Source organism: Psittacula echo (assembly GCF_963264785.1).
Source record: "Psittacula echo genome assembly, chromosome: Z".
Taxonomy (NCBI): domain Eukaryota; kingdom Metazoa; phylum Chordata; class Aves; order Psittaciformes; family Psittacidae; genus Psittacula; species Psittacula echo.
The window spans coordinates 98,461,066-98,605,244 of record NC_137742.1 but is presented as its reverse complement, the minus strand read 5'-3'; the positions used below and the strand labels follow the sequence as shown (position 1 = coordinate 98,605,244).

Below are 144,179 nucleotides of genomic sequence, written 5' to 3'. Positions count from 1 at the left end.
GTTGAAACTATGTAATTCTTTATGAACTGCATACAATTTCATGTGATTGCTCTCAAAATATTTTTTAAATCCTCTAAACAGATCACATAATTACTATTCCAGAAGATATTAAAAAAAAAATAAATAAAAGAATCTATGATTGTTTAAGACCTAGTGCCCATGAAAGAGTTTGAGTTAGATATTTGGTCAAAGATTCCGTGTCAGTACAGACAAATTGTACAGCATTAAACTACATAGCATTTTTGTAACTCAAATGAGATATATGAATATAAATGTGTTAGCAGTAGGAATCACATAGTGGAGCTTATTTCACTACCACTATGAGTATATCTTAGGTTAGGAAATCTGGGGCATTATTAACTATGGAAAAAATGTCTTAGCTGTGAAACAAATGTGTCCTTGGATTTTTCTCAGGAGCTGGTGGAGTTGCCCAGGGTGCATTCCAGGCAGATGCGTAATACATAGTTTCCAGAACAAACTGATGTTTGGAAGATCATGTAGATAGCTGATACCAGGAGCATCATTTGGTTTTATCCATGCTACGTCACTACCACACTGACATGGCAGAAAAAGATTGGCAAGATACTGCAGAGAAAAATAATCCAAGGTCTAGCCATGTTCTCGAGCACTGGTGGTGGGATTGCTCCTTTTGTGTATGTCTCTGGCACTGAGTTAGGTGATGCGCTACTCTGCCCTTGCTCCTATTGAACACTAACTACCTGCTCACCACAGAGTGGACACAGGAGAAGCAAGCTGGCTGCTGGGGCAGAGCACAGTGGCTGAATAGTTAATCCTAGTCTTTTCTGAAGAAAATGTTATGGGCAGGTGGAAGTATACACTTGCCTAGGACTAGCTTGCGAAACACCTGGAATTGCTGCATAGCTGTCTTTTTAGTGATCTACCATATATTAACTATCTCATTTTGTTAGGAATTAGACTACTGTTGATACTTCAAACACATGAAGAAGTAGTAAAACATGAAGTATAAATCTGTGTTTAGGAGAATTAGATTATTCTGCAAAAATAGAGTACTGGCTGATAGTGACTGATGGCACTGGTTGTGCATCAATTTCTTAACTTACACAGTTCTTGGCATGAAGAATGTAGGGAGTATAAGATCTCATAATTGCTGGGGAATTCCAATTTTCAGCTATTTATTCTTCCTTATTCCCCAGTCTTCATGATAATCCACTGTTTTTTCTTCCTAATCCCTTCTAGTATTAATCTACATTAATGCCATGTATTTATGTGTACAGGACATGGATTGTAAAGTGTTATTTAGCTCTGGCTCTCCGCTTACTCTGCTTCTTACTATATTTATTTTTATTTACATAAAATATCTATTTTATTAATACATCTATATACATACAGCCATACATATATGTATTTATTAACACATAAATATGTGAGTATATATATGTATAAATATATATGTATGTATTTAATTACTGTGTGGTTGAGGCAAAAGTACATGGATACATACCTATACAGTTTTTGCCTTTAGAGTACACACCTTTCCTTAAAAAGAAAATACATCAAGACATACATGACTGTGCACACACAGTCACTAAGTATTGCAAAAAATGAGGTAACATCATTTTAAAAATAAACTATAGAAAATTCAGACTGTTGTCTTAAATATTTTTGCATACATAAAAATACATTTGTGAAGAAAAAAAAAAAAATTTCCATTGCTGTAGAAATTTATGCATAGGGTTAAGTCAATAAACTGTGGATAATCTCATTATGGTCAGTGGATTGCTACCAGGATTAGGTAAATATGAACCCAAGTATTTCTAGAATTAAGAATATATATTAATTAAATTATAAAAGCAGGCATTTATTTGGATGGTTGTGCATTATACTGAGAACATTTGATCACACTGTAGCAAACTTTGATCTTTTTTCTATGTGGCATATAAATCCATTGGAAAATGACCTCATAATCCAAACTGTGAAGTAATTGTAAGGTACGGTGCATTTGTTCATTTTAGTTAAAACTGAGGGTTGTGAGGGTTGGGGTTTTTCTTGTTTTTTTGCCGTAAGGATTGTCTAGGGCTTAATCAGACTTGCTGGCTCATTTCCATATTAAAGTTAAGTAGTAAATATTTTATTAACAGATGTTTGCATCAAAAACTTCCGTTTGGATGCCAGCTCAATACAAAGTCTTATTACAGAATAAAAACAGCTCCTGCAACTGCAATTATGATTTTCATTGCTCTCAGACAGGAACCCACTAGTGTCCTACTTATGAATGTTCTTATATATCCCTCCAAGGAATAATTGCAAAACAATCAGAGCACATCTAGATGGGGCTCAGAGTTGAAAACTTATAAATCACTTCTGTCAACATTTTTCATCAGTTGTTGATTTATGATACGACCTAGTGCCATAATGATACAGGGATCCAAATTTGTAATCATCCATACAGTAGAACTGAGACTCAACATTATGGAGAAGCAGAAAAACACTTTCAAATGAGCTGATTAAATGTGCTGAAGGAGAATATACCACAGATAATCCCCAAAATGTTGCAGAATGTGGTTTTACAAGCCAGCTTGTTGGCTTTCTGTCACTTGGAGAAGGATGTTATCATCCAAACATTCCAGTAACCTCCTGGATTGTTTGTGCCCTGCTGTATTGACCCTCCAACAGATATTGGGGTATTTTAAGTTCTTCATGAGGGCCTCATCTGTGTGATCTTCCTCATCAGGCAACCCATAACAGGCCACTATTATAACGTCCTGTGTCCATGCCATCCATTTAATCTTGTTCCATAATCTCTTGGTCTGCTCCTCACCCATCCCCAAGTGGATGAGGTGGAGCTCCATGCAGTCCAGCTGGTCATTGACATACAGGGTGACCGGCTCCTCCTCTCCCTTGTCCATCCTTCCTGAAGAGCCTGTATCCTTCCATTCCAACACTCCAGGCATAGGCGCCATCCCATGACATCTCCTTGATGCCAGTAAGATCACAGCCATGCAGGTGTGTGCACATCTCTAACCCCTCTTGTTTGTTATTTATGCTATGTGCATTTGTGTAGAGCCACACATGATGCAGATTTACTGGCTGGTGTGGCAGGATTTATTTTGTTCTGATCTTCAGGTCTTCTCCTGCTGACCTGCAATCCCTCTCTATGCTCTGAGCATATTTTGCTGGTGTCAGACTGATACGGGTGGGATGGATTGAGGTTTCCCTTGCAAAGCAACTTTAGTTTAAAGCCCTCTTCACCAGCTTGACAAGCCTATGACCAAGATGCTTTTCCTCTTCTCTGACAGATAGATCCCATCAGCCCCCAGTAGACCAGGTTTCTCAAAGTGAGTTCCATGGTCTAAACAGCTGAGGCCCTGGCTGTGGCACCAGTCCCATAAGCATTTGTTGACTCCCAAGATCTGATTGACCCTTTCAAATCCCTTCACTTTGAGCAGGATTATTGGTGAGAAAACACCTGAACTCCAGAGTCCTTTACCCACCCCTCCCAGGGCTCTGTGACCCTTCTTGATACTCCTCAGACTGCTCCTGGCTGAGTCACTGATGCCCATGTGAAACAACAGCATCAGATGATAGTGGGCTGTGTGAGGCTTGGTAGTCTCTCAGTGACATGCCTGATACGAACCCTGTAGGCAGCATCCTCTGTAGCAAAAGCATCAGGTCAGCTAATGGGTGCCTTTCTACCTCTGAGAAGAGAGTTGTGAGAGTCACCTATGACAGTCGTCCATTGCCTTTTCTTAGCTGTGCTGGTTTTTAAATGCCTTACTCAGCTCCAGCACCTCTCCTCATGGGTTTTTCCTTTCCTCTTTGGTCTGCAGAGTGGTGTTTAAATTATGAATAGTTTTGGTTTCATAGTGGTCATTTTTGGTGAGGAGTACAGGATCTAGCAGAACCATGATACTCTGGGATAGTTTATTTTGCTCATTGTACAGCAGTACTACACCACTGCATGCACTATACCCTGGGGTACAGCAGTGGTTTGGGCAGGCTATCTAAACTAGGCTTCCAGATTAATTTCTTTTTAGAAATGTTTTCCTCTCTGAAAACAAACATATAGAGTGAAGCAGCATCCCATGAAGAGAATAAAAACCATGGAGTCACCTCAGTTAGAGACTGTGAATGCTGGTTAAGTAATTTATTTCATGCTCCTGAATAGAAGCTGATTTCATTCACTGTGAATGAAGATTGATTCAGTATAATTATCCTCTCTAGAGCTTTAAACAAACCAGCTTTAAATATTTTAAGTGATGTGGCTTTTATCACTTCCTTTGGACAATATTTTCATTGTTTAATAGATCTCACTTTGAATTTTCTTCTGATATCCTGCCTAAATTACTTAAAAACATATCATTATCTCTTATTCTACTTAGTTAAAATTCCTAATAACAAGCCCTGTCAATTACTGTTGCCAGGAGCTGCTGATTCAAATGTTTCAATAGAGATCATATGGCTGAATTTTTCCATCAAAGAAGGCATTCTCTAAGGAATTAAAGCATTTGGCATTAAAATATATATATTTCACAAATCATTCCATTTCTAAGCCTAAAAAAGAATCCTTAATTCAGCTATAAAGACCCTATAGTTTATAATTAATGCAAAATAGAAGATTGATCTAATGATAAGGAAGATATCCTCCTCTGGTGGCACTGTGGATTGGGATGGCCTGTGGGAGAACTTCCTGCTTGGTCTTGAAGCCATGACTTGTCTACAAGCACTGTTCATCTGCAGCTGTGGGCAGAAACAGGTCTCTCTTCTGTTCATGATTGCTCTGTCTGATAGCCATGGGATGTTAGAAAAGCAATCCTGCTTTCTTGATGAAAAGGGTAAGTGAGCCAGGAAGCCTGACTGATGGAGAAGTGAAGGAGCTAGGAAACTGCAGGGTTACATTCAAGCACTTTCCAAGCAGATGGCAGATGGGTCTTGATTGTATTGGCTAGATTAAGACTTGGGAATATCAGATACGACTGCAAGGAAGAAAACCCTGATGACAGCTCACTGAACATGGTTACACTAGCTTTTACACTGAAGTAATCATGTTCATGTTTGCTGATTAGCTTATGACTATTTGACCAAAAAACCTGATGTGCGTATCCACCCTTATTACCCACATGCCCTTGACAGATCTCTTTTTACATGAGCTCTTATTAGATAGACCACAGTCTGAATTCCTTGAGCTTCGCAACCATATAATTTACATTTTTGTCAAGTTTAGTTTACTGTAAATGTTGGAATCTCCTCATTCTCTTGAATCTTTACCTAGTGCATCTTACCAAGCTATAAGACAGTTGGCCTAATATTTTGCTTCTGTTCTTAGTAAGGAACATGACACGTCAAGCCATCTGGTGCTAGTCAGTAAGTTGTGTAAGACAGAGTAAGCAGGTGTTGTTCACTTGCGTTAGACCTTCAAGTTTGCCTCTCTGTAAATCCTTATTTCCACCTGGCTTACAGCATTGTTCCTAGTGAAGGGTTTGTTTTGCTGAAATCCTATATACAGTGAATGTAGTAAATATCAGGCAATGTAGCAGAAATTTTTTGGTGCTACATGTTTGGCAGAACTCGTGACTGTAGTATGCTGGCAGTTCCTCAATTAGGCCTGCTCCCAGCTAACCTAATCTTTCTTATCTCATGCTTCAGCAGTTGTGGGTTGACTGTGAGAGATGCATTTAGAAGTTTGTCACATAATCGTATGGGATGGTAAAAGAATTCCTGACATACTTTCCTTACCATGGGATGGCAACATCTGCAGTAGAAAATGTTTTCAAGTGGGTTTCAGTCATGCTTTGTACAAACTCTTCTTTTAAGACTTCCTGCAAAGAAAAGAAACAAAAATAATTGTCCATATTGCAAGATTATTTAAATTTCTGTCAAACTAATAGGATATTTACAAAAGAGAGATGTAAATTACCTGAGACAAACACCAGTTTTAAGATGAAGTCCTACCAGGTGCTGTCCTGCCAAATGCTGAAGTGATGAAGAGTGGACGTAGCAGAACGATGGTATGGTCTGTGTAAAGAATCTAATCAGAAAGACTCTTTACAGATAGATATAGAATGTGCTGAGCTAAAGCACTCAGCTAGATATTTATAAGCAGAGTTGTGTTTATTCTTTTCTTTTATTCTACTCTGACAACTCCTGTAATGTCTTACTGTTGAATACATCCTTATGAATATTTTACTGTTAAACTACATCAGTTGCACATCCTGTTCAAGCGATTATCTTGAAGGCATGTGGCTAAAATGGTTAAATTACTCATGGCAAGAAATTACTGATTTTCCAAGCACTGCACAGTTACATAGTACTGTGGGACAGGAGACATATGGCTGATGAGATCAGTGTGAAGAAATACACTTTTAGAGCAATGTTTAAGGAGCCAAGACAGTGGAACAGCACATTTCTTTCTGGGCAGTTTCACCACCTCACTCATCAATGAAAGTGAATTCAGGTCCACCCTTTTTGATCCAGTAAACAATACATATAAGAATGTAAGTAGCCCCAAATAACACAAAATAATAAACACAATATTTTGAAGAAGCTTGCTAGCTGCTGAGAGAATAACAGAGCACACTAATAGTTTAAGCCCTATATTCCTGTTGATAAAATGAGATCTGCCTATAGTCTGTACCCCTCCTGTGACATGATTTCTCTCATGTGTCCCTTGAAACTCAAGTTCCTTCAGTTTTAAAGCCTCACACCTATTTCTGAGTCTTACAGCATTTAAACTAAACTCCAGAATTAGTGTTTGACCTGAAAAAAAGTTCTTGTAGCAGTGTGAAGAATCTCCAAATGGTGTTTCAACAGTGTAAGAGATTGTATTTCTACCCTCCATAGCAGGCAAAATCGTGCAGTTCAAAAGTCAGAGGACAGAGAGAGTTCCACGTTACCGTCTTTTAAAAAAGGATCTGATTATCTTGTGTTTGGCTCATGGTGGCTTTAACAGCTGGGATTGGCAGAGGCATCAGCATGGGGACTGCATACCTTACAGTACCAGCACTTTGTTACATCTTTGTGCTGGGGAGGTGCTAGTATAACAGTGTTATTTCAGCTATAGCAGCCTCACATGCAAGCTTGGCTGATGCCAGAACACTGTGAAGTGTAAAAACGGGTCAAAGTACTTTTTTTCCATTATATATATTCCCAGGGTGGAGGTGAGGAGGAGAGCATAAACAAATGAACATTTGTGCTCAGCAGTATCAAGCTAGTGTAGTCTCAAAGACAATGAGAGTCAGTGAAGGAGCCTAACCACATGCTGTGCTGCTGTCCTAACCAACAGTCAAGTCAGCTGGGGCAGAGAATACACAAAGCCTCTTTCTTAAGTTGTTTGAGGTCTCTTTCACTGTAATACACCCCAATAAGCTGTCCTAGACCTTGTGCTACTGTCCAAAAGAATAGACTAACTCTGTATTAGCTTTTCAAACCAGATAGCCAGAGCAAGCAGTTTAGAATAGACAAAAGACTGCTAAAAGAAACACAAAAATGATACAGTCCTCATGCAAAAAACACTGAAGCTGTAGGCCAAGTAAGATCCTGTAACAATAAATAAAACAAACAGAATTGTAATTAACTGACTGAGAGGACAAAACTGACTACAGATAAAATCACAACAGAAAAAGAGAGACTACTATAATTCTTTCCTCTGGCTTTCTTTTCACCTACTCTGCCACATGGAAGGAGAATTTATGTCTGAATACCCTCCACGTTGTTCCAGCACTGCGCTTCCATGCACAAAGCAGCTGAAATGCAGATCATATATATTTCGTTTCTGCTGGCAGCTCATCACATTCCATCAAAGGCTAATAAGGCATTTTGGATGCTTCATCTCATTTCTTATCTTCCTGATGGCATTATCATTCCAGTCAGAAAGGCACTGAATTTCAGCCCCTTCTGAGATCACCCATTCCTTACAGCCATGCTAGCAGGGAAAGCACATCCAGAGTTATGGCCCCCTGCAAGTTCTTCCTCCTGTTGCTGTCACCACAGACATACACACCCTTAGACACTGTGAGTGCCATATTTTTCTTGAAAGAGTTAAATGAAAATTGACATGAAATGAAAATTTGCCTTCCCTGTCCTTGCTGCAAGGGTGGCCTTCGTACACTGGGAAGTGCTCACCCAGTTATTTTACATGCTGCGCACATAGTCTGTGTTAAGTAAGCTTCAGTTAACAGCATGAAAACACTTGGATTTACATATCACTAGTGCTCACTAGAGTATATGAGCCTCTTCCTCTGATAGCTTCTGCAGAACAGTGCCCTGGAAGAGCATAATATGACCACTCACTGGCTAAAGCTGCCCACTGGATGTTTGCCATAGCGAGATTCAGGATGTTCTTTTTCAGCATGGCATCCAGCCTAACTGCACAGCAGGCTTTAAAATAGTGTGGAAATTGGTACCAGTCTTCCTAAAATGCCATACCCATGAGATTATTTATTAAAAGATTTATATCTTGTTAATCATCTCAGAACCACCCACTGGTGTTTTGCTTTAGAACCTGTACTTGCGAATTGATGATTAGGAAGATAACAGGAGGGATTTGTTCCAGTAAAGCAGTGCTTTCTCTTTAATTAATACAGGAATTTCAGGGGAAGACACTTTTATCTCTCTTGGTAAGGGGAGAGTGAGTCTTCTTCCCAGCATCAGTAAACTTTAAAACATAAGCTCTGTTTGATCTGTATGTATTATTTTTGTAAGCATAGGTAGTTTGTTACTGGCATTTTTTGCTCTTTGTTGTCAAAGATGGCAGTAAGCTTCACAGATTTGGATAAAATGAAGCTCTAGGGCAAAAAGAGTGTCTGAGGAAAGAAAAAGGTTTGCAAGGGTGAGATTCTATAGTGGACCAGGTAGGTATCATGCTGCTTTTACATGGTATATCACAGTGAGAGATGGAACTGTTAATTATGTCTCGAGGCTGATTAGAGAAGAATAGGAGGAGATTACTGCACCATGGATCTTGCTGTAAGATAACAAAATGATCCTTACGCACCCTTCACAGCCTAAACCAGCAAGGAAGAGTATGGCAAGCAGGCAAATTAGGGTCGAAGAAGTCAATGATACAAGCAAAGTCCTAGATCAATGTAGACTGATGAAAGATCAGTCTCTGGTGAACAAAGGAGACTACTGTGCATTTTTCATGGTAGATAGTTATGAGAAATTAATCTCTTTGGGTGCTGCAGTGAATTTCGCCACTGAGGCTATAGCTTGACTCCACCACTGGTATGGTAAATAGCATGTTTTAAGGTCACGTTTTATCAAACTGTTCAGATGAGGAACCTGGTAGGATGACATAGTGAGCTCCTTTGAAGACTTCAGCAAGGCAGTAAATGTGTGCTAAATTCTCCTCCCAGATACAAATCTAAAGAGAATTGTTCCTATCCTCAGGTACTTCAATTACACAGACTAAAATTAGCTTTTAACCCTGAGAAGAAATGGCTAAATAACTGCCAGCTCAAAGACATCTCTGAGGAGACATGTTGTGGCTACACTGAAAGGGGCAGAGGATTCATTAAGACAAATCAATGCTTGTATAGTGAAATACATGTCTGTTGAACTGTATGTTTGGCAGACACTCACATGTAGTTAGTAAAAGTAAGTGATTTAAACTCAGGTTTTGAAGGTGGTAATGCCATATTTCTCACTTTCTGGGGATCCGGCTTGAGACATCTAAGCTAATGTTTCTGGTTTGCAGATGTGGCAAGATCTCTGTTGTGCTGACATCTGTTCTGAGTGGAAATGTGCTATACATTGTAATTGCTTTAAAAAGTCAAACCCCGTGCTTCTAAAACCAGGCAACCCAAACAAGATAGCATATTTGGCAACTATGGAAGCCTCATGAGTCTGGCAAGATGCAGCAGGGATTGCAGGAGGTTATGGAGCAAAGGAGGGGAACAAAATAAAAGGCTCAGTAGCAGTAGTGAGCATTGCCTGTTCCTGTGCAAGGCATATGGCTGTATTATGAGAGTCTGTACCATGATGCATATACACATGCCAAATTAAAACTGCATAGGCAATTACAGAGGAAACCTTAATCCTGGTACCTCCTGGTTGTTGAATCCTTACTTCACAAAATTAATGTCCTTTTGTTTATACATCTGGGGAGACTTAACATCAGTGCTTTACACTGCACAACTCCCCAAGGGTAGGAGCTTGTTACCTTAGGGCTGTGCAAACCTATGAAAAGGAATGGTCCCAGACCAAACACTCTATAATTTAAATAAAACAATGAATTTGATGGGTGCATATAACAAGCATGTGAGAGGTGCTGAATGAAAAACGTTTCCCTCAAATTTAGTGATCTCTCCTGTCCCATGTTAAACCTAAAATGCAGCAATTAATTGATAGTGATAGAAGATGTTCATACATTGTTCAGCCCCAGCTTTGTACTGATACTGAACAGGTTAACGATTCTTCAATAATCACAAACAGCATCCTTTTCTACAGTCAATTTCCTTTAATAAGAACTGTTTGTATCATATTAAAGAAAAACAAAACATAGAATCATAGAATAGTCATAGAATCATCTCCTACCAGTTCAATGGAAGCGGGGAGTAATGTATCATAGGGTGCCTACTACAGGAGGGCTCTGAGCCTGGAGCCACCCAAAAATTCAATAGAACTGTCCTACTAATAGCTTTGAAACCAAAATTCTTGAGACCTTCTTAAGTTTCCCTATGAAATCCTGTCATGCTTTTCCTGACCAATCAAAACAACAAAGTACAAGTCCATACAAGTCAAAGAGCTGCAGGAAAACCTGGTGCAAGTTGAAAAACAAAAATTCCAATGTTGGTGGGCTTCAGAGCTGGACTACTGTGAGCTCTGTGAAAATCTAACAAAGCAACCACCTAATGTTCCTACAGCACACGTAAACAGAAAGCCATGTCTGCAGCAACTGGACTAGTTTTCTTCTATGGGGCTGCTACTGCTTTAGCCAGACCACATGCACAATGAAATAAAACATATCTTTGTCTTTCCTTGGCCTTGATTCTTTCAGAATTAAGCACAACATGAAGCTCAGACCTGGGGAGGTCATGGGCAGAGCTACATGCAGGCTGCCTTCTCATGCATACTCACCTTTGTTAGCAGCAGCAGAAGTAAAAGTTAACAAAGATTTCTATTACTCCTTTTACCCTAAGCCTTCTCACACCAGCTTTATGCCTCTTCAGCAAAAGGTCAGCCTTTTAAAGCATGATTTAAAATGTGAACCCGTAAAAAGAGAAGAGCAAACCCACAGAGATCCTGGATGTTTAAAGTACACTCATCTGTAAACAGTGCATTCCTCTTGTGTCAAATGCATACTCTTTTGCTGAGATCTGGTTATTTTGTACTCTTCTGTGAGATATCTTTATATGGAAAAAACTGGTGCAAGTGATACCTCAGAGGAGACAATGAAGGAACTAAGATCACAATCATATTCTTCTACAAGACAACTAATGAGATTGAGTCTTAATGAAGGTCCTTAAAAACAGTGACACACTTAAAGAATATGCCTTGGGAGGGGGAGATTGAACATCTCCAGATTCTCATGGATCTGCTAGATGAGATGCACATGCTTTCCTGCTGCTTCCCCAATAGCACAGAATAACTGAGGCCTCATGCAATATTCTCCTGCTGCTCTCAAAACTCCACTTTTAAGCAGTCCCACAGTCTGGTGCCATTCTGAAGAAAAGTCCTATTAGGCCATAACAGCCTCTCATGGCAACCCATGAAAGCTCAGGCCTGCAGCAGACTTGCCACAAGGCACAGGTTAGACAATTTGTGAGCATTAAATAATAACAAAGCTGAATGCATGTAAACTGCAGGAATTTCACTTCTCACAGAACACAGCATTGCTTGAGGCTTGGTAATACCAACCCCCTGGATGTGGTGACTAAAGTATTTAATGCTCAGCAGTTCACCTCTGGAAGAGCTTGAAAATGGAGGTACATTAAGGAAGGATGTTTCACTGCTTTCTTTCATCATCTTCCTCTGTAAGGAGCCCTGAGTGATCTACAGGATAAAACAGCTGGCAAATGTGTATGGAAAAGTAACATACTGCTACTGCAGCTTCTGCAAACACTGGATATGTGGGAAGGAAACCTCTCCCCACTCCTCTGTCTGGTGTAGTCAGGAGATCAGTAAAGACAAAGTTGTTGCTTGCAGGCAAGCTGTGTTGCAATGCACCGACCTGTATGTGTTGTGCTAAGATTCATTAGGTTTACTGACATTGTATAATATTCTTACTGTAGCCATAGAACACTTCAGTTCTCCAACTTTGCATCCACTGAAGCTTTTAAAATCCTGTGAATTTATCTCCAGTCATTTACAGAGACATTTTAATGGATAAAGAGACATCATTATAGATTTCTTTACTTCAAACAACAGGGAAGCAGAGTACCCACTGGCAAAAAACAAAGCCAGAAACAAGAGAAAAATTCTCTAAGGGACCAGGAAAATACAGTTCTGCCTAGAGATAATACTTTTTATTTAAAGCTATTATTGTCTAGATTTTCCAACTGAGCCTTCTGCTGTGTGAAAACGGGCTGCATGTTGTGTATGTTTGGGGTTTTGCCGTTGTTTTCCCGGGGATGTTTGGCGTCCTAAAGGAATATGCAAACTACAGATGGTGCCCAAAGCAAGGATATGTGGAATGTAGCTTGGAGTGCGATGCAAACGGAGTGCCTGAAAGCCTCCTTTTCTGCTCATGCAGGCCAAGGGAGCAATCAGAGTAGAAAGACTCTTTGCTCCTATTATGTTATATCAGACTGTTTGCTGAAAGACTTCATTTGCCTTTTTTGTCTCTTCCTCACTTTCTTCAAAACCCTAAACATTTAAAAGCTCACTTGAATACTGGAATGTGTGGTGCATTCTTGTCTTGCCTGATGGGACAATGTCTGTGCCATGGGGGTTGCTGAGGTAATTCTTTATTGACCCTGAGTAATTCCAGGAGCTTATTGTATAAAATTCCAGTGAACTGTATTGTGTGAAAACAATGCTTAATTTAATATCTGATTTAATTAACTTCTGAATTCTCTGTGCTGAAGAATGCAAACATGGAAAAAACACACTCTAGGTTATAGCAGAAGCATTTTATGGGCTATACTTGCTTTCCAATGGCTTAAGCTGTTTTTAAATTCTTATTTTGGGTTTGTATTTAAGAATTTTTATTTACAATTCGAGGTCACTGTATCATCTTTGGGATTTATTTATCTTCTACTTTTGCTTTTGTTTGTCAAAAAAAGAGTGCATTGTCTAAATTAAAACATCATAATTCTAGTAAATGAAGAGGGACTGGTTTTTGCTGTCTGCAATCCCACATTGAGGCATCTACCACCTCTTCTGTACTAAGTTCATTTATACCATTGCTGCAACAAAACAAGAAACCAGAGCTGATTGGAACAGAAATGTCTTACCTTGCAAAAAATATTGACAAATATTTCAAAGAAATATTTGAAAAGAAACACTTCGGATCAAGATAAAAACATAAAGTGTTTATTATTTTGAAGAAAAAAATCTGAAAAATACCTTTTCTCCAACAGTTGATTCAAAATTTTAAATAAAATCAAGTCTTTCTAAGGTGAGGCATATCCAAATGGAACATTCAAACACTTTGAAACTTCATTGTCTCTATCTTCTTAAAGAATTGGTTGGAATAGACAACAGTCACTTAGCTATTGTCACAAACCCTCTTTTAGAACCCTTTGTCCTAAGCCCATATAAAGCCTTATAGCATTGTGCAAGATGCCAGCTTATTTTTACTTCATCAGCTGCACGGACAGCTAAAAAAGGTCAGACAGGGCATGTGATGTGACCCAAGCATGAATGTTTTTAAAAATGTATACATTCAACTTCAGAAAAAGTTGAAGCTCTGTAATATTTCTTGCATGTTATTTAACACCTATGTGATAGCAGTGCAAGGAAAGAGAAACTGAGTGATTTAAATGCAGTCAGAACATGAAGTTGCTGATGTAGCAGCAACATTCGTGTATCTTGAAGATGTACAACTTCTGGAATACAAGTAATCAAATTTGCTAGATAATTTAATTCAGATGTTTTGTGGTTACTGGAAAACAAACAAAGACCACAAACTGAGAGAAAGGCCTAAATATCCTCTAATGATTTATTAGGAAAACTTTCAGCCTACATAAGTGATCCTATAAAATTGACTTAATAACTGATATACAGAGCACAGTAAAGCCAGACATTTTTGTCTTACAGTTCAGTGTAACCATATCCTACAGCAATATTCTGAAAACTCCAGCAGATGTTCTTTAAATAAATTGTTTCATGAAACATGCTGCTCTTTTGAGAGGAAATGTCCTTTTGATTGGGCTGTAATGGAGATACTTTACTAACTTCAATGGATAGCAGAAAGAAAACTATAACCATATTGATGAAAGCAGACATTTTTAGTTCAAAAGCAATAATAACAATAGACTGAAGACTTTAGTGAGATGAAAATTTATTCCTTGGTAAAACTCCACAGCTACAACTGCAAGAACAGCAAAATGTTCTTTGTTTGGAGCGATGGGATACACTGATCTCAAACTACAGTCAGTGTGCCGTGACACCTAACTGCAAGGGGAGCCAACACTCAAGTGCGTGTTCTGAGTGTTCCTCCCATTGCAAGTACAGAGTGGGTTCTCTGATGGTTCAATAGTCTTGGTACCACAGGTGGGAAAAAGGAGACTTGATCCTCTGCGTATTACCAGGGCACCACGTTACAGCAAGGGAGTATGTACAAGCCTAGTCTGACAAGTGTATGGGTGAATGGGAAAGACTCTACTGATTTCAGTGATCTTTGGTAATTTATTAAAGGACCAATAACCTTTAAAACTGAGTAAAAGCAACAGAAGACTTTAACTTGGGTGAAATGAATGATGTAATATTGACAACAGTTCCCTTAGTCAAGGAGATTTTCTTTCCATGACAGTTAAAGACAATTCTGTTTTACACTAAGAACTTCATGAATACACTGTTAAAATGATTATTTGCTTGTAGGTTGCACAAATAGATCTACTCAACAACATGCCTTGCCTCCTGTGTTTTTTGAAAATCCTTTGTGTGCAGGTGGATTTCAGGCTGTATCAGCCACCTGGGTAAGAACTCCATTTTCAAGAGCCTTTTTTTATTTTTCACTCAAAAAGTGAACTTTTCAAAGCCTTGTATGAAAACCCTAAAGCTCCAAAATAGCCCGGACAAAGCTCTCAAAGTTTAATGGGGATTTTGACTTAAAAAATTAGTCAGCTCTTCATATCCTTGAAGATTGTACCATGCTGAGATGAGCAACTAATTATTTAAGCAATTAAATCTCTCTCAACTGATTTGCTTGCTACCGTGATGTTCAGCTCTCTTGAGAATGACTCTCCTGTGACATATTCTTTGGGAATGGACTGTCTTCTGGGTCCTGCAAATGGCTGTACTGTGATCATACCATGGAATAGATAGTAATATTAATCAGTATTAGAAAAGTGCCCTCTGCTAGGCTAAAAATGTGTGGAATATTCAATTTACTCATTAAGAGATGACATTCACAATTATTATTAAGCAGACCATATATATTAATTATTCGATGTTAGGTTCTCTGTAAAACAGAGGTGATATTTCTAAGAAAACTCATTGGTTGATGTATATAAGAAAGTGACAGATAAGAGCTATGTTATCAGAGATGTATTTTCCCTGTAAAATAACAATAACTTAATTAGTATTTCAAACATGCAGGACTGCAGATCTAATTTTTTAGTATATGCTGCTGTTTGTAATAGCTATCTGACATGCCCCCAGTACACCTCTACATCCTTTTCATGTATTTATAAGTTCACTGTCAGTTCTTGATGACAATTTCTTTCAACACTGGGTGTGTTTTTTGTCTGTGAGTATACAAGTTTCTGTTTGGCTTAGGTTATTAAAAAAGCACAAAGATGTCTTAGACCTCTGACCTATTTTCAAAGAATCATAGAATCATAGAATAGTTTGGGTTGGGAAGGACCTTACGATCATCAAGTTCCAAGCCACCTGCCATGGGCAGGAACACCTCACACTAAACCATGCCACCCAAGGCTCTGTCCAACCTGGCCTTGAAAACCACCAAGGATGGAGCATTCACAACCTCCCTGGGCAACCCATTCCAGTGCCTCACCACCCTCACAGTAAAGAATTTCTTCCTTAGATCCAATCTAAACTTCCCCTGTTTAAGTTTGAACCCGTTACCCCTTGTCCTGTCACTACAGTCCCTGATGAAGAGTCCCTCCCCAGCATCCTTGTAGGCCCCCTTCAGATACTGGAAGGCTGCTCAGGTCTCCACGCAGCCTTCTCTTCTCCAGGCTGAACAGCCCCAACTTTCTCAGCCTGTCTTCATACGGGAGGTGCTCCAGTCCCCTGATCATCCTTGTGGCCCCCTCTGGACTTGTTCCAACAGTTGCATGTCCTTTTTATGTTGAGGACACTAGAACTGCACACAATGCTCCAAGTGAGGTTTCAAGAGAACAGAGTAGAGGGGCAGGATCACCTCAGAGTGATTTCTGCAGAGGCTGAAGTCAGATAAAGCAATAGAAAAACATTTTACACTCCTCTGATTGAAACACAGTACCTACAGTTACAGAGCAGCAGGCACAGCATGTTGGAATTATTTTCTCTGACATTTGGTATTACCACTTTTCAGAGCAGGTGAAGCCCACTCTGGTGCAGAAGTCGATGAAATGATGTTTCTCTGCATGAGCTGGCTTTGTGTGGAAAACACCAATGTAACAGCTTTGCAGGAGTCAGTGCATTATATTTTGTCAGCAGAGAAAAGGTATTCATGGCACTAGCAATCAGTAGTGTGGTTGGACCAGAGAGGAGACCACACATAGGGTGTGTGAATACACAGATTAATTGACCTTAAAATATTGTGTATGGGGCACAAAGAGCCTGTGGTTAAAATTCCCAGTGTGTTGATTCACATAATGTCTCTGAGTGGGAACATGTGGCTGTACTGTTCAAAACGTTTTGCTGCATATTCTTTTTATTATTCCAGTGGACAATCTCTGGTTTGCTTATGCTTGATATGATTTCTCTTCACATCTCTGGTTGGGCTGAATAAGCTAAACCTTTTGCCATTTAGCAAAACAATAGTGATTTATGTTCTCTTCATTATTTATTGACATTCATTTCTGCCTCAGGGACATTTTATATTTGGTAACTGATAGATTTAGGTTTCAGCTCTAGGAAACCTGTTCAGTGATGTCTCTGAGCCACATGTTTGAGATATAGGAGCATAAACATGGCATGAATAGAGAATTTTACTAGAAACTGTTATCATAGGTGTAGAATGATGTAAGTAAAGGTCCATCAGCCACTAAGGCTGCCCCTGGCAAGCTGCTGAAATACAGCAAGAAACAAGCACCTAATAAACTCTGAATTTCTATAATGAAGGTACTTCATAGAAGTATCAGTATTTGCTTTTTACTTCAGAGATGAATAGAAATTACTTGAATTCATCAGGAATGTATGTATGATATACCAAGCACCTGCATTTGTGCTCATTTTTGTAGTCATATATATTTTAGTGGAGCTATTTGTATTTTCTAGAAGAAAAAAAAAAATACACAGAGACTTTTTATTAAAAAAAAAAAAAAGTAGATGTAGAAATTGCAGTGAAGAGAACTTTAAAGTCACCCCCAATTCCTGTATGTGATGTGATTGGTAAATGGTAAATTTGCATTTGATCTTTGAAAACAACTTAGGAGAAGAAGTTCAGAAGCTCAAAACCCTCTAAAATCCTTTCCTCTAGAAACAATTCAGACTGTTTGGGGAAGGTTTTCATTTAATCATTGACATCAGACATCTCTTTTATGTGTTTGGCAAATTGTTACTTTTTTTTTATTTTGATTTGATTAATTAGGTCACAATGAAGGCATTGGAATAAAATAGACTGATTACTTCTTCCATTGTTTGAAAAATAAGCATTTGGTTTGAGATCACATTTTTGTACTTCAGTTCATGAGAATATACCTTCACAGGTCTTGATTTTTGAAGGTTTATTTGCAAAATGACCAACATATTTATGTTCAGCTTTCTTTATTTGCGTTTATGATTTCTTTTCTATTAATCAATATTATTACAACTATGTTCATATTCTTTGAAACATACTGTTTAGCAACTTTCAACTGCTGAGCCTTCTGTTAATAGGTTGATGAGAAACTTGTCAAATTTGTGAGGAAAAAGAAAGAAAAACATACCTTTTTTTTTCTTAACAATTTTAAATCTTTCTACCTCATGACACACAACTTGTACGATCATTAAAGAGTTCTGTGACATAACTAGGTGAAATTATGAAAACATATGGGGTGAGAGTATTACAAAGTGATGACAGCTAATTCCTAATTTCGTCATTCATTATATTTCTTGTCTTTAAGAACAGCTTGAGATAAGCTCATTCTTGTGGTTGATGAATTCTTAGTTAACATGTTGCTGTCTTTCTTGAGATGTGTACTCTGCAATATGTTAACCAATGGAAAACCTGTCTGAACTAAATAAAATAAGGATAACTTAGGACATGTTGAACCCATGCAGAAATCCCCCTTCCCCCTCTTCCACATCTGCATAAGGAACGAGCCATGAGTCAAACCAGGAAAACAAGTTTGACAATGCTCCATTTGCAGGCCCAAGGAATAAAATGGAGAAAGATGGAGTGAAATAACGAAAAAACCCAGCTACAAACAAAAGTTTAGATTGTTTACTGTTAGATTGCTGTTTAGATTTTTTTTGTGTAGCCTGTGAGTTAGGTTAATTTGACATCGCAATTTAAAGACGAGAGACGAAGAGGAAAAAATCCTCACCAATGGCCTTTGGCATGACTTTTGCACTCCACATTAAAGTAACAACTTTTGTATGTGTTGGTAATCATAGTAAGGGGTGGTTCTACAAAGCCTAATTTCAGCTATCTACTTTCTTGATTGCACGTTATTATTGAACGACAACCTGTGATCAGATACTGAAATAAGTATTCACTTATTTCAACTCTCAGTCGAAAGTGGGCCTGGAGTCAACTCTCCATCAGCTCTCCATCATCAGCATGTTCCTTTATTTTAAGATTTTTAATATATTTTATGGTATGTAGTGTTTTCACATTAACATTTAAATACCTAACTTTCTATCTTGGTTTAATCTTATTCTTATATCCTCAGCCTTTCGTGACATTACAGTTATCTGATAAATGCACAGTTCTCTGTTTCCTTTGAAGTAGTAAATTATAATGCAATATGGATTAGATTTTTTGTAGCATATCTTCCATGAAACACAAATTGTGAGTTTCTCGAGAGTCTGGGTAAACACTCTGAATTAAGCTGCGAGGTCTGGTTTAACACTTGCTCCAAGATTATGGAAGCAAATTATCCTTGCCTGGTTTTAAGAAGTATCAGCCACAGATGCATGAAGGCAGCATATGAGCTAGAATATTCACAACAAGCAGCATTTAATTTGTTTTCTGTGAAGAGTGATTTCATCATTTAAAAGCAAAAATTGTCCCTGCTCTAAGTGCTGTCAATCCATACTAAAAGGAAGTTCCAAATCCCCAAATTTTACTTTTTAGGTCAAAGATTTCATGCTTATTATCAGCTTTAGTGATGATAGTAAGATGGAGGTAATGTCCCAAGTTCCTTGAAATCATGTGGTCATTTAAGGATGTTACGTTTCACCTAAAAAAAAAGTTTACATCCTGTAGTTGTAAAAAAAGGCCAAAGTCTACAAAAAACTACAGCAAATAACCCGTGCACAACGGACTTCTGCTACATAAACCCTCACGCAAACATGAGTATTTAACAATTTAATGACTTGTACGTTTCTCTCATGATTTTTGAGATGGCTCTCATACATCTGATTTGATGTGAAATGCTAAAGTTAGGGCTGGAATGGTGCCTTGGCTTTCTCTATGTTCTGGTAACATGGATGTCTGGATAGTGAGAGGTGGTCTAAATCTGTTTATAAGGAGCCCTAGGATTACATACAAGAGAAACATACTTGTATCCATACTCAAGACTACAAAATCCAAAGAGTGTGAAAATTAATGTTTCCTATAGCATCTGAAAAACAAATATTCCAAAAAAAAAAAAAAAAGGAACAAAAGAAAAAGGAAGATATTTCATGAGCTAGAAGTTCAATGAAGAGGGATGTTGTCTGAAGATTTGTAAACTCTATAATTCTGCCCTTGGCTCTCACATCATCAAACTCTGTGACATTTACAGGGATTGCAGTGAAAATAGTTTTGAAGCAAATAGCGATACCTTCACTGCAGTCTTCAACTCCTGCTTGGGGAAAATATTCTGTTTGCACTGTGCATAACTGGCTAGGTTTCCTTAATGGATACCTCCAGCAAACTGATCTGTTCTTGTTCTGGACAATTGTTTAGAAGCTTATGGCCCATGCCCCATTCCTAATAATGTTTTCCACTCCACAGAGAGTCGGGTGGTGCCTTTAGGAAATGTGTGATTCAGTCATTCCGATTCTCTTCATTTATGTTTCATTGAACTGCAGAAAATCTCCAGTCATCACAATGTCACTTCCATCTCTTTAACAGCCTGAAATATTTATTAAACTCATTAAGCTCCAGTCTTGGTAGCTAATTACAACAAACGTATGTTTATGAAAACAAATCTAGCCATGAAGATTAAATTTAAATGAGTGCTAAAAACTCCTTGCCTTCGGAGATTTTTGTTTTTCCTCTTTTTAATTTGTCATGCTGATTTTTAAAGCTTCCTAGTTATTCTGGTAACATTAGCACTGTTGATAATAACAGACACTGTTTGTCTTGGAGAAGTGCCAGTATTCTAAGTACATGTCTAATTTGTCCAGACAATTTTAAAGTCTCTTGAATTTAAATTATATGTTTAACCTGAAGAGTTACAACAGATAATTAGAGATTAAAATTTGGGATGAGAATTTTTTAAGTGAAATGAACTACCAGAATTCTTTGAAGTTAAGGGCACTGAACAAGTTCTACCCCTTTTAGCATAATGGTTGTCACCAACCCATGTATTTAAGCAAGGCTCTCAGGGAATTTGGCATGTGGACTTGATATTATTTAAAGGTTCCAGCAGATCTTGTGTAGCTGATTTTGAGGCCACTGCTAGACTTAAACCTGTTTGTGCATATTTACTGTTGTAGGAAAACACTTTGCCATTGCTGGGGACTGGAGCACCACCCAAGTTAGACCTCCTCCAGGAACTAACAGGCTACAGGGATGGGCTCTTTTGGCTGTGATAAGTGGCATTCTAGAGTGGTCTTCAATCTTCCACTGTCTTCCACAACAAAATCCTCAGTAAGGTGCTTTTTCAGCAAAGTCCTCCCATGAAGATAGAACAGTGTGTTTAGGCTGCTGTAGGAAAGGATTAATTGTCTCCATTTCTACTTGTGAGCATTTCCGGAAGCCGTCCCCAAAAGTATCAATGCACCTATGCAGTGACTCCCCAGGAACCACTGGAGCAATTTTGTGTGCATAGGCTCTACGCAGCTTTCTTTGAAAGCACTCTTTTCTCTCCTTCAACAGAAAGGGAGGAAGCTCGTTCCCTCAAGATATTCTGTCTGTAGGATTTACTAGCTATTACAGCTTGTTTATGGGTGTAGACAATATCAGACACCCAGATTGGTTTAAAAAGCCTCTTGAATTGCTTTATATTCTCTAGACAAAATTTGCAATGGATGCGCATTGCTCCAGTTCTTTGGATCTGTACACTCTGAGCTGGCGTGAAATTCTGTCTAGCAGTAGGTTTCAACAAAACATGACTTCAGTCGAGCTATACTGGTTCACACCAGCAAAGACTCTGGGGAGAATCTGTCCCCCTGTTCACAGCAGGGAGCCTGTGAAGTCTCACTGATACTTTTAGTAAACTGATATCCAGTTTTACTACAAACACATTTGCTGTGAAGCAGTGTGAAATTCAGGGCTCTGCAAAAGAGCTGTCAGTCGTGGATTAGCAGAACATGAGTCAGGAAGATTCTCTCCTCAATGAGAAAGGTAGTGTAGGAATTTTTTGTTGTTTATAGACTTTCACTTTAGTTTCAGTAAAGGATTTGAAGCATGTGCTAAACTGAGCCTCATGACTTGGTAATGATGGGACTATAATGCCACACTTCAGTGATGTAACACTTGGCATTACGGAATCTCCGTGTTTCAATTATATAGCAGCATGAAAAAATCTGAAACACTATAAAAGATAGCAGCCGATCTAAGAAAACAAGGCATAAAGAAATAGTAGTTATATGACAAAGCGTTGTTTTTAAATAGCATCTTTCAGCTTGAGAGTCAAAAGGTGGCAGCCAGAGATTCTTAAAAAGACAAAAAGCCTCCCACAATGCAAATGGAAATATCCATTGATTTTTTAAATACAGCTGCTTCCTTCTTAATTTAAATGTCAATGACTTTGTCTTCTACTTTTTCTATAAATTTAGTTCAGCAAATCATAGAATCATAGAATCATAAAATCACAGAATCCCAGAATGGTTTGTGTTGGAAGGGACCTTAAAGCTCACACAGTTCCAGCTCCCTCCCATGGGCAGGGACACCTTCCACTAGAGCAGGTTCCTCCAAGCCATGTCCAACCTGGCCTTGAACACCACCAGAGATGGGGCAGCCACAGCTTCTCTGGGCAACCTGTGCCAGTGCCTCACCACGCTGTCTGTAAAGAGTTTCTGTTTAAAGCTTAAAGCCATTCCCCCTTGTCTTATCACTACATACTTTTGTGAAAAGCCTCTCTCTAGCTTTCTTGTTGGCCTCATTAGGCACTGGGAGCTGCTCTAGGGTCTCCCTGAAGCCTTCTCTTCTTCAGGCTGAACAAGCCCAGCTCTCTCAGCCTGTCTTCATAGCAGAAGTGCTGCAACCTTTCAATCATCTTTGTGGCCTCTTCTGGACTTGCTCAAGCAGGTCCACTTCCTTCTTATGTTGGGGGACCCAGAGCTGAATGCAGTATGAGGGCAGAGCCAGATGCCCTGGAAGCAACTAAGAACCAGCATGTTAACCTGACGACTGGTGTTCAAGGCTCGCTGCTGACATCTGCTGGGTGGAATTTCAGGTTTACTGGCATTGGGAATTTTGTCTTGACTTGTTTCTTGGCTGCAGTGGAGTCAGGATATAAAATGTTACAGTGGTGTAGAACAGAACAATTCCTTTATGCACACACTAGGTCTAGCATATCCTTTAGATATGATATGATATATCAAGTTCCACCATTTCCACACTGTGTGCTTTTCAGGCTAGAGCATGCAGACAGACTGGATGCAAAAGTCACCAGCTAAGTGTTTCTGGGTTTGTGACTGCCTGAATCCTACCCTTTGAATTCAGAAAGATTGCTTTTCATTATTTTCATGATGTTTTAAAAAATACTTGTGGGTATGCTTTGAGTTTGATTACTTATGTTAACTTGGAGTTGAACATGGAGTGTCCCTCTGGCATTGTATGCTGTAATGAGACAGATTTTAGGAAGAAGTAGCCTTATTTTTCTTTTTAATTGAAAGAAAAATGAGTCAGATAAGATATCATGCCTTGATAGCCATCAGTGAATGTTGCCAAATAAAATCACGTTTTGTCTTAAAGTGTTTCTGGAACTGCCAGTCAATAAGTATATGCAGAACTTGGGTCATGGTACAGCGACATCAGACAGGGTTCAGAGAAGTAGGCACAAAGACAGTGTAGCTTTTGGAGGTGCAGTTCTTTGTCAAACTAGAGTAGCATGTTTGACTAACCATTCCAAACGCAGTTATTTTCTCTAGTATGCCAAAATATTAATGGTACGTTGCTGAGGGTAGAACTACTTCATCATTTGACATTCCAGTTTTATAGTCCAGGACAGGGAATGGGTGGATGTACAGGAAGCGTACCTTCTGGGGATCCAAACATTTCAGTCACTCTTGAATATGAAGGGCTGTCTTTCCACATGTGAGGACTGTAGAGGCTGTTCAAACTACAAATACATTGAAGTGCATTTCCAAAATTGCTTAAAGTCCTTAAAATCTATGTTTAAGGTTGAGATTTTTATTGTATCCTCTAAAAGAATATAGCTTATTGTTTTTTTAATGTTTCAAGGAGTATCTTTTGCTCTTGAGCACCAGCACTTATTTCCATCCTCTTTAGAAAAGAGTGGACAGTGACATATCTTTCTAATCTCACTCCACTCAGAGCAATAAAATGGAATTCTCCTTTTCAAGTATCTATGGATTAAGTTTTTTTTCTTTTACTCAGTATGAATGATATCTTCAGATGTTTCTATAATGATACCAAATGAAACTTGTGTTTACAAAATTTACCTAGGACTGCATCTGACTTCTTCCAGGTATGTCCACTTTTTCCACCTAGATTTGTTGTCCAGTTAAAACTGGGGTAATGGGATGACTGTTTAGGGCTCTGATGAACTGATCAGGGCCATGTGCAGATGTATCTATTGCATATGGTCAGGTCTATTCTACAGTATATGAACAATGGATCATATGCATTCAGGTTGCATGGGATCTAATGTGTTTACTGAATAGGCGATCTGTGTGAGCACAGTAAATCCAATTCACTCTGAACTTACTCTATGTGTATAAATCAAAGACGCATCCCAGACACATTAGTCTCACTGCGTTTCATTTTGTCTGGGAAAACCTGGACAGAAATATGGTAGCCCTAAGCTTCCCACATTCCACACTCCACACACACAAGTAATAGGTTCATGTCTTGAACCCTTAGTCTCTCTTGGGCTTTCCATTATTGTTGATACAACATATAAATCTCAGGTTAAGTGTTGCCCTGACTTTGCAGTTATTTGCGATTTTCCTATAGGCTCAACAGTCTTTAAATCCTTCTGAGTCACTTACTAGACTTTTAGGTGGGAAATAGCAGATGAGCCTTGGTTTAGCTCTAAGAATGATTCTGTAGAAATTTCTTCTCTGTGTAGTGCCTTGGTGTATGACAAACCACTCCAAGTGATTTTTTGCAGACGTGGGCATTGTTCTCTTTGTTTAATGTTCTCTGCTGTTTTCTTAGCCAAGTTGCTTTGGTATTTATTAATTGAGAGTTGTAAGTAATCCAGTTAATCTAACACTTAATCAGCAATTTCAAATCAACACTTGAGAGGGAACATGCCCAAAGGCAATTGTTATTTATTCTGGTCAGGTAATTCCTTTCTAGGTTGTTTAAACAGCAACATGTTTTCTGTAACAATAAGGCTACCCAAATCAGGAAAGGAGTTTGCAGAAGTCTGGTTTTCTGTTTCTTTAAAAGCCTAGCTAAGTAGACTGACTGCTTAGTGTGATAATGATAATCAAGTATTAAGATGAGCATATAGCAGCATAATTAAGAATATGCAACACTGCACTGTAAGGTCCAGGCATCTGGTAAGTATTAGATTTGCTCGTTATACAAAATCATGAAGATACAAACCACTTTGACAGATCTGATAGGGAGAAGAAAGATGAATACATTACCATTTAAGCTGCCCTTGTAGCACTGAGAAATCCTGTAGTGCTTTCCACTTAAAATATTTCAACATCAAAAGCCAAACATTTGGCTCTCAGGGAAAAGTTCTCATATTTACATGTATCACTCTTTGCTAAATTCTCCCTTAAGTATTTTAAGTATTTTATTCCTTTGTGGTGGAAATATCAACTACACTGCTCACATTTGGATTTTAGGAGATTTCTCCATTTGGAGTTTTGGACTAAGAGTAAGTCTTGATATTCCAAAAAGTCCAGTAGTCATGAGGCTCCATAGTAGAGTTACTTCTGGGCAGCCCATAAGGAAGACGTTAGAATAATCTCACTGAAATATGAAAACCTGAGCTATAATAAAAGCACTGTGATAATTCAGGGGCTAGCATATACAAGCCACATTTGTAGTTAATAAACAACCAAGCTTTAATCACTGCAAGCAGATTGCTCCCTTTACAGCTATAAGAAAAGTGCTTTGAAAGTTAAGCAGCACAGGTACTTAGTGAAAAATCTGACATTAGAGTTTTATATTATACCTCGTCATGTTTATCAACAAGGTAAAGCCATCACACAAGCCTCCACTCTCCCTTTTCTTCCTCCTCCCAAGAACAACAACCTGCACACTACCACAGCATTAAGCTCTATTTAGTGAATTGTTATAGCAGGTTTTTCCTGGATCTAATAAGGCAAGTGTCTGCAGCTCCAGAATAAAGGGGGAAACTGAAGAAAGCTTTGAATTTCAAACATCTTTCAGTGAGGAATTAGTTTTAAAAGACATACAACAAACAATAAGCCATGAAATAAGTCCAGACACCATCATTCAGGGATAGAATATGCTATGAAACTGGCAGGCATCCAGGCCAGAGCCAGGTGCCTGTCTTGGATTGGATTCAAGTGGCCTTAGGCCACCTACAGAGCTTTCAGGTAAAACCTGGAAGCCGCTCACCTCAGTATGCCCTACCTTACTTCTATTTCAGGTACTTGTGAAGGATTCCCAGATGGCTGGCCCTCTTCCAAAATAATGTGCTTTCAGATCGCATTGTCTCTATACTGTGATGAAGCAGGTTTCAGAAAAAATGTATCTGGAAACCAGAGGCTTAATAAACTGCCCATTTTCCTCTGTTTGCAAGGACATAATTTTACTCATGAGAACAGCATTTATGTCTTGCTGCTCTTGACACCCTCAGCATGTGATTGTGAATCAGCAAGACAAAAGGGTAGAAAGGGACACAAAAGGTAGATCCTGAAAAAAAAAAAAAAAAGAAGAAAATAATAAGCTTGCAGCTTAGTTTATTATAGGCCATAAAAAAATGAAAGTAATTTGTTGTGCTAATTCATCTTTTACCTGTCACATTCTTTTGTTGACTTTTAATTCCACTTTATTCTGGCATACAAAAATAAGCCAAGGTAATTCGAGTTGTAGACATTAGTGGATATACTTCTGACTGCAAATAATTTTTGCTGGACCATGGCTAAGTCCTAGACATGTGATGCTTTCCTCTGAAAGATCCCATGTATATCCCAGCACACATCATGCAGTGTGTGACTCCAGTTTCATACCGCGAGGGCAGCAGGCAGTGCTAGCTGGCCTGGCAGAGCTAGAGTCAGCGCATTTCTTCCTGCTACATGCAACTCAGTAAAACTATCCTACAAGCATGGGTAAAAACTAATCAGGTTACCCTCAAATAGACTAATCAGTTTCAGTTTCTGGTTATAAAGTTCTAGCACAATGTTGCAGTGTCTGCGTTGCCAAGAAGGTTTAAATCTCATTTAAATTCAAGCTAAAAACCCGCCTGCTCTCATTAAAACTAAAATGATTGAAATGGCCATGAAATCACTTTTATTAATATGACACTCTCAAAGAGTTCATCCATGGAGCAAAACAACAGCACTTTCACAGTACTTGGTATTTCTTAATATACCAAGGAATGGAAGGATTTTGATTATAAGGCACCTACCAGTATACACTGAGCATTGGGCTCGTGAGTATGGATTTTCTGAGTGAAGCTTCAACCTGCATGACTCCCATTTGCATGAATATTCTATTCCATGTTTCTCTTATTTAATATGTCTAAAAATCACTTCTTCCTTAACTCTTCCAGCTATCTTTACATTTGTGCTCCACTACAGCACTGCTTGTCTTAATATGCAAGTTCAGAATTGCCACCATAACAATCTTACTCTACCCTTACTGAATCCAGTGGAAGAGGGACTGTTAATTTCAATGCTACAGGCATACAGCCTAAAATGATTTAATTCCTTTTTCTTCCCAACATCCAGCTCTATTGAAAATAGACAAAAATCAAACACTTTCCACTCAGTATACACACAGAGCAAGATATTATTAAATGTTGTCATAGCAACCGATGCAACACTGAGTTTGTAAAACAACTGTTTGACTCCTCAACATGCTGAAATCACTTTGGAAATCAACACCACAGTCAGGGAATAGTTTTGTTTGCAAATTAGGAATGCAAAGAAGGCTGTGGTAAATTAAAAACTGTAAGCTGAGCTCTTGGGATAGGGACCAATTTTCTGTTCTGCATGTGTTCAGCACCTAGCTCAAGGGGTCCTGTACAACTACTGCTACCATATTCTCTATCTGTTATCATCCTCTTTTGGCAAGAAAAATAGAGGTAAAAATATCCTTTTTTTTTTTTTTTTTTTTTCAGAAAATAAAAGGTAAGCCACGAAGGCCTTGGTTTCCTGGTAAAAATGTATAAAGCAAGTTAAATATTTACAGTATGCAAAGCTGTGAAGTGATTGCTTACTGCCATTGTGGTGCAAAATAGCCTACAAGAAATTAGAATCTGGACCTTAAAAAATACAGCTTTCCAATGTCTAACACAAACCCCACTCTTGTTATGGTACAAGTCTTTCAGTACACAGCAAATAGAGTATCTATGCAGATTTATTAGACAACACCTTCTTTGTATAGTATCGCATGGTGCTGTAAGCCCTTTCTTATAGAAGCAAATATGGAACAGCTCCATAATTCTGTGGGAGACATTTTCCTGTTTGATTGCCAAGCTGTAGTTAAAATTCCCACTGAGAGGTCCATTTTCAGTTAGAAAGAGACGAAGGTGATGGGTCTGGGCAGGCAGCTACAAAAGGAAGATGAACATACACTGAACCAGAAATAAAAGCACCTAATTTTCATAGGAAACAGGCTGATACTTAATTGAAAATGGTTAAACAAAGTATTTGTGGGTGCATTGCAACTATTATACAGAAGGGACTGAAAAGGCTCCTGAACCTTTTCGCAGTCTATGTTCCCAGTGAGAAGGCTGAAGTAACAAAGGCTCATTGATGTGAAAAGGGAGGGAAGTGTTTAATAGAGGAATCCCAGGAGCCCGCCAAAGAAGCATTATCTTGTATTAAAAAAATCTGCAAATAATGAAATTCAGAGGAGAGAGAAGCCAATTTTCCTCTTTGCTTGGCCCATGAAATTAGTAGCAAATAAAAGAAGAAACACATGCAAAAGGGACTAGAGACTAAATCTTCCTAGCAACATTGTTCTCAGGGTATGCTGTTCAAAGGATACAGGGGTTTATGTTCAGAAATGCTGAGCAGGTTCAGCTCCTCTTGGTCTCATCTGGAGCTGTGAATCCTTAGGACTTTGGAAAATTATGTCTCCAGAGTGCACTTGAGATTTTCATCCCACAACTCAGATTCCCACCCTGAAACTAACTGGATACAAGCCGGAAAATTGTCATCAGAGATCTTATCTTATAAAGCAATGCAAACTGGTGCTAACACTTATGGGAATGAGTCACATCAGCAGAAGTTACCTTTCCAGACCAGAAATAAAATGAAAAGTCAGGGTAACATGTCAGGTATGGGTGAGATGAAGCAACACTCATGCGTGTAGGGCAGAAAAAAACAACTGGTAGCCTCTATTGCATGAAACAAGTTTGTTTTGTTTACAGAGATGCAAGAAGAACCAATAAGAAATGAATGAGGTGCCACTTCATCCCAACGCCATTTGTTTTGGGGGTGGAGTAACCTTCTACATTCCTATCATGGAAGAGAGAGGTTGAAACTTCCATGTGGATTTTCTTTCTTGGCATGGTTTATCCTTTTCTGGGGTGCAGATGCTGGCTGGCTGTAACAGAGACTGGGCTTTCCTTCCTGCACGTGATGCCAAAGTATGTCTGAAACCAATACTGGTGTCTTAGAAGTAATTTGCAGGGGTTTTAAGTATGTCTTTGTGACTCTGTAGGCTCCACAGCCTTCTGGGTAGAGAGCAAATCGGTGCGTATAAAAAGCATTTTCAAACTGGATCTTTGAACCTGCTGGATCGCACGGTTCCTCCTGTGCCATTTTTGATCCATTGTATAAATACAAATTCTGGCACGTGCACAACATTATAAACTGCATAATTGTTTTTATTAGAGTTCTGTGAGTTTGGAGGTACCTGTGCTTTAATTACACTTGGCAAGGCTCCAGGAAAACTCTTCTAAAATGTAGTGCTTGCAAAGCCTCAGTCGGGCCACCCACAGTGACAGCTTTTATTTTTCTTCTATTAGTGATGGGCATTTTCATCCCATTTTGTTCTGGGTGTGTGACACAGCCCCCATGTACCGAGCTGCAGCTTCCCCTTGTTCACTTCTCAGCCACAAAGTTTGTCGGGACACCGTGGCAGCAGCTTGTGACATGTGGATCCAAGCCAAATGAAAGCTGTTTGTGATGTTTTTAGGTTGTCTTTCTTGCTTCCTTGGTCTCCCCTCCCCCTACTAAAAGTTGCTGGTGACACTAGAAATGCAATTCGGTTAGTTGCTTCTAAAACCTAAGCGTTGTGCAGACTGCAAGAGAAATGCAGAACGCTGCTCTGTGAGGTTTCTATACGTTAGCCGTAAGAATGCAGCATGGAGGTGGTTTTAGTTCCGCTCCTGAGCCCAAATCTCTTGTGCTGCAGGATAGAGCAAGCACAATGCTAACAAGTCAGCAGGATAGCTGGAACTTCGTACTCCATGCCAGAAAGTAGGATGTCCAGCTAGCACAAATAAATGTGTAGAACTAATCAAATTAGGATGGACATGCTGTGCAATACAGAGAAACGCATGTAAGCAGAAAATTGTGTTTAATATTTGTAATCAAAAGCATTTATTTGGGACTATAACAGCCCAGTGCTACGTGCAAATTGGGTGAGGAAAAAATGTAAACATTGTTTCTTTGATTTCATTGGGAGTTAGGGTACAGCAGGAATGCTGGATCAAGCTCCTTTTCCAGTGGCGGTGATTAAAGAGCTATGTGAAATGAATTTAGGGGCTTATTGACAGAAAATATTACTGTGAATGGTGGTGAAAACCTATTCCACAGAGATTACTCTTTAATGCATGGAGTTTGACAGAATTTATAGGGTGCAAACTGAAAACTGTGGGCTTAGAGACCATTTGAATACGTAACTTCAGTCCCAACACTGCATTTTGAGGCTTCTGCAGAAAGCAGAATTTAATGCAGAAACTGGTGAGACAGTGGAATTTTATTCTGTGAACTTTCAGGCCTTCAAGGAACAGGAGTTAATGGAGGAACCACACTAAGGCAACCAGTAGATGTTTTCGTTACTTACACAGTTTCCATGTCAGCTGAAGTACGGTTACCCATAAACAGAATGACCAGTGACATGGTATAGCCCATGCCCTATGTCACTGAGGAATGCAATTAGCCATCATGCAAAACCAACTTTATTACAGTAGCTCATATTATAGACTAAACACTGGTTGGAAATGCAGAAATATGCATTTGGGAACACACTAGGCTAGCATTTTCCATTCCTGAGAATACTGTAGCAGCTTCAGGTTTCATAGCAGTAAATAGAGAAATCATCACAGTTTCTTTTAAAAGCAGCCTTTTAAAATTTGGGGAGAGGGGAAGGATGTGATGTAGGAATGGTTCTGCTGTTAGCAGGCATCACAATAGCATCTGTTACTTTGACAGGGGAGTTGGAACTTGATGATCTTAAGGTCCTTTCCAACCCTAACTATTTTATGATTCTCTGATTCTATAAACCTGCTCCGTGGAAGTAAGAGCTATTGCTAATGCTGTTCCGGCTGTAGGGGAAGCTGACTGGTGTCCTCAGACCACCAGGCTGTCAGGACATGACATGTTCCAGCTGTGCCCCATTCCTTACCTGAGGTGCTCCCTATGGCCATGAGCGCTCTTTGTTTACAATTTGCTTTCTGCATGAGAAATCTCTCTGGCGGGAAGGATACAGCAGACTACCTTCTCAGGTTCTGTAACTCAGTCAGATAGAGGAGCTATGATCCAGCTGAAAGGATTTGGCCTCTTCTTAAACTGTGTGGTATTGAGTGGGTTTAGATAATGTATGGATAGACTTGATAACACATGACTCCATCTCTGCAATGACACTTCATCCATATGATCCTTTCCACAAGTTCTCTTTTGAGTCGCTTGTATTTTGTTCAACTACAAGTTTTGTCGTACTACAACTGAGTAACAGTTGCTGAACTCTTTAGACAAATTATGCAAATTCAAATTATGCCTTGAGATTATTGAATTAATAACATAATGGGAAATACAAGCCTCCTTAGCAGATGGGGTATGTATGGAGCATAACCAACTTTGGAGCATAACTTCAATTCGGAGCCTTTTCAGCTTAGGACAAAGATGAACTTGATGGGTTTTGAAAACTACCAGCTCATTCTAAAGAGGGTCATTTTCATTTGTAAAGGGGTTTCCATGAAGAGTTCTCCACAAAGCGTTTCACCCAGCATGTGGTTAATCACCACTCACTGTAAATGAAGGCAAAAGGTTTCTGTGCTTCACAAGAGTGAAACATCTTCACGAGGATAAACACAAAGAAAGCATAAAGATTGAGCTGGAAGAATCCTGTGGAGTGCACACATGTATCCTGATAACCTAGCAAGTATGTTGTTTGGTAAGAAATAGTGACAGAAGTGGTCAAGTAGGAATGGACAGCTGCAGAAACTGGATGCTGAGTTAGCAAAAACATACCTGCTCTCATTCTACTATGTGTATTCACTCAATACACTGTGACTGGCTGATTAAAACAAGCCCTCACTGTACCATTTTCCCACTGGAAGTACTCTGCTTCCAATTATTCAATCATTTATCATTTAAATATGGTAAAAATTATTCAGATTCAGTTCTAATAGAAATATATCTGCAAAAATAATCTAGATTGACAGAGGAAGAGGTGACAGCTAGCAGACAACAGACTTCTGTGAATCATTCACTAATCTCAGTGGTCACGAATGTCTCACGTGATAAAGAATTTGCTCTAACAAAGACAGCGAACCAAACATGATGGCATTTTAATTCAGGGCTTATTTCTTCTGCATGCCTGTCACTCACGTTTCCAATAATGTGAATTCTGTGTGGGGCTGGACTCTATCCTGGTGATCATGACAGCATAGCTCTTGGGGAAGAAAAGTCTATAGGAATTCACAAGAAAAGAGGGATTCACAATTAGAAAGAATAAAGTTATCAAAACTAACAATCAATTTTCTCTGATAAACTAGCAAGTGGAGAAAAGAACATTTAATACCTTTGCATCTAGACATCAAGGCAATGGACACTTTGTGCACAGGTGTGGTGTGTCTAGAGCAGGCAGGTATGAAGCCCTGGTGAAACCTGGGTTATGCTCATCCTTAGTGTGGAGATGAAAGTGAAGCAGTAACTCACTGCTGATGCAGAGTAGACACCCCCCTACTTTCCCTTGCAGATACGAGAGAAATCATGACTTCCTGAATCATGGTACATAGATGATATCTTTATGTGGGAGATCCCTCCCCAAGAAGGGTATTATTGTCTGTACAGCAGTGCTGCTTAAGAATGATAAACTTCTACTGGGTCTCCACCCTTTCTTGTATTCACTGATAATGGAAGAGTCTCTCATGGAGGTGTAAATCAATGGGTAGATCCAAACCCAAACAAGGAGGGGGAGAAAAAGACCTAGTGAAAGCATGACAAAACTGACCAGGAAAAAAAATGTGGTAGAGCATCCAACTGGAGAGCTCAGGGAAAATGGAGAAGAGTCCAATCACAGGCTGCAGAGTGGTAATGATTATCTCTGGAGGAATATATGCTTGCTGGTCATCTGAGGTGGGAATTGCTAGGAAGTGGGGGGAGGAAGAAACCGCTCTGCCTCCATTGTTACTGCAGTGCTGACTGGGGAGCTTTATTTCTCTAAGGTTTTTCATGGTAACTATGTTTGCACATGGAAACAAGCTGCCTGCAGGATTCTCTGATGTTTATGACCATTGCTGCTGGGATCTTGATTGACTCGGGGAGCAAAGTATGATGTTGTCTGAGCACGTTAACTGACCGATGTACTTGCATACAGGCCAAGAAAGGTGGGGGTCCCCTGCCTAATGCCAACTCAAATTTGGATATGTGTCATTTACAGCTATGCAAAGCAGTGTCACATTTTCTTCTTCTTTGATCATACTCAGAAAAGATAAATCCCCAGGGTGAAATCTTAACTCCACAGAAATCAAGAGCAAAACTCCCTTCCGTAGTGCTAGGTTTATGGCGAAAGTTGTCTTTTTCTTTCTTAAACAAGTCTTGTAATTGCTAGAAAACTGCATTCATTTCCCTCCCTTCACAGCAAGTAAAATGTCAGTCTTCATAGTCAGGTAGTCTACTGAAAACAGTCAGACCTGTCCATTCAGGGTGTTGAGGGCTGATAATAACATTACAGCCCAATAATTTTATATTTTTCTCCTATTATCTGCAATGCACAGCGTGTTTTATATGTCCTGCTCCACTGGGACCGTCATAAACCTGCAGCCAGCTATTTCATTGGGATATACTCAGTGAGAGGTGACAGGTGTACTGTTACAAAAAGGTCTTGAAACTTTATCATAATATATTCAGCAAGATGATAATGTAAAGCCCACTGGGAAATAGCAAGAGGCAGAGGAGAAATTTCACACCTGGGAACTTATTTAATGCTTAAAGACAGCAAATGCTTTAGCAGGGAAACTGTTTCAGATCTGTCTAATCTACTGTCCCAAACTGGTTACCACAAAAACCCTTGAGAAGGAGGCAGGAAGAGGAGATGACCTCTAGCTCACCTCAGCTCCTAGTGTGCTCTCCACGCTGAGATGGTGACACCTTAAACTGACACAGCTGCTGTTTGTTCTCATGGTGAGACCCTAGCACAAAGAAGATTTCAAGTGAAATTGGACTGAGACACATACTAGAAACCCTTCTAGCACAACAGGGAGGTCATCAGGTGAAGGACACTTCTCCATGTGTAGCCAAAACCATCAGGAACAAGTTCTGCATTGGCTTCCAGCCTGGACCAGCCCCACTCACTTCAATACTACAGTTTCCTGTCAGATTATTTAGATCTTTAATACTTTACTGCAGTTTTCTGTAGAAGGGAAGTGTAACCTAACAGCATACATAGGAGATTAGTGAAGACCAGAACCAGGTGCAGCACTTGGCTCCTTTCACCCGTGTAAGCCACTGTGTAAAAGCTCCATGATGGACAGGAGCATTGGATTTTGAGTAACTGGTCACAGCTGTGTTTTCTTTCCAGACAGCCTAATCTTCGTTTGATTTGCTTGTTTGTCTGCCTGTTTTGGGTTGACTCTGCTCCTCTCCCAGCATCATCACAAGGACTCCGTCCATTTGACGGAGTCCCGTGTGTTGGACCCCTCCTTCCACCCTGCGAGGCTCCCCCGGTCCTGCGCGGGTCCCCGCAGGTGTGTGCCAACACCAGCGCTGCTCTGCCCCGGCCCCTCCGCTTCCCCCGCCCCTGGGGGGCCGCAGGCCCCCCCCCCGGCCCAGGTGCCTCCCCGCCCGAGTCCCAGCCCCGGCCCTGCCCCGCCGCCTCCCCATTGGTCCCGCCTGCTCTGCTCCTCTTCGCGTCGCCCCCCGGGCTGCGGCCGCGCCGAGACGCGGCGCCGGAGGCAGCGCTGCCCCGCGGCGGCGGCGGCGGCGGCGGCTTAAAGCGTGCGCGGCGGCGGTGGCGAGGCGCGTTCACCCGCACCGCACCGGGCGCCGCTCCATGGGCTCCGCCGCCGCGCACGGCGGGGACGCGGCTCTGCGGACTGGCTGCCGGAGCTGTTGCGGGGCAGAGCCCAGGTGACCATGCGGGGGATCCGGGCTCGCCCGCCGCACGCTTCGGGGAGCAGATAGCACGCCAGGTGCGCGGCGGAACATGGACTGTCTCCTGCTTGTCGGCTGGACTTTACCTGTTGCGATACTCAGCGGCAGCTCCATGCGTTTCCTGGCTCTCCCGTGGCTCGGAAGCGCTGTAAAGGCAGGTCGAGAACACTTTCTTTTGCAGTCGCCTGGTGTACTTTCAGACCAGGTTACTGCACCGTTTCTGGTGCCTTGTCTTTCTGCCTTCCCTCGTCAAGTAAATCTCGCCCAATACTTCTTTTTTTTTTCTCTCTTTTTTTTCTTTTTTTTTTCTCTTGCAGACCCTTCAGCTGTGCTGCCTCTGTTGCATGTCTCATGCAGCAACTTTAACCAGTGACAGCATCAGTGAATTGAATCATGGTTTGTATCGCTCTTTCTGTGTATATGAACATTTGCGTGGATGCATTTTTTTTTGATGGACTGAGCATTTAAGGGGAAGAAGCCGCAGTGTTAAGGGAACATTGGAGGGAAAGCAAGTTAGCTGCTGTAAAACAGCTAACCATGGGCAGAGATTAAGTTGTTAAACCCCGTGTGCAAAAGTTAAAAGGAACAATATGTAACAGCAAAGCAAATGAATGAGATGGTAAATACACCCCCGTTTACATGTGTGATTAGAAAAATGAATGCATATGTAGCCACAACAACAAAACCTCGTGTGTCTGGTATGGAAGCAATGAGACAGAGGTAATGGAAAGGTTTGGGTTGGGAGAGCAGAAGCAGCCCTGGAGCGCAGGCTAAGGGAAAACAAACCTGGTGAGGAAGGACTTGTGTGAGTGAGAGCTCAGCAGCTGTTTGTTCCCAGGTTGCAGATACTAGCACTTAGATGCTGATGACTTTGGGAAGTTTGAAGTGCAGTATATGCTTTTTATTGGGTGCGAGTAGAAACAAAGTACAATAGAGAACCACACCAGGGTGCAGAAAGGAAAACCCTCCTGCACCCTATTGTCTACTTGCTGGGGGATTCCCTCTCCAGCAGCTGCTTGCATTTTTTGGCCACCAGCCTGCTTAGCATCCTAAACTCCTGCCGTTGATTAACACCACTTGAGGAGAGTCAAAGCTTTTGATGTATTGTTTCCCCTGTCTTAAGGAAAAACAACCTCACTGGTAATGTTTTCAACTTAATGTGTGTCAAATAACATCTATTCAGGCAAAGAGATTGATAGTTTTTGCAACATCTGTTACAACACAAGAAGCAGCATTTTATTTTTTTTTTTTTTCTTGTTTTTTGAAAAATGTTATTTCAATTTAGGAAGAGAAATGTATTGTTTTACAGTCAGATGCATGAGCATCTTTAAGTATTCACAGAGAAATACAGCTCAAAACTGAAATGGGGTTGGGAAACAGTTTGTTCAGCATAATTACTCATACAACCAGGAGTAGGTGCAAAGGTCCTAGTTCAGCCAACGGCTAAAATTCAGATCCGGATTCCAGGATGCAAGTAATCCCTATATATGGCTAGATCACCAGTGGTAATGTACTTCAAGCTAGGCACCTGCTTATACAGCTACCTGAGTCACGGCCTCTTTTTTAAACTTTCTTAGGTGGTTGTGATTAGATCTTGGCCTTCTTCTCACAAATAGTTTTGTAGTTTTTCACATATTTTATCCAAAACAGTAAACTTCTTTGACATACAATTAGCAATGGCTGAATAAAGGTTATTAGGTAGGATGTAATCTCTTTCTGCTGAAGGTCAGTTACAATTTGAAACCCAGTTTAACCAAGTCACTACAAAGAGATGAGGTCTTGCTCAGTTAAGGCATTAATAAATTAATCCTTTAATCCATTTGAATAAGTGGTACAGTTCTACAAAGTCTCAGTCATGGTTACCCCTACAGTGATATAATATTTGCTGCTTTCTTAGGGAAGGAGAAAACCCTCTTAAGCATGAGTGGCCTTCACATTTGACAGCAATTAATACAGGGAGAGGGGAAAACCTCCGGATCTGCTGGTGATGACAAATGCCTTCAGAAGACTGATTGTGGGAATGTTCACAGCTATGCTAGTTAGTCTGTACCTCTCAGTGGGGCAGAAAAGAAACAAACTCAGTTTGAGAGCCTGTGTGAGTTACGGGGGTGAATTTCTGCAGGCAAGACTATACACATGTTGCCTGCAGAGCTTTCAGGCCGTTTCCAGAATGAGGGAATGCTTCCTGCTGTAGTGAAAGTCAGATGCTTACCACATTATAATGACACCTTATTTATTGGATAAAAAAACTGATGCTAACTTTTTATCATTACAGATTATGTATTTGTGACACCTATCAAAGTGGATTCCAGTGGATCATACATTTCACATGATGTTTTGCACAGTACTAGGAGAAAGAGATCAACTCAGAGTTCAAAGAGTTCCTTGCACTACAAATTTTCAGCATTTGGACAGGAACTTCACTTAGAACTTAAACCTTCAACCATTTTAAGCAACAGTTTTATTGTCCAGGTACTTGGGAAAGATGGAGTTTCAAATTCTCAGGAACATGAAATTGAGCAGTGTTTCTACCAGGGATTTATAAGGAACGATAGCACCTCCTCGGTAGCAATTTCTACATGTGTAGGCTTGGTAAGTGTTTCTTTAAAACAAATCAGCATCAAAAGTATTTTTCTATGTGGAATAGTAGCTGAAGGTGATTCATATAATATTTGGGATACTATGCACCATTGGAATGTCCTAATACCACTAGTTGCTATTGCTTTAGCAGAAGAGGTTTTGTTATAGCCAATGAACTGCTTCACACCCTTTGTGGTTTTTGATTAGTCTTTTGGGGTAAAAAGCACAGAAGACTGGCTGGTAGTCCTAGCAGTTATACCATACCAATTTTCATTTGTTTGTGACAAGTGATATGATTTTTGCTTGCTTTTAAGTAAATACCATTCTGAACTTATATGAATAAAGAAAAAAGAAACCAATCTGTAAGCTTGTAAGGAAAAAAAATATTATACCTAGGTTTATCAATTGCATTGAGGAAGGGCAAGTTCTCTAGCTCAGCAGCAGTTAGGAACCAATTTCCTTCAATTCTTTTGACAATTCCAGCCTTATTTGGGATTATAAATTTGAATTAGTTGATCTCTTATAAAAGTGTTAAATATTATCATTGCTTATTCTCCATTTATGGATGTCATCCAAGTTCATGAAAAATTATTACTCAGGAGTGATTTTTTTCAAAATACATTTGACAGTGCTCATTGCCTTCAGAGAAGTCTTTATTGATGTAATTCAGAAGAATCATCTACAGAACTAATAATTATTGATTTTCTTTAGGCTTAAGCCCTTGTACTTGCAAAGCAGTCTCTTATGGATGTGGATTAAAGCAATGACATTTGAGCATAAGGTGTATAAAACTACCTGTATGCTTTGTGGTTGACTAAGGTCCAGAGGATATGTTGGGTCACCCTCTAGAAATCTGTTTTGCAAAGGTACTTGTCCATAAGGGCTATTAAACTGTGTGACCAGACAAAAAAAGGAGCACTTGAGACGCCCAGTGTTTCCTTTGAAATAGTAGTCTGTGACTTGAAAACTGTTGGTTAGGAAGAGCTGTTGAATACTGATAAGTAGTTGAAGTAGTCTGAATTATAATTTGAATGCTCTACTTTATTTATTTATTTTAAATTCTTAGCAAGTTAGAGGAATTAGTATGTTATAGTTCATTTGAACAGTTGAAAATGCGACTTTGAAGCAGGTGCCAGGTACTGGAGTGAAGCTCTCTTGTTTTTTAACTTGTGTTTGTGTTAATATCAGATGTGCTTAGCTATTTCTGTGGAAGCTTCATTTTCACAACTACTAGCTTTATTTATGCAGGAAAAAAGCCTGTTCTCACTTAGTGCTTGTCTTTTCCTATAAAGAAGTGGTCTACCTGTACACAACAGTTACAGTTTGGGTGATCTCCCCTGTTTGGTCACGTTTTGGTTTTTAACATGCCTTATGAGCTAAGTGAAGTTGGGCTTGTCAAGTCTTGTCTGGAGAAAGAAGGTTCAAGTCTGCCTCAGGCCACAAAGAAACAGAATGTGGTGATCTTAACTGAGGCTGAAATGGATCTTTTACCACTGTCTCGACATAGAGATTGTTATGACTGGTAAGATTCACTTAGAAAAGATCCAGAAACTGATCAAAAGAGAATAAATATTGCCATGAACAGATTTATTATGGCAGTACCTAAGTTTTTGCAATACCTAGATTATCAACAATTAGAGTCTTTAATCGGTTCTAAGGTTTAGTAGATTTCACTTTAAATTGTTATTTTAAGCAGGTAAGTGAAGTAAACCATTACTTACAATAATCTCCTGCAGAGTAGGTATCACAAAGTGTAATTTTTTTCCTCTCCCTACCCATTTATTAAATAATTTCAGTGCACCTAATGAATCCCAGGGAAATTATCAACAGGATTCTTAGTCTTTCAGCTTGCAAGGCTGCTTGCTTGAAACTGTGTCGTCAGCTGTCTATAAAGACAACCACGTCACTTTTCACTGTGATCCAAATTCAGTAATCATATGTTAAGTCTGGACGCTGTGCTCTGATCAAGAGAACCTTGTGAATAGCTTCTATATCCTCTTTGCACCAACTACTTTTGTCACTTGGTTGCCCTTCTTTCCTATTTGCTTTGTTCACTGCAATTAAACCAAAAGTGGTGTTTCTTCTATATGGTTGGTAGCACTAATCTTTCCATTGTTCCTTTCATTAGCAGTAGCTTCCCTACAATAAAACTGCAGTGACCCATTCTTTCAAGCCTGGAACAACACAATGTGATTTAGAAGCAATTGCAGTTCAATAGACTACAGGGACTCTTTGATCTAATTTTTGGATGACCTAGAGTATTCAGTCATTCAGCTGTTTGTTATCTGCCATTGCCTGAAGAGTAGACTTTCAAGAGAGTCTATATGAAATGGTTTGTTAGGCAAGATGACTTTAACATTGGAAAGGGGCAAGAATTTGTTGGTTTGGTACAGATCTGTTAAGAGATGTGTGTATCTTACTTGTGTTTTAATAGCTTAGTTGACAGTAAGGCCCCACAGTTTTATGCTGATTTGCTGATTTGAGACCAAATGTTTCCATCAGTCAACACAATTTTCTTGATGCGTCAGAAGGCAAAACTGCGTCTATGCTGTATCTGAATAAGTACTTAATATATTAAGTTAGCATTTTGGGAGAATGTGTACAAGTTTAATGTGAGTACTGTCTCTTGTCTCTTCATCATCAAAGTGTTGAGGTGCTTTGATTTTTCAATGGGAAATTTGCTTTCTTCTGTCTTCTGCCCTTTCCTGCTTCCTTTATTTGCTGGAGCAAATCTGTTATGCAGCAAGAAACCCATGATTATATCTTTTAAATGGAAGTATCTTGTATGCAAAGAATCTTCTTTCAATCTTCCTACGTGTCTGCTTCACCCTCAGACATTGAGTAGCAACATCATACTTAGTGATAAGAGTATGACAGATGCATTAAAAGCCAGGCTTATATTGTACATAGTACAGATTTGCTCTGTCATTTTATCAAAGTTGCTCAGAAAATGGATGTACTTCACTCACCTTCAGAAAAATGTGTTCTGGACTATCTGTGGAAAATATGATACATTCCTTCCAAAGAAAATGTGATAATTTTGTTCATTTTCATGTGTTTTGTTAATACATTCTCACTTTCAGTGGTATGTTTTGGGTGGGTTTTTGTTTTTTTTTTAACTCTTAAAACCTTGGGTTAATGAGTTCACTTTTATTAGTAAATACAATTCGAGTTTCTCTCTCTGGCATCAGTTTAATGTGGCCCAACTAGACACTAATGCAAACTTTTTAACTCCTCTCTCCACTGATGTTCATTATTACTTGTAATAAAGGTCCTGCATTACTCCAGCATGACTTCTTGGGGTTTCCTTAAATCCCTTCAGCAGTCCCAGTTGATATATCCAGACCACTGGTTTGTCTTACTGCTTTATCCTTGGCCTGCATTCTCCAATTCATGCTGTTCATTCTTCCCAAATTAATTTTTTTCCAAACTCCTGGCTTGAGCCAATTCTTACTTAATTGTAATTATATTACTAGTGTTATTTAGTAATATAGTATTTCTTATAATTGCCTTTAGCAATTGAATCTAATTGGGAAGCAGACTATGCCAAATCCACAGAATACAGGAGGGGGTGGTGTCAGTTTTTCAGAAGAAGATGGTACTGGCTGCTGTTAGAATGAAAGATTGGGTTTAGGGCTTACTCAGTGTTATCTGTATTCCTGCCTCATTCACTTGCCCTTGCCCATTCTCATCTGCAATTTGTGCCATCTCATCTGCATTAAAACCAGATATTTACTGTTGGTTCTCTCTCTTTAACTCCCCTTTCATGATGACATTGTGTCTGAAGGACTTGCTACTGTCTTAGCCTGTGTATAAACTGTGTGGTTGTCTCTTTTTGTAAGCTAGTTTTTGTCTCCTATCTCATTATGTTGTGTCTATGTATACAGAATCTCTTGTATAAAGTGAGCTGTTTGCAGTCACACAGTAAATTAGACCCCCGTAGTTTTCAGTAGTCCATTTGTGTTCTAAAGACATTCTTGAAAGTAATTTGTAACTGTGCATTTTGGAGCAGAAGTCATGTTCCCCTTGTGAACAAGAACTCTCTCTTACAAAGTCAAACAAATTTACACTATAGTCCAATACTCAACATAGAAAATAAGGAACATAATGAATGAGTAGTTTATTATATAGCATGTGTAGGGATTTTGATGCTACTTGTCAGATGAGACAGGTGAGGATATACAGCAAGTACAAAACATGCACCCGGGGGAAAGAAACATACAACATAAAGGAACTCTCCTACCATTACAGAGTAAACATGCATGTATATTCAGGGTCAGAGAGAAAATTAGTACAGTTCAGGTCTGTAAAACTATATGAAACACAGGTTTATTGCCCAGGCCAAATTCAGCCCTAAGCAAGTGCGCTTGCCTGAGAGGCTGCACCTGCTTACACTAGAGGTGAATGTGTGCCATTCTCTCTCTTTTATTTCTGTACCTCAGTTAGAACAGTGGAGTCAGTTTCATGCACTAGCTAGTGCCCTCCTTTGTTTTTGGTAAGATGTGATTGAATCTTTCCTTATAATGGGCCTCTTTCTCTTGTCTCAAGTTCTGTTATGTTTGTTAGTGTCTAGTCAAGGAAAGAGAAAGAGGAGGGAAGGATGCATCATGTTACACTTGCTGAGCTGTCAGAGGAGTTTACGACTGGAGCAAGAGTTGGATGCAGCACTGAAAGATATATAGGAGATGTATTAATTCAGTGGAAGTTGTGTGAGCATGTCTGAGGGCAGGACTTTGCTCAAAGTATCAGAGAAGCCACAAAATTACAGCTTCTTAACACAGTCTGGCCACCTAAAAGGCAGGCAAAGCAATTCATGTACCTGTTTTTTGTAGCTGTTTAATTACACCCAGTATTAGCATTATTTAAGTTCATGCTAACAACAGCCTCTTATTCCTTGAGCTCACACTTTAAGTCTAATTAAATATGTTGAGACAAATCCCAAGGTTACTCTGCAGACAAACTCAAAACCAGTGAGCCAGACTGCTGGTAAAAGGACAAAATAATTGCCGCTCACACTGAAGTTCCTTTAGAAACCTACAGCTGTAAAAATAGGACAAAATTTCGCCCTCTGGGATCTTGAAGAGAGACTAAGTACAGAACTGGTGATTAGACTCATTCTCAAAACTATTTTTAGTCCACCCAGAAGCCAATATACAAATCCTACATTTTCTGCCATTATACCAGCACAACATGAACAGCATCTGGCATATGAGTTCCTTGACTTTCTTTATATTCCCACACCATTATATCCATCCTTTATAAAATACAAACTGTGTTTTACAGGATCATAATTTTTTTCACTGCACATTTTGCCATTATTCTTTCCGTAATACGGTAAAGATGAAAATAAGAAAAAACCTTGCAGGAAAATGAGGTGACAATGGGAAAGAGCCATATTCTTTAAGATATTTTAAATTATACTAGACAAATAAAAGACACTGTTTCTGGTCTCAGCATTGGCTTGACTGCTGATGAATTGTGTGATTAGATCATTGATTGTCCTTCTCCATATCTGTGTGATAAGCTTTCCACTTAAGACAGTGATATGCTAGGCATTTTGTCCCTGCTGATTCCTGATGGGTAAGAAATTGAATTAAAGAAGATAAATGATGGAGAAAAAGTCTGCTTCTGCTGGACAGGAAAACTAATAGCAGTTGCATTCTTCCACGATTTATATAAAAAAAGCCCTGGAAGCCTGGAACATGCATAGAGGAAATCCTGTGTCACTGAGAGTACTTTGACTCCATCAGCCTGAACACAGTGTGCTGTTTAGGAGAACAGCTCACAGGAGTGCCCGCAGGAGTTGGTACTCAGTCATTTTTGCTTGCTCCCTTAGTGCTGCCAGTAAGAGCATGGAAATTATTCATTGGTGTATTTCAGATCAAACTTCAGGCTGTTGCGAGCACTGCTACTTGCACCCTTAAAGGAAGTCCAGAAACAAGAAAACTGAGTTGGTACTCAGTCATTTTTGCTTGCTCCCTTAGTGCTGCCAGTAAGAGCATGGAAATTATTCATTGGTGTATTTCAGATCAAACTTCAGGCTGTTGCAAGCACTGCTACTTGCACCCTTAAAGGAAGTCCAGAAACAAGGAGCCGTCCATTTGTGCATAGATAGGCAGTTCATCCTGGCCTTTCTTGTTAAGCCTAGTCTTATCATAAGTTCTAAAGGAATTAGTAGACTCTGTCTATACTTGAAACATCAGTATTTTTCTTGCTGTAGCAAAGTCTTTCCACAAAACTTAGTTCCCACACTTTCCCTGGTCCATTAGAGTGAAGCTTATAGTCAAATGCCCTCATAAGGGTCAGAAGAGGATGACCTGTCTGCACAGACTTGACCTCTTCATAACAGGATGTCTTTGATGTAAATGAGGGTTTTTATTTTAAGCGCCACTATTTTCGTTTGGACCATCTCTGCTGCTAAGATGCGACATATTCTGTTCTGCACAGCTGTGACCTGCTGAACATATAAAATATGTCCCTCTTTAGAGGCTGATTCTAATAACTAATAGCAGCTTTCAGTCACTAATAATTAACCTAAACAAGGTTTTATTTCTATCTTTTTCCCCTTTTTCATCTACTTCAAAAGTGTTTGAGGAAGATACCAGGTTTGGAGACCTGGAGTGTAAAGGCTTTTGTTTACCCAAAACACAATGACGGTCTGTGAAACTGTAGTTCAAGTCCAACTCAAGCAGACCACTCCTGACCCGCAGCAGTAGAGCGGAAAGTACAGGAGTATCTTGGTTGTGCCCTAGCCCCACCACACAATCCACTTGATCTGAGCAAACAATGGGATCAAAACTGCTCTTAAACGTTTTGTTTCTTTTTGTCACAAGCTTACTCCCTCAGCCTCTCTGCACAACCGGGGCCCTGACTGTGGTGACAGCTTTGTGATTTGCACACTTGTACTCAGTTGGGAACCTGACTTTGATTCAACGTAGGCTTCCAGTTATGACTGGTCTAGGTGGTTGCTGAGGGTTTGTTACTAGCTCCATAAGTCCCTTTTGGTCATTTTGGCACGTGCAGTTTTTGTCACAGTTGCGTTTGAGTCTGCAAGACATTTAAGAGAATGTTTTCTGATTTTCAACTTTTTAGGGAAGTGTTTATTTTTTTGATGCATGACATGTCCCATTCTCTTTGAAAAAGATAGTAGATTGATCACTAGGACTGGTGTGCAGTACTGCAAACAGTGAAAGAAGGATGAAGGTTTAAACACTGTTTTCGATGTCTGTGGTCTTGAAATTTACAGTCCATGGATGGGGGCAAGGTAAAAGCTGGGGCCATGCTAGACAAAGACATCAGAGCTGTGATGCCAATTATTTATCTGTCAATTCTTTAAGACAATTTCAGAGCTATTTGCATCTGATTTCATTCTCTCCTGGGCATGAGTAATGTTGACTTAACAGACATATAGCGTTTTAGGGATTTTCTAGAAAATACCATTTTTTTTTCTGTTTGGAAGTTGCAGTGTCCAGTGATACCTGACAGCACCCCCACTAAAGTCAGCAGCCTTTTTGGGCATCCAAAGCGTTCTCTCTGATTTGACTCCTGCCCACATACAGAAGTTGTTACATCCATATGCATCACTTTGTAATGGTCTCTCAGTGAGCTGGCAGGAGAGGGGTTAAACTTAGTTATCTTAGTTATTATGCTAGCATTGAGAGCTGCAGTGAGAGCTACAGTGAGTTTTATCAGCTACAACTCAGACTTCAGTATCTTTTTTCTAAAAACCACTCGTTTTGTATTAGGAAGGCTCTGACTAGCCCTTAAATGGTATCTGAATTGAACTTTAATGGATAATTACATTACAAACAAGGTTTTCCTCTGTCTTCTTGATCATGTCACTGGGAGCAGAAATGTTGGTTCTTTCTTGCCTTTTCTTATCCCATTTTAATCCCAATTCTGTTGCTGCAGGTCTACCATAAATTACAGTATGCTAAAGGAATTTCCTATTGATTTGCTTTGACAGTGATTTGACCAGCTATGTGAATAGCTGATGGAAGCAGAACTTATCTTCGGTTCAGGCAGTAAAGCATTGACTAAAGCTTTGAGGTAAACATTTACAGAAGAAACCTGGAATCGTAATGCCTTGCAGCTCAGCACAATTTACAAACATGTATTAATTAAGCTCCAGTGCTGGCTTTACTGTGTGTTAGATGAGAACAGCATCCTGGGTCATAATAGGTTGACATCAGTAACCTTTTATTGTTTATCGTGCTCGGAAGTCACTAAGAATGAGGGTGAAGAAATGTCAAATAATCAGGTCACACGCAACTGAATGAGTCTTGATGGTTGAAGCTCAGTACCGTGGGAACCATTATTGTCCAGCGTAATTTCTGGAACATGCAAGTTAATTTCTTTTTTACAGTGTGAGTTCATAAGCTACGGAAATCTATAAACAAGTTGTACAGTCAGATGAAAATCCTTTCCCTCAGTCTCATATGTGGCTGCCCAGCTAGCTCCTGCCAAGAAAATAGTAAAAGAAAAAGGTTTGAAGGCAAAGATAATAGGTCTTGAGGTTATTCTTACTGGAATAACAAGGCCCAGTGCAAACCTGCTTAATAGTAGAGGAAGCTGAGGCAATAATGTGATATTTACTTGCACAGACAATGGGGTGTTGCCTTTTCACTCTCCTGTGGCATTAGCATTTCTAGCTGCCCTACTATGTACACAACACACTCATGGCTTTATTCTTGAGGACTGGATTCTTGCTGTTCACAGTGGGATCACTTGAATGCTTGTGCTTGCCTGCCTAATATATGTTAATTGAAGGACTTTTGTGTCTCACATCTTTATTAATATTAATGGAATGAGATTTTTAATGGACCTATACAAAATATGCTTGACCTAGCTTGAGCCCTCACTTTTGTTTTTATACTCTGCAGCACAGTGCGGCTTCCAACTAATTTAAGAACGTAATATTATATTCCGTGGTAGAGTACACAAACTAATGAAACATGAATTACTCTTCAGATCTGCAGTTTCTTTGCCATGAGATATGGAATTTATATGACACCAGAATATAATTAGTTTTCGGGTTTTTTTTTAAAATTGTGAGATTAAAACCAGATTTGCTTTTTCTTTGTGCAAATTATTGCACTTCAGTGAAAAGAATGAGCATGTAAAAATAATCCTGTCTTGACCAGACTTGGCTTATGCGACACACTCATTCTTTTTTTCTAGGAGGAAGTCATCAAAACAGTAAGTCTTAAAATTAGGCTAGACTAAACCTCAAGAAATATTTTGAGTTAATATTGTAATTGAAGCATAGTCTGTTCATGGTAAGGAGTAGGTATAACTGCTGTAACTGCTGTAACACAGTGATGGAGAAGAAAGTTTAAACTTTTCTAAAAATGTGGCTTCCCAGTTTCATTTATTGTTAACACTTGACAGAAAGTTTTGTTATTTGTTCTGTTAGATGCAAGTATAAATTAAAAACTAAAATGCCACTCTTGGGCTAGGGATGAGATTAATTTTTTCAGCGACTATAGATGACTATAGTATGGGCAAGAAAAACGCTTCTATCACTTGCACCTTTTTGCTGCTTTTTCTGACAAAAGATCAGTCCACCATGTTACACTGTTTGCAGTAGATGTCTCTGACATCACTGTAGAGACCAGACAACTGCAACTGTATCTCCAGTCTCCGTTTTTTTTTCTGTTTGCTGGCTCCTCTTCATGCTAGAAGCCATGGGAAGGCTGTAGGGATATTCTTTGCACTCCCAACATCTCATATCGATGATCAGATTATTATCCTACCTCTAAGCAGCAAAAGCTTATGCAAAGGGGTGGAAAAAGACAATTTCCAGGCTGAAACATAAGTGAGCAGCTGATGTCTATTGATTACTGTAGCACAGTATCTTCCACTCTTATTGACAGGTAATTGCTGTCATTGCTTATGGGCTTCATCTGAAGCTTGTAGTGAATGAAAAGTTTTATGCTGCTGCTTTGAATCAGAACCTGGCCTTAGGAGTGTTCTCTTTTCTTCCTCCCTACATCATCCTGGACCTTGAGTCCAGAGGCTCACCATTTCCTTGGGAAAGGTTACTACAGTTACTGTTTCATTTAGAGAGACATTTTGCAAATGGAAAGTACCGCTGGCTCATTGAGAAAGTGAAGCATGTCCATTTCTACTGTGGACCCCAAAACATGTCTTGTAAATAATCCAAGGTGGTGTTCTATAGTCAGATTTCACTGAATCATAAGTTAGATGGAAAAAAATGGCCTACTTGTAGAGAAACCTGTCTGTAGACTGACCATCAGCTGTTCTCATGGACAACTTGGACTACTGACAGCCTCGAGTAAAATGAGGCAGTTCAGGCAGTTTCCCAGAGAGCCAGCTGCTGCTACTGCTGCTAAAAAATGCACCAAAGTGCTTGGTATCTGGTGCCTGAAGCTGCCAGAATTGTTTCAATGTACTAATGCCAATTGTTTTCATTCTGCTATGCTGCCAGAGTATTGTGACAATGGAGTAAAGGAAGCATGACGGCCACCAAAAAATACAAAGTCAAGAGTAAACGTAAAGACATTACTTGGCCAAATCCCAGCCAAGTCCTGATGAAGCTTGGCATTGGAAGTAAAAGAGGAAAGTAGGTTTTGAGGCGTGTTTCCCTTGTTAGACAGGAGAGGGACTTCAGTTTTAGATCTACAAAAATGCACATTATTACTTGTCATCCTGGGAACACCTGTAGGAGGCAAGTCCTCTTTCATCTGCTCTTGATAGGAGACTTGAATAATTGCAGACAGGAGAACATAGTCTGTTCTGAAATAGTTAATTGATTTTTCCTGTTCCTGTGATTCCTCTGATTACGAGAGTCTTGGGTGGTCATTTTAACTGCCTGAGGCACAGACAGTCATGTGGTTGTCTCTTCTGCCATTCAGTAACTATATTTTATACTGGCAAAATAGTAATTATCATTTAAGTCAACACCTTTGTGGTTCTTCCAGGAAGGGACTTAAATTTTGAAGAGAGGGTTGATGTGATTTGTCTTTGACTTTTGTGGTGGTTGGATGGATGTAGGGTTACTGCAAAAAATAATAGTGTAGAGAATGTATATCGGTATTGCATGACTTCTATCGTTATATATTAAAGGAATAAGTCATTATAAGTCTGTAAATTATCTTATAAAGATTATTTACTGTTGTGGAAAAAAGTCAGATTGGTGAAATTTGTGAGAATTAGTATAAATAATTTGAAATACTATCAAAGTTTGGTGTCCTATTCTAGCCCTTTTGAGTGGCTCAGTGCAGATATATAAGAAAAAGCCCTGGACAGGGGTGATCAAATGTGGAATCGTGGGCTGATCGCAACAGGGATGGGGAGTGTAGTTTAAACCCTTTCTTATCTCACCAGTGTCCATACACATGCTGCCTCTCCACAGCAAGATGTTTGATTGATTCATAGCAACTGATGGGCAGTTTAAAATTTCAAAGCTTTTAATTTCCTCGTTCCTGACAGATAAAGAGGGTGGGCACTTCCTGATAATGTGGTATACATTCAAAATATTTAAGTTCCCTATGGTGCTATTTGTGGCTAATTTACTTCCATAGCACATTAACACTGCTGGCTTTATGCTGTGGGAGGAGTGTGTGGTATAGCATGCTGTGAAGAGAGGAAATGTTTCACAACAAGAGGTCCTTCTAGCTTTTCCTCTGTTTACATTACCACCTGGAAAGCAGAAGAGGTGGAGTAAATGACTGATGATCCAGATGACTTGCATGAACAGTCACATCTTTAGTCATGACACATTAAGCTGGGCAAGTTCACACTGGAGAAGTGACAAGATTGCATTTTAATTCCTGGAAGCATATATATTCTTATGTAGGAAAATATGTAGGCATAAATAGGGCTTGAATGCCTTCATGCTAGTAATCTTTTGACCATCAGTGCCCCTTTAGGGCCTTTAGGCCCTTAGACCCTTTAGGGGCCACTGAACAGCCGGATTATTTGGGGGAAAATCAGAGATATGCTAATGTGAGGAATAGAGGCTCAAGGACAGGTTCTAGAAAAGAAGTTAGAATCATAGATCAGTGGCTGTGCAAGTGACGCAGAGTTTCAGAAGACTCAGGCTGGGGGGACCCCACTTTTTACTTTTCATATTCATTTTTCTAATTCTTGCCTGTGAAAGCAAACAAATTATCTCATTTATGAGAGTTGGTGTGCTTTGACACACTACTTGTTTGACTCATGCAGCACTTCTCAGCAGATCAAGCGTATCCTGATTTCTAAGCAAGGGTTGAAGATACAACAATAACTGAACTGTGCAGCACTTCTCTCAGGTTATGGCTGAAGTTACTTATTTCATGCCTAAAGTCTACAGAGAGCAGTTGGGGGCTGCAGTGTGACATGGAGAGAACTCAGGTCTTGTGTTTTGTGGTGTCAGGAGAGAGCAGAGAGACACTCAGGCTCTGGGACTGGGACCTACAGAGGAGATTGAAGTGTCTAAAACACACACTTCCATGATGTCCCAGAGCCTCTGTGACCCTGACAGCACATTCCTCTTCTTGGGGCTTTTTTCTTAACCTATGCTTAACCTGACCTTTGCTTAACCTACTGTTCAGCAGATTCATTGCACGAAGAGGGTCAGACTGCTTAGGAAATTTTGCCTCCAGAATATTTTGCTGATTTTATTTTGTTTTGAGTTGTTTTGTGGTTTTTGTTTTTTTTTTTTTTTTTTATATAAATCCTTTTATAACTGCAGCATGCTGAGTTGTCAACAAACTCCAGATAATTTTATCTTCCTTGACTTTACTGCATTTTTATTTCAAGAAGAATGCCTATAGTGTTTAACATAGTGCCAACATCTGTGGCAGTAGGTTTTTAGGTTTCTTAGACTAATTTAATATAAAGTATCTCACAGAATAGAAAGTTGCTTTTAGGCACAACCTTTCCTTTGTCACTCTATTTTTTCTATTTCCTGAGATCTCAGATATCGTCATGCTGTTGCTTAGGCTCTTCAGACTATATTTTGAGAACCTAATATGTAAGGTAGTACACATACACTGAAAATACTACTGTGCAAACATTTTCATGAAGAAATGCTGTTCACTTGCTTGAAAATCAGTGCAAATGGTGATTGCTAAAACAGGAATGAAAGCCCTCCCTTCTTGAGCCAGTTTCTGCGGAACTTTGTAAAAGTAGGAAACTTGATGTCCTACACTCAGCTTCTTTATCCTCTCTTCTCATTTCTCATTCTCAAAGGTGTATAATAGAACTGCTTTCTTCAATGAAAAGACACAAGTAAATGCTCCCACACCATCTTTCGTACTTTTCTTAAGAATTATCCCTGTTAAAGAGTCACATAATTCATAGGCTTAGACTTAAGTCTGCTTATGGTAAATTCAGAGTAACCTTTCATGACCAGTTTAGTACTGCAGGCCTATTCAGTAAGTACAAATCAAACATGGATCTGAATACCTGGAAACTGTTGTGTTAACACTCCAAATACTGGTTGAGACTTGCGTGTTGTACTCTGACCCTGTCAGGAGAAGTAAATTGATGTGTTGGGATGAAGGGTGGATTTACCTCTCTTTATGCTTAATATCTGGACCAATATAAAGGTAGTATTACAGTTTCTATTTAAGCATTATGGCATGATGTTTTATTTCATACCAAACCAGGACCTCTTTGTGGCAGTTTTTGTATGCCATTATAGTTATTTTTGTTACAGATATTTCTGTAGCCAGACAATTGCACTGAGAATCTTTTCTCATCAAAATTTTATTTATAATTCTATTAAACTTTTGTAGTCTGTGACAAATCCACCCAGGTTTTTTGCTTTTAATTTTGGTGTAGTTGCACAGCAGAGCAGTTATAGCATGCTCACCTTTGTGCATCATTCCGTTGAATAGAAACGTCATAGGCTAATTTGTTGGAGAGAGGAGTGTGAATGAGTGTGCACAGTTTGAAAGCAGGACAAGGATTAGTACAGTATGTCTGAGCTCTGCTTATTGGTAGCTACAGGTAAGAAAGCAAAGAATCTTTGGACCCATGGTATACTCAGCAATATAATATTGTGAAGGCAGGTCAATGGCCATAAATGGTTCCTAAAAATAATGAGACTTTTTCATGACATGAATTATAGATGCGAATTACTACATTTATCTTAGCAAATAACTCACTTTGTATTCAAATGCCCTTTGTAAACCAAGATCTGGATGCTAAGGATGGTTTTACAGTTATCTCAATGGTACGTGGAGTTGCCATTGTACTGGTTTCTCAACATCATGAAGAACTAAGAAAATGGTGAGGTCTTATTTTAAGATCTTTAGGATGATGCTGCCCTGCCTTTCATATTTAATAGTATGAATTGCATTCAAGATTTTATTGATTTACCATTTCTTGGGATGAAAAAAATGTGTTTCAGACATACCTGGGCTGCTGCCCTGTTTTGAATAGGTGATTACAGCAAAAGAAGGAAAGGTGAAATTTAGGCTTTCTTGCTCCTTCTTTCACAGTGATGTTAAGTAATCAAACTTTCTCTATAGGCATGTGAAACCCAGAAATCATTATAGCAAGGGAATTCCTAGTTGTGAGCAAACCTATCAACTTTCTCAGACTCCAGTGACCGAATGCATATTTCTGGTTCACAGACCATGCAGCATTGCTGTTCCTGTGAGTGGTGCCACCTATTAGATGGCATACCTATCCTGTGACCTTCTGTGCTTAGTCCATTTGGTCACTGGATCACAGCTGGAGCTACTGAGTGAAATTCTGAAGGCTGGGGCAGCAGCTTATAGTGAGGAAGATGGAGGCATTTTAATAGAACAACCCAGCTGGGGTCAGACGTAAGCCTTCGTAAGTCTGTCTTGAGCATTGACTGGATTCATTACAAAATCCTGACTCTAAAGCTGAGAAATCAGGAACAGAGAAGCTGAAGAACTGGGAGTTTAATCCAGATAACCCAGACGCCAGCCTGACATTCTCACTCTTGGGCCATCTTTGCTTCTTGTTTTCCATTCCCTTAATGGCCTAAGCTCTTTTGTTCCCCTCCTTTTCTCCTTCCCACATAGATATTTCAACATATGTATATGTCTGTGTATGTGGAATATCAGCAAAGCTGATACTTTGCTCCCTACAGAGTTTCTTGTGACCACTCTCTCATGTAACTAATCCATAGCAATGTATACTCCAAGAAGGAAAATTAAAAGGTTGGGAACCACTGACCTAACTTCTTAGTAAGCAGTACAGCTGGCAATCAGATGTAACCCGAGCTCCTCGTTATTGGAGTTGCTGAGCTATTCATAGCAAAGTAAAATTGCTATGGGAATTGAGCTGGATTTATTTTGTTTGAATGCAAATTATCCCAGGTCAGACAGGCTCAGATCTTCTGCCCCTTGAATTCATTTGCATCAGCTCTGCCAGGCTGAAGTTTTCGTAAAGGATCTTCACTGGTGAAAAGTGGGTATGGGGAGCGAACTACCACTGTCTAGAGCATTTGCTTTGGGGCTTTCATACAGTCAGTGTAAGTCACTTTGATGCCAAGACCTCTGAAGAGAGTGAAGGGTCTACCCTTCATCAGCTAGCTATGTGTGGTGTCCAAGTGCATTGGATAAGTGTGTCTCTATATTGGCTGCAACTTCAACAGGGTGTTTCATAAGGGAAAGGAAGTCTTTCAGGCTTGTCTGCCACTCTCACTCATGATATGAAATGTTCTTCTGAAAGGTCTAGCTGCCAAAGTCCCGTCATCACAGGAAAAGCTGCATTTTCACAAAAAAGAAAAAACCACCCAAGGTTGATGCTAGTACATATGGCCATAAAGGGTAACAATAACCATTAAAAACTCAGTTGAAAATGGTTAAAGAAACCAGAAAGAAAACACAAAAGCCCTTTGGCATTATTTTACAGAATCTCATAATTTATGGCATTGTTTCCTGCAAGGCCTGATTCATGACTTCTAATGTTTGGAGTTGCATGTCTGATAGGGAGGAATGTTCCTTATCAGAAACACTCAAGCAAGCATCTGTTAATGCTAAGTACCTATGGAAAAGAATTTCCAAGTACTGATTTTAGTTATTTATCATCAGTTGCTTTTTTTTTAAGCTGTTCATTTTCTGTGTCACTGTGCCCTAATCTTACTGGTTTTGCGTTTATCACAACTAGAGGAGCAGAAGGTTCATTAAGAAGGCATGTGCTTTCCCTAGAATACTAGTACATTTGAATTCCATCCACACATTATCGATTAGGTGTACACAGAGAAGGAGGAGAATCTTGCCAGAACATTCTCACTGCACCTAATCATAGCAAACCATCCTTAGGGTGAAATTCTGCCCTGTCCAAAGGTCTGTTAAAGATCTAGGCATCTCAAAATCACATTCAGAGATTTAAGAGGAACATGAATGGTGCTTTTATTTTGTGCTGTTACACAAATTGAGAGGACAGAAAGGGCTGCATTTTCTGTGCTTCAAAATTTCCAAAGGATACACCTCCTCTCACATTTTAAGGGTTCCCTCAAGCTGTGCACTGAGTTGCATGAGATGCTCGATTAGAGGACTAACTAAACTACCTTCTGAAGTCAGCTTCTGTTATTCTTGATGTACTGTAAGTAACTAATCAGCTGTAAACCAGCACATGACAAATAGTGGGCTGCCTTTTTTCTTAGGAAAAGTGAAGCATAAATGCATTCATAAAACACTCCTGCTGTTTCCTGTTTGCTTTGTGATAGATTTCAGAACTGTCATAACTAATAAAGTATCCAGATTTTATCTTACAGTTGCAGGGATTTGCTTAAACAGGCCATACCCAAGTGCTTGTACAGCTACCAAGCCTAAATTTGAGCTATTGGTTTTAGCTAATTGCTTTATAGCAATTAGCAATTGCAGTATAGCAACCTTATAGCAAGTCAAAGAACCATACTGCTAGAATCATTAGGGAAGTGATCTTCAGTGCAACTTGATAAACCTTTGGAACTTAAATATTATTAGTGTATAATTACTGTCATAATATTGTAGTTTACATTAGTATTTTTCTTCTGTTCCTTTATCATGCTTATTTCTGTTTAAAAAACAAAACAAAAAGACCCAAAAAACCCCCCAAAACCCCTCAAAACATGAGAAATGAGGGAGCTCACGTACTGACAAGCAAGTATTTAATCTGTGGCAAAGCAATCAAATTTGTGTTAGTTCTAGAATATCTCATTACTCTGCAATAAATACCAATTTAATATATTTAAATACCAATGTGACTGGTTCAATTACCTTAAGTGGAGGAACAAATACGAATATTTCCTTATTTGCCATATGTTGACAGAGGGCTGCATAAAGATGTTTAAAACAAGTTCAGTCAACTGCAGAAATACAAAGGCACTATTCAGAGATAACACTGTCTTTGTTCATATAGGAATAATTAAAGACATGCAATTTTGTTACCTTGTTTTAATAATTGCTGAATGTTCTGCATAACACTTCTTTTGAGCAGCCAAACAGAGTAGTCTTTCATGACTAACTCAAACTGGCAATTTAAACATCATGCTCTCCTTCTGTCAGATCTGCAGATAATAAAATGGTATATTGTGAAGAGCTCTTCACATTTTGCATTTGCAAAGAATCTATATTGTATTAGAAAAGGGAATAAATTGAATACTTCTTGTAAGTCACTAAGAATCTAAAGAAAAATGTGATCTCCTGTACAGTTCTCAAGTCAGAGTAGGCAACCAGTGATTCTAATGCTTCCTTCACAATAAAAATATTCTAGTGTGTATAAAGGCCACTAACTTAACCTAAACATTTGCTGTGATACAGAGCCAGATATTCCAATCTATGAAAATCAGTAAAGGTCTGCTGAGGTTATTCTCATCAGCCAAGGACCCAGTCCAATAAAGCATTACATTTGTACTTCCCTGACTCTGGGGTAGCCATCAGTAACTGCCTGTGTACAGACTTGATACGTCTCTGAAGGATGGGTGAATTTCTTTGGACAATATAAAAGCTAGGGGTTTAAAGTTTAGCTAAATTCTCTCTTTCACTTAGTGTGTTCACAGGCCTTTGTGCTGCCTGGTTTGGGATATGATCAAAAATGAACATGCTCTGAGTTTTACTCGTGGGATTTCTTGACTTCAATAATACATGTGTATTATTGGAAACCTCATGAGAGTCCATTCTCACTAGTTTCCCAGAACATTTTCTTTCCCAAATTGGTAAAAATGCCCTCTGGAAATGCTTGGAGAGACAATGTTCAGCTCAATGGGAGCTCCTGGGTGCTTAACACTCTTTGAAAGTAATTTATTTCACAGTCTGTGTATGGGCTTAAGGTCCAGACTTTTCACCTCTTGTTGGAGAATTGTGGATCATGTCCATTGTCACTGGGATTCAGAATCTTGTTGAATTTACCCAGTGCTTCATCTGTGTGAAGTGCCCTTCTGAGGGGGACAGAAACAGCATCTAGAGGCAAAATATGCCTCAGCTCTATTAGCTGCTGCTGTCCCCTTCACAGTTACCCCTCAGAAAAGGGGCTGTAGGTTGTAGCAGAGAGGGAATGAACTTCTCTAATTGCCATGATTTACTGCCATTGGTTTGGCCATTTGCTCATGATGCTTCCCGAGGGTAAAGATATCTTTCACCTCAGCAACACTTTCTGCAATTCTGTTCCTTCTTTCTGTTTTACCAGATATGTTCCTTGTCATTTTTTCTACCAAACTTCACATCTTAATTTGCTTATTTTGATTATATTTTCCAGAGCACTGACTTTTTGACCCTAACCTGAGAGGTGCTCAATAACCCATCTCTCAAAAAGGCAGTTAGTGATACCATGTATCTACAATTCCAGGTCAGGCTGTACTATACTGCTGGCTATAATTCTTGGAAGTAGTCTTGCTTATGATTGTAATAAGGTTATAGTCTTACATATTTCTCAGACTACCAACTTAACCCATCTACTAGTAGAGGTGATCTACTTCATTACACATTCTCTAAAGAAGCAATGATTTATTTAGACTGCTTGCATGATGTGGAATTGCTTTGAACAGCTTTGTGCTAGTATTGATTGAATATCCTTGCTTTGGAGGAAAGAGGAATCCATAAAATGAATGTCGGCAAACTTAACTTTATTCTTCCTGGATTCCTTGGCATGTGTGAGAAAACTCTTATCTTTACCCCATTTTTAAGGCTTGATCCAAATCCCATTCTAAACAGCTGGCACTTTTCCTGCTGTCTTGTCAGGATTTTGTGTCAGGCTGCTGGTGTACACATGGGAGCTGCCATCTCCACATGGATTTCTTGAGTGTGCATTTAAAATGGATCTGAAATCACTGTCACTATTCTCCAAGCTCCTAGACTGAGCTAGATGTTGCAAATTACCACGCAGACATATAAATGTTATGCTGTGCTTGAGCTGGGGAGCCTACAAGGATGCTGCAGAGGGACTCTTTCTTCATTGGGAGCTGTAGTGATAGGACAAGGGGTAACAGGTTTAAACAGGGGAAGTTCAGGTTAGATACAAGACAGAATTTCTTTACTGTGAGGGTGGTGAGGCACTGGAACAGGTTGCCCAAAGAAGTGATAAATGCTCTTTTCCAGGCAGTGTTAGAGGCCAGGCTGAACAGAGCCTTGGGTGATATGGTCTAGTGTGAGGTGTCCCTGCCCATAGAAGGGGGCTGGAACTGCATGATCATTTCTAGCCCAGACCATTCTATGATTATATGATACCTGCTGCCTTGGATCATGTCCAGAATGAAAGCAGGGCTGATTGCAAATGAGGCGATAATTTCTGTACTTTCTGAAGGGACTACCATGTAGGCTTATACAGCCTGACAGAAGGGCCTTATCTCCCTATCAGACTGTGGTGGAATCTGATGAGATACTGGAAATACACAGAGACCTTTCCCTTCTTCTAACACATGGTGCAGTATGTTGGTATTTGAAAACTGACATCTGCCCAGTTCTAGAGGCCAGTCTGGGCCTGAAGGCAACTTCTGGCTATTGGCTTAAACCAGGACAGTCAGGTAGCTCTAAGGTGTGTGAATAGCTTCATGTTCTCTGAATCTCCATCATACCGTCTTTCTGCTTCTAAGATGCTCTTTATTCCAGTATGGCAAATGGTCTGGCAGACAAAAACCACAGGTATCATGTCTGAGCTAGGGGAGTCTCTGCTCCAGCAAGGGAGTTCTCTGGTGGCAGAGATAGGTCTTTTGTGTTTGTTTTGAGGTGCTAAAGTGCCAGAGACTTAGAAGTACATCAGGGCAGAAAATAAGAGTTTGACTTTGATTAAAATGAATTGTGGCTGAGATAATTCCATGAGTTTTCACTGCAAAGTGAATGAGAAAAGACTCCAATATGCTGTGACATGAGACAGTCCCAACAATATTGTGATGTGAATACTAGACATATAGGCATATTTGACCTCAGATAATTTTAAGTAACCAGCAACCATAGTTCTTTTGTCATCTGTTCTTCTTTATATTTTGAGGAAGTTCTTAATTTATGTTTTTATTTGTTTTAAGCAGAACTAAAATCTGTACTTTATGTCAGTGTACTTTACATGCTGTACCTCTTGTTAAGATGTGGTTGAATCAATGATTTGTGGGTTTTAGGACCTGAACAGTTGCGAAATAACACAACAGAAGTCTTGGATCAATGTCCACTGAAATCTCTGGAAAGCTTTATGCCAATTTCAGTTGGCCTTTTGTCATGTCTTTTAAAAATTTGCATGAATATTTGGCACTATTGTAATGGGTGTGAAAAGACATCTAACTTTTCCTTTTAAGAGATTTTTTATCTTGAGTACATAGAATAGTTAGGGTTGGAAAGAACTTTAAGATCATCTAGTTCCAACCCCTCTGCATGGGCAGGGACACCTCACACTAAACCATGCCACCCAAGGCCTCATCCAACCTGGCCTTGAACACTCCCAAGGATGAAGCATTCACAGCCTCCCTGGGCAACCCATTCCAGTGCCTCACCACCCTCTCAGTAAAGAAGTTCTTCCTTATATCCAATCTAAACTTCCCCTGTTTAAGTTTGAACCCGTTACCCCTTGTCCTGTCACTACAGACGCTGATGAATAATCCATCCCATGCATACCCATCTAATCGTGTAGGCTTAATTGATTTATTTGGCTGTTTTAGCTGCTCTCGATTAAGATACAGTGGGGTTTTAACCCTTAATTTTACGTATACGCTCATAACACTGAATAAAGCATTCTGGATATAAGTAGTGTTCCTTAGACAACACATGCAAACCTTTTAGCACTTTATTTAGTTGAGATACTCCTGTCATTGAACAAACTGTAACTTAACTCCGCATCAGTCAGTATGAAGTGGTTATGTTTAGAAGAGACACTACAGTTCATTTATACGTTTTGATTCTTAGTTTCATTTCATTATGCTTCTTACCTCATTATTTGAATCTGGTTTATGAAACTTCCATAATTTTAATGTGCATATGACCAAGCTGTTGCCTCTAATTTAATTAGTATGCAATGAAAATGTCGTGTGTGCAAAGAACCCAAACTCATGAGACTCTTGTAGTTTAGAGCAAGGGGTTATCTACTATTTCAAAACTTAGACAAGAAACTGTAGGCAAGAAACGTAAGTTCTGAAAATACTTCCCTCAGTGTTACTGCTGTGTTATTATGAAGGGTCTGTTTTTTGGAGATGCTGAAGCCTCAAAATGCACTGTTTACAGGCTGGTGAGCTGCCAATGGCTTCACTCAGAGTCTAAGAACACAGGGGGAGACAAATGGGAGCAGCCTTAATGCTGTTCCAGGAAGAGACCAATGAGACCTGTTAGAAACTGACATGTTAGTGTGATGCAAAACTGTTCCATATGGAAGATTTACCTGGTTTTGCATAGCTAAAATAAAATTTCAGTGGTTTCAAAAATTATTATTTTTCAGTTATAATGTAACTTCAATTAAAAAAAATAATGGAACAGGTATTATCATTTCTCATGTCTAAATTCCATTTTGAGATTCTTCCTTTTGAAACACACCAAGAAAATAGAACAAGTGCCTTACCTTGGTGATAACATCCTGATACTGAGGAATTTCGCTAAGAGGTATTGGATCTGAAAATTCCTTTAGGCCGCAGCTAAACAAACATTTCATAACAAATAGCAGGTGGGAAGAATGTTGGCTTCTCATCTCTTCCCAACTTTTCTGCAAACAAACTGCAAGTTCCTCTAGTTTATTGATTCGGAATTATTTGCTAACCACACAGATCAACGTATGTCTTGCTGTTTACTTTCTAATGGCATGGAATATCCCTTACAGAAGGGTAGCAAATGTGTGTTGTGAAGGGAAAACAAGACAACAGCAAATTCCAACTGAGCAATCTCTTGGGCTTTCCTTCCCACCATATTCTCACAATTAGTGCTATTATTAGTGATAGCCACAGTGGGAGAGAGAGGGAATAGACAGAAGTCCCTGGTCTTTTTCATGCTGTGTTGTCTAGACTTATAAGAATGTCAGATTTTGTCATCCTGCTTCCTCTCATGGTGTTTTAATTGCGGAGAATCTGAAATAAAAATGGAGTTTTGACCTACCTGACCCTCTCCTTGTTGAGTCCCAAACCCATCAAAGTTAATGGAAAGATATCATTGAATTCTGATCCAAGGAAAATCACATGTATACTTCAAGCTATGCTGGCAGTAGGAAACCTAATGCATAAATTTCCATGACAGTTTTGACAGTATTTGTTCTTCTACTGAAGTATTTGAGCTGGATAAACATAGTGCATCTAACTCACAATTATATTTCATGTATTTGTAGAAAACATTCCCAGAAACACCATCACCACCACCCTTTTTTCTTTAACACTTACACTGCCCAGGAGTACAGAGTAGCTACAATCTGGCTTTCAAGAACCTGGAATTCCTTGGCAGTTTAAAGTTAGAGTGCTAGAGTTATTCAGTGCTAGTATCCTGCCTTTGGGCTCTAGTGTTTCTCAGCTGGCATAGTTTCCAGCCAACATAACAACAGCCATAGGCTACTTTTCTTCGCCTAAGGCTCCAACTCAAGAACCTACAAGAAAAGTATCTGTCAATTGTTGCCCAGCTACCCCCTTTGCAGTAATCTGAAGGACTGCATCTTTCTCAGAACCCAGGTGAGCATTCTCAGCATTACTGTGGAATTACCCTAGAGATTATTTTAATATGAATCCTTGAAACCATCCCATACCTAGAAGAAATGCAAAATGGTCTGTGGTTGAATGAGTGTCCAGACTGCTCTGTGGTACTTACCCTTTCTTCTTGACAACTTCATAAAATTAGATGTTATCAAAAAGAAGGTATCTTTCGTTCTCACAACATTTTTCAATTTGGAGGATGTCTTTCATGTAAAACCCAAAGGAAAGAAGTCTTAGTGGAGATTTAGGGTCATTTCTGCTGAAAAAGAAAAAAAGTGAATACATTTGAAAGGCACCCAGTCAGCTGCAGCCTATGTAAAGGTAATACACATGTGGTGCAGGGCCCAGAATTCAGTTTGTGTGTGTCCCAGATTCTCAATCCACCCTTATAATGCTAAATATAGAAATTACATTGGGACTGAAACTTCATGTACATCAGGGACAGTTTCTTACAGGAAAGTGTAGAAAAGCCTTTGTTCCATATGGTTTGAATCATTTACAGAATGAATCCTACAGGAATAATTTTAGATGTGGAAACCTTTAAAATAGGAAAATAAAAACCAGATTCACTACATTTTTTTTTCCATCTCAAAAAAGCAAAAATCGTTTAGCAGTGCCCAGTTATCAGTGCACTCTAGCAGATAAAGACTGCCTTGCAGAACCACTTTTAAATCGTGTGATGACACACATCATAAGGATTAAAATATTAGTCTTCTTCCCTACAGGAAAGTACTTTGTCATAACCAAATGTGATCTGACGTTTGAAATATGCCAACTTCTTGCAGTGAGCAGGAAAGTTTAATTCTTGTCAGTTATTTAAAGCCTGTCTCCTATTGACAGAGGCAATTTTAACCTTAATTTAGAATACTAATTAGATACAAGGTGAGATACAAAATTCTGGAATTGGGATGAAGAAAGGAAAGGGGGCAAATTGTTAATAAGAATTATCGTCTGCTTGTTTTAATATTATTTTTCAGGAGGCAGTCAGACCCTCCCAGTTCATCATATGAGATGTCTTGACAAAGTTAAGATCACAGTATGATTTTATGGGTGCTATTATTAGGCCTTTGGGAAATATGCTTACTGGACAGTACTGCAAAGCTACCTTTGATTTGGAAAGACATAAGTGAATTTCCATGAAAAAGGCAGAACGTATGACCATAGACTGTTGAGGACCTGTATATCTCTGATAAATCTTTTCTGCTGGAATGGACTTTAAATCAGTTTTAACATTTGTTTAGTGAACAGTGAAGGCTGTGAATATCTCATATGTAACTTTCTATTTTCATTTGCTTTTCATTTTCTGTTGAGTTTTCCTCATAGGAAACAGTTCTGAAAGTACAGAAAATTCCACAAATCCTTAAGGAGTACAGTGCTTACATTAGGCATTCAAACTGCTCTCCTTCTGATACCCTTGGTGTTCTGGTCCTAGGAGGTTAGGCTAAAGGAAAGCATCCATTTCAGAAGGGAATAGGTCATGCATGTCCAATACATGCATTTTCAAAGAATACTGTTTGAGGAAGGAGGTGGAATCATGATCTGGGAGGACTTAAGGTATCAGACAGGATGGTTCGCAATTGACATTTGTCTGCAAATATTTTTCTGAAGCATAAGAGATAATGTAGTCCTCATGAGATGTCAGTTTTGGCAGGAGAGTGTTGGCACATGGTAGAGTCTCAGTGATCCAAAACAAAAATCTGTATCTAGTATTATGCATATAATGTAATAGAATTACCTGATGAAACTTCTTGGTCTTTGACTTGGTAAAAAGGAGTGTTTATTACAACATATTTTACAAAACCAATAAATGAAATAAAATCATAACTGATTAATGAGCTGCATGGAAATACTTCCTCAGTGCCACCCACATTTCCCTGGCCCTGATCCTGGAAACACTTCATCACATATACAGTTTTATGCAGAGATACTATGTGAAAATTACAGTGTAGTTTTCCCATACTTACTTCTGTCTTTCAGGGATAAAGAGGAAAACAATTAGATATTTGCTTTCACTGATCAATTTTTTCTTATAGGAGGACATAAATTTTAAACTGCATTTATGATGATTAAATTGTGGGGAGTTGATTTCTGAATAATAGTACTAAAATGTTCACATGCTTCAACTTTGTGCTGCTGCACTGTAGTATGCTTACATTTCCACTTAGAGTAACCTGGAGTCTGGGCTTCCTGTCTGGTAATACCTTGTTTTGAAAAATACCTGAACCTTAGTTCAAGTATTTTGTTTTACTAATGTATGCACTTATTTGAAGTTGCATTTTCCAAAAGTGTTTTCTTTTTACGTGAGGCTGTATATCCTGTACACAATCACACTTACAAACAAATCTATACTCTGAAGAATGGATTAATAACGCACATGAAGTGGCTCATGGTACTGTGTGAAGGTGCTCTGCTGCCAGCTCCACAGGTCTTGTTTTCTGTGTTATCAAACAAGAAACCTGGTCATCTCCAAAGTGAAACAATGCATATGTTAATTGTGAAGGCTATCTCGATTGTACCTTGAGTAAATCTAATTTGGGGACGCACATTTCAACTTGTTTAGGCTTTAAAGGGAGATCACTTTAAGAGCTAGCATGTTCCAGCTGTGAACTTCAACAGTCTTTTCTCTAATTCATGGTGGTGTTTCTTTTTTTAGTCAGGTTTGATAAGGACACGGAAGATTGAGTTCCTTATATCTCCATTACCTCAGCAGCTAGCAAAGGAGCACAACTACACATCACCTGCTGGACATCATCCTCACGTATTATATAAACGAACTGCAGAAGAGAAAGTACACCGGTACACAGTAGAGTCAAATTCCAAATTCTTTTCTTTTGGTCATCACAGAGTGCTCACTTCCCACAAGCATCATGCTCAAGCGAATGGTTACCACCATGGAAGGTTTCAAAAGCAACATTTTTGTGGACGTCGCAAGAAATGTATGTAAGGAAACTTTCTCTCCTTGTTTGTGATAGTGGTTCTCAGAGACTGTGTAGTGATTCTGAGATGTGCTTCACAGTCACCTTTGTGATGGAGACGTAATTTTAAATTATACATGAATATAAAATATAAAGGAAATAGATATGAGAAACCTGATTGTTTCTTTCAACTAATGTCATAATCTGTTTTATTAAGCCATCAGAACCACTGTTCAGTTTTCTTATTCTCTATCTATATTAAAAGATCCCTTGTCTGATTTTTCTGACAGTTTTCAGTAAGCAGTTCTGCACAGTGATGGATGCCAGGTCCCTAAACTGATGCCTTCTGTTAGTTTGGAGATATATAACTGATTAGGCTTGAAGATGGAGAAAAAGTCTCTCAAATAATTAATTTTTGAGAGAACAGAGAAGTTTTTCAGAACTCCCCCTCTGATAATGAAATTTTCAGCAACCGAGATCTTCAAAAAGAACCTGTCATGTAAATTGTTTAAATAAGAGTTAGGAGCCACCTCTTTAAAAACATATTGGAATATATTGTCCTGCCAAGGTCTATTCTGAGTCCTTCATTAGGCCTTCAAATTGCAGAACACTTTAGAGCCCCCTTGGAGCCTATATCTGTACTCATAGCATTCAGTTGATTCTTTTTGAAAGCTGATCTGCTTCTGAGCTGAGCTTCTTAATGAGGGTCTCCAGGACTGCACACAGTGTTGAAAACATTGTCTCTATCCAGTTGTATTCTTACAACTTCCTACCTGAGTTCTGAGAAAATGAACAGGTTTCTTTTCCAAAAGGCGTGTAGAGAAGAAAGAGAAAACCAACAGAAGGGAAGGAATGAGAAAAGAGGTATTGGAAAAAGTGGCTGGCTGAGACTGAGGCCCATCTGAGGCCTGAAAACTGCTTATTAAGAATTAACTGCTGCTTCAGAAATCCTCCCTAGATTTGGAAGCTAAACCTCAAATGCCAGATGCAGAAGCATCATGATTCAACCTGTAAACATTTGCATTCTGATTCAGATCAGAACTACCTCATCACATACTCCCTTTCCCTCCTGTTGTGTTTTCCTGCTGCCTGCTTCAGAGCAGAGGGTAATGGTGCTAAGTTAGCTCATCTGCTGTATAGTGTTTTCTCTTATTTACATGTCCACTGTGTTCTTGTGCTTTATTTACTGTACCCTCTGTGACTGCTTGTCCAAATTCAGAATTATTCATGTCTTTTTGAGTTTTTGCACAGTGCTCATCCCTATAATAAATGAGTTCATTTTGAACACTGTGTCTTCATAACCTCCTGGGATGTGAGATGATACTATCATTATTCCTGTCTTATAAATGGGACTTACAGACACAGGAGAGGTCAAAAGTAACTATTGCTTTTGGTTAATTACCAAATTAACAAGCTGAGATTTTTCTTGAAAATATTCAGCAGAATATATGCTCCTGTAATTGTATGTGTATCTATATATTCAATAATTTCAGTTACAGCTATGAGTTCTTAGCTGCATATTCAATCTGGGTTTATGTGAAATGAAGAACATGCAACTAGCATCAAACCATGCTGAGTTTGGTATAAATGATTCATGTATCATTGCTTAGGAACTTGGTATTACACGTATTGTTAGGATCTGATTAAGCAAGATTTCATTTAATTACCTTAACCACAAAACATTTTCACATCCTGCAGTCTTTCACTTCATGCAGTTCATACCTGTAACCTTTTGAGAGAAAGGAAGGAGGAGATCTAAAAAATACCGGCCTGTTTCCATACCCAGCCTTGGTTAATCTACTAAAGAAGAATTCAAGTTCACGTTCACAGAATGAATGACATCTTACGAATAAAATCACATGTGATTGTTTAATTTAATAGAGGCAAATGTAGGATAGAGAAGAAAACATGACAATACAGTAAAGGCAACACCTCTTCTATGAGCATTTGGGACCTTCTTTGCATAATTTAAGTGGGTTTAGATCATGAGAATTAACTGGACTGTAGTTAGTGAATGATGCTTGAAACATTGCTGCTGTTCAGGTTTTATCAGTAGCTGTGAAGTTGACTCAAGAGCAAGACCCCACTGCTCATGGATTTATGAATGAAACACCTTGAAATTGTATTGCCTTCAGAATAGTACATGGAAACTGATGTGCCTTGAACTGAACACTTCACTCTTGGGTGAGGCATGTCTTTGTGCCCTGATGTGCTTCCAGTAGAGAAAAGTTCTTTGACAATTGTTTGTAATGAGTGGCATATTATAATCTTACTAGCACAGTCACCTGCAATCTTAAATACAGTTTAGAGTGACGTAGTTGAAAGCAGACCACTGTTGCGCATTCTGTGATATTCTTGATTTCCCAGTTAGGCATGGGAGGAAGTAGTGTCTGGTTTAGCTCTGTTGGAATAACTTTCTGATGAGGCACAGACATGATTTTTTTTTAATTACCTGAGGCTCCCTCACGTGTGTCATGTTACATCCTGCGTCAGAAAAAATCCTATTGTTATCCAGATAGTATGTTAATGTGGCCCTCGAGTTGATTCTTGATGCAAACCAAAGCAGTATATAGATTCATGCAAGAGAAGCCATGAATAACAGGAGCATTATAAGGCATAGGACATAGTTTTCCCATTTTCTGGATCTCTGAAGAAATGGAATAGTGACCATTCTGTAACTGTGCCGTTGACCATGCTGCACAAGCAGAGACAGAAAAAGTGCACCCTGGCATTGGGAAGTCCAGTCTGGATGTGCATGTCCTGTTGTCACACCCAGCTTGCTGTTGCCTGACATTTCCACATACTAAATAAATATGTTCCCAGAAGGAATAATCTCAGTGGCAAATTCATGTAGAAGGTTAATGTCAATCACATTAGCAATAGCAGGCTGGCAGGAATCTTGTTGTGTGTGTCTCCTTTCTGTACTGATAGTGGACAGCTGTTATGGAAAGGACTTTTTACCAACTGCTATGCAAGTAGCACATGCCAAACACCTCAGGAAGTTATCAAAAGGACAAGAAAAATGTGGATATTCTGTTTAAAAATCTGCATGTATTTTTTTGCCACATTTTTTACCATTTTATTAGGTTAATTCCTTATTTTAAACTGCTTATTGCATACAAATGTGATTCTCTCATTTCCTTCTCTCACTGTAGCCATCCTTCCCCCAGGAATGAATCAGATATTTTTTAATAAATGTACAAGAATTTAGCCATAAGTATTAAATCACATGCTGTAAAAATAATGCAAGGCCCTAAACCTGTGATGCTTAATTTTCTGATGAAAGTGTTCGTGGGTGACCTGAATACTTTCCAAAACTAAGTTTTATTTCCTTTCAGATGCACCTAAGCCACCCACAGAAGAGATATACATTCGCTCAGATGAATATGGGACTTCTTCAAGGTTCAGAAGATCACCTGCTAAAATTCAGAAAAATGGAAGTCTAAATGTTGAAACCCTTGTTGTGGCAGATAAAAAAATGTTGGAGAAACATGGCAAGGAAAATGTAACAACATACATCTTAACTGTTATGAATATGGTAAGATGTGGTGCAACTGAAGTATGTTTTCCCTGTGGAGTATTGCTGCCCAGAATAAGATCTTTCATTAGACAAATAATACACAAAAAATAAAAAAGCAGGGACACCTTATACAAGCTTTTCTTCAAACCTCATCTAATACATTATTTATGTCAAACAGCTCTTTAAAAATATATCCCTATATTATCCCAGTTCTAGCAGCAATACCTGAGGGTTAAAAAAAAAGAAAATAAAAATATTAAAAATGTTAAATTTTAAAATACTTCTTGTGTAATACAAAAAAGGCAGATACTCTGCAATTGAAACTTTCATTTCGTTTAGTATGATGAAGCTTAGTCTGTTTCGTCTGATGTCTCCCTTTGAAAAAAAAATGAGAAAGAACAAATTTATTTTGAGAAAAATAAGGTAAATTAACTGTACATACGTTTTCCTTTGTATCTCTGCTCTTTAGTTTTGTACTATAAAACTTGAACTTGAAACTTGATTATACTTGGTCCAGAAGAACAAGGACAGAACAAAGCCCATTGAAGTCAATAGAAGGTTTTCAAGTTTCTTGGATAAATGTAGTGATTTGGGGCATAATTCTGCAGGTGTAAGTTCTTTTGGATGAATCCTACAAGGTGTGGAATTCCATTTATTTGTATTGAAAGTTGAAGCCCAGTGCAATAACTCAACACTCAAACTCTGTTTAGTCTGTTTAAAATATATATACATGTAGATTATATTTCCTTTTCAATAATTGTTGCAGGTCTCTAGTCTGTTTAAAGATGGAACAATTGGAAGTGATATAAACATTATTGTTGTGAGTCTTCTTCTTTTGGAACAAGAGCCTGTAAGTTGTGTCAGTGTTTTTGTGTGGTATACTTTATTTAGTACTGTTCACGGGGAACACTGGAGTCTTCGACGTTATGTATATGAACTTTCATGTGAGGTTTCTGACAACATGAAGCATGAGCATATTAAAATCACAAAAACTTCCAAAATCACACTTTCTGCATTTCATTGCTTCTCTGCTTTTGATAGTAAAGTCTTCATATAAATGTTCTTCAGAAACATTAAAATACTTCCAGTAAGGTATAACAATGATTTCCAGCATCTTCTTGAAGAGAAATAGCGGGAATGGGAAACCTACTTAAGAAATATTTAAATAAATAAGACTGAACTGGGCTTTCCAGGATGTGATGATCAGAAGGGGGAAGGAGTTAAAAGTCTCAAAATGAAGATAGCATGTAACAAAATGTGGGAGCCAGACAAAAGAGCAGAAAATCTCTTTTGACAAAAAGAAATTTGTGAGAGGTTGATCTGCTTGGGTAATACTTTTCCTTCTCAGAAATCTCCAATCATTTTAATCACAAAATTGGAAATGATTTAGTGTTCAGTTTTATCAGGAATCAAATATATATGTACAATGTAAGTCTAGCCATTGATTTTGAAAATACGTATGTGTCTGGGGAAAGGTGCAGTTCTATTTTACTACTGTAATAGATTCCCTTATCAACTGAATCGATCATCACAGTCAACGTGGGAATGCATCAGTTTATGTAGAACAAATATGAAAAAGTAATTCCCTTTTCTCTAACCAACTCTTACTCTTTCAATCACCTTTCTCAAGTACTGATGGTAGCATCCTATTTCTGTGCCTGTGAAATATCTACAGGGTGGATTACTGATTAACCACCATGCGGACCAGTCACTGAACAGCTTTTGTCAATGGCAATCTGCTCTGGTTGGGAAGAATGGAAAGCGCCATGACCATGCCATCTTGCTTACGGGTTTTGATATTTGCTCTTGGAAAAATGAGCCCTGTGATACTCTAGGTAAGACATGAAAACACATTCTGATAAACTCATGGGTGTCAACAGCAGCATCTTGACTCATAAAGACTGAAATGTTTTAAAATAAAAAAGTCCAATTTTGCACACAGTGTTAGCCTTGTGAAAACGAAAGAACAGTATGTATTTGTCTTTGAGGTATAACTGGTATCATTGCCTCAGGAAAAGTGGCAAAATAAGTTATCTAAAGACATCCTTTTGGATTGTCACCTCTTCAAGGAATAGTTTTGATTTTGAGACTATTTCTGAGCCACTCCAGTTTATTTTTTTCTTTTTGTGACTCCTTGCCTTTTTTGAGTGGGGTTCCTCCCTAATTTGGGAGCAGAAAAGGCTGGGAAAGAATAAACTTTACAAATTACTTTGGGAGGTTAGATTTGATTTATACATCTTATACAGGAGTCTCTTTATTGTCAAATAAAAGTCTGCTGTAATTCCTCCATGATAAACCTGATGAGGTAGACAACTGTCTTCATGCACCACGATGGACTGACTTATTAGGACTACTGCAGATGATACATGTATTTGGAATTCTGCAGAGGAACAAGCTTTTGTACTGCTTCCTTCATTCAGGTTTTGCACCTATCAGTGGCATGTGCAGCAAGTACCGAAGTTGTACCATTAATGAAGATACAGGCCTAGGACTGGCTTTTACAATTGCTCATGAATCTGGACACAAGTAGGTTTCATATGTCTTACATTCTCCTATACATAAATATATAAATCTCAAGGTGCTTAGACTGTCCTGTTTGGTTTTTTTTTCCCAAATATTTTTTAACTACTTTTTAACAACTTCTTTCATGGTTTTGATTTTCAATTCTAACATACCTTAAGCTGAACTCTGTCTAACCACCGGAGGTATAGAAGCATAATTTCTCTATGTGCTACAAACCTGAAATCAAAGGTCAGATAAAACATGGGCATAGGGTCTTTACTTTGTCCAACAACGAAATAACTTTGAAAAGCAGTCATACTGTAGCCTGCTGTTTGGTCAAGGCATCAATTCTTCTGATTCTGCATGACTGAATCAGGACTATTTAGTTTTCATTGTACAAATATGCTCTACAGTATATACTATGACCTAATGTCTACATGAGAGACCCTTTCACAGGTTTCTGTACATCTGAAGGGAAACAAGGAATTAAAGAATTAATCCAGCTACCAGTGAAGCCCGTGGGAATTGTGCCAACACTTTCAATGGGACCAAATATGTAAAATATATATTGTTTGATCCTCCTGTCAGACTAATGCAATTTCACTGACTTCAGTATATTTTTAATGCCCTTTGATCAGTAATGAGAGAATCAGGCTCATCGCGCAGTTTTGAAGAATTATCTCCTCTAGTCTCTTAATGTCCTTCCTTCCTGTTTATTTTCTTATTTGTTTTGAGAGATTATACTTGGAAATGTTTTTATTTTTTTTTTTTTTTCTTTTTCACCATTGCCTCTGATTGTCATAGTATTCAGTTTTTCCTTGGTACATTTCCATACTTCTGTCTAATAAAATGCATCTTATCTCCTGGAACAAATCTGTGCCAGATACAAAACATCTTTATTATAATTTGTTCATGTTCCTGAAACAACCTAGTATGTGATGTAAGACAACAGAATTTTTTCTTTGTGATACAAATTCCATGAGTAATAAAAAGACTGTGACAGCCTTGGAGGTGCTCAGGTCTGCTGTGCATGTGTTAACCTAAGGATTTAATAGCAGAAGAATATTGTATACTGCACAGATCACACTCTGTGATCTACTGAGTAGCTTCAGTTGTTATACATTTTTATGCTTTTCTTCAAGTGGTTTGTGTTTTTACCTGAAAACTTAAAGGTTCCTTTGGGAGTTCAGAGCCTGTCCTGTCAGTGGGTATGTTAAGCTGTGGATTCTTTGGCTGCAATGCATATTAACAAAGTTAGTATTTTATAAAGGATTCAAAGATATTAGCTCAGTTGGTACTTTTGTTTGTCCATTTATAGAAGGAGACATATATTTTAGCAAGTTTGGAGCCTCTGGTGGTGGCAGCACATGTAATTCTGATGAGCCTGCAGTGATTTATAACAGCAAAGGACTGACTTCAGTACATTAGATATTCCCTGCATGTGCACAGATTACATTCATAGAGTTTCCAATGCATTACAATGTTGAAGTAACAGATTATGAAACTTCTATTCAAAACACATTGAAAGTCACAGATGTCCCATACAGTGAATTAATACAAAACAGTGAAAGGAAAAAAACTGAAAATTAGCTTTACTATATCCATAAGCTCCACATAATTTGTAATTTTAACATGTTTTTTTATTATTCCCTATTACTCTTTATATTATCCTAACACCTCTCCTAGTGAAAGCAGAGCATCATGATGCTGCAGGCTGAGCCAAGCACTCAGTAAGAAGCAGTATTCCCACTGAAGGTGTTACAGTCTAGGCAAAGTAAGCGGCAGTGTGTAACAAAGGCAGGGAAAAGAAAGTGATTTGCCTGAGATAGTATAGCAAGTTAGTGGCCAAAATTAGAAGAATCACATTTTTATATTCATACCTTCTGTTGATTCAGTCCCACTTCTTTTCCTACAGATAGAATGTAGCTATGTAATTCTTCCATCCAAATTAGGAGGACAGTGAAGTTATATTCTTACAACTGTGTAACACTGGTTTTTCTCTGGGTTCTGATCTGCCTGCCATTAATGGCAACAGACATTATCACTAGGCAAAGGATGACTCACACTGTTACCCAAAAAGTGTTTCTTGTGCCCCAAATTTTGTCTTGCTTCTAATTAATCTAGATTTTCACTCTCATGCTTGGATCTCTTTTCAGTTTTGGTATGATTCATGATGGAGAAGGAAATCCTTGTAGAAAGGCTGAGGGTAATATTATGTCTCCCACACTCACAGGGAACAATGGAGTGTTTTCTTGGTCTGTATGCAGCAGGCAGTATCTCAACAAATTTCTCAGGTAGGTCAGAGGTAAATCTGGGCTAGTGCCAGAGAATGTGTCTTTAGTAACTGGGCTTGAATTCTTGAACAGACATAAAAATTACTTAAGTGTGAAATTCACCTCTTTCAAAATGTGCTCAAACCCATATACTATTTGAGCCCACACTTACGAAGTGTATAGGTGGTATGGCATATAAGTGGCTCTAATCCTGCCTCGTTTCAAAAGAATGAATTTCACCCTCCAGGAACATCCTGCAGCGATGACTGGCATGTCATTCGTTCCCAGGCATTCCTTTCAGCAGCTAGGTTTATTAGAGAATTACTAGGAAGTGAACGCAAAAGAGGGCAGACACAGTGGTACCAGAGTCATCACAAAATGTAAATTAACATTAGTACCCTTCCTCACTGGAGTTACTGTCTTCATCTAGCTCATGCTATGAGTAAGAACATTTTGCATTTTTCATATGTTGCTTCTGGGGGTGGAGGGGAAGGAAAAAATAAAAGATGCCAGTTATTTCTCCAGCATGTTGGCATTACTCAGTGGTGCTTTTAAGGGAACTGTGTTTTGGTCTGTGTTTAATGTCATCAGAACTGAAGTCCTTTCCTGTACAATTCCTTTTATATAGTTTGTCATACATGGGTAGACTATACAGGATTGCTGAAAAATGAATAGTTGTTACTAAGACCAAATCCAGTACAGGTGGTTTAGATGTTAATTCCTCAGAGTGAGAATCAACCACATAGAGAGTGCTAGAATTCAAGGATCTGATCCTTGAATACCTAGTTAGTGTCCTGTAGTGGCTGGGAAAGGTGACAGAGTTCTGGTGGTATTTTTTTCTGCTGCAGTGATGCAACAAATTCTGACTACACAAGTGAATTACAAACTAAAATGTCACATAAGCCCTCCAACATGCAGTATGGTCCAAGAGACGCTTGGAAAATAAATGCAGCATGTAGACATATAAACCCATGTCTACAGAGTGACCTTCTGGAGACATGGGTTCTTAAACACATACAGAGGAAAAAAGCAGACCCTTTTCTTTGGTAGGGTAACTTTGGACACAGACACCCAAAGCACATGAGCTGTAGCAGCCTTCTATTTGTCAGTGCACACAGAGTGAATACTAAAATGAAATAGTGTGCCTGTTGATTCTTGATTTTGAGAATCTAAGGGAAAAGGAGCAGACTAGATCACGTTGCTTGTGGTTATACAGGTATAAAAGGAGTAAAAGAATTTGAAATCGTTCGTTGTTGTTGTCACAATAGTCCCAAAGCCTGGAAATTCCTGCTTCCCTAAAACTTTACAGGTCAGGCTACCAACAAGATGTCAAGATATTTTGGTTCCTGCAATAAGATACGTTTCTCATTTCAGTGCATACATCTAAAGCTAGTTAAAGATACTGTATACCATAGTATGTGTTTTTGCTGGGTCTGTAGCAAATTAAAATATTTTTATATAAAGGTCATAGTCATGATTAATATACATTCTCATTATAGTACAGCTCAAGCTGCCTGCCTGATTGATGAACCTAAGCAAACAGGACAGTATAAATACCCTGACAAACTGCCAGGACAGATCTATGATGCTGATACCCAGTGCAAATGGCAATTTGGAATGAAAGCAAAACTGTGCAACCTCAGCTTTGTAAAGGTACCTGTTGATACACTTTAGAAAGTTAAAATTCCATGAAAGAGCTGCAGTACATGAAATAAATACAAGTAATACAGTGTTCTTCAGCAGCCTAGGCTATTTCTCTACCTTATCTCACTTGCCAATTGCTTTGAAGGTACTGGCCCCTTTTGAGGAATGTCACAGTATCAAGGGGATTTCAGAAGGAAATGTTCTTTCTAGGAGTCATAAGAAGTACAGTTGAACACAGAAGACCCATGAGTCCTTGCCTACTATGCTAAGGGAAATTAGCAGGAAGTAGAGTTTTGATCAAAGCTTGCATCAGTGTGGGATAAAAAGGGCTAAGTTTCTTGTGTTTTATGCATTGACAGCAAGGCTTGGGAAAGATCTATAGGATTATTTTAGAACAATAAAGGATGAATTTAGATTAACCAATTATTTTAGTGACTGCAACACTCCTTGCTGATCTCTTCAGAAGAGACACTTTACTAAATGATCTAAAGTGCTCATTCTGAAAAGAAGTATTGTGATTTTTTTACTCCTGTTATTATCTTGGAGTATTTTGATTTATTTTATACGAACCACATTTATCAGGTGATGGCAGCTGTGTTTCTTCTACAGCTAATAAACAAAGAAGAGAGAGTGAATAGCACTGTGGAGAGACTGTTTTTCAGATATCTCTTGGGTTTTGTATGATCTAGTCTCTTCACAGTATCACAGTCCCTGTAGACTTGATGGAATTTTAGCCTTGAACTTTTAAACACTCTTTTTTTTCAGTTACAATCTCTCAGTCAAAATAGTTCTAAAGGATAGATAAGTGAAATGGTACATAAACAGGGAGGCAATATAGAGGATGTGGCTGTGCTATGTATCTTAAACCCTGGATTTTCTAAATTCAGAAAGGGTTTTACTTATACGGCTTCTAAGGTAGCAGAGGCATGTACCATTTCTTACTGTTTCTAAATACCAAGAAATAGTGGGAATTATGAGTACTGAAGTGAGTACTTTTTTTCTTTACAGGATATATGCAAATCTCTCTGGTGTCACAAAGTGGGCCATAGGTGTGAGACAAAGTTCATGCCAGCAGCGGAAGGAACAGCTTGTGGTATAAGTATGGTAAGTTGTTTCATAAGTAGGATAACACCATTCTAACTTGGTTTTAGACTATAATGGGTCAAATACCAGCTCCTGTCAAAAACAGTTGTATCCAGATCCCTGCAGGTTTGCTATCACGGACTTCTGAATTGCTCTGTAAAACTTTACGTTGTGATGCATAGTCAGGACTGGCCCCTGCAGAGGCATCTGATGGCAGGGAGCGATGCTTCTCATTGAGCTGTGGAACTGGATACAGCTGGCAAATCTTAATCAGTAGAAAAATCCATTAATTATAAGAGAAGTTAGATCAAGGCTTCAAATTCCACTCATATAAACATTCCTTAAGCCATAATATTTGCTGTACAAAGGACATCATACATATTCTCATCAATTACCACTGCTAAAAAAGCAGGATTATTTGTTTTAGTTGAACCTTCTAATTTAGGTGAACCTTCTAATTCACTCTCATCAATAGTTACCCAAAACATTTTCTTTTCATGTAATGTTTCTTCCAGTAGAATATTCAATTTTCACCTTACTGACAAATGTTCTATTTCACTTTTTCTCTTTGTGCAGTATTTTGTAATTGAATGATGAAAGAGCAAGATGTTAGCAGAATTTTAGCAGGCTATTTTCAAATTGCATGGGAAGTTTTGAGGTTCTGACACTACAGGACAACAAATTAACACGGATTTTTTGGAGGGGAAGAGTAAGCCAAAAAAACACTCTGCAAGAGTTTTGAAAATTTATACCTCAAAAACCATCAACTCAGAACACAGACAAATTTTAGGACATTCCTTAGCTATACTATCGTGTATATCAATGTCCTACTTCAGAGTCCTGGTCCTACTGTGAACTATCTCACTGAGTTCAGTGGATGACCTAATGTTTATTAGGGTTAAGAACTGGAGCGTTTAAAGGTGGATTTCTTCTTTTTTGCATCTACTAGGTACTGCTAACTCTGATGGTTTTTTGCATTCTTTTGGCAGTGGTGTCGAAGAGGACAGTGTGTCAAATACGGTGATCATGGACCCAAGCCTGTAAATGGCCAGTGGTCTGCCTGGTCCGAGTGGTCAGAGTGTACTCGCAGTTGTGGAGGTGGGGTCACATATCAAGAAAGACACTGCAATAATCCAAAGTAAGACATAGATATGAAAAGGTATTATTTTATGCTATTTATGTTAATAGAATGAAAAAACCCCAGTCCATTTCTGTAAGGAAATAAGGTGTGAAAATGTTTCTAAGACCTTTCTTTCATGTCTAATATGACCAGCTAGTAGCTCAAAGACAGAAATATTTCCTGATACTAGGAAGTAGTGGCTGGCTGAAGACTGCTAGAGGTCTAGAACATCTACAGCCCAACTTTCTCAATTTATTTTGTAACACTACAGTTTATCAAATATTTGCAGAAGCAACAAAACAGCACACAGACACATTCACACTTAGTAATTAAGACCAAGTGAAAAAGGTTTTAAAAGCCTGTAAGACTTCTGACCTATTATTGAGGATAATAAACCAAAAATGTTTAAATTCAGTATCAGAATGGTTGTGAAAAGATGTCTTCATATGTCTGTCAGGTTCTTTGTATTCTTCTGTGTTTTACAGGCCTGAATAAAGTAGCTGAACTAATTGTATCCTAACTAATGAAATATTTCTGGTATTTTCACCTGGTGAATGTCCTATCACTGTAAATACTATTATTCCTTACAATACTAATTCAAAGTAGAGGTTAAGTGTTACCTGACTAGCATCTTTCCCAAGTATTCAATTCACTTCCACTTACAAGAAAAAAAGGATTTCACTGTTTCATTTCATACACGACTTCAACAGGCATAGACACATGTATTCTTCATTGTACATAATAAAACCAGCATTTACACTGCAGTAATAAAACCGAGAGAAAATATGACACAGTTTATAAGAGGCTGTAAAGAAGCCTCACACCTACTATACAGTGCTGCAGTAATAATATCCACGTTTCACATACTATGTTATAGGAAAATGTGAGTTAGTTAAAATAGTCTCTGTTACCCTCACTCAGTCAAGCCAATTTTTGCAGATATGAGCAGAGCATTTTCTCAACTTTTCTGTTGTTTCCCCCTATATTTTGCTAAATAAAATTACTTGATAGTTTCCTTTATTAAACTGTTTAGCAAGAATGATAAGTCTCAATTACATGTCATACATCTCTTTTGGTTTTTCTACTTTGGTCTCTGTTTTGCCGCTGAATTTGTGTGTATGTTTTTTGTTGTTGTTTGCATTTATTCATAAACCTTCCCTTACTTTCCCTGTGTGATGGTAGTTGACATGTTTCAGCTTGGTGCACTATTAAAACTGATAATGACTTCCAATGATCCACAGACAGAAGCTTTTTAATGTGAAGTATGTCTGCTACTATAGCATTAAGTATTTAAAATTTGCATTCAGAGTGATCTATCTGTTTTACTTAAAGTAAGACCTGGTGCAAGACTTGATGTAAACAAATAAGGGATGATGACAGAACTAGATCATGTTTATACTAAATTTAATTCTATTATAGTAGTGGTAATTCAGTTAGATCATAAAGAAGAGCCTATAAATCTCTCTCAGAGTTTGAGTGATGAAATGACAGGACTATAAATAAGCCATCCACACAACAGTACACAAATATCTAGGTAGCTGTATTTCCCATCACAGCACTTCTGTATAAATGTGGAATCCTTAGAAAAATGATACTATCCATTCTCAGTGTTATGCCACATGGAACAATTTATAACCTAGTCACTGTTCATTGTTCACCTCTATAACTACATATAAACAAAGAATAATGATTCCTTTCTTCTTGAACTTCTGAGGTATATTTTGGTACGTGTATGTATATTATTTGATATGTAATATATTTATTTCACTTTTCCTACTCCAGATTTGTGTAGGGGCTAATGTTTATTTTGTTCAAAAGCTTGATAGATGATTTTGGATAGCAAAATTTTGAGAATGACAAAAAAAAAAAAGTATTTCTGTAAGAGATTAGGACAGGGTGTGTGGATCTCTGAAGAACTGACTGGACTCTCAAATGAAGTTTTTAAATAAGTAGTTCATTTTTCAAAGTAACTCACTTCTTGTGAACATCAAGGGAGATGTCTAGGTTTCCAGTGATTTTAAAGGTGAAGCATCTTATTAGAAGCTTAAAAGACAGGTGAAGAACATTCATTCAGGCTGCTGCTCATGAAAATCTCGTTGTCTGTGTTTGTATGTGAAATTCTCCTCTTGTAAATAATATCCAACCAATTCACTTCCCATTCTCTTGACAATTTTAAGACAGACCTTGTCATCACACCCAAACAGCTCTGGGTATGGCTCATGAATTACCACCGGAGTTATGTGCGAATCCATGTGAAACAAACACCTATGGAGGTCATCTGTAGAACACAGGACTATGCAGATTTGCTAAAATCATTATGTTTCTGTAAATTGTCAGAGTGTTAGTTTCGTGGATCTGGTTTTCATACATCATAACATTTTACAATTGAGATACTTCTCCAAGATAGAAATAGATTACATAATTTAATAGTTTAGCTGTGAAAGAACCTAAAGAGTGCCCAAGAGATTTAAATTAATGCCTAAATCATATCTGTGGGACTGCATCCTACCCACCTCACAATAGTATATTGTTCAGTAAGAGCAGAATGGAGTTTTAAGCATGTATGCAATCAAAAAACTAAATCAAAGTTGTATGAACATAACTTATGAATCTTTTGTGTACGATATTGGTAACAGTGGTTGCAGACAGTGCAGACATAAACTGATTCAAAGTCATGATGCCATTTAAAAATGAAGACTGTGAAATATCTTGTAGACCTTTCAGATTTGTGCAGAATAAAATAGTCTAGCTTTGTAAACTATTGTAATACGGTCATGATATGTGCAGAAATGTTCTCACTAGAACTTAAATGACGACAAAACATCAAAAACAGAAGTCCAAAATTTCAGAGTCTAATTCCCTTTGAAAGGCAAAAATTAGTTTCCTTGATCATGTTAGTTCCAGGATTTCTCACTCTGTGTTGCATTGCAATGAATATCCATTTTGCTTTCATTGTTCATGGAGTCCATTCTTAAAAGGGTACTGAGGAATTACTTTAAGCTACATGTTGAGTCTTTCATAAAGTGGAGTACTTAAATCTTTGTACTTGAACTTCTTTTGCTGGCTTTTCTCCCCAAATTTCTCCTTTTTCAATTGCCCTCAGCAAGGCCTCAGCTCTAACAGCAACTATTTATGCATGTCACCTATGAATGCCAGTGCTGGGGGGGTACATGGATGAAAAGCTCAGGCTCTATCTGTATTAGAAGCACTGTACCACTACAGAAATATTGGAACACCCTCTGCAAAGTGTTCCGCTGCACTCACAGTTATACTAACAGAGCTTTGGCAGGCAATCAAGCCAGAATATACCGGTGGTATAAACATCACCAATAAAAGCATGATTTTGTTAGTTAAATAATAGTATTTTCTCAGAAATTGGGTTTTGTAGATCTACATCTAGTTTCCTGTGAATTACTTAATTCTTACTGACATCTTGCTGGTAAAAATGAAGGTGGGGAAGTTTCCATAATTTTCTGGCCAACAGTTTCAGTAATGGGAGTGTACTGTAATATTAAAATGCTGTAACAGAGCTGGGAAATGGAATGTCTCTTCCAGTGCTCCCTTAGTTTGGTGGAATTTTATACCATCCTCAAATGCAAGACTGGCTAGAAATCACGACCTAGCCATAAATAATTCCATTATATTACTTGTTTGATGGCATTTACTTGGAAGGAAGTTGCTTCTTTTCCTTGCACTAAAGGAGATTTGTTCTCTGGGGCTAAAAGAGGTCAAAAATCCTACATGTGCTGAAGCTGTAAAGAAAGTCTCTAGATAACTGACTAGGGACCCAATGGTTTGGCTGCCTTAACTCAAAGCTCTCACTGATTGCACAAAGTCAACATAAATACTCCCTGCCTTCATTGATACCCTTGCCCACCGTACCCACCAGCTAAGACAGAAAATCTGAGTTAGTTTTAAGACTTTTGCCATTATAGACAGTTTTAAATAGAGCTGTGCTTGAGCCTTCACCTCTTCCTTTGAAAGATTATGTTATAGCCCACAGTTCTGGAAAAGGCAGATATTGTGTACATTCAAAGTTGTTTCAAAACATAAACCGTAAGCTTCAACTTTATTAGAAGTTTAGACGTACGAGGAGTAAACCTGCTAATACACCAAACAGGAAAAGCACCTGGATTTTGTCTTCCATGTTGCACCAAGCTGTTTCCATAGTACTCCAGTCAGATGCATGCCAAGAGAAGCTGCATGGGATACATGTTATGGGGGATCATTGTAACATAGTATTTAGGGATTTAAACAAACAATACATTGGAACTGCATCCTTTATACTATTATTATAAACTATTATTGTTAATATATTATTATTCAATATCTTTTATAATATTCTTATTTTTCCCTTAATGTGTGTGTACAATGGGCAAACTGTCCACTGAAAGATCACAGTTTATCTTCCAAGTATGTATGTTCCCTAATTGTTAAAACTCATTAGCTAAATGTGTGCAAGTGTAGCATTGCAGCATTGTTACATTTCTTTCACTTGATGCAAGAAATTGCGTAATTTAACAAACAGTTCTTAGAATGTGGTGTTTTGAAGACCTGGCTCAGTACTTACAGATGTATATCTGAGCATTGTGAAACTGCAAAAATAACACCAGTGAATTCCTGTGCAGATCCATAAGGAATACAGAAGTGAGAGAATAATTTTCTCAGCAGCTTGTGAGACCTCTCAGTCACTTGAAAAAGACGAAGTTCTTACATTTTACATTGTTTTACAGTAGTGTGCATGGACCAAATAGTTAAAAAACTGATACTTTGGTAACATAAGGTACTAGCAAAGGAATAGCACATGCTCTTTTCATTCTGGCCAAAATTAAGGGAAATGCCCAGGTAAGATTTGCTGAAATGAACGTGACATGCTTGAAGTTATCCATGAATCCTGGCATTTCCCTGCAGCAGGACAACTATGCACAGTCTTTGTTTCTTTTGACTGTTTAAAAGCACATTGTTTCAAAATGATTTACAAAACATGAACAACCAAATGTAATTATTCGTTCTGTTTATGTTTGATCAGTGTTATGTTATCCTTTATTAACTCTTATTGTGATAGGTAATTCTTTGCACATGTTCATTCCTGGGTTACAGCAGGGTATAAATAGCTGCATAACAAGATTGAAATCAGCCAATACAGAATAGCCCTATAAATTTAAATTAGTGAAAAAATGATTCATCTCTAGATGGTTGCATCTTTGCTGAGTTTGCAGTAATTCAAGTTGATAATTCATGGCAACTGCTTTGCTTGGGTTTAAGAACCATGAAAATTAATGGACATATAAGAAATACTGATCTCCTAAGACAATATATCCTCTCATTTGCTCTGTATTCTCATACACGTAACATGCCAATCACACAAAAAGTAGAGTTTGCAAAAGAAGTTTTTTTCTTTGTTACAGGCCACAGTATGGTGGCAAATTCTGCCAAGGTTCCAGTCGTATTTATCAGCTTTGTAACCACCAGTCGTGTCCTGCAAACAGCTTGGACTTCCGTGCCCAGCAGTGTGCAGAGTACAACAGCAAACCTTTTCGGGGATGGTACTACAAATGGAAGCCATATACTAAAGTAGAAGGTAATTACGTCACTGCTCTGATGGTCAGAGGTAATCTCAGGAAGCGAGCTATAAGCTTCAATTCATCCATATTCTTTGGGCAAATATCACCCTGATGTAAGCAAACAGAAATTCAGTTGGCTTATTTGAGATGTTTGCTATCTAGAACAGTTGAATCCGGCCTCCTGTGCCATACTGCCTGTATGAACATGCAGAATTTATCTCGGTTGTGAATTTGAATCTTTGTCCTCAGCATGACTCCTTGGCTGTTGCTACCTCTCTCTTTCATTTTATATTATGTATCGGCTAGTGTAAACCCAAACCAAAACAATTTCCATGGATTTTTCAGCCTGGGAAATGCAAGATCCCACAATAACATTTCCAGAATCTTCCTTCCTTTGGAATGTTCTCAGATTTCAAAACGTACCAATAAATCAACCTTTTGACTCTTCTGCTGGTATAGTCCCATGAGAATTGGAAAAACAAACAATGTACTGGCAAAAAGTTTTTTGAAGTCATCTTTTACTAAGACATCTTCATAAAGTTTAGTTCTCAATAGCTATTTCTTGTCTTTTGTACAAGCAAAGTTTGTTTTTACTTTATACACCCTAATTTTGCAAATATTTTCAATCAGTATTAATTTTTATCTGATACAACAAATATTTCTGCAGTTTGAAATCACAGTTTAGAGCTGCAGTTGCTACTACTAGATTAAAAGTGGCTGAATTATGTCACATTGTAGCTGCTTCAGTTAGCATCTGCACGAATTTGGATTTGATAGTGTTGTGTACAATTATATATATGTAGACACAAACATATATGTAACTTTCATTCATAGCCTGATTATATTTTCTCCAAAAGTCTTTGCAGACATTTTTATGGGTATATAGAAATCTACATCATAACAGTCAATGTGAACAGAGGAAAGAGGAAATACAGTTTCACAGTGTGTAGCGATGATGGATGTATAATAGGGAGAATAATGCATCTTCTTTAATAGAAATTAAGGTAGCCTATGTTGGTTTTAAAGGTAGGGGCTGCATTTAGTAGAAGAAATAGGAGCTTAAAATCAGGGACAAAGGGCATAATTTTCCAAAGAAACATGTCCCCATGAACTTGAAGAGGCCTGTCCTTACGCTCCTAGCTGCTTTTCAATATCTAACCCAAGATCTCCATTTACAGCCCTGAAAGCATGATCTGGTTTTCAGAATTGCTACAGATGCCTTGCCTCTGCAGAAAGTACTATAGACAGTCCAGCTGCTTATTTAATAATAGGTCACTACTTTGAATCCAATTTCGTGTTCTTCAGAATTTTGTTACGCTGTTTTATTTGTTGCCTGTACTATTTGTATTAAAATTGTGTATTTCAGCAATTATGACAATATATACAGTTGCATGATGTGTTTTGTCTATGTAGAATTAATCTGTTATGCTGTTTATAAGCATAACATACTGTCCATATATAAGAAGGAATTTGATTGACAGTCAAACTCACTTTTCTTCTAAACCAGCATAATATAAGCTACTGCATTTGGCTGTATTTCTGCCCATCTTCAGGTCCTAATATGCCACCACACAAAATTAATCCTTGTAGCTTGCCATCTAGGATGCAGGAAGAGACAATAGCGGGGTGCTTTTGACTTTTGTTTAAACTGTGCTGCAGATCTGCTAATACTTTCTCGTATTGTTCTTTGTTTTTGGTTTTTACCCTTAGAGGAAGATAGATGTAAATTGTACTGCACAGCTGAAGACTTTGACTTTTTCTTTGCAATGTCAAGCAAAGTGAAGGATGGAACTCCATGTTCTCCAAATAAATATGATGTTTGCATTGATGGAATATGTGAAGTAAGATAAAATTAAGTTTCTTATAATCCTAATGTCTTTTTTTTGGAGAGGGCAGTTGACTCCTTTGTGGAAAATGCAGCTGTTTCTTTAAATTCCCTTGTGTCTGAGTCCTTCACTTGTGCCTTTTGGTTGCAGCAAGTAGGGTGTGATCATGAACTTGGTTCCAAAGCTGTATTGGATGCTTGTGGAGTTTGTAAAGGAGATAATTCAACATGCAAGTTCTTTAAAGGCCAGTACTTGATCCAGCACAAAGCTAATGGTAAGGAAAGCTGTTCCACATGATCATCAATTCATTGCTCTGCTGTATCCCCATGTAATAAATATGACTCCTTGCTCATTAGGGCAGTGGCTACAAGTCCAGATGTGAACTGAAAATCACAGGGAGAGTGAGAGGAAAGTTCACATTTCTCCTGTTTCTTGGTAACAAGAAAGCTATGAGCATAAGTCTTGGTTAGTTAATTTACAAGCATTCCTCATGTTTCTTAAGCCACATTTTCCCTTTACATGTGAATTTCCTCTTAAAAGAGATGTTAGGATTCAGGCAATTGAATGAATAGCTGTCAACAGCTCTGACTGGGATGGGACTGTATAAAAAGTGATACACAGCAAAATGCCAAACATGACAGTATTTCCATGTCCATTTTCAAATGAAGTTGCTGGAAGCTGTCCAGCTGATTCAGTGGATGATCCCATTGCTAGGAGATGGACTTTCCTTTAGTGGACTGTCACAGGCTTCCTGTGAAATAATCTTACTGTACTGCAGTTTCTCAGGCATAAAATGCAGATAGTATTTTTTTACCCATGGGAGTATTTTGAAGATCCATTTACTGTTGATCATAAGGTATGTCACTACTATCGTAATACAGGGCATTGTTTAGGATATAGTGATACAAATGTACGATGCCAGAAGGATAACCTAAACTGAATGCTCTGTGAAATTAGCTGTGTGCAGTGTGTGCTGGAGGTCATCAGCACGATCTCATCTGGTTGTAGGAGTGAGATTTCTACATGCTCAGGATTCAGTGACTTACACCAGGGAGATCCTGTGGTACACAGGGCTTTGTGAAAGCTCTCTGCATCCCAGTGCACCTCACCCAAAAACACTTGTCCATGATGGAAGTAGTACCTTCCAACTACTGTAGGCAGCTACAGGGGAAACATGGTAAAACAACTGCAGTCATACTGCCATTAGTCCATTCTGCATTTTTCTAAGGTGAACTTGCTTTTTCTTGTCTTTAATCACCAACAACTGAAATAAGTCAGAATTACTCTGGTTACAGGCTGCATGGTGGGGGATGTGCATGTAAAATCAGAACTGATTTCTCGTGGAAACAGAATAACTTTGGCGGATCAGAACAGCTATCTTCAATCTCTTCTAAACTGCAAAAACTGCAAACTGGCTAAGCAATTATAAACCATCTCTACCTGTATGACAACTGCAAAAATGTTGCTTCTTTTATTTCAGACTACTATGCTGTGGTCACTATTCCAGCAGGAGCACGCAGTATACAGCTCCATGAAATGCAGATCTCCACCAGCTACCTTGCAGTGCGCAACCTTGGTAAAAAGTATTATCTGACAGGAGACTGGACAATTGACTGGCCAGGAAAGTTCTCTTTTGCTGGAACAGTTTTTGATTATCAACGCTCCTTTAACCATCCAGAGAGTCTATATGCAGCAGGACCAACTAATGAGACGCTGGTCTTTGAAGTAAGCTTTCTTCTGTTTATTCTTCCCTTGATGTCTATTACAGAATTAGTAAAGACAGCTTGAGCTCTGCACTGTAGCTCTCGGCAAGATTAAAGAATAGCATTGAGTCATGACAGTATTCAGACTTAATTGTGTGGTCATGCTAGATGGAAAGGCGTTTCACTAGCTTAGCAAGGTCTGAAGTTTATCAAACTGTCACAAATTCAGTGAAAAGGAAGGTGCATAAACCACACCATATAGCATGATTTCTCTTTTGCTGCATAATGGCTATAGAGATTATAAACACATCCCATAAATGGTATACAATAAAATTCAGTGATGTAAAAGTCAAATCTGACATTATGGCAAGGCTTAATGCTAACAGCTTCTAATAATACTTCTGAAACTGCAGGTGCGTGTAGCCAGTCTAACATCTACCTTGGGACATGGTCGAAGTACCACACATAGGCTCCTATGTAATTTCTATCGGTTCAGTTTGATTGGTGATAGCATCTGAACTAATGAATTTTATATATGCTTATCTCCCAGTCAAATTTGTATCATCTACTCTGTCTAACAGATATTCTGTGTTGAAACTATATTTCATAGAAAGTTATTTTGGTACTTATGTGGTTTTTTCCAGTGTTACAATTTTGAGATTGGTCACTAAGACTTCTGTTCTAAGAAAAATCCCTTTCTGCATTGAGTTACTTCACTAGATTTTCTCTTGAAATGCATCAGAACATCTGAGGGGCTGTTTCTGGTTCAGTTGCTCAAGTTCCTGTTAGCCACATTAGTTTGCCTGTTTTGTCAGAAAGCTGTAGCAGATCTTTGGCTTTGTAACTGATCCATTGTGTCTGCTTTGACAAACCTTTCCTTGTGAGAAGGAAGGAGCCCTCCCTAGAAGAGATTCAGTTCCTTCTTTCTCACACCTTCCAGCACCACTCTGGTCACCCACTATCAAAGGCAGAGCTTTCTGTGATGTGCATTTGTGCCCTTCTCTGAGGCAGCAGCATGCAGTTGTTCACCCCACCACAGAACACCACCTCTCTGCAGGAGGTAGCAGGAGTGGTTAGCTGAGAGCTCCACACCCTGTCTCCCTTAGGCAGCTTTGTTTCATTAAACTCAGACAGACAGTTAAGTGTAGACTGTGACATGAAATACATTCATCAAGGAGTATTTAAACTTTCACAAGTACTCGGCCAAGTGTTATTTGGAATACTGAAGAACCTTACTGCTACCCATACAGATTGAGCCATGCACTTAAATGTATCTCTAAGAACCACTGAAGCTCATGGACCATGCACACTTGTTGAAGTACTTTAGGATGAACGCATGTTTTAGAACAGACAGTCTGACATAAGGGTGTGTATTTTTACAAATTATGATGACAATTTGCAGTGCTTTTTAAAACATTTTTTCTGAGTAAAAAGGATTTTCAGTTTGGGTATATATGTGCATAGGGATGCTTTAGTCCAAGGAAGAGTTTGGTCTACCAGTTACAGACACACTTTCCCATCTGCAAAACATCTCTAAAATAGCCTTACACTGAAGAAACAGGCACACGTATAAATACTGTGAAATGTTAAACTGAACTTTCAGGAATCTTATTTGTCATAATACAAAGTAGATTAAACTATATTATTACAGAGCTAAAGTATGAATAATGAATATCCTGCAAGATGACTTGCTTGGCTGCATATCATGCACATACTTTGCAGAATAAAGATTAAAGAAAGAAATTTTAATGCCAAATAACACTTCTATTTTCATCCTATCAAATTATGCTAAACAGTTTTATTAAGATTTAACATTTAACTGGAGGCTATTGCTCCTTTGAGAGCTTATTTAAACTTCCCTTGTATTTTTATTGAAATACCTACACCACTGGCATTGGCAACTAGGGATTCTAATGTCTGCAAATGTTACGGTCACGTATTCCCAATTATATGTATCTATGAGCTGTGGTTAAGATTTTTTCTTCCTTTCAATAATTTAAGCAAGATTCAACAACCTGAGTTCTGGAAAAAATGCGACATTTTCTGTGTTCAGAGATCTGCATTATTTATGATTTACCAGTAACTGTAAACAGCAAAAATGCCAATGAAAACTGAAGAAATATGCTTTTATGAGAAAATACGCATATTGCTGAAGATCTATTTGCAGCAGTAATAATGAAACAAATCCTACTTTGACTATAAATACCAGAAATTGATAGCTGAAAAAGGGAGTGTTTCAGCATACTATATTGTAGCTTTGTTTATATTTTCCTCCTGTATAATTTTCAGAGCAGCGTACAAAAAGAAGTCCTGCCAGCATTTTTTTATCTAATTCAGTTGGTTTTCAGTAAAGTAAATCTTTCCAGGGTTCGGCTTCTTCCTGTAGTCTTCAGATATTTTTTCATAATTTTTTAATTAGGTTGTTTCCAAAAGAAATTTAATACTTATTTTCTAGATTAGAGTTTTGGGGTTTTTTTCCCAAGAATTCGGTGTGAGCCCTTGTAAAGATGCACACTGCAGGTATTGAGCAACTGAATGAATTACATGCAGAAATACAGGAACTTTTATTATTCAGGTGGGCAGAAAATACAAGATTTTGTAGGTGCATTTATTGCCATTCCACTGTGATTTGAAAGACAGATTAACACCACTTGTGCCTGTTCAGTTTTGTGGTCATAGTTTTGCTAGACGTTTTTGTGGTGACTCAAATGGTCCAGGTTTTCCACTGTGCTTCTGAGCGCAAATCAGCCTGCACATATCCAGAACGTTCAGGCTTTGCACGTCCTCTGAGCAACACTCACAGGAGAGGATGGGACTGGTTATCTCCAGGTATGGGTCCAGACAGGTCTGGGAAATCTGTGCTCAAGGCAATCACTTCCTTTGAAATGCAGTCATTCTCCAAAGTATTTTCTTGAAAGAGACATCTGAAGCATGTATTAAGAGAGAAGGAGGAAGCCCAAGTCAGAAAAAAAGTCTTAAAATTCCCCACTGTCTTGCATAGTGCAAGTTCAGCCTTGCAAGTTCTACAAAATGCTTTGTCTTACTGTACAGAATGTTCCACACAATTGTTTTTCCATCAGGGTTTTCAATAGTTCAGCTAAGCATGTACATTTAGTGAGACAAGACTGATAAAGAGCTTTTCTTATTTACCCTGGAATTTCTAAAAAAAAAAATAAATACACATATATATATTTACATATATTCTATGTATGTAATTATGGGACCAAGTCATACCAAAAGAAGACCAAGGGCAGTGAATCTGTAATTTAACTAGGTTGTGGGAGAAGAAATATAAGCTACAGCGGCCAAATATTTTCTGAGGAGAACGCTGTGAGTTGAATGTAAGATTAAATGTGTGGGACTAGTATTTCCTGAGCACAGCTACTGGAAGGCTAAACGTATGATGAGATTTTAGAATTCTTCTAAGGCCATTCTGGATCATTCAAGAATTAATTTCACAGAGGAAGGGAGAGCAAAAACCAGTAAACCAGTGCCCTTCAGGATTTGTGTATCTGCATCCTTCTGAAGTAGTATTGATACTCTGGTGATTGTGGGTTTGCAGAAACCAGTAAAAGCTGGAATGAAAAATAATCATGGATTTAGAAGGCAGTTCCCAAAATGGTCACATTCAGGTTAGATGAAATAACAGACAATGGTCAATGGGGTAGAAATATGATAGTTAAATGATACTTCAGCATCAGAAATTAATACCAGGCTTTTAAAATATGGTTTCAGTAGCGTAGTCTTCTCATCTTAAATGGAAACACACTGGAATATTTTTTTAATGTAGTTGAATATATTCAGGTCATTTATCTATCTTTTGATCCTAGTTAACCTAAGGTCAGCACTTTCAATCTAAAGACCTGACAAGTGTTTTTCTGTTAACTGAAATATTCTGTTTCTGAATAATATTCTGAAAATAATTCTGAAAAATATTTAACTTAATGATAAACAAACAGCAAATTCATCATTCATTTATCTAGCTTTGCAAATAAGGACTTTCAGTGGGCACCTCTAACTGCTGAAAGTACTTTGAGGAGAGGCTAGCAGGGCATGAGGGACGCTGCCCTCACAGGGCTTTGGCAATACAGAACTCGCATGGGGTCCACTCATGACATCCACTTGTAGAGATATTTAGTCACCTTCCACAGCTGACTTGAATTATGAGAAAGATTCTAAAAGGCCAAAAGAAACTGAACTGTTGTGTGGGCATGACTAATATTGTGTGACCAGGGACTGATAAGCTAATGTAAAAACACCGAGAGTTTAATAAATAATAAATAATTAATAAATAATAAAATTAATTTTCCATTCCATCAGTAAATGGATGAAGAACTGACTGATTTGGGAAGTCAAATACGATTTGAGAAAGCACTGTAAAGTTTTCAGGGTGAGGTAGAATCTGAATCTTCATTGAAGTTTACCTCAGACTTGGTGGAATCAAGAAATTGTGAAATCTTTGTGAAAAACATTTATTTGGACAGCAGTAAGTAACAGATGGACAGGATGCTTGCAGAGAAACAGACATTCATGGGAAGAGAAGGTGAATGGAGCTCCAAGGCAGGAATATGTCTAACTAAAACCACTAAACCACTTCCTCTTTATCAATAGGGGAATGAAGAGAAAGAAGGCCAGGTGGAATGACCTTACAGATGATGTAGCTGCCACTGGGAGAAAGCCAAGTTGCAGTTATAAAGCACTGCATTTATTATTAGCTACTAGATGATAAATTTGTACTGATTTCCCCTAAAGAGAAAGTAAGCTAAAGAGAGCTAGAATGTGGTTATAAGATACAGATGTGGCTTCAATACAGCGGCTAAAAGGGTTCTCCTTTAGTGAGGAGAGATTAGCTGGACAGTATCCCTTCAGGTTGTGCATTTAACATGTGAACAGTACCAAAAACGGAGACACAATAACAACAGAAGATAAATTTGAAACAGCTGAAGTAGAAATGAGATCATACAGGACCTTTCAAGGATACTCTATTTTTTAACTTTTTTCTTTTAATCACCTTAGTGGACTTTCTTGAAAAACAATCATTTATCAAAAGCTTTTAGCTAAGATTGTGTTTAAAATGTCTTTAGAAATAATGAAGAGATAAAGCCCCTTTTGTTTTAAGGTTTGGTTTAAGTAAGCAATGGGTAATTCTTCCTTTATAGGTGTTTTCCAAGCAGGTTTTCTCTCCCTTTGCTTTGACATTCCTGATGTTAGCCACTGTCCAGCATCCCATCCAATAAAAATCCTTTAAGGGTCCTGGTTTAAAGTTTTTTAAACAGTTTTCAACCAGCATCGTATGCTACATGCTTAATTTATCCTACTGAAACCTGAGCAAATCCATAAAAGTAGAATTAATCTTGATTAGACAGAGAAATCGCAATCTGGCTTAGGATGTTGGATAGTATGATATTTAAGCAGCATCCAGAGTCACAGTGGATGACAACTCTAGGTCTCTCAAGCAGAGCTCAGGCTGGCACCAGCCTTCCACACAGACACACAGACTGAGGTCTCACTGCTGACAGCTTAACTCTGTCACATTCACCTAAAGAACTTAGCAAAGACTTACACGGCATGGAGCGACCTGAGAAATGTAGGTGCAATTTGAAGATTCAGATCAAAGCTAGCATGTGTGGACGCTGGGATTCAAAGTTTGGGCTCTATATTGTGTAAACTAATCTCTTTTAATCCAGTGTGTCACAAGTAACTTCAGACAACCATCTTACATTAAAAAGCACCTGAAAGCAGAGTCAATAATGATAAAACAATGCTGATAGACTTTAAAAGTATGCACTGCAAAATGGAATATTTTACTGGAAACTTAGGATAGACACAGGAAAGAAAAGTAATCTCAAACAAAGGAGCAGATGCACAGCTAGTTTAGGAAATCTATTGATTTAGCTTTGAAATCAAAATTAGCAGCAAAAGGAAAAAAGGTTCTTTGCTGAGGAGAATTCAATTTATCCATTGTTTTAGCATCGTGTGCCCTAAGCAAAAGCCACAGCTCTTTTTCTTCAGGATAGATCTGGCAGATTCCAGCCGCAGAGTCTGTGGTTTTCAAGCTCAAGAAGCTGTAAATTTTATAACTCTGCGCCCTGCGGCAGAGCTGCTGAGTGTTGTGTCTGAAGTCAGGTGGTTGGTGTGTTAAAGGTAGATATTAAACAGTTCTGTTGAGGAACTGGAAATGTTTAAGGACGTTGTTTGCCAGCTGTAAATTTGGGAACAAATGCCAGTTGGCTTGAAAGATGCTGGAATGCATCCAGTTAAGTAGACTAGCATTGGAGGTCTTTCCAAATTTGTAGGTCTGATAACTTGGCTGTATATGCAGACTTCAGTTATTGGGTTGTTAAGGAAGGGCTTTATAATGAATGTTTGAAAATATGATACAAAACTTTTTACATGCTCATTACTTTGGCAAAATTGCAACTTTGCAATAGTATTGCATTCCTGGTGAAAGCTTGGTTGGACATTATGCTTTTTATACTGTTTTCCAGCTGAATGCCATGGACTTGGGTTTTGCCTCCTACAATATTTTGCCTCTGATACTTTTCCAGAGTTTAATTTTGGCCTTTTGCTACATAGCTGGGATGACCCAGAGGGAAAGAGACCCCACTGTGATGCAGCTCTTGCTTTGTAAACATTCCTCATGTAGTCTGCTGGGTGGGAAGGGGTTCACATATGGGCTGCCAGCCAGGAAACAGTTCACCCCATCTGCCCACTATAACTGTGCCTGCTTTCCATGGCATGAGAAGAGGTGTAGTCCAAGGTCTTGACATGAGTATGGCCCAGCTTGCCTGGTGTGCAGGACCTGCCCCCAAGGCACTCGCTAGCTGGAGGTTGTGAGTTTCTTACATCAGTGATGATTGTTCTCTGAAGTGATAGGAGCACATCTTGTTCTAACTCATTCAAGATCATTTCCTCTTAATTCCTTTCATTCTTTTGAAGCACCAGGAGAATATTGCTCTATCAGGAGTAAAACTGGTTGCCACTTTTATCTTCTTATCCTCCCTCTTTCATATTCTGACTTCTGTTATTCAGGAGGAATTCATTCTGTTTCTTGCCTCTACTGCCACCTAATAAAGAGCACTCTCAGAGACAAGTGTTCAGTCTAGTACTTCAAAGTATTCTTAGAAGCTTTACTGGTTTATCGGCCACTGACGTAGCACAGGTTTATGACATTTGTCAGAATCAGAAGAGACGAGGGCTCACCGTTACACAAGGGTATGGACAAAACCTCCTCTTCTTTCGACACATAACTTACTAAAAGGCCAGATAGAATTTCAGCCTCTGCACTTGAAGGAACACAGAGCACCTACTGAAAGCGGAGAAAGTGTTTCTGGCTGCCCAAGATGCTGAGATCTGAGCTAATACCTGGGATTTGTAGGACCTTCCAATGGGTAAAAGCAAATTAAAGCATTTTGAGGTCTGGTCTTGTAAGAACCAGGAAATAAATTGTTTTAATTGAAGAATAGTTTTCCAGGGCTCAGTTCTTACTAGGGTTAACACACCTTTTTTTTTCCTGAAGCACATGTTCTGAAACTTTACATGCTAGATATTTTCTCAATTTGTCCCTCAGAGAAGGAGAGTAGGGTGAGCACAAATCATTGCAGCCTGTTCCTTCTCCAAATCTGATGGCCATGGGCTTGAGGTTCAAGATTCAAAGTTACTGTGGAACAGCTGTTTTAAGAGAGTTGGACTTTCTGCTATCAGCAATTAGACAGCTTTATAAAAGTAAAAATTTAGATAGAAGAGATATTTTCCTTTATCTGAAGGGAAAGTTAAATGTTGTGAAACATTTACATCAGACAGTGATGAACAGTCAAGGGAAAAAAGAAAGGTGCTCATGAATTAAGCTTGGATAGGCAAGCTGAAAACTTTCACATGAAATACTCTAATTTACCTGGGCTTGGAGAGTTTTCTAATCTGAATCTTCCAATGGCAAGGCATGTGCTCTCCAATTCTTTTGGAAGTGTTTTGACTTTTACAGTTCTAATTATTGTATTCTTAGTTTGGATCATTATTAAGGTTCACTGACTGAAATAAAATCTTTGGCTACCAGGAAAGGAAAGTACAGCATCCTTTGTTCTTTCTTCTAGAAAAGTAAACAATACACAGTCCAGATCCTTCATGTGTTCAACATTGTTGAAGTGGGAGTCATGTAATTTTGGTCTGAATTTTCAATGTCATGGGTAATTTCTGTACGTTTCCAGAATAACTTAAAATCTTTGGCTACATTTCAAAATATTATTTTTAATTATAAAATGTGTTGATATTTCTTAGTCTTAAACAACATAAATACAAGTTTGTTGTTATTTTATGAAACCAGTCTGTATGGAGATTAGTATCCATGCTATGCTTAAGCACTTGGGTAAGACATCATATGAACTTGACTGATATTTATTTGTACTTTGAATGGTAATTGTTAACATAGATTGAAAAATTGTACTTGAAATGCTGGCGCTTATCAAAAAGCATATTTAGGACCTGAGGTTAACTGCACCTTCTCTTTGTATTATGATGACCAGATCCATACTGGTGAAGAATTAAAACATGATTGAGCTCTATAACTGCAAACTCTCGTGCTTTCTCTACCAAGTATGAATATACATGCAATTTTGCTGCCAGAAAATTTTAAAAATAAATTTTCTTAAATAGAAATTTATCCCCAAATATAGCTCTGTGTCAGATGTTTGTGCATCTTGCATTGATTATAATTCAGATTTGAAATGAATACAGTGTATTTCAGAAAGTTCCCTACATGAAAACTGAAATATAATTTAGCAGTAAAACAGTGCACCCGCGAGAGGCAGGCTCCCCAGGTTAAATGACAAAGCCTGGTATTATAGTCAGTAATCACCAATTCTATAAATTTTCTAATACATTATGCTATAATCATGAATAAATTTTTTCTCCAATCCTTTTTCCATGTAAGCACCAAGGGACAGGCCTGGACTAAAGATTTATCACCTTCAGTTATTAGGAGAAAAATACCAGCTGAGGGTCTTCCCAACAAAATTTATCATCAGTCTGCATAGAAAACAATTTCTTACCCTCAGCCTCAAGAACTGAGGCAGCCATCTCTAAGCACCTCTATTCCCAGCCGCCACACAGCTATGCTACTGATTTGCTCAAGCTTCTTTCCGTCAAACATTTGAGTCCTGATTGCTTACCAAGGAAAGGCTTTGTCATTCATAGAAGGCAGGAAATTTCTCCCACCCCCATCCTTCATCCATCTACTGCACTGCCCCAGCAAACCCAGCACCTGGCTGTGAGCCCCAGTGAATGCAGGGACCCAGTTGCGGGCTTGTTGCAGGAGCAGAGCACTGACAGCTGGGGCAGGGGCAATGACAAATACTACATTGCCAAAAGGTTTCAGATAGTTGGCATCACTAAAGGCATTTCTGCTTCCCTAAGCCAGTCAAATGCCATCTGAATTAAGGGAGCATTATGCCCGGCAGGTGTTAGTGCAAGCAAACTTTGCTGTTTAGGAATTACTTTGGTGGTTTTTAGTTTATGGAAAAATTCACTCCTGAACATTCTTTCACAAACATGGTGCGTATGGATATATTATGTGTATCATGTTAAGTTCATCTTCATTCAGAATTACAAAATCCTTCTTTTTTTTTACCTCCTCCTTCTTTTTTTTTAAAACAAACTCCAAATACTCCTCTACAGATCCTGCTACAAGGCAAAAATCCTGGTATTGCTTGGGAATATACGTTTTCCAAAACCAGCAGTGAAAACAAGACATCTATCAAAAAACACAACTACTCATGGGTGACGGTGCATTCAGAGTGCTCAGCTACCTGTGGTGGTGGTAGGTGATTTCCCAATTGCCAATCATCGTCTTCATTTTTTTAAGACATTTCAAACATTTCAGCTGCCTTAAATTTTGCAAACATGTATCAATACATACGGCGGTTACACTGAACACATGGTACCTATTTTTTTATCTGACAACTTACAGCATAGATGAAATACATTCATACATTCTTTATAGTAAAAAGAAAATCACATCGGTCTCAGTTCATGTCACTTACAGCGATTCAGTCTTTTTTCTTTAGATGAGTCGATAGCCATATGATTTCTTACTTTGAAGTAATGTGGAAAGTAAATATATGCTTTGATGATGTTGTAATTTGGGAACAAAGAAAGATAACAAATAATGAGTAAAATTTATCTTACTTGTCGAGAGTAATTGAAGACTAAAATATTAGCAAGACCTTTACAAACAGTTGCACCTTAATTTTGTCACTGTTAAACTACAAATACTTGGCTTCTGCCAGCTCAGAGTCTGAAATCCTGTATAAGGTAAGGATTTCTTATTACCATATTCCTATAGGTATTTTCATTGTGCAGACCATCTGTTTGTTCTTCTAAATCCTGAATGTTCTGTCAGTGAAGGTAATTATGGGACGTAATGAAAGCAGAAAACTGACATGTGGGGAGCCCTGCAAAAAGTATGGAGAATTAACATTTTAGTAGCCCTTAAATTGGAACTGAGTCATATAAATAAAATTATACAATGCAGTTGTCTTTAATACCAAAGAACAGGACCGGGTAATCAAGGAAACAGCACGTTATGCTCCTGTATAGGAAAAAAAGTCCAGGTGAAATCAGGAATGTCTTGCTAGTGTGTTGTCAGCCTTCACAGCATCTGAATAAACTGTTTATGGAAGAAAGACCCTCCAGGAGCACTGTAGACATAAAATATGAGAACTGTATTTTTCTTGCTTCCCTTTAAAACAAATAAAGGTTGCAGCATGGATATAAAGATGCTGGAAGCATGGCTGTTTTCAAATTTGAGTTCCTGTGCCCAGTGAACCATGAGTGAGGGGAATGATACATCTCAATTAAAGATAAATCGACAAAATCACTTCATCTCTTAAGGCATTTATGGTCTTCTCTGCCGTCTGTCCTGATGTTGACACTAGATGAGTTCAGGAGCAGGAACCTGCAGAATTCTATAAACACAAAATGTTTTGTTGTAGCCTGCAAGTGCATGAAGAGAGCTCTAAGCAAGCACTGATAGTTTCTGCAGGGAATTAGGATTTGAGGAATTACTGCTTTTTGCTGTGGGAGGATTCTGCAAATACGCTGTTTATAACTGAAATGTTTTATCTGACTTCAATAGTACCTGTGTTACAGAGAAGGGAATTAATGTTAAAAACATGCTGCCAAATTAAATCCTATTTTATTTATTTCAAGTCAGTGGAATTGAACCAAGGATGAGCTTGGACTTGTTTAGTTAAAATTATTCCCTACTACATTTTTTCTTATATTTTGAATAAGCATTTGTTTCACTGTATTTTTTCTAATACATCCATAGGACACATTACAGCAAAAGCAATTTGTTTAGAAGATCATCGTACGCGAGTTAATTCCTCCTTTTGTGGCCCAAGGATGAAGCCTTTAACTGAGACAAAACTATGCAACACTAATCCCTGCCCAGCATAGTAAGTGTTCTCTATTTTTGTACCTTTTTTGCTGTGCCTTATGACTGAGTTAACCATGAAAGAAGTCCTCTGACAGGCAGACCGGACTGTATAGCCTGCTAGATGAACCCAATTTTATTCTGTAACGTAAATCAGTAATTGTTTAAAAATGTTAGTTGTGTAGGCTTCTGCCCAATGATAATAATAGAGGCAGTATTTCTAATGTTGCTAAGCAAGACCTCCCGAGGATTGCTTGCAGCTCTATCACCATGCTGGGGTTAGCTATGTGACACCGAGTAAATCTAAGTTGCTTAGAAGACTGTTCTGCCACCTTTACTCACCTTGAATCAGTAAGACCATTTCCTGAGTAAAGTGCTACTCCCCATGTGGAAGCTTGGCCCCATGACTCAGATTCCACATATTAGATTAGGTTAAAAGAACCTTGTGAAGTGTAATTAGTGCTTTTTGGACAAAATGTCCCACAGAGTATTATGATACCAAGGAGAGGACTATCTAAACCAAATAAATCATCAGCAATGCTCCTGGTGCCCACAAAAATAAATATGAAGACATTGCCTCTGTGAACAGTCCTATTTTCTAGAAGACATAAGAAAGGTGAGATGCAAAGGAAGACATTGACATACAGATAAGCATTTAGAATCCAGCCGGTCTAAATCAATAGAGCTCCTTTAAAAACAAGTGAGTTACGCTGATTTATAGTAGCTATAATAGGGGTCCTTTGGAAAAAAGCACAGTATTGTGTGGCTTGGAATAGAAGTGGACAGATTGAAGGACCCATTGGCCATCTTTCTGCTGCTGTTGTTTTTTTTCACTTTTGGATTTCTGACTTTGCAACCCTAGCATTGTTTTAATTTTATACTAAAGATCAGAAAAGCTGCAGTATGTTCAACAAGACACTCTGACTTCCAGAACAGAGAATTTCTAAAGCGATATGTTGAAAAATGAGGAGTGTTTCAGTGAGAAACAAAGACAGCTGAAGCTGCATTGAAGTGCCCAGGCAGCAGAAAGCAGAGGAAATGGAGTAAAACTCTAGACCTGGTGTCATCTGCTGGTTTACTCTGTGGTGATAAAAGCAATGGGCTGTAGAAGCAATTGGCTAAGTCTGCTCCCATACTTCATAAAATAACACATTTAATGAAGCTTAATAGGAAGCATTCCTCATCTCCTCCAGTCCAGAAGAGGATGATGAGGCAAAGCAAAAAGATGGGCATGTTCTGCAGTGGCTTTGTTTTAACTTAAAAATCCATAGTTTGCAGTATGTTGAACATACTAAAAAATAGTCCAGTAATAGTTTGGAATTTCCTGCCAAATTTAAAGATTACAGCAGAGTACACAAAATCCAAATGGCAAATTATACACTACGACCACAAAACGAGAGCGATAAGATTTAAATAATGGCAACATGTGACATGAGAGCCCCATGTTCCTGCTTCAGCAGTTTCTTTAGGTTGCGTTTAGCCACACGATTTTCTCAATCCCAATTTTAAATAATCTTTGTAGCCAAACACAATCTTTCATATGTGACTTATCTTCTGCCAGAACTATTTTTATCCAATGAACTCAATATCATGTACACATAAATGTCTTGTCTGTGATGTCCCCAGGAGTCTTTTTAAGTTGTTTATGCTTACCTTTGCTTTGATGTGGCCTTGTTATGCTATAAGGCTTCACCAGAGTCATATTCATTTCACTGACCACACACGAAATTGCCATTTCTGTTAACCAGAGATCCCGATGTACTTTGAACATCCATTGGTACCCCTATCACTGAAAATGCTGACTATCCATTCTGACATGCAGTGCAATGTTTTCATGCCAAAACTGCTCTGATATTCTTAGAGTTACTACTTTTAAAACACAATTAATGACTTGAACCCTAAAAAGAGTACAAAAAGAAAAACCATAAACCCCCAAGCCACCTTTAGGGAAACTCACTAATTAATTACTTTTGAATCCTTGGGATATGTTAATGTATGGAGGATCTACATGTAGGACCATGTCTTAAATTAACAGATTGCCATTCATCTGAGTGAAACTATGCCAGACTCTCTGCTGAGGAATCTGCCCAGAAAGTCATGGCTTGTAATAATTCCCATAAAACTGAGACAGCCAATATCAAAAAATGTAGTATTAATAAATAACATCGAGGAAACAAAGACTGCTTAATAGCCAGCAAATAAAGCAAAAAGAAATATGGTAGGTGCAACAAGCAAGGGAAGGAGGTGACTAACATGAGATACAGTTTTGTGTCAGTTTTGTGACATAAAAGAGGCTCCAGAGTTACAAAGGTCAGTGAGGAATAATTACTGCATAAGAACAAAGACTTATTAGTCTGAGTAGGAACAAACTACTGTCCCGACAGCAAAGAACACAGAAAGGCATCGGTACTGCGCACTGTTGTTGTTGGATTTCAGAGCTGCCAAATCTGGTCATAATTATTTAGTTATTTGAGCTAATGAAAGATACTCTTGGATCACAGCCCAGATAATCTTGGAAAATGGCAGTTTACTGCAGGACATTAAAGTAGGTTTATTGCCCTCGCCTCTGTGAAGAAGGAAACTTTCTGGACAGTTATGGTGAATAAACTCTTAAAATGAACACTTCTGATAGTTCTACCAATCACTGTTGTCAGAAACATCAAGGCAAACTAATTAAAAGTTGTAAAATGGATTAAAACTATGACTTTTTTTCCAGAAGTTTGCATTGCAATAGTCCAAATATTTATAAATCAGACAAAAAGGAAACTTCTGACGTGGTCTGGAATTACGTAACTACTGACTTTTCACGTTAATATTTCTTTGTCCTTAAATGAGTGCTTTTTATATTTCCCACTACTTTTGGCAGTTACTGAAGTTACTGACTGAGAGTTAGGATTTCTGCTGTTCCCAAAGGGATTTTTCCAAAATAGGCTTTTTATGCATTTTTTACAAATTAGAATTAGATTTGTCTTCAGGCAGATGTGGACAGACAAATGGGATGCTGTTCATCTTTCACACAGTAATAAAAGTAAAAAAACTATATGTAAGCAGCTATTTCAGTGGTTACGGGACTGCTGCTGTGAGAAACTGTAGGGTAGGCCAAGTAGTTGGATGTGTGATGAGAGCCTTTTCTGTGGCAAATATTATTAAAAATGTGTAAAATGGATGTTTTAAAATCTTTAGTTTAATTTCAGTGTTGGGTCTTTAAATGAGACTTCTCAACTTGAGTAGTTGTGTTTCCTTCATAGTTTCCTTTGTTCTTTCACTTCTATTTTCCTATCTAGTAGTTATTTTATGGGCTTACATCAACAAAGATGTGGTTGGTTGTTTGCAAAGTGTCCCACAAAGGCTGGGGACCCAATCAGTGTGTTACTAAAGAGAAGTACTGAGCAGCTACTAACCTTTAAAAACTGAACTTACCCTAAGCAATTGGTGATAATTCTTCAGACTCTTGTGTCACTTCTATGACATGACGTGTAACTGAAGCGTGCCTGTGGCTGGAGGAGGGATTTGCCAACAGCTTTTGCTGGTTATGTTTCCTCTGCTTTATTTAGATTCTACATCATCTGTCTGCCAAATTTATTAGTCTGAGGACATTTAAATCCTCAAAACGCTAATGACAGGACTGCTGATTTTAGCAGGCAAATTCTTTTTTGTGAATAGAGTCCAGTAAGGTTTGACACAAATAGCACTGGACGGCACCATGCCAACATCCGCCACGCGGTGTGAGTGAACCTACACACAAATGCACAAGAGGTACCAGCTCAGCTAAGCTGGCCCCATTCCTTCTCTCTCACACCAACTTTCCCTTTGTACCAGCTGAGCAGAATCTTCCTCCTCTTCTCTGTCTTCTGAAGAGATGTAAAAAGGAAAAAATGTAAACCAAAGGGCAGAACTTTCAAATAATCAAATCTTACTGATTTTCAGAACTCTTTCCATTTATTTGTATTCTTCCTTTGGCCTTGGGTGTGTTTGTCTATTTGGAGATCTCTTCAGCAGCTAAAGTGACAAAAATTATCATCCTACCATTTATTTAGAAGAGATTTTTCTTTTCGTGTTTTAGAGAGCTTTTTTTTTTTTTTTTTTTTCAGTTAGAAGCATAGATGTGGTTAGAAAGGCATGGTGATTTGTTAGCCAGACCCTTAGATCTTCTGGATACTCCACCAGCCTGGCAGCATTTCTCACAATCCCTGTGGAATTCCAGATTCCAGGTCAGATTCGCAGGCAAGCTGGTTCTGGTAGAGGTAGAGCTGTAAATAAGTAATACTAGTTTTTCTAGTTGTGTGACTTATATTTCGTCCCTAGCAAAATGTTTCATGCTTTGAAAATGGATGATATAACTAAGTATGTTTTTTTGATTTCTTGAACAGATAGCATACATCAGGAGAGCAGGATCCTGAATAATTCCCATTTGACAGGGGGCTTGTATGAATTGATTTTATAAAGCTAACTCACTGGGCTCCTGTATTTCTAACATGTATTTTCTTCTCTTAGCTGGTCAACAGGTGAATGGAATGCATGCAGCAAATCTTGTGGAGGAGGACAACAAACCCGCCTCATTCAGTGTGTCCAGAAAAGGGCTTTCCAAAGAGAGGAGGTAGTGGCCCATTCCCTGTGTCCCATCAGCACCCCTACGCAGGTGCAGATGTGCAATAGCCAGGACTGCCCACCTGAATGGAGCCCTGGTCTATGGTCTCAGGTAATTTGGAGAAAATCTTGCATTTTTGTCTGCTGGCATAATGAAATATTGCCAAGAAAAAAAGCTCAGAAAGAAGAATAGTATGAACTTTGTGAAAGTCAGTACTTTGCAAGTGGCTCTGTTCATGAAGATAACATGTAAATATGTGTATATTTTAATTAGCCTTCCTAAGTGCTCAGACAGGAGGACTTGCCAGAAGTGGGCATGTGGTGTCGTTTCTGGTATGTACAAGCAGAAGGGTAATTTTTTTCTGATTTTATAACTGAAGGCTCTATGAATTCCTCAAAGCCATCACCCCCCTCTGAGATTACTTCCCGCAATATTAACATTTCTCAGAGATTATAAGAAGTCACGGAATGAAGAAATATTTGGGGTTAGAGTTGGGTGTTAATGCACACACATATGTGAATTGTGGGTTAATAGATTTGTGATGTACATGTTCACTAATCACTTCTGTACATTTGCCTTTGTTAGAGTAACTGTTCTACTTCAAGTAGAGCACTGCTGCAATTAGTTGCCTGGAGGGGCATAGGGCCCCTGAGCAGGTACCTGTGTGCACACACCCTGCTCTGCAGACTTGACAACTGCCTGACATCAAACCAGCCTGATCTAAAACACACACACACTTACACAGAGCTCATCTCTGCTCTTTCTTTCACTCCTATTGATTCAGGTATGAACTGTTAGTGTAAGGATAAGTGAAGTACTGGGAAATCTGGGATTTAAGAGAGAGATTCCAATACACTTATATCAAAACAAGCTACATTATTTTCACTTTTCCATTTTCATTTAGTGAGATTCAAGGTGGGCTTAAATTTACTCAAAAATCTGTTACTTCTGTGTATAGCTCATGGTAATGTTACTCTTCATGTGTTGAAGAACATCTTGACCTAAGCATTCCCAGCTGAGCAGCACAGACTGACCCTCCAGGGGAGTGCCCATAATGGAGTACAACAGAAGAGTAATTACTCAGCACTCCACTGCAACAAAGTTTTAACACTCAGAAATGGAACTTTTTTTTCTAGTATATGTCAAGGAAACCTTAGTGTGGGAAGAGACTGTAAAAAACGAGTATGATCATTAGATCCTTAAAAAGAAAGAAAGAACAAAGTCTTCAAACACATTCACACTTTCAAACTTTCTTTCCTCAAAAATTAAATAAAAAACCCCACCACAATTAAAAACAAACAAACGAACAAAAAAACCCGAAGAAAAACCCAACCAAATTTCCTCCTCTTTAGGAGCTGTAAAATTCAAGTTGGAATTTTCAAATAAGCCTATGAAAATCAAGCTCACAAGTACTGCTGAAATGTAGTGAACAGGCCTATTGAACAAGTTGTTAGTGAAGATTTTAAGATTCAGCTGAAAGCTGTTATATCACAGGCTCAAAGGAGCTAAAGAGAGGAAAAATGCAAAATAGTGAGCCTCTCTACACAAACCAGAGTAATTTTAAATGAAAAGAGTTGTTTATTGTTTTGGGTAAAGATTAAACATAGAGATTTTCAGAATGCAGATATTTCTGTTGTGTCCTCAGTATAACTCTGCTTTCAATACATCTTTTTAAAACATTTGGGATTTAATACTGGTGCAGGACTCTGCCTTAGAATGTGCCTCTTAATTATTAGTAAGAACAATTAGAAGAGGATGGAAGAAGGTAGAAAGCTGGCAGCATTATTTCAGGGCCGTTTATTTCTTCGTTTCATCAGGAATGGTTCATTCATGCATTTTATTGTATGCTAAGGCAATGGAAACTACAGAATGTATTTTTAACTAAAATCCAGTGCAGCGACGTGTATTTGTTCACTGGGGGCTTGCCCTAAGCTTCAGTTGTAATCTTGGCAATTAAATATCTTTGGTCAAACTTCCTAACCATTGTCTGTATCAGATTCTGTCTTGTAGTGAGATTCATTTGGTGAAAGGGTTATGTACTGATTCCCTGGGTAGTTTTGTCTGCCTATATCCCATCCCTCTAGGCCAAGCTGAGGACAAAATAACAAATAGCTGAGAACTTTGTCGGAAGATTTTGTGATGGGAGGTTAGGACCAGCTTTCAACTATACTGCCCAGGGAAAAAAGCATATTGCTCACAAGTCCAACTTACCTCATCTACGGAAGAGAGATATTACTTATCTGTTCTATGTGGAGGCTGTAAGAGTTCAGAGTTTACGTTAAGAAAGGATTTAGAACAATGTTTCAGAAGTGACATACAGATGTTGCTGCTATTTACCAATAGAATTTCAAGTTTACTTATAATGGCAGCTACCCAGCACATTAGCCATGGTTTCTGTGCTCTGCTGTAAAACACAAACAATGCCAATTTTCATTTCCCCTAGTTCAAATGAATGTTTCTTTCCATCACAGTGCTCCAAGACTTGTGGGAGAGGTGTTAAGAAACGGGATGTCTACTGCAAAAGTACTGGTTCTCCCAAGGTTAAAATCTTGCCTGAAAGTATGTGCAGCAAAGACCATAAACCTGAATCCCATCAGACCTGTGTGCTAGGACGCTGCCCCAAGAACGACCGGCTCCAGTGGGTGGTTTCTTCCTGGAGTGAGGTAAATCACTGCGGTTACATGGCTTGGCTGCTCTTGGAAATATTGACTCAGGGACACGCACAAATCCTGTGAGGGAAAAGCTGAGCTGTCATTTTAGAATCAGGTGTGCTTGGCAAGCAGCTGTAGAAACACAGTTCTTTACATACAACTGCAGTTAGATGTACCCCAATGTCTTTGTTTTTCAGGACTTTCACTGACTCAGATTCGTATTTCATTTTACACATTATGGAACATGGTCTTTGTGGGTTTAGTTACATAGTGCTTCTATAGTTTTGCGTAACTGGGAGTCTCTTGCACATAGCACAGTCTCCTTTATCTGCATGTGTTCCTTTAGATTTAAACAGTGTACTTTGCCTTGCAGTGCTCAGCCTCCTGTGGCCCAGGTGTACAAAAACGAGAACTAAAATGTGTAGAGAAAACCGTTCATGGGAAATTGATCACCTTTCCTCAGAGAAGATGTAGAAACATCAAGAAACCAAACACTAACCTGGAAGAAGCTTGTAACAAGGGAGCCTGTTCGTCACAAATGCTATATAACATGGTGTCTGGCTGGTATTCCTCACCCTGGCAGCAGGTAGGAATGAGAAACTTTCTCACCTCTCTCCCTATCCCAGCTGGCGCTCTCTCCAGGACTATTTCATGTCTTGACTTTTACAGGGCTTATAAAAGGAGAGTGTTTTCCTACACAGTAGCTCAAGTAGCAACCCCTAGTGCTTTTCACTACGCAGCATTAGAGAACAAAATAACTGCAGTGTGGCTCTTGGACACTGCATCCACTGTAATTAGAAGTTGGTTGCAGTGCTGGGCTTAGGGAGCACCAAGCCTAGGAAAGCTGTGGTATCATATGCCACAGAACAAGCACTAGAGCTGGGATGGCACAAACACCAAGCTACCTAGATAAAAGCTAGCACTGGTCTTACATTGTCATGTAGTCAAACATCCAATTGTATGGAGGAGACATCTCCAGTACTAGTGGTCCACAGATGTCTCCTGCACGTACCTATTCCCTAAAGAAGGATGTACCACTCAGCCGCTGAAACATGGTGCAGCTGGTCCACATTCATCATGTACTTTGGTGCAGCTCATTTCTTTGTCCTTAAACTGAAGAATGTCACCTAAAAATGTTATACATGCTCAAGACACACTACATTCCACGCTCATTTTCCAAGACTTTCTTCTCAGTCTTCTTCAAATTGCACTGTGGTTGAACTATTACATATCTATATGCACAATGTATTTGAGCATCTGCACAGATTGCCTGGAATTCCCTAAATACTATGATTAATTATGGGATCAGTCTGTATTTGTTTCTACATTCTTGCAAACAAGCTTCTGTATTTCTGGAACTTATCTACTTTATGAGTCATATATCAATGAGACACACACTCATTTAATAACATTAACATGAAACAATGTAAGCCTGACAATTGTAATCAGATGAAAATGATCACATTTATCTTAAAGACAACTTTTCATGAAACACATACAAGTAAAAGGCTTATTAACTTTTAAATACTTCATAGATCTTCCTGCAAATGCATAGTGGTTTTCCCTAGATACAGCTATAATTATGGTTCCAATGGGAGTTTTATCTATGTTCAGACAGCAGGATTGGGCCCAGAGGCTGAAAGTTCAAAGAAATCAGTGCAGACAATCAGGAACAGGTTTTCCTCGATGTTTCGTGTCTGACTTCATGCCTGAGTAAGGAACCAGATTTTCAGCTGAGTCCTTAAATAACCAGACTTTCGGAAGGGAGAGCAGATGCACGTGTCTTTGAAAAGTTGGTCCTGATGGAGGTTGCTGCACAGCAACACATCCTTTCCTCACCTCTCTTGCTTTGAAAGTCTCATCCAAAGCTCTGAAAGTTACTGCTTCAGCTTTTGTGGGCTCCCAGAGAGTCTCTATAATGAAAAGCGGCTTTTACTGTTTCCTCTTCACAGTGCACAGTCACATGTGGAGGGGGAGTGCAAACCCGCAGTGTACAGTGCCTACGCCATGGAAGACCAGCTTCTGGGTGCTTGCCCCAGCAGAAACCAGCAGTCCTGAGAGCCTGCAATACCAACTTCTGCCCCATCCCTGTGAAAAGAGGTAAACCCCAGCTCTACATGCTGCAGCAGGGTTGGTTGCTTGGAACTCTATGTCCAGCAAAAATCACCTTTTCCAGTTACACCCACTGAGGATTTACATTTGGCATGTTCCTTCATAAATTATTTTCCTCCAGACTTTCCAGCTTTACAGTTACTGTCTGATACTACAGCATCTGTCTTCTCAAAGTGAACCTTTTTAAAGCACACTTGGGAGTATTTCACAGGAGATTTCAAAGGATAGAGTTTGTCAAAAAGTAAGGTCATTCAGTTCTGAGCCTCATCTTTAGCCTATCTTGTTGTATAACATAAAAACATCCTATGCTGGTACTGTTTTATGGTTAATAATAGTAATTTTTGAACTAAGCAATGTGAATTTGCCATACAGGTTTAGTCTTTTGAAGTCTGCCCAAACTTCAGATTGCACCTAGGAGTCCCAAACCATTTTGTCTAGAAGGTACATCTCTTCCTACTACTTCTGATTAGCATAAGATGCGCAGCCAGGGAGCACTGCTAAGGTCTGTCCTCATTTTTATGTCTACTGTGTCCCACTCTACCTCTCCAATGTGTTTTGCAATTCTAGAGGAGCAGGAGGAAGAAGAGAGTTTGTGTCACTCTGAGTGACAGCAGAGGAGTTCTCTCAGAACCACAACAGAAAGCAAGTGATGCATTAGCCCCATCCCATATATTTGCTGACAAGCTGGCTACAGTTTATGACTCCTTAACTTAAAAGGCTCGTAGAGGTCTGGGTTTGTCCCATGTAATGCTAGTTACCTAGATCTGCTAAAGCACTAAAATACCATATATCAGCTGTCTTGTTCCCATTTTAAACCTGGGAGCTGCAAATAACCTCTGTAAAACCCAGGCCAAATTGCAAGAGAAGGGTCAAGCTCTGGCCTTGCATCTTGCGAGCTGACAATGGCCAGCCACCCCCTCCTTGACACCAACTGCTGCCATTCACTGCACAGAGACCCCGGAATACCCAGAGGTTTCTTAACAGACTCTTCTACTGTATAATCTCAGGACATGCAGCCATCAAACTGATATATCAGGGGACCCGAATATAAACAAGTATGTATAGATTAAATGGCCCTGAAAGGGATAAGTGAATAGTTCTGTATTTTTATAAGTAAATGTTCCTGACACTTCAGATTAGCCTTCCTAAAAAGTTCTGCTGTACTTTGGAGTTTCTGTATTATGTCCTTTTCTGTCACGACATAGCAAGCACTTTTCATTCACCTTTGCTCTGCTCTGCTGCATTTCATGTCTGCAGTAATGTCTGTTATTAATTTTTGCCTTGGCTTGTTTCTGTCTCTCCTCACATCTGCAGGAGCCCTTTCTCCTTTATTATAACTGGGTCATCAGGCCCTAGAGATCAATTATCTCTTCACTGTTCTGTAACTTTCTGTCTAAACCAGCAAAAAGAGAGGGAACCAGCTGTGCTGGAATCACATTGAAGCAAATGGGTCGCTTTTATCAGCCATGTAGCTCCAGCTCAGTGATCACAGTCAAGAAATTAATGTTTCAGGGGGAGTTTGCACACTTTCCTAGACAAACTGGGTCATTTCCATCCCTCTGTTAGATGCAGTTACGGTCACCGTAACTCTGAGGAAATCCAACTGCCTATAATGAATGAAAATTTAAACAACTCAAGTATAAATACTTGAGTAAACAGAAATAAGGAACGCACAGCTTGATCCACATCCATTGAAATCTGTGGAACTCTTTTCGTTAGTTTCAATGGTCTCTGGATTAGGTCCCAAGAGTAAAGTTTTTGGCCTTACCTCTATCATGTCAGCACACTGCACTGTGATGTTCAAAAGGGGCAGAAAGGCTTACTAACATTGCCTCCTCAGTGCTTATAAAGTTTTTTAAACAGTAGTTTGTAACTTGAAAGTCTCAATCAGAACAGCTTTCTGCACTTTGTGCTGTGTGCATTTTCCCAAGTCTTGGACAATCTGTTTTTTGAGGACAGTATTTTCTTTATGTAGCATTAGAATTTACAGACAGGCTTATTTTTTAAAAAACTGAAGAATAAAATGGCATATTTTAAAAAAAATATTATTATTTACTTATTAATTCAAATAAATTTGAAGATGATAGAGGTATACAAAATCACCTTTGCCATCATATAAAATGGAATCAAAAAAACCAAAGTGGTGACTAAAGAAGCTCGTGTAGAGACAGAGAACGCTCCTGGCCCAAAGACTATGACAGAGTTGTCTGTGCTATGTGAAGGAGTATTTATCTTCTGTGACTCAGCTTAGCTGATGGGAGAACACAGACAATGGTGGCTAGATTTTTCTTCACTGTCTCCTTGTAAATTCCTTTTACTGACCATGTAAACAGTAGTTCTGAGAGTTGAATAGAATCTTTTCCCATGCTCACAGGAGATTTCAGTTTAGCTATAAATTTTGCTAAACCTCATTTAAATGTCTTACTGCTCTCTCAGACATGGTGAGTTTGTTTATAAATCATCCATATGAATCATCACTCTGCTCTTTTAAAGAAGCATAAAGCATCCACTACAGAACTGTAGAAAGGAGCAGCTATGAAATGTTTTTAAAGTGAGTGGGCTGTGCGTATAAATGATCTGTACGTAAATTTAAGTGAAATAAAATCTTAATTGAAAAATACAGTGTATTTGTAATTAAAAGCTGCACTTTTCAGAACTAAACATTATCAGCCTGTCTCTTTTCCCAGTGCAGTTAATTAAGACTTCACCAACATAGCTGAAGTGCTAAAAGCCCAATTCATGTCACCCGACTGAAGTATCTAAGCAGAGATTGCTTAGGCTGCCTGTAGAGTCAGAGAAAGCAGTCCCTCTAGCAAGTGTGGGAACACAGACCTGCAGTAGAACCGTCTGTGCACACGTGTGCTCGTAGCAGGGTCCCTGTACTCTGCCACACACTTGGAGTGTAGAGGCACAGGTAGACTCCATGGGATGTTGGTGGCAAGCAGCAGTCAGCAGCACGCATGGAGCAGGCTCCCTGGTACAAGTTCCTGGCTTCAGAACAACATTTGTGACTGGAGATAAAAACACAGATGATTTTTTTGTCCTCCACAGAGGAATTGCTTCCTGTATTCCTGAACCTGGACTCTCAGTTTTTTAATTCCTGTAACATCTGGCATACCATTATATCAGCTCTATGTCTAGCAAATTAGCAATTTGGATCTCTTAACAAACTAATTACCTCTCTTAACAAATTAAAAAACAAACTAGTAGTTTTGAGCTAAAGAAAGTTCCTCTTTGAACTGAGTCACCCGTTGTGTTTTTAACATTACCAAATGCATACAAGTGTATGAAACTATTGCCTGACTTGTATACTTGCCAAAACAGAGTCTTACCATTTTGCTTGGATTTCTGTCCTTCAGATGATCCTTCTTGTGTGGATTTCTTCACTTGGTGTCATCTGGTACCCCAGCATGGTGTCTGTAACCACAAATTTTATGGCAAGCAATGTTGTAAATCATGCACAAAGAAGAACTGATAGCATGTTATCTGAACCCACCAGTGACAGGATTCACTTCTGCAATTTATGTTGGAATTAACTTTGCTTTGAGGCAAGACATGGTGCCACATAAACCACTGATGGAAGAGCCATTTTCTAAGGGAATGTCTGAGGTACAGTAATTATTGGAGATATGTTGAAAAAAAGAATGTTTCTTTCTTTTTTTTTCTTTATTTACTGACCTCACTGAAGTACAGGGTACTATGGATCACTTGAACACTGAGACTCGAAAGGGCAGTCCTTCTTTCTTTTAAATGGTCATTTTGCACTGTCCTATGTTATGAGGAAGAAACTGAGGCAAGGAAGCCTCTTCTGGCTAACTTACCAGAATGCAAAGCAAAAGAGACTGGGAGCTTGAGGAGGAAGGTTACAGCGTGGCAGCTTGACAGATGGCACTATCAAAAGCTTTCCCTTTATGATGCTGTCATCCCAGGGTAAAGAGGTGGTTTGCTGCCACTGCCACAGAGAGACACTCCAATGGCTATTGTCTGGAGAACGCAGCGTCACATGTGTGAGCACACAAAGTAATTAGTGCACTACAAAGATAAATGGTGCTTCTCTATTAGACTTGCTGCTGGAAAGGCAAGTTTTGCATCATGCTAATGTTTTTATTAATTTGAAGAATTCCTTTTCTGCTTTATGTAGGAACTCAGAGGTGGTTAACTAGTAACTTGAAATGTATTCCTAGAAATATTCAGCATTAGAATATTTGGACTTTTAATATTGCTGTGTTACAAGTAAAATAGGATTTCATATTTCAATTAACTCAAGGAACTCAGATTTACTGAACTCAGTGGTTATGTTTTCAACTTTAAGCTCAATAGGTATGTAATTTTAAAATTTAAACTTGATATTTTAAAGTAGGTTTTACTCAGAAGGTAGGTTATTTGAATTACAAGATAACTGAAGCATGTCTTCCTTTTAATTGCATATCTCTGCAAATTTTGATTCATCTGTTGCCCAAAGGAAATATCACAACTATTACAATCCATTACTTCATGCTAAACTTCTCTAAGTAGATATTTAGTTACAAAGGTTATATGCAAAAAAAAAAAAAAAAAAAAGAAAAAAAATAAGTGGATGATTTACTCTAACCAAATGAAAGGCAATTCTATTTTTATACATTCTCCTGATAGTTTTATGTAGTTCAAAATTCACCAGCAAACAAAAGAAATAATGGTATTTGTGACCATTCAGTATCATGATGCTTGGTGACACTATGCTACAGTTTAAGGTTTCTGCATTGAAAAACCTCTAGCCTTTTTGCCAAACCATTCTGAGATGGGGATGTGTCCTACTGTAATTTTCTGGGGAGCGCCTATGAGGGGCATATTTATCGAATTCCACCCAATCCCACAACTCCATTTGATGAATGTAGCTCAGTTTTACTGTTTCTTTAAAGTATCGTTTCAGCGGCAGATTAGCCAGCTCAGCACTAATGGCAGACAGTGGTCACTTAAAATTAGCAGTTCCTTCTGCAACAATTTAAATTAAAACCATGTATGCTATGATACTTTAAGAAATGATTATTGGAAACATATCTCAGCCTACACCGTTCTGTCTCCATATTGGACATTGTGTAATTATAACCTTTTTTCTAGGAGAACTACATGGGGGTTTTTTTGTCTTGTTTTTATAATTGTGTCCTTTTTATTATTTGATGTAAAATAATTAATTTATTAATGCATAGCTTTTCCTTTATATTTCTTTGCTCCCTTCCTTAAGTGACAACTGAGGAAAGAAAATGTTAGTGTCACAAATATGAATTATGGTGTAAAAAGAGCAAAAAATATAAGTGTAATATTTAATTATTTTATAAGCTTTGTAATAAAGTACTCTAACTGTTTCACTATATTTGGAATTGTAAAATTCACGAATAAAATCTAGAGCTTATAAGTAAATACCGGGAAATGCAAGTGGTGAATGCATTCATCTGCATTTGTGTTGATCATCCCATAATGTCTTTTATTAAACAAACACTGCCCTGTTTTCTTCCTGGTCTCTGCTGCTGTGTAACTGGCTGACGTCTGTGACTCTGAGCAGCCTCCAGTTCTGGGCAGGGGGAGCAGCAACTGCTGCCCCCAAGAAAAGCCCATCCTTTGGGGCAGTGGAACTTCAGCCACCGGAGCTAAGTGTGACCCCTCTGCCTAACCATGCCCCCACCATGCAGGTCTTGTATGGGTTAATATTGGCGGGGACTCCTCAAAACAGTGGGTTTGAGTGTTAACAAGCTGTTATGATGAATGGGATGGAGGTCATTCCTTTCAGGCACTCAAAGTCAGGCAAATGTGCCAGGGTCATGTGAAACTTTGCTACTCTTGAAGGTCCCATTATACTGGTGAGTGAGGAATGCATGCCTGGTGATTCAACAGAGTGAATGTATTGTAGTTGCCTTTTAAGAGCAGAAGATGTTTCTCATTTGACTGACTATCCTACCATTGAAGCAGCTGGCTTGGGCTGTGCCCATTTCAGGCACAAAAAGGCAAAATGGACCTAACTAACTTCATGGTTCTATTTTCATAAAAACACAAAAGCTAAAAACCACAAAAATACCATTGCCTCCCCCCCCTCCTGCCGTACGGAAGGCAAAACTGAGCTACCCCTTCTCTCACCAAGACAGTGGAAACTTGTTCATCACAGAACCAGTGTGATTCCTCCCTGCATGTATTGCTGTGCAAGGTGGTTGCAAGGTATGAAGCCTCATTCAACACAGCATTAGGTTTTACAGCCTCCCCCATCTGCCTGGGGATACTTATTTTCCTAAAAATGTCACCGCTAAGAAGTTTCCAAGCCAATCCCTGCATCTTTTCATATATATATATATATATATTCTCTAACATTATTTGTCGTTTTTCCCTTCTTTCACTGTCGGTTCTGTACAACAGCAAGCTATACCAAGTATTGCTGATAGGAAATACTGAGCATGCTTCTGACTTACAGTATACTCTGGCAAGCGATAGTAAGCAATACATCAGTCTGCTCCTGAAGGATTCTCAGCAAGCACTCCTCTGAACATGATTTCGACTGGTGATTTCAATAATTAATATGCCCACATACGAATTCAGACTCTAAACCACTTGGTGTTCTGGGCTAGAATTTTGGAATTAAAATGAACTGACGGTTGTCAGTGAATTACAGTGTTGGAGATGGATGTTGAAAGAGGAAATATTGCATAAAGATGTGCTATTGTGTGGTTGGATCGACCCCAAGTCCACAACTGTTTTATTGCCGAGCCCTTACAATGATATTTGGTATACAAAGCCTGGCAGTTTTCTAGAAGTATATTGCTGGAAGGCTCACTTTATAAAGCAGAATGGGGTCTTTTCACAAAGGAATAGCTCCATTTCCTGTAGTCAGCTTTCATCACTCAGGTGAAGGATGCATCTGCCTAAAACTCAAACAGATATTTAATGAATGGCTTGATTGTGTAAATCAAACTCAGCTATCTCGGATGCCCAGAAGACATGAAATGTTGGAGACAGATGAACGTTTAGTTGCATGTAGTTTTAGGGTAACATGATCCATATCCCATATTTCCTTTATTTTTTAGCAAATCCTATTCAAAAGCATCAATAAAATAACATTATTATTTCTACTGTAATAGAAGTCCAACCCCACTGAGTCACTGAGATCCCATTGTGTACGACATGTACTCATGTCATAGAAGGCTTATGGTCCCAAGTGTACAACAAGGAACAATAGGAAAAGAAGATGTTAACAGTGAGTTCATTGTGATTAGGAGAAGTGTTGCTCGTGGCTCCCTGTCTGTCTGCCTGGATGCTGCAGAGCATTTCCAAGACGGCTCCACACAGGTAAGATCAGAAAGAGCAATAGTGAGGAACTTGATTCTGTTTCAAAAGCAGCCTCTGAGCATTGATGAGGTCTGGGTGGACAACGGATGGGAGAGACAGAAGGGGAGCTGGGATGCACTGGAATGAATCAAAAATGAGGTGTGTGCAGTGCTGGGTCCTAACCCAGACAGTGACTCGAGATAAAAGCAACACCTGCAGAGTATTCTGTTAGCCTTACAGTTATCAGGAACTAGAGAGAGGTGTTTTCAGCAAGGCAGTAAGTCATCTTTCCGTCAACAAAAAGGTCTGAAATAAGGAGAGGAAGCTGCTAGAAAACACCTTGAATTCCTCCCCAGCCAATACTGCATAAGCATCAGACAAATCGAGCTGACCTTCATGCACATTGTGTGCAGCTGTTACCATGGATATTTTTCATCCCTGCTCTTCAGGAGAAATCTGGGCCTGCTGGGCTGGAATATGTCCTTCATTGTATACCACGTTCCAGAGTTCTTCAAATTGCAGCTTACAAGTAACTCTTGCTTCCCATGAGAATGGGCAGTGACAAACTAGTGGTGGGGCTGTACCAACTCTGATTTGCATGGCAAGTGATGCAGACACAGGTTGCTATTTCCAGCATCAGTATTGTATTGCCCATGGGAAGTTGCTGCCTCCATCCTGGGGAAGGGAAACCATACACATGATCTGGCTCAAACAGCTTGCTCTAACAGCCAGCACATGCCAGGTGTGGCTGAGGGAATTAGTGTACTTGTTTTCCATGATGAATACCGGGCCAGAAACAATCTGAATGTCCCAGCTGGGCTGAATGAGACAAAACCTGAATCCTCAATTCACAATGCGATAATGTTAAAACCAGTTTTCCTTATGCTCCCTGAAGAAAAGCATCTATTATGGGACCTACACTTGAAACTAATATTTTTGCACTTTCTGTTCAGTGGTAAGAGTATTCAGTCATGAACAAAATCTGGTTTAATTTCTGGATTCTTACAGTGGAGGCAGGAACTTTCAGCTGAACCCTAAATTCCAGGCTTACTTTCTAAGCATTAAATCAAACCACTGTCACCATACATTTCAGCCTTAACACTGATATGTACCTACTACAATTTAAGATAAACCTTTGTTATCCCTTAGGTGACTTGGGCTGCCAAGCATTAGTTATGTTCTGTGCTGATAATGTTCACTAATCATTTTGTAATAACATAGAATCATAGAATAGTTAGGGCTGAAAAGGACCTTAAGATCATCCAGTTCCAACCCCCCTGCCATGGGCAGTCACACCCCACACTAAACCATGTCACCCAAGGCCTCATCCAACCTGGCCTTGAACACCACCAAGGATGGAGCATTCACAGCCTCCCTGGGCAACCCATTCCAGTGCCTCACCACCCTCTCAGTAAAGAATTTCTTCCTTATATCCAATCTAAACTTCCCCTGTTTAAGTTTGAACCCGTTACCCCTTGTCCTGTCACTACAGTCCCTAATGAAGAGTCCCTCCCCAGCATCCTTGTAGGCCCCCTTCAGATACTGGAAGGCTGCTATGAGGTCTCCACGCAGCCTTCTCTTCTCCAGGCTGAACAGCCCCAACTTTCTCAGCCTATCTCCATACAGGAGGTGCTCCAGTCCCCTGATCATCCTCGTGGCCTCCTCTGGACTTGTTCCAACAGTTCCATGTCCTTTTCATGTTGAGGACACCAGAACTGCACACAATGCTCCAAGTGAGGTCTCACTAGAGCAGAGTAGAGGGGCAGGATCACCTCCTTTGACCTGCTGGTCACACTCCTCTTGATGCAGCCCAGGATACGGTTGCTTTCTGGGCTGCGAGCACACACTGAAGCCAACTCATGCTCATTTTCTCATTGACCAACACCCCCAAGTCCTTCTCCACAGGGCTGCTCTGAATCTCTCCTTTGCCCAATCTGTGAGCTGACATAATTATACATTCAAAAAGAATATGAAAGGGTTTATAATTGAGATGTTTACTCACAAAGTTCTTACCTATGGAAAGCAAAAAATTTCAGAGAAAACCATACACAAGAACTCCCTCTTTGGGATTGTCACCTTCTCAAATCACTGTAATATTAGGTCTGTCTAACAGGAGAAACTGAAGGCATTCTCACCAAAGTGTGAATTCTGTGCCATCACTTTTGTGTTTCCATTAGAATAAAGGCCCTTCACTAGCTCTGTTTAGATTAGAGTTGAAGAGATTCAGGATACCCGCAGAATTCAAGAGTTGTTCTTGTACAGAACACTTCATCCGACTTAGAGTGCCCTTTCTGAACAAATGTCACAGTGCTTTTAGCACAGTAACCTACTGCAGCCACCCTGCTTCCTCACATCAGGCAATGCCGGGTGCTGCAGACATAACCAGGACTCCTGCAGGCTCAAGCAGAAGGAGCACCTCAAAACAGACGTGGCTACAGAGAAAATGCCATTTATGTTTTCCCTGGATGCAGTTATGACTCGTCTCACTGGAAAAGCCATTTTGGTGCAATGTGTTCCCCAGAGCACTAAAACTCACATTTCCACATTGTATATTCAACCTAACTGTTCAGCAATAAAAAGTAACTGAGGTCTCTATTTCCTTAAAATGCACCATCAAAAAGTGATTTTTATAAGCTACTAAACACAATATTTTGTGGCTTTCATTCTGGGGGCTTTTGATAGCTGAAATGTAACTCTTGACTAAGAAAGACAGAATAAACTTTCCAGGTATATTTTTATTATCCAACCAGATAATCTCACTGGCTGTCTCCCCAGATGATACAAACTGATAAACCCTGCAGAAAGTACTCATAGATATTCATTCTATTAATGTTATGTCACTATTTATCTGCAGAACCTGAGTAAGATTCAATATACAAATCAGTAATCCAACCTCTAAGTCCCTTAAAGAAGTTTTGACTTTCGAAATTTTGACTTTCAATGTTTTAACTTTAATTTAACTGCACAGCACCCTCCACTGATAGCTAATATTTTAACTGGATCAGAACATTTCATTTCTAGCCAGAGATATTGCCTGTCAGCAGAAAGCTCATCACCTCAGACTTTGTGCAAATACACTGCAAATGCCAAGCTGCCCAGAACAACCACAACTTACTCATGACTGTCTTTGCTGGTGTGTGGGGAAAAGTCAGACAACACAGACAATAACAAGCTGTAAACACAGCTCTCTCCAATTAAACATAGTATATACTTCTTCAAACTGCATCATTTACCACAATTCAATTTTGAGGGTTTTGGTGTCCACTTCCAAAATACTGGTTGCAATTCCAAAATTGTATGCAAACAAGCTGGAACATCTAATTTGAAAAGCATTCAGCTATTGAGGAGACAGTCAGACAGTACATGAGCTACTGCGATATACATCTACCATATTACATGTTCTGAACTCGAGCTGCCCCTGTGGCCACTTAACATCTAACACTGATTTATTTTTGTTGTTTCTGAATTGCAATGGAAGTTGTCATGAAAATAATGAACTTGTTTAAGCTTTTGTTCAGATAAGCATAGAGCTTGCTCAAGTGGCAGAAACAGTCTACTAATCTCTACACTAGACCTATGTTACATTAGCCACATTGATTCCAGAGCATGCCAATGCAACTCTTGGGTAGCTGATATAAAACACTTACCTCACTAAGACACTTTAACATCTGGCACGCTCATCAGCCATTTTATTTATTCCTTAGCACAGTGGCTCTACCCTGGAGCTTACGCATTTTTGAGGGCCCTGCTCAGCTTCACAGTCGTATTGCTGTTTGTAAGGCAGAGCTAAAGCCCCTGTGCCTCCCCTCTGCAGCACAGGATCAAACATTAGGGGTGAGCACTGGTAAGAGACCTTCACTTCAGCTAAGCAGCTGAGAAGCTGGAAACCTGCAGAACTGCTAATACAACAGGTGAGGGCTGATGCCAGAGCTGTAAGTTAAAGTTTTTGAATATGGGGCTTCTGAGCTTTGACCTGTGGAGATCAACAACAGCAAGATTGAAAGGAGCCAGACTGACCTGTGTCTGCTGCTGAATTCAGCCTATGCATCAGTGTTTCAGCAGGGGCCAAGAACGGGGTTTTCTTCTTGAAACACAACTTGGAAACACAAAATGGAAGGGGATTTATGTTCTGATAAATTCTGACTGCACAGGATTTGGTGATACTCCCTTGCTCTTGTTGAGTGATGTGCTCACTCTCCTTGTTTTACACCCACTGCTAAACCTACGGTCAAGAAGGATTTTTTCCCATGCAGCTAAGATCATCTGGACATTTTCAAATACATTCCTAGTACTACTGCACATATTTCAACCTATTCTACAATCTTCCATGAATTACCAGGTTTTCAGTCTTAGACTTGTGCGTCAAGTCTGCTGAGGTGGTAGACAGTGTTTTTGCAACTTATACTTGCACTAGGGAAGGAAGAGAGAAAGGGAAAGAGAAGAGCATACACTCATTTATTTCATTCTGGACTCTAAACCCATGACATAGCAGTCTGCTGTGCAGAGAATGGATCTGATAAAACAAGTGACCACTTTCAGTCTTTAACCACCTCCCACTATCCCCTCTTTGATTAGTTTGGTTAAATGGTTCATTTTATTCAGGGCAGGCCCAACTCACACCTCATATCTGCATGAAGGTGAGCTCAATGGAGCCCTCCTGCTGCCTGGTTCTGGTAACAGCACTGTTCGGCTGGGAGATCATGACTTTCAGGGAGGTTAAAGATCTTATCCTTCTTTTAGGTCAGAGTAGAGATTCCTCTAACAAGGCCAGTTTTAGGATCTGCCACCCAAACTTACAATGTACATTCTATAGTTCTTCCAGGTTATTAATTTAGCTCTTTTTTTTTCATATAAGCAACTTAATTAAGGTGGAAAAAACCCCAAAATATTTCATACATGATACACCTTCTTACTCAGGAAACCAGAGTAAAGTAGTTCCCCAGCTCCCTAGATTACACAATCACACTTTGCTCAGGAAGAGAGTACTTCAAGAACTGGGTTATTCTTGGTGCTTGCTTTTGTAAATGCTCTTCCCTGAACTTCTCATTAACCTTCTGAACCTCATGCCTACTGGATGGATCCCAGCCAGCATCCTTCAACTACCAAAGGACTCTTTCAGAGGAGAGTTTACACCTCAGTTTCCAAATTGTGTAACTGTGGCATGCTAACTACATAGAAGAGGAAGGCAAACAGTGGATTTGCCTTTTTAAAACCAGCAGTCGATTAAAAAATACAGTACCAATAATGTGAGAGTGATACAGTCCTGAAACCTTCAGACGTTTTGGCACATAGCTCTGTCTCTCTCGGACAATTGCATCCCCTTTTTCACTGCTTCTCTCCTCCTGTTCCAAAGCTCCCTCCCAAAGTCATAGGGGGGTGGGGAGCAGAATGGCTTGTGAAGTGTCTTGGGGTAATCCACTTTGACAGGGAACTACATTGATTAAAAGTTATGGCTTTGGAACAGCAAAGCTCCCACTGCTGTCCGTGGACAAGCTGCTGCTTTCTATTTAAACCTTAACAGTCACATTTAATCAAGAGAAAATAAGGACATTTTTATGAATTCCATGAGAAAAATTCCCCTCAGGTGTAGGTTGCACGGTTTGATCAGCTCCAGTATCGTGTTTTAGCATTTCGCATTAATCCTGCAGATCCTGAGCCAAGAATGCTTGCGCTCGTACTCGCCTGACAGCCAGGAAGAAACATTTTGGCAATTTGTTGTTATTTCAGCTAAACTTGCAATATGCAAATGAAGATTTATGGCAAATGAAGGCTTAAAACTATACATTTATCTTCACGTGGAAAAGGTATCATGTAGTTGCAAGGTGCCAAAAAATACCAGATCTGGGCAGAGAACAAGCAAATTATAGCTCCCAGAAGGCACTGGAGAATTGTACATCAGCATTTCATGTCCTGATGACAGGAAACAAACTATTTCACAGTCTGAGATTTTCTGGAAGATATGGAGTTGACCCAGCCCTCAGACTAAGCATCTTGTTTCAGTGTTTCCAACTGAAAATTGTTAAGGTCGGGTAAATCTAGGTTTTTCAACAAGGCTAAACTGAAATAAAAATTACTGGTTTATGGAATGGAAGTATCTTGTTGAAAACACAGAGATGAGAAAAAACTGATTAAGTACAGATAACATTTTTATTCCTACTATTCACCCATTCTCTCCCTTCTTTCTCCATGCACAAGCAATTAAGATCATTCCCAGCCATATGCTGATTCAGCTTTGCTGCAATCCCATTGAGGCACAGAGACAAGATACTGCCTATTCCCCTCCTCATATTTCTGGGGTAGTACAGATTAACACAAACCATGTAGTCAGATTCAGAGGTGCTCCAGAGAGATGCAGTCCTGTGTGGTCTTATTCCCTGCTTTATATTCCGCAGTACTGAAGACAATAGGATGACACATGGACTGGAGATAGATCTGTGCATACTTTCCTTCCTGAGTCAGGGTTTCCAATGAAAAGTGCTGGAAAACTGTGATACATGCCCAAAGTTCAGCTCGGACTGAGCCTTAGGGTCCAATTTTCATCTCAATCAGAAATAATTTCCCTTATGTTAAAGGATTCATAACCATACAAAATCAGCTCACACAAGCCAAACTCCAGCCACATCTGGTAATAAGGACTTTAACAATGAGGAGGATGTTAACAGCACATTTTTTCCCTCAGTCTATCCCTGCACATACAAAGCACAATTTCCAGATTATGAAAGCTGTTTTGCCTCTCCCCTCTAGCTTACTGGAAGAACAAATCAGCCTTAGTTATGAGTCTACCTTATTCCCTGGTTTTACCTAACTCATATGAAAGTCACACAGAATTAGAACTGGTGGTGTGAGAAAGTCATTCAAGAGAGGCTTGGACTCAGCTGATATAGATACTTAATTCTGTCTTGGAGAATAAAACTGGTTAAATCAAAGGGATCTGCTCTCCAGTAGGTGCTGGACTGGGCTCCTTCAGCCCAGAGCTCGCAGCTGATACCTGGTGTGGCTGATGAGAGAGTGCTCTCCAGTGGGCGACCAGGGAATGGCACAGAAGCCCAGGAGCTGGGCTGCAGCGAGTGAACACTATGTGTGTTCTTAGACAGCCACCTAGTGAGGCAGGAAGGAATCAAGAGCTGGAGGAAAATGAAGCGAATTCAGAGCCTGAAGTTACAAATAGTGCTAAACCAGTGCTAAAATCAGCAACGCATTTCATAGGGTTTTCACCTCGTAGTCAATGCAGTTGCAGAGCAGAAGGGCTCTTGAACTACTTAACAGCTGTGACACAAGATTCCTCATCACTTTATGAGTCTAGAAATGAAAGTTCAGGTGAAAGTTTGAGTGTGAAAAAGACGTCTGAGGGCTAGTGGCTTTCAAACCTTTGATTAGAAACCAGTATAACTGTATGGGGGTTTTACGCATATATATCAATATCTGTCTTCATCTCACCTTTTCTTATGTACCCATTTCTAAACCAAAACAACACTGTTTTGACTGAAAACTCTTACACCACGCAATACAGAAAGAGGGGTAAAGTGCAGAGGGAAAGATCCTTAGAACTTCCCCTGGATTCACACAGAGATCCTGCTTCACTAGTGTGTTTGTACTGTACCACCTCTGCTAACATCATTTGAATGAGATTGTGAGAATAACATGAAGTCTTTTGAATACAGTAAGAAAACCTATGAGCCCTTGTTGTGGTCCTTCAACCGTAAGGGTTCACAGAAAAACATTCAGGTGATTTTTGAGTTTGCATGTGCAAAGTTACTCCAGGAAGACCACTGACAAAATTACACACTTATGGTCTCATATCTGTGCTAGTGCTCTGGACAGCCACAGAGCCATAACATGCAACTTTATCCTTATGTAGGAAAGATGCAAAATGTGTGGAATTATAATGAAGCAACCAGAATTAGAACCTCATCAGTCCAGCAGTTACAGATTAATCGCTGTTTCTAAACTAACTCTTGCTATGAAGACCACCTGTGGTCAGGAAGGTCCCGGACGGTCTGTTTTTTAACTATGATCACTGAAAAGAAAATGGAAATGAAAAGGAAATGGAAAGATCAGCTGAAATGAAAAATTCACTCACTGGTGGAAAACCCACAGCTCTCCAAAGTTTCAGTGAATACCAACATGCCACAGAATAGCTGCAGGAGGGATGAGCAGGTCAGAAAAGAAGCAATTAAACCCTACTGATGACACTCTGCTTGGGAGGTTGTAGAATTCCTATTTACATACTTATTGCCTCCCAAAAAATCAGATGCAGAGAACTGCCATAGCTGCAGATCATGTCAGTCCTGAACCGCTACTGCAGCCCTGGACATACAGTGTCTTTGTTCTTACACACCTGCAGTGCTTGTAACGCCCGAGTCCAACAATATGACAATATACTAAAAATAGCCAGGAGTGCACTTTGGGTTCCTCTCAGGAACATCAGCTCTACATGCCTAATTAAATCTCCCCGACACACAAAAACAATCGAAGGAAAAAGAAATCTCCCTCATGAGGGACAGATGATTTTAATTAGGTCTCACTCAGAATCTTCCCAGCCTCACATGGCTCAGATCACCACACAGCACGCAGTCACACTGCGATTGCACACTGTGCCTCTCCTTTCACTTTCACACCGGTTGCTGCTCTTCTGTCCCAATTTCTCCCTGTTCCTTAAGAATTTACTTTTATCCAGGCCTTGGAGCTCTAGTTCTAAAGCTCTCCAGACATGAGGTGCCATTTGCCGGTTTCTTGGGGTTTTATGCCTCAAGAAGAGCTAGCCTGCCCATAAAACATGCTTCTGCGTAGGAGCTGAACACGCATACAAAGGTTCCACACAAAATCTGTGGAGAAGGAGAAGCAGTATTTATTTATTCCAGATAAGAATTGTAGTCCCTTTGTCTTCCAGCAGACACAAGCAGATCTACTACCAGCCCAGCAACTGGAAAGCAAACTCAGATCTCATTTGCTTTCATAGAGGGCAAGAGGGGTTCAATCCTGATGGAAGCTCACCAGAACCTGAAGGGTATCACCAGAGGGAATGCGGGTACCACTACCAACAGACAAGACCCCAACAACTTCACACTTCTGCTGTCTCCCTCCACAAACCTCAGTTTTCCTCTCTTTTGTACAAGGGAGGAATTTGTGCCATGATGCTGTGGTGTTCTGTGACTGTGCTGAGACATGTGAGATAAGCACTTTTCAGTGTCCCAATTACAACTTGGGTATTTAAGGGTCTGGCATTAAGGAACGTGGGCATTTCAAAGGTACAGCTTCAACCTTCCCCTTTCCCAGCCATACTTACTAATAATAAGTACTAACACTATATCCCATGAGAACTGGAAATTGGATATCCATTTTACTCTAAGTAGGTATTTATAAATACTAGAATCATTTCATCCACTTCAGTATAACAAATACTCATTGTCATAGTTAACAAAGTCCTGCAGTTTGTCCTTGTGTGATTTCTCCTTTCCTGGGCCTGAGCATTTTTAAGCATAGGTTTTTTGGGTTGATTTTTTTGCATGTGTGTGTACACTATGGATCAAATATATCCAGGATTAAGTGCCACAGGCATCATCCTGGCTCTGAATTACTTCTTCTTACTTCAGTGATTTATCTGCCATCTCAAGGGCTCATTATAGACCTTACAATGACTTTTGAATACTTGTTTGTTTGGTTTTGAATGCCAAATCAGGGAATCTGGTAAATTATAGCTTCCAAGATTAAATTCCAGATTTTGGAAGGACTTACATGGACCTTCTGAAACATCTCCACTCCAGTGTCATACTTCTCATCCACTTGGGGTCACCTACAAGAGTTCCCTAAGTGACCACTGGTTCGCAGCTCTCCCTGCTGCTGGAATTCAGGATGTGCAGGTGTTGCATGTGACATTTCCGTCTGAACTTCTATCAGCCTGTTCCACAGTGAGAATCTGGTGTGTGACAGAGAATATGGCAGAGTAACCCACAGAACTAAGAAAGCAGATGTCTAGATCTCCAGCTTATTTCATGTAAAGTTTGTGTTACTCTGTGAACATGAGCTACACAAGAACACGTTTAACTATTAAAATTTGATTATGTTTGACAAATCCAAATGAGCTGCAATCAACCAAACTAATGTGATGTGTGCTTGCAAAAGATGCTCTGCAGACATGATTTGCCTGAGACTCTTTGCAGATAGCAAAGTTTCAAAGTCATACCAAGAATATGAGCAAAAACCCCTCCATCTGCTGGATGACTTGTTTGCACAACCTGGTATGTTCCACTTTAGTGAAAACAACTTCAGAGGCACAAAGTTATTGCACTTTTTGTAAAACAGGAGAAACATTGACCGATCTGAGAAACTAAGATATACCCATGGGTTTAGTAACATTACATGGATTAACAGTATGCTTGCATTGATAATACCACAGGGCTCAGATGACAGAGCCAGTGGAAACACAAGTCTGAACATAGCTTTTCTGTCTTGTCAGTGTTGCTCAATGCTAAGCCTATCTAGTTTTGGAAAAAGTCTGATATTTTGGATCTGAAAGAAGTGAAAAAATACCCCACAGCTCTCTGTTTTCACAGATTTAGGAGATTTAAATTCAGGTAGTCTGTGAAACTTCATAGAATCAAAAACTTCCCACAGCTCATCTAGAACTTAAAAGAGGCGTTTGCTCATTCTATTTGATGTTTTTCATTCTTCATGTGAGACAATTCCCTCCACTGATCTCCCCTAGTGGTCTTAATTTCAGAGCAGAAGTGGTGTATCATAGGAGCAGACTGTATGCTGTAGAGAAACACATATCATGTGGGAAAACTTTGAAAATAAGTTACAGGTGTTTAGGTTATTACAAAATGAATGATAAAACTTCCTTTATACACCTTTTGGACATTATTAAAGGAAATGCTGCACAACCGTCCCCAGAAGTGTGCTGTTCTTGCTGTTCAGTATCAGTAAGGCCTGAAAACTTTTTACCTTTTTTCCCCTTGTTCCTCTACCTACACATCAAGAAGGCTATGGGACAAAACTGCAAAGAGTCTACCTACTATTAACAGGCTCTGAAAACATGGGAAGAAAGAGCTTGTAAATGTCACCCTACGGCTTGTTCCTATGTAAGGATAAGAGAAATTGATCAAAAGTCTGCGTAAGATTTGGAAAAGCGCATCATGAACCATGGGAAAGGCATGGAACAACGAGACAACTGTTCAGGTAGATCTCACTCGCTTGACCTGCTTGCTAGATTAAAACATGTTCAGATTAAACCTAAGCAGTATAAAGTCTATGTTATGCTGCTCAGAGCACACTAGAAGGGTTGCCTCCTCACAGTTGCAGTTACAGGTGTAGAAAGGGGATGTCCTACTTATGGTCAGACAGATCTGCTGAGTCTTTGCTTAAGGGCATTGCCACCTTCAAAGTACAGATCAGAAGTAACTTTGTTTTAATTCATGTCATGGTAAAATCATCAAGATGATACATAAAGGAAACAATTATTCATTTAATGACTTTCTATTTCTTTCTGTGTTTTCAATGCAGCTATTCTCTCCAGCCCCTGAAAGCAGTGTATGGAAGTACAGGTCAAAACAGTGGCACTGCTGCAGGAAGCAGGATCCTTGTTTCCTTCCACAAGGAAAGTCTGTACACAAATATAGTTCAAATGCTTCTAGCAAATGATGAAACTCAACAACGAACCTCTTCACTCTTTCATGTTATACCTATTTCTGAGCTATCTTTGCCAGTAGCATCCTCTCTGAGTTGATAAAAATTGAAGCAAGTTTATTAATGTTACACCTGTTCTTTTAATATACACCTCCAAAAAGATGTTTAAGCAGAGTGCTCTTCATAGCATGCAACCAAGCTCTTTAACCCCCACCTCACAAGCCTTCTTCATTGAACCAAGCACTGAACAAAATGCATAAATGAGCAATTGCATTCATATTGTTTGCCTGAAGGTTTTGCACATATGTGGGTTTACTAATATGCTTTGAGGAAAAATACTTCTGCAAGTAAAAACATGAATGTGTCCTCAAAATTGCCCTTCTGAAAATAGCTCAGGCTATTTGTAAGAATTCCTGCAACTTAGCACATACTTCATCTTTAGCTCAGAGTGTTAGCCAAGTAATAATCAGCACTCAGCAAGAATTAGAAAGCTAGTTTGTCACAGTGAGGTCATGGGGAAGATTATTCCTGCTTTATGTCTCCATTTATAATAAATATTCTATAGCCTGTCATGGAAAAGATGTAGAACATATTTATACTTCCAGCCTCCCTTCTCACATAAAATTCATCAACTTGTCCTGGAAAATTCAATAGGAGCCTATTCCCTTTTGTCGTTTTTTACATGCCTCCTGGTTCAGAAGAACCAATAATCTACCTTACAGTGAAATGGAGATACTGTGTATCTTTGAAAGTTAATGTACTACAGATCTAGATTAAAAAAGGTATTTATGTATTTCCTTTTAAGGTAGAACATAACTATATACATTGTCTTCTCTGAATCAAGTCAAACATACGATGTGTTCCCCTCATATTTAGGCTGCTTATGACCATCTGTTGAGATATCATGATTCATAACTTCATCCTACTCCTATCCAAGTATTTATTGCCAGATAACTGTGGGGCTCGAAATGCAGCCTACAGAACAATGTAATGGCTATCTCTCCTCCTCTTTAATAAACACTTTAAGGAAAATCAAATTAATTTCTCAGAACAGAAACATTTTCTTCTCTGAAAAAGGCAACAGGAAATAAGTGCAGTGTCTCCCCACATGGCAATGAGCTATCGGAATAACTTGTATTAGTTGTTATGGAATTAGTCCTACCCTAAGGGATGTCATAAGAACATCCTAGATAGTGCTGTTATCTCTGCATCTACATGTAGAGGTGCCAAGGAAAATTATGATGAAGCTTGTTATTGCATAGCTTTGTGGGAATACTATATGAAAACATTTTCTGCACATGGGATTGACTATGCCAGGGAAATTAGTAACCGAATTACAGGGTCTTAATAGTCAGGGAGGCCAAAGAAACTAGTCTAATCTATAATAGGTAGCTTTCAACATGACGCCTTCTATACCTAGAATTCAGAGTTCACCAGACATTAGACACAATTTTGCTAAGTCCTCAGATTCTCTAAAGGAATATGGCAAAGGAGCTGGCTGTATTTTTACATAGACTGGACACTCTTCAAACCAGGAAATTTCCTTCAGAATATTTGGAGAACAGCACATGCCAACACCAATTTACAACATAGTGTTTCCAAGTCTGCAAAACAGGTTGTAGAAAAACTCTAGGTTCTTTTCCATTTCACTCTGAACATCTTAGCAGCACTGCAGCAACCATGAAAATTTAAAAATAAAGTAATAACAGAATAAACCAGATGATTGAGAAATGTACAGTAGTTCAGGGCCCAAATCACAGATATGTTATAAAAAGGCAGGAAAGTAAACATGTCAGCTAAGATTTTGACAGGATGGTATCTCAGAGAAGATTACAGCATGAAATTGGCCAGCAAACAGGAAAAGCATTTCTTTACAAGACATGAAGATACATGTTGTATCTGTGACCACTATAAATATATAATGGATATTTTAATGCACACTGGTGAAGCAAAATGAGCACAGCCAGCTATTTCTTTTTACAAAACATATGGGAATGATCATGATGGAATTACTCCTTTCAGAAATTCAGGCATGAAGTTTTGGGGAACTTCCAGTTGTACTCCAATAAAATAATTGCTTAGAAAGAAAACAACCTTTGGTGTTTTTTTATATGAAGAGTCTCTAATCCTACATTCTTAATCCTATAATTCTTACACAAATGGCTTTCACTGAAGTCTACTGCACAAAGAAGTATTCTCAAGTGAATGAAAAATAATGAAAAAAGTTAGTAACACATTTAATCTTCACAAAGAAATAGGTTTCTCTTCAAAGAACAAATGTGATATTTGTCTTGAGACAAACTTGAGAAATAACTTGCATATGAATTACTTTTTTTTCTTACAACAGCATAGCAATTGATGATAGCGTTGTGTGTCAGGTGAGCTGACTCTCCATTGACATTCAGTGCCTAACACCATTTAACTGTTTCACAGCTAACAAAGGAAAAAGGCGTGCCTATCCTTAAGAGGCAAGATTGCAAGAATCCTGGAAATAAAGAGGAACAAGGATTCCTCCCCCCAGAGCTGAAACGCTTATAACCTTAGGTATCTTTGTGGTGTTTTTCATCCAGTTCACACAGTTGCTCCTTTGGGACGAGAAATCAGAGAAAGGATGAATGAATGTTCAAGAGAAGAACCACACACAGAACAGATCAGCAGCCACATCTAGGTGTTGAAAGATGTCAGAATTTGTATTTTAAGTTTTTAAAATTACCATCCTGCTCTGATGACCTGAAGATAAGTACCTTTACTTCTGTCTCCTGATCTTTTCTTGGAAACATACATCCCTTCTCAGCTGCAGATCTGAACTCGGTCATTTCCCATAGCCTCTTCCTAAAAGCTCCTGGTCATTAGCTCCAGCTGTCTAACTTTACAGTAGCCAGGTCTCATTTTCCATATCTACAAATCGCTGGCATCACATCATTCCATTCAGTGGACATTCCCATCATTATTTTAAGCAGGATTCTATGACATTTTATTTCGTTTGTGTCATTTCAGCCCTCTAACATAAAGCTGCTGCTAATCTGAACAGCAGGCTTCGCATTCTGATACATACACAGATTTTCACATTACATGGAAAATACTGGTGTTTATCTGAACAAAATGATAAGCAAACTTAAAACAATCAGGTTTGTGAGATCCTGAGGCATGGTGTATGAAACAGTCAACAGCTAACATTGTTTAACAATCCTTTTCAACCAGCCTTTTACAGTAGAGAGAGCAGCATCAGCATCTCCATGCTCCAACTGAGCAGACAGAGGCAAGAAATTTATGTCACTTCTAAAGCAATACCTACTATTAGGATCTGACCTGCTTAGAATTCAAGAAAGTCACCTTAAAACCTGTATACAATCCCACTTACCTTACTGAATCCTTTCCCATGCAAAACCTAAAAGTACTTTCCTGAATAAGTCTTATAGAAAATAATAAAACAGTACCCTTAGTAAGCCAGGCAAAAGTGAGAATAAAGACTAAAAACTGTCAAGGCAAATAAAGACACAAACACTGAAGAAAAAAAGCCCCTGAAACATGTGTCCTACATCATAGGCAACGTATCTTTGGTTCACATGGGCTACACAATAAACCTGCAATAAAAGCCTTCCGCAGACCCATGAACAACTGTATTTAAAAAAAAAAAAACTATAGAAAAAGCTGAACACAAACCCAGTTCAGTATAACTAAATACTATTTCTTCTTGAAGTGAGCTAATGTAGCACGAGTGCAGCACTCAGTTAAATCTCTGGCACTTAACAGCACTCAGAGAAATACACAATGCAGTCTTGGAAGCCAGGCAAAGACGGATGGAAACAAACAATAAATGAATGGGTGGCTAGACAGAGAGAAAAATCTCACCCAACGTTTTATCTTCCATCTGCTTCTCCTTTTCACAATCAATCCAAGCCCCCGATTTCCCTTCCTGATACTAGAAATGGCACAAGAAGTGTTTATGACAGAGTGGAATGTTTTTAAACACAAAAAACAGACAAAAACCAGACAACAAAATTTAAATCTGAAGGTAAGCATTTGCAAGAAAAGGCTCCTGAGAAAGATATCTTTAAAATACAGCATTCTTTTTATTTCCTTTGTTTCTCCATATTGTTCTTTAATCTTCCTGCTAGTGGGGGGTCTGAACAACAGCAAGAGATAAGCAGAGACGATATGAAAGAAGGAAAGATGCAGCTTTGAAAAAGAAAAATCTGTTTCTTTTTGTCTAGCTCTTTAGTGTCACCTGCAGCAATATGGAAAAGCAGTAGGAAACGTGCTGGGTGGGAGTTTTGCTGCAAGATTCTGTTACAAACAGTACGTATTTGCATGCCACAGAATACAGCCATCTTCATCCTTCCCATGAGGCCTAATGATATCTGACACTTACAAGTTAGCATATACCATGTTATTCCGAAACATTTTAAATAATCTTTCATTTAAATTTACATTGCTTCTGTGAGGCAGAAGGCAGGACAAAAAACCCACATGGTTAAAACCTAGGTAGTTACTGAGCAAGTTTACAAAGTCAATAAACTACAGCAGTCAGTGAAATTCTTTAACGGGCTTTATAGAGGAGGATTGGCACCTGTGATGTGATGTGCCATGTCACTACAGATACTTCAAAGATACATATGGTTAATATTTTCTCCTGTCATCGAATGTGCAGTGATAGTTTGAGACCAAAACTTTCTCTTCCTCTTCACAGGATGAAATACTTTGCTGCCTAACATAAAGTTAGTTCTTCAAGTAAAAAGTGATAAACAAAGAACACTTAAGGCTGAAGGTATGTTTATAATGTAGCCTTAGATTACTTCTTCAAGCAGAACAATCCCAACACACTGGACTAGAGGAGTTCTGAATCACCACCTACATCATACTGTGTCCTGTAACCATCCTTTTCCACCCCAACTTATTCGCCTCAGAGAGGGTATGATAAAACAATTTTCAACAAGAGTAAGAACTTTAAAATCAACCAGTTTTATTGATGCGAAGGACAGAGGGATTTCTGGTAACAAGAGAAAGCATACACCTCCACTGGAAGCTTCCACTAGTTTAGATTTCTTACTTTAAAGCAGCAAAACACTTTTGAGTTGTCCCTAGTAACTAATTCCCTTTTGAGAATGGGCTTGGCATGGAGCACTAAATCAGTGCAACAAAGGACACTATTTCCTGGCACTGATGTAGTGTGTTTTCATAGCAAGACCATACTGATTTCAGGGCCATTTTGTAGTTGATCATTTCAGAGTGCTGCAAAGACTTTGCAAGAGTTGCAGCACCAAATTTTATCAGTTGTGTCAGTTTGATTGGATTGTAGTCCAGCTTCAGAGATTCTAGCTATACAGTAATATTTTATTGCTTGTACCTCTGACAAAGACTGTATTATCTAGCTCTAGAAATGTACTCAGAAGGCTGTAAATAAAGAGCAAAATTTTGCAGGACTAGGATTCCAGGTTGTAAATGGCAAAAGGGCACATTCACAATAGAACACTGGTAGCATTTTCTGGCCCCTAGTTAAGTGTTATTGCTATTTTAGCAATTGAATAATGACGGAAGACGCTACAACAACTTTGCCCTGGATAACAAGAGAAATAGATGAGTATAGGTTTGGGAAAACCCTCTGCGTTTTCATCTCCCTGCATGCAGTTTCCTATCTTAAGGAACACCCTTTGTTGGGTAACTATAAAATACAGTCTTTCTGTTAAACAATCAAAATTAAGTACAGAAAAGACTAATTCTGCTGAGCAGAAACTCTGCATAATGCACATCATAGCATATGCACAGCACAGAGGTGGAACTTCTGAAGTGCTGGAATAACCTGTATCTAGTGCCTATCATTACCTCCTGTCATATTGCTTATTTTGCAGAGTTGCTTATGTGTTCAGTATCGCAGATGACAATACCAACTCTAATGGAGAGTTTACTTCAGCTGACATAGTGGGGAGCTCCTCTGAGAGCAAGGGCTGCAGAGTCTGCATTTCTGTGTTGTGTTGAACCTGATCCAGCATTCATTTCAGGTGATGGAATGACTCCTGTCGACTTGAGCATGCATTATATTAGGGCCTTGGTGCATTTAGTTGCAGTGACAGTGTTTGAATACTGAATTTCCTGAACCCTTGTGTTACACAGGTATTTCACAACTTAAGCAACACATATAAGTCAGAGCTAGAGGAAGTTATTTTCCCTCCTTTTCAGTGCTTATTTTACAGTCTAGCATGAAAAATACCAGTTTCTCCAAATCATTGAGCAACCTTCTTTGCTTTTACATGCTTTAGTTTCTGGAAAAAAAACCAGACAAAAATATCAGCTGTATTGTCTCAAAGTTAAACAGCTACTTCAGAACAATGATTCCTATTTTTCCCAATATTTAGTCATTCATCTAGAAGTGAATTGTGTTGAGAGCTGAAAAAAATCAGCCATTTCATTTAGTGAGGTAAAAAAATCCTAGTTAAAACCTTCTTCCATTTCAGGCATGTCCTTATATCACACAAGGCCAAGTATTGCCTTGATCATGGCCCAAGGGATGCGGTTTTCCCAAGAGACTCAGATGAAAACTTCCCAAATATCATTCTAATTACTTTTAAACTTGCTAAATACTTTAAAAACAATTTCACTGCTTCTAAAATTGGTATTGCTTCTAAAATATACATGATATATGCAGGAACATTTCCTTGCATAACCTTGGTTATCAGGTGTTTTGTCATACTATTACAGTGGTTAAATAGGTAGTTCTCAGCAGGAACTAACTCCTAATGACAGATCTCCAGAAGCTGGAAGCACTTGGGAGAAAAGAGTCTGTATATGTCAACAGGATTGTCCTTGTTTTTTGTGGGGTTTTTTATTCATACGAGAAGTCACAATTAACATAAGAAATTTAAGTTGATGATCTTACACTGTATTCTTTGCCCCTTCTAGCCGACAACCATTTCCCTTTATTGTTTAACAGAGCAAATCTACACTAGGTGACCAAGATCTACCAAGGTACAAGCCTCTGAGATCTGAAATCAAGGTGAACGTGATTGCTATAAGAACATACTGTGTTTTGTGGGTGTTTTTTTGTTTGTTTAGGGTGCTTTTTAGAACTTGATATAAGACGGCATCATCTGGCAAATAAAATATCTTGAAGATTATTTCAAGAGAATGAGGATTACAGGCTATCCATGGAAACAATCTACTTGGGGTATTTCCTAGAGATCTATCACTGTCATACTAAAATTTCAATGTGTGAGGCAGATAAATATGGATGGTAACTGAGCTGCAAACTGACCTTGTAAGCTTGGGATAGATTTAGTCACTGCTGCCAAAAAAATTTTCAGGTACATCAGAGATTTGTGCCCAGGGGTCCTCTTCTTACCCAACTAACTTGTAATCACAACTGTCAGTTTCAGAACATTTATATGACCCTGTGGAGTGTAATGTGACTCAACCATCTGAATGTGAAATTTGTTAGACAACTGCAGCATGTTCAGTGGGAGCAGATTGTGAGGCAACAGTGATGTGTAAGAGAAGATGAAAGAAAAGGTTAAAGGGGTCCTGCAGTGGTTTTGCAGGTTTGGGAATAGGTGTGCTCTTATTATGTGCCAATGTGCCTTCTTGCACACCTCTGAAGAGATCACTTGGATGCTGTGAAAACTTCAGCAGTAACAGAACCTGACACCTATCTCTTCCAGTATCAGGGTATAAGAACAATTGGTCTACACTTTAATAAGTCTTGCCATTCCTTGTTTATCAGGGACGTCAGGCTTTGAAAGCACAACTCACTACATTCTAGTTTTGCTGTAAGAGGTGTAAGCAGCCTGCCCCACACCACTCTACAAATTACCCACAGCACCTCTTAGCCTGTACCAATCATTGATCTGTAAATCATTCCAATTACATAAAGGGGTTTTGAACACTACTAACTTGTGTGTATTACAAGCAGAGTTGATTTATTATTCCTCCTCCACTTACACTTGTTTTAGCCTACAGTAATCCAAAAGGAATCTATTGGTACAATTAAGGGCTCCATGTAAAACTTAACCCTTAGGCAATGACAGACTTCTTGGAAGGCTCTCACTAAGTTATCAATTACACTTTTTTTTATTTAAGTCTAATTTTACTTCCCACTTCTATTTTTTCTCATAATTTCTTATTGCTGAGGTGGGCACTTGGAGAGAAAAGCAGTACAGCTCTTAAAAGAATCAATACTTGCATTTCACAATACTTACACTACTTCATTCTGTTTGCATCCTGTGTCCTTCATATGTCAGCAGTAGTGATCAATTATGAAGATCTGTCAGGTTTGTTATTACATGAGATCATTTATTCTGTTAAGAGGATAAAGCAAAGTCAGCAAGGCAAGAACGTATCAAGTCAACTATAGCTACAAAGCCTATACTTACAGCCTGTTAGAAAGACAAGCCTATTTCCTATATTCTAAACTCAGAGCTTAAGAACAAAGGCACAACTTTGTTCAGCCTGACCATTACAGAAATGTAACTGAGAATCACAACATACATCTTGGAAATTCTTTCAGGAATTTCCAATTCTTTCAGGAATTTCCAATAGTGTTCTCACCTAAAGGCTTTCCCCTCCATCATAAAAACAGTCAATGAGAACACTACTTATCAGATCCTTTTTATACAGGACCCAGAGAATGGCTTTATTTCCCACAGATGGCCCAGTTCAGGTTCTCTGGTAATTACAATTGAGGCATGCAGCTGTGGTCTTACCTCTCTAAGACAATGTCAACTTGAATTTGCCAAGACTAGCAGATACTGAAGTGCACTGTAACAGGTAAGGAGAAAAGAAGCAAGTATAAACAGAATATTGCCTCAAGATCTCTAACAGCTTGTCATTCATGTGATTAATCTCTAGTATTGTAATTGAATAAGTTGAACACCATATTAAACTTGCAAACACATTCAGCTGCTGACTAACAAGATTCTAGTTCCATACATGCATATGCCCAATCCAGGCAAGGGTAAAGTCAAAGACAGATTTTGTTTCCTAAGATTTTATGGCTTTGCTTTTCTTCACAAGAGAAAAAAGAGCAGAATTTCTTACAGTGGTTTTCAACTAATGCTTTTAAGGCGAATATCTGAATATTTAATATTACCCTCACAGTGGGAATTCCAGTATTTGTAGCCACTGCCAAGGAAGGATCTTTTACTACTAAGCTTGTTGAAGCTGAAAGTGAACATGCTGCAGAGTTCAGGAGAGATGCCAGAACTGTGAGCTCCCTGCATAGCTACAGAACAGGTATAGTGCAAGTACAGCATGGTCAAGATATTTTCTGTGCTTGGCAAACATCTCATCATGACTTGGAAAGGACTATGTTGAAGGTAAAATGTATTTTCATTCTGCACTTCCATTCAGCTGTGATTTAAGAAGCTAATTAGTGCCAACATTTGAGGTCCAGATCCTAAATAAGCTTAAGCACCTATCGTCTATTGCACCTCATACCAGCTGAAAGCCATGTACCGCAGAGGATCTGAATTCAAGCTCTACTAAAAGAGGTACAGTCCTACATGTTGAACTTTCTCTTGCTTTCTAGTGAAAAGGAACCTAGGCATGTGGAGACCAGTTCCCATTTGTGCTTAGACCTTACAGACAGGAATAATAGATTATGACTCTGAAAACATGAAGAGGAACTTTACTCCGGGTAACAAAACCAGTACCGTATAAGCTACTTGGATCATCAAAACCCTGTATGAGCTACCAGTTAACACTAGTCTTGAATCAAATTGTTTCCATTAAAATGCAGTACAATCATAGAATCTAGAATCCTTAGAATGGTTAGGGTTGGGAAGGACCTTATATCATCTAGTTCCAACCTCCTGCCATGGGCAGGGACATGACACACTAGACCATGTCACCCAAGGCTCTGTTCAGCATGGCGTTTAACACTGATGGAGCATTTACCACTTCTCTGGGCAACCTGTGCCAGTGCTTTACCACCCTCACAGTAAACATCTTCCTTATACCTAACCTGAACTTCCCCTGTTTAAGTCTGAAGCCGGTGTGTGCTAAGTAGCTGCATGAAGGTGAGCACAATGCCACCAACAAACTTGACATTAGCTCCTGAACTAAAGAATGATGCTTAAAATAGGCTTTTCTCTGTCAATTTGCTTTATCGGCCTTGAGACAGAAACTATGGTCTTAAACCACATAGACCTAATTCTGCTTCTAGCACATCCTGTTCCTGGCTAGAACTATACTATGTAGTCTGTGCTATTTCCAGGGCCAAATTTTCTTCTTGGTACAAATTTATACTCTACAGAATGCACTGGAGATTTTCCAGACATAGTGGTAGGAATGCATTTAAAACTGAACTTTCCTTGTTTCTTGTTATTCTCCCTTATATCTCATTTACAGCTTTCTTTTAAAATGTGAACAATCTTAGAATACGTATTTGCATCTATGAAACCAGAGATTGCAACCTACTCTGAACATGGCCCCCTGACATTTGTGTTACTGTGCCTGTCCTGAGTCTGCTGATAGTTACACAAGCAAATGACAAGCTGCAGAGAAACAATTTAGAAGAAAAGAAATGCAATTCTAAATGTGTTATGCTTATCTACATTTGTAATTCCAGTCATGGATCCTATCTGTTTGTAAATTTCAAAGCAAAATATCTCTCAACTTGCAAAGTCAGTATGGATACGCTCATCTTTTTCTTGCTGCATAAAATTAGACACATACCAGGCAACTGTGAACTGATTAAGAGTCTCTCCAGCAAAATAAAAGATGAGAGGTCTTGTTATCAACTTGGTTGCTGACTCTTGACAGAGGTAAGAATGTAAGGCACATTGAGATGCTTATGAGATTCCTACTAACTATTACGAGAACTTTAAAAAGTGGTTATACATTGAAGAGTGACTCTGAATACACAGCATTGTGCAGTTCCAAATTTATTTTCTCTCAAAGTCTTACAGAATAAATTTGCCCGCTTTACAGGTTAAGATACATTTTCTCTTGCTGACAGCCCTGCAAACTGGAAGTCACAGCTGCGTTCTCCTTGACTTGTGCATTTCATTACTGCTCCTCTGAAGTGGTGTCTTAGTTAAAAAACTCTATTGTTAATGTAAGAGAGAAAAAAATATTCCAAACTACCTCCCTACAGCTCCATCGAATTCTATAATGGTAACAAGAATAAAAAGGCCCTGGAAATTGGTTTTGCCACATAAAAGGAAAATGGCACACAGGGAACAGATCTAGTGAGTATGAAGGGAACACTATACATGGCTCCATTTTTTACTAGAATGAGAGAAAGAATATAGGGAGAAGGGGGTGCAAGCAACAACTGTAGGTTTTCTGAACTCAAACCATTTTTAGCAGCCTACCTTCTAGTCTAGGTTGCTTATGCAAAAATTAAGGAATAAACTCCAGCTCGATTTAAACAGCCTTTGCATTCTGATCACAAAAAAATACTATGTTTGTGTCCAGTTCACATTACAGGTAAAGGTGCAATCTTCCTTACATGTACTACTATTGTGACTGGCTCAAGAATAAATCTGGAGTGTAACAAGTTCAGTCATGGCCTAAAGGCAGCTGTGTCCCAGAGACAACAAATAAAGGTAGCTCATGCAAAATGGCCAGTTCCATTGTTCCGAGATGGGAGCTGGCAGTTTCATTAGTATCAGCCAGTACAGCTGTGCTGCTCAGAAGAGAAAGTGTGCAGCCAGAGCTTATTTCCACAGTTTGTGTGTTTTGTTGGGTTGTGTGGAGTCTCCTCTCATGTTGTTGCAGAAGCGTTTAAAGCATATGAGGAGCTATACCAAGTGCCCCTGTGCTGTGCTTACCCCGACAGAGTCCTTTGTTGGAGACAGGTGTTTGCAACTGTGATGGCTGCAGTTTTTGTGGGATATGAAGTAGATCTTCAGACGTTTTTGCTGCTGCTCTGAAGTCTTCCCTGACTCCAGTGAAACTCCTTTCTGGAAAACCTATCATTTCAGCCACATATATGAGGACAATTGGCCTCATTAGGTACTAGGAAAATGTGCAACTGCCGTAAATTTACCCATTTGGCTTCAGATAGAAATCCTTTAACAGACCTCAAATATAAAAAACAACTAGTGCACATCCTAAGATTACTATAAAGCTATAACCACAGCTAAGAGGCTACACAAATCACTATAAGATTTGATTTCTCTGAATCATAAAGATTCACCATAAAAATCTAGTTATGAGCGTCATTAAAATATGAGCTTCAGAGCATGAAATGTTAGAGACTTTTGCAATCTTTTAGGAAAATAATGTCTTGCTCATGATCAGATTTTAAATCATCCCAAGTTATCTGAATGCTAACTTCTTGCAAGCAGGTCAAGGGGATGATACCACGCTTCTATGAATGTGCTGCAGGAAATCCATAATTTGAACTCTTAGCATCCCACAGGTGATAAATTTATCCACTAAGCCACATGTCATACTTTCCATCCAGACCTCCATCAATTGAGGAAATAGGCAGTATTTGATGCTTGTCTGGTAATAACACTGAACACCATTTAAATACCAACCAAAATGTAGTTTTAGATGTTTCATTTTCAAAGAAACTGAATATTCTTGTTGATTGCTTTACTTAAAATTACAACTACCCTGTATTTTATTAGAGGAGTTTTAATGAGTTATATAAATAGTGATAAAGGGTCATAATTTTCAGCACTCTAGAAAGCTGCCAGTAGCCTCTCCACTAATATATATGATATTCTTCTGGCAGGAGGACAGTAGTTACTTTGTCCCTACTTTCACGGAAACAGTGGATCTGGATCCATATGTTTATTTATTTATTTTGTCTATATTGGTACATTGCTAAACCAAGCATTTTAAACTCCCTGAGAAACTTTCAACACTCCATTTTGGAGTACAGAGGTGTGGAGAGCAAAGATTCCTACTCTCCCCCGAGTCCCTTTGTGTGGAAATTAATATTCAAAACACTGATTCTTAGTAAAGACCTTAGATAATTGACCCAGGTGAAATCAAAGGATTACAAAATGTCTCTTTTCATGGATGTATAGTCACTTCTCAGATTCAGGTCTGATCCTGTCTCTTTGACATGTATTTTGCAGATGGAGTCTTCTACTTGCATTCCAAAGTAACACTAGAGGGCAATAATGCATGGGATAGTCAGAATTTCTGAGCCTGAGAATATTTGAAATAGGTGGTCTTCATTTGTTAACAGCTAACAAAAATTCATAATTTGCTTCATGCGTTTAATTGGAAAGGACTAGTACTAGGATACAAGCACTAGAACTTTACTAGGATGGGACTTTCCTAGGATAGGAAAGGAGGAAGAAGAAGTTTCACAGAAGACTGGAAATGAAAAATCACTTGCTTTCACATTGCTGGTATATTCTGAAAAGAAAGTGAGAAACAGTTTTTGGAAGGATATCTTCGTACAGGGAATGAGTGTTTCTTCCAAACAAAATATTAAAGGACATTTTAAGATCCTTTAATTTATTTTATAATTTGGTGAAGCACAAATAGAGAAAAATCTCCTGGGAAGGAAACAAGAGAAGAGAGAAAAAGGAAAATAAAGGGGGAAAGATAGGAGAAAAAAAAGAGTTTATAGAAGTAAGGAGAATGTAAAAAGAAAAAATAACTTTTCATCAGAGTATCTTACCTGCACAGCCCAAAGATTGTTTTTACCCTTACTGTCAAGTCTCTCTATAAGTTTTATCTTTAAAGCTAGTTGATCTGTAAACTGAGAGTTTGGCAAGGGAGGAGGGAAGGGTCTGGTTTGGTTGTTTCTGCCCTTGAAACTAATTTATCATGCTTTCATATAGTGCCTTGGTCCATATAATATTTATAACATCTTTGCTTACTCAGATTGCTGTTAGTAAAGGACAATGTCTAAAGCCTGGACAATGCATGGTGCTGGAAAATAAAAATCTTCACATCTTACTACTTTCAAGTCTCAATAAATTCAAGGTACCTTGATGGCTTTTTGTCTTGAATTTATGGTTTGGTGATTAAAATCTTCAGGGTGCCTTCAGACATCAGGAGAAGGTTTTGCTTCAAAAAAGCTTTCTTTTAGGAACGTCAAGTGCAAAATTAATGATTCAGGATTCAGTCTGGAAGCAAGAGATGTAAGTGTGAAGTGAACCTTTAATGGTCTGTAAGAGGGAGTGACTGCTTAGAAGAATTTTTATAGCACTGCGCTTCCTGCTACTTCAATAATAATAACAGTAACGGTAAAAATGCATACCTCTTATACTTCACTTCCCATCATCAGAGCTCAAGTAATTATGTTAATTTCTTATCATAAAGCAAGTGTTACCAAAGAAAAGAATGTGACAATGTGGTATGCGTTTTCTACTGTGTTTTTAAGCAATGCAGCAGGATGGTTTTGTCTCTTTTACTGAGGCAGGATATGGAGAAGGACAAAATAGCACCCACATTTTAGACAGATCACTGTAATTTCCTTGAAGGTGAGGATCATGTCATGGCCACACATGATGCCTGGCTCCTTTGAGTAGAAAAAGAATATGTTTTTTAGATTTAGAAGCCTCACTTTATCTGCTTTCAAATATATAGCACAGGACCAGCATGAGGCCACATCAATATGGCATGTTATTGACAGTTGATGCTACCTATAGGTTCAAGGCAGGCAGTTTCAAACCAGAAGATTATGCTCCTTTTAAGAAAAGGAATTAAAGAGAAGTCTTAAAATGCTCATCAGCCTGAGTAGGTTTCATTTTTTTTCCCCTCTTACAGCCAATAGAAAATCACAATGCCATATGAAATTAATTCAGGTCATGACAGTGCAGCTGTAAAGCTACAGGACAATTCATGGAGATTGCTCAGAACAGACTCTCTGTTTTCATGTTGCATTAAATGAGCCTTTTGGTTGAAAAATTTGTTATTATTCACTTCGTTTCCAGTATAAGACAAATATGGCTCCTGTGTTTTTGAGTCTCTCCAAGATAATTAATGAGATTCAATTGTTTCTGCTTTGTGTACCTGTGTTCCATAGGTCTACATTCACTTTATCATTGACAAGGTATGAAGGGGAACAATACGGTATTCACATAGGTCAGGTTTCCATGAAGACAGCTTGCCTCTCACACTGGTATTCTTTCTGCTAATTCAAAAGTAAAGATGAATAGTAACAATTCATTTCAGCTATATATTATTAATTTCAAGCAGCCTAGTATTTCTTTCAGCCACTTTATATTACCCACATGTAATGACCCTTGCCCACATAAATCAGCCAGGAAGATTTAATTCTCTTACCAATGAACCCAGTTATGTTCATTTCCAGCCTCTTCCTGCAAAACTCTGAACATAATGCTCTGTTTTTAGTTAGTCCTCTTGAAGAAGTAACGCACAACTAAACCCTTCAGTGAAACTTGGAAAATCACTCTTCAGCTCCTAAATGCTGACTATTAACCGCAGGAATGTGAAGAGTTCCGTGTTATTGTTCTTAACCCTTCTATGCTAGATTATCCTTGATTTTGCACTGTCCTTCTTTGTTGAATAAGGTGATAATTAAACACATGCAGTCTATAGAACAGAAAGTGTTATTGAAAACTAACCAGCAGAGGTCACAGAATAAATACATTGACAACTTGCTAAGAAAGGAGATTATCCAAAGTCTTGACTTGGTGTTATTTTAAATCCCAAGGCACAAGAGAGTTTTTATTCCCTCTCAATTCCTTTATTATTTGGGGATTTCTATGTATTGCTTAGCTTTAATTTCTGTCAAAGCCATCCAATCAACTCTGTTGACTACTTGGTGGAATTCCCTTCTACACTTGGGTCAGTATGTACTGAAGAAGAAGGTTATCTGCGCTATTAAACCTTTGACTTCTTGTCTTTTGAAGAGATCATTTTGCATTTTGCTATGGCAGAGCTGTAATTAGATCTGTTAATTAAGGACAGAATGAACTTTTTAAAACTTGAAACCCCTTTGCATTTTTGATAAGTTTGCTTAGGTTGCTACTGACCTTCGTACAGGGTTTGCCACTGCTTATTAATTGTTAAATTTTAATTAGGCATGCTGATGAATGTGCTAGCCTTTGCAATAAATAAAAGGTAGCTTCATTTATAATCGGATATTTACCAGTCTACAGTGAAATTATCTGCTTTCCTAGAACACAGTTAATTTAACGTATTTTGATAACAGTAATTGGTGGTATATAAAACTCAAACCCAAACAGATAATGACTCCTTGCTTCACAGACTGGATTACCAGTTCAGACTGAACTTAGGACACTGGATCTGAAAAACATTCCACAGGCACTTGAACTAAATGACTTTAACAGCTGAGCAGATGTTCATGGTATTTTAACTGAAATTCTTTCAAAATATGTTTCCCAGAGAAGAATCAACCCTTCCTACAGAAAAAGCAGGTCAGACCGAGGAGATAGAGAAGTAAAGGGGTGAAGAACAGGATCATCTTTCATGCCTAAGGGAGATGAAAATTTGCAGCACTAGCAATCAACCTGCTTTCTTCTTTGCCAGTAATAACTATTTGGCCAGTTGTGCACACGTGGCCCACCCAGGGACTCTACAGCTTAACTAAACAAGAAGGTTGTAGAGCAAAATAATGGGAATCTGTCCTAAACTCCCTTGAAATCAAAGGATACCAGGAATCAAAATGGTTGTTTCAGACTGACCAATAGCCCCATATCTGAAAGAAATAGCAGGTATCTATCCTGTTTGATTACTCTAGTAGAGTTAGTAACCACACTGTTTAAGTTTGACCTCCTGCTACTCTCAACAGAGAATCTTCTCATGATGAATGAGGCATTTAATTAGCCATGTCCATTACCAGAGTTAACAATCACCAGCTTCTGACGTAGCACACTTGTGTATGTAACTCCATCCCCAGTGTCAGTCCCATATTTCTAAGCTGCCCAGCAAACTTTAAATAATAGAGACAGTGACTGAAATCTTGGTTCAGGTAGAGGGAAGTGGCAGAAGTCACCTTTAATTCCCACACAATCCCTGCCCAGCTTCAGAGATTAACAACCGCATGGTTTGCACTGCTGTGATCAGGGCCCACACATACATAATGAAATGTTACTGCAGCTGGTGCCAATTTTTCAGCTGTTTCACTGTTTGCCTTCAAGAAAGAATATGTACAATTCACTTTTTGCTGGGAAGTTTATTAAGTATGTCTTCTCAAATACTGGATAATTAGATAATTATCATGTTGCATCTATTATTACCGATGAAATACTACCTAAATTTCGTTAGGGATGGTCCACACAGGTTTTGAAAGCCAGTGGAGTGTACTGCTCAGAACTGTGTGTGTAGTGCCAGGAGTTCCCTGTCCTCTGACCATCTCAAAGTGTGTGGTCACTGCTGTTTGGTTTGATGCCAGCTCTTCAAGTGTCGAGTGCTGCTTTCAAGATTTACACTGCAAGCAGCAGGGCTGATGATTGACTTGCCAGGGTGACTTCAGGCAGTCATGAAAGTATTACCTTTCAAAGGCTAGTGCTTTGGGAGCATTCTACCATACTGTGAGAATATGTTACTAGTGGTACACTTAGTTGTTAACTGGACTTACAATGAGAATTCAGAAACAGTAGGCAAATTCATTTTCTGGGTTCTAATAAGTACATCTTCCTAGAAAACAAGTTCAATAGACTCCTTTTGTGGGACTCAGTAATATGTGTTTCATTATCTCCTGACATCGAGAAAGAGACCTAAGCCAATTTCCAGAGAGTGTTCAAGTAGCATGTCTGCTGTTAACCCTGTTTCATCCACAGATGTTCCTAGGAAGTCTACTGAGAATCAAATCTTTTTATTTTGAATTCAGGTATGATTGCATGCCTGGCTTCACTTCTCCATGAAATAGCAAAAAAAATGTCTGAAAGTTTTCCCCCTTACAGACATAAAAATGACATTACATCTTCAGCACAGGGTGGGGCATGTTTCATCTGATACTTCAAGACACAGGTTAATGCATCTCATGCAGGACTGTTGATTTAAGTGAGGACCAACACCCTAGAAATACTGTTGTTACTGCAACAGAAAATTGGGCATGAAATAGAGGCTGCATATCAGTCTTTTTAATAATGATCTCCTCAGAGCTGTATTAATGGGCTGGAAGCAAGGAATTATGGTTGAGCAGAATTTCTTCCCCTTGAACTTAGAATAGCAGCAGGACATGAAGGAGCTGTAATAGAATGTTATTTTACAAGAAGTAAATAATGTAATAGAGTCTATAAGGATGTCAGCAGGAGAGTTAGAACTGTCATAGCATAATCCTGACTTGAGCAGCAATGTGTGAAAAAGTAGCCTGCAGCAGTTTTTCCAGTACTTCAATAATTTCTGCCTTCTCACTGATCTTTGTTTACTCTACTTACCTTGTCAAAAAAATGTTTTACCTTATGTTAAAATGCAAGCTAAAAGAAGAAAATGTATTCCCAGAAATCCCAACTTTTCAAGCATACATATTTTCTTTTCTTTCTGAGTTGTTGTGGAAAAGACAGAAGAATTGTATTCCCTTCACTTAAAAAATATGAAGAGTAATAGAACCATAAATAAAAGGAAGAATCCTATGTCTTCGCTGCTTCTTTTTCCTTCCAACTAATGAATAATTCAAAAAATTGGCAGTATTACACTTCACATCCTTGTGATATGATGTCAGTTTTTCCAATAAGTCCTCAAATGTAAGCTCAGGAGGGTCATGAAACTACACAGTTATCATTATTGGAATACAACAGCGTCTTCCAAGATACTGCAGCACCTTTATACCATTATTTAGGCAAGGCAGAGAGGACAAGTTTGAAACTAAATAAAACACTGACTATTAAACTGAAGTTACAAAAAAAGGGGAAGGGGACTGAGTCTCTTTTTTATCATTTCTCTTTTCATAGGAGAGCTATTCAAATTTCCTTAAACCATTCTTACAGAAATGCAGTAAAGACTGCGGGACAAACTAGTGCACACTTTCAGGATGGTTTTCCTCCTGCCTTGACATCATTCAAAGAATTCAGAGTATGTACTCCCAGAGTAGTACACTCACAAGGCTTCACTGGCACAACTTCATTCTGACTTTCCAGAGGATCTAGGCACCTCTACTTTTCTTCAAAACAGCATTGCTTCTGTCATTACTTTGCTAACTGGTGCTCTTGCAGAATCCAAGATCCTATGCAATTCTGTCACCTCATCCCAGTCAGAGCCTCAGAAATACCATGTCATGCTTTTAATTTAAATTGTATTGGCTTCTCTAAGTTTGAGACAGACCTTTAACATCAGTTTGGTGTAATGTGTTTGTATGGAATATTT

The 144,179-nt window shown here is 38.8% G+C and overlaps 1 protein-coding gene across 2 annotated transcripts; it reads left to right on the top strand.

The window, feature by feature from the left end:
* Positions 1–35,554: 35,554 nt before the first annotated feature.
* On the top strand, positions 35,555–109,539 carry ADAMTS18 (ADAM metallopeptidase with thrombospondin type 1 motif 18; the record flags this gene model as incomplete). Of its 2 annotated transcripts, none has more annotated exons than XM_080637774.1 (23): positions 35,555–35,656; positions 35,820–35,898; positions 37,778–38,094; positions 63,789–64,071; positions 67,389–67,588; positions 68,337–68,420; positions 69,246–69,405; positions 69,991–70,096; positions 72,229–72,366; positions 73,845–73,998; positions 74,998–75,093; positions 76,062–76,210; positions 81,601–81,773; positions 83,467–83,597; positions 83,733–83,856; positions 85,063–85,307; positions 94,955–95,096; positions 96,609–96,735; positions 101,208–101,412; positions 103,773–103,964; positions 104,326–104,538; positions 105,905–106,052; positions 109,424–109,539. In XM_080637774.1, 23 exons carry the CDS (start codon positions 35,555–35,557, stop codon positions 109,537–109,539), a joined length of 3,684 nt encoding a protein of 1,227 aa, XP_080493900.1. The 2 variants fall into 2 exon arrangements, with proteins under 2 accessions (XP_080493900.1, XP_080493899.1); XM_080637773.1 differs by having other exon boundaries at positions 35,555–35,707.
* Between the last annotated feature and the right edge of the window lie 34,640 nt (positions 109,540–144,179).